The sequence below is a fragment of the Haliotis cracherodii genome, unplaced genomic scaffold (assembly GCF_022045235.1).
Source record: "Haliotis cracherodii isolate W230 unplaced genomic scaffold, xgHalCrac1.p SCAF_5, whole genome shotgun sequence".
Lineage (NCBI taxonomy): Eukaryota > Metazoa > Mollusca > Gastropoda > Lepetellida > Haliotidae > Haliotis > Haliotis cracherodii.
Genome location: NW_027266308.1, coordinates 2594075 through 2723500, shown reverse-complemented (window position 1 = coordinate 2723500; position 129426 = coordinate 2594075). Strand labels below are relative to the sequence as shown.

The window sequence follows — 129426 nt, the reverse complement described above, 5'->3', positions numbered from 1 at the left end:
GCACTGAACCTCACAAGACACACTAATATTTTTTTACTTGTAGCTCTGCAATTTGCACACAATGAAAATGGATCTCAACAATAGGAGTGAGTGAGTGAGTATAGTTTTACGCCGCTTTTAGCAATATTCCAGCAATATCACGGCGGGGGGCACCAGAAATGGGCTTCACACATTGTACCCATGTCGGGAATCGAACCCGGGTCTTCGGCGTGACGAACGAACGCTTTAACCACTAGGCTACCCGACCGCCCCTCTCAACAATAGGAACTTCTTCTGACACCAGTGGGGCAGGATACGCTAACCTTTCTCAAACACATGGTATCATCACTATTTGATAGCCATTCATTAACACATGCGCATGATTTAGTCAGAATAGTACATTCGACTCTGTTTTTGACGGAGATTTCTTATGAATATGGAAAGGGTTTTGTCGCTTTTATTTTCTTCCATATTATCATTGAGGGACCTGAAAAATAAAACAATTGTTTAAGATAAATTGTCAAAATAATATGTACACTAACTAAGTGATTGTAAAAGTAGGTGGTAATAGTCATCAGCTGTGTCAGGCACGTCATGCTTACTTTCGGCCTCCCTGGGCGCCTAAATACAAATGTCATCAGTTAACTGTGTACAAATTGTATCAGATCTATACTTTTATATGTCATTCACACAACACTTTTACATCAAAAGAAAATCTTGCTGCAATATTGAATATAATAGATATACAAAATAGTTCAATACAGAAATTATTTGCATATAGTATTTACATTGTGTGATTATTTATTGTCAAAATATTATTTTGTACCTCATACTGTGAAGCAGGGTGTGCCATGCTTCTGGTGTACACTGGACAGCGACTGGACACCATGATGGACTGAGGCTCTTCTGGGGACCTGTACTTTCTGGGCATCAGTGTATGGTGTGACTTGGCTCAAAACTACATAACTTTTGTCATCTATACTCAACAACAAAAGTTCCTGTGACACCAATATTTTAGTGCATTTTTCAAACAAGGAAGGGGGCACGGGTGGCCCAGTCGTCTAAGGCGCCGCGATTCGCTGTGCAGAGTTGCGTCCCTTGGGTACGCCAGAAACCTATGATTGTGGGTCCGAATCCCGGTTCGCCCCGATTATGTTTCTAGGTTTGTCAGCACCATACCCATGCTCGTGGGTTTCACCGAAGTAGTGAACGTCTGAGACCTGCATCACTTCGGGCTTTTCTCCCACATTAAGCTGACACGCCGCGATATAACTGGAATACTGTTAAAAGCGGCGTTAAACAAAACTCACTCACTCAAACAAGTAAAGTTTGTTTTTCAATATTGTAGTACATGTATGGAATCAAGTCACAAAAACGCTACAGAAAAGCATGCATTCTATGCAAAAGTTGACTTTTATGCAAGCCCCATGCATTTCACTACCCAAGAATGGGTATAAAAACATGTGCGTTAACGGGATTCCATATGCATTGTTTAGCATCGTGCTGACAATAACCACTCAGAAAAACAACAAAATTACGCAATTATTTAACATTACGAAATGCCACGCCGGTCCGAAAATGAGCGTCTGCGAGCCATTGGTATGCTTGAAGCAGGATCGAGTCAATTTAACGTCCACGGAAACACCATTTGGTGTTATGGCAACGTTGGCAACAGACGAATGCAGTCAGAGACCATCCTCGGAGTGGCAGGCCACCAATAACTAATAACCAATAACCAATAATCGACAACTGGATTCGAAAAACACACCTACGAAATCGATTCCAGCCAGCAACAATGACTGCAAGAAGCATCCCTGGCCTTCGACGAATATCTTCACAAACAGTACGTCGTCGCCTCAGGTGTGCAGGGATTGTCGCCAGAAGACTCATTTTGACAGGAAACCACCGTCAAGCACGTCAACAGTGGTGCAGACAGCGTCTACGCTGGACGGCCATGCAGTGGGGACCAGTTCTATTCACCGACGAGTCTCGTTTTCACCTCAGCCACAGCGATGGACGGATTCGAGAGTACCGACGTCGAGGTGAACGTTACGTCAATCACTGTGTCATGGAAGAAGATCGGTTCGGGGGCGGCAGCGTTATGGTATTGGGTGTGATTACAGCAAGACAGAGGACCCGTTTGATAGTGGTAGAGGGAAATCTCAATGGACAGCGCTACCGCGACGAGATCATCGGCCCTGTTTGTCTACCGTTTTTGCGTCGTCATGGCCCAGGCATTACCTTTCAACATGACAACGCCCGGCCTCACATTGCTCGACTTGTTCAGGATTCTCTTCAACAAAACAACAGGAATGTCATCCCCTGGCCGGCTCGCTCCCCTGATCTCTCACTTATCGAGCACATGTAGGATGAGATGGATCGGCGCCTTCGACCTCAACCACGTGTTCCACAGACACTCCAGGAACTTCGAAACATGCTCCAGCAGATATGGACAGATATCCCACAGGACTTTGTGCGACGCCTGGTCCATTCCATGAGACGAAGATGTGTTGCTTGCATCGCAACCAGAGGTGGACACACGCTATTGATTTGTAAATTGACATTTTGGCATGTTCATGATTTTTATGAAATCACGCATTCTGAAGTCAGTATGGCAAATTAAACCATTTGAACACTTACAGGAGTCTTTTATCTGTTGCAAACCGAAATTGTTTCAGATTTGGTAACAAACATAACTTTGCATTAAATCTTATTAAATGTCACAGCAATTTTTGTTGTTCAGTATATATCTCACTATCACAAAATAAAAAAATAGTAACTTGATTTATTTCATGTATCAATGTAAAACATGAAATATGAGGCCCATGATTTTGTACAGCGACTGGATATTTTGTCAGCCACAAACCAGCAAAACCTGATATCTTTTCAAATATAATTGCAAGTTCGTTCTGTTTCTAGAAAAATATATATTTTGTAAGAAGGACAACACAGTGGGGTTCAATGGGGTACCTCACAACCCCCGCCCCAACCCCCTCAGGAAATTTTTCCAGAATATCTTTTAACACCTTTATAGTTCAACTAAAAACTGTTTCCACGTGCTGCTATATATCATTCACATCATATATATTTTCTTCTTCTATTTCATGAGGGGCGGTCGGGTAGCCTAGAGGTTAAAGCGTTCGCTCGTGACGCCGAAGACCCGGGTTCGATTCCCGACATGGGTACAATGTGTGAAGCCCATTTCTGGTGTCCCCCGCCGTGATATTGCTGGAATATTGCTAAAAGCGGCGTAAAACAATACTCACTCACTCACTCACTCTATTTCATGAGAGGGCACGGGTAGCCCAGTCGTCTAAGACGCCACATTTCGCTGAGCAATGGACGCAACTCTGCACAGCGAATTGCCGCGCCTAAGATTTGTTTGTTTGTTTTGTCCAGCTTTATGACCGCGATTTGTAAATAATCGTGACTTGGCCAGACAAACCAGTGATTGACATCATGAGCATCGATCCACTCAATTGAATTGGGTTCGATGACATGTGGGGAATCGAACCCGGCCATTCGGCGTGACGACCAAACGATTTAACCACCAGAAGGCCCCCCCCCCCCCCCCCCCCCCCCCCTTCAGCCACAGATTACTTTTCACAAACTGTTGCAGGAATGAGTGATGGTTAGATAGACATAATCAAATTTAACAACAGTGCTTTCAATAATTTACCATAACATAAAAACAACAACTCTGTATACTCTCCCTTGACCCTCAATTAATACGTTTTTACTCGTGTGGTACATATTGTTCATAATTCTTTGAAATTTTGTTTTTCATAATCATAATTATGATTAGAATGCATTAAAATGTTAAGGCGCCTGGCAACTCATGGTCGACCATCCACTGTATTACATCTCCATTCTATTATGATGAATACCGCTAAAAATTACCATTTATTATCACAAAATCATTTGCGAAATTTGGAACAAAATCCAAGCCATATTACGGAGAGGGGAGTCAAAATCGGCTCTACATGGTGTACCCATGTGGTGAATTGGTGTGACGAGTCAACGCTTTAACCTCGCTAGACAAACATTATTTGTATAAACAAATGTCAAATCAGGTTAGAAGTGTTGTATATTTCACGCAGGTGTTCACCAGAATAGTCACGTGATGTCATGGTAACGAGTTTAGCCAATCGGGAAACACTTCCGTTGCACGAGTTTTTCCTGCGCGTAATCCAGACTCAATGGATCGAAGCAGACGACGCTTACTTTTTCAATGCAGCGGTGCATGTTAAATTAATTTCAACAAGTTGTTTAGAATTCATTTAAAATCGAGATTACAATGGGCTTAGACCCTTTTTCTCATGTTTATATTATTCACGCGCTACTTTGAACGCTGCGTCGAAAACTTTGGTATGTCATGTGCATTATGAAGACTTTTCACGAAGGAACATTTTCCAGCCTGATTTCCTGCCCTGCCGTATGTTTTCACTCTGGAGAAGACGTTGAACAAAACGACATGGTAAGTGCAGTAATATGTAATGAAACAATCTGTTGGTGAACATATAATTATGTAAATGAATAATCGCTGTGGCTGTAACGATTCGCAGATAATATGATGTTATAATCGATACAAAACAGCACCAGGGCACCAGACTGTGTGTGTGTGTGAGTGCGTGCGTGCGTGCGTGCGTGCGTGTGTATGTGTGGAGGGGGTGGGTCTAGCTCCGTCAATTCAGCAGTCTTACTCCGACAAGGGTAATTGTTTGGTCGTCTGTAAGCAACCGCAAACTTAGTACCAGTGTCTAAATAGGGAGGACTGTTAGGTTTCACTTTTTGCTTCGGAATTTTTATCAACATATCTTCACAAGGTGAGACTTTGCTAAACTCCTGCACCCATTGACCGACATCTACATGCATACAAAGATAAAAAAAAAACGAATTTAGATTCAATATATATGGCAATTGGTTTGTTTGAAATTTTGTTTGGTCCAAGAATATTCTAAAATATTTGCTGCATATTATAATGAAATTTGAAGTACTGAGAATACTGTCGATGCACTAAATGGTCTGAAAATTAAAGCTAGATTGTTTATATAGTTTGATGTATAGAGCTCGAACAGAAGTTTGTTACTGATCGTGATATAAAGATCAGTTGTCAAGGTCATCGGTTGTTTTGCAGTTTGTACATTGATCATTGTGGTGTTTAGTTGCAGATTTTAGATCTGCAATGGCTCTGTGAATTCTTTAGCTTATTTTGTCTAAATTGGTCGAGTTCGAAAACAAGTGCCATTTAGCAATACTTTTAGTGTGAAGGGATTTATGTCCATATAGATTTACAATTTGGAATATAAATTTTTAAATTTTTAAATTAGATGCTTTTTTATATTAATGTTTTGATCCTCTTGCTAAGATATATCTTTAAAACAATTGATGATATCAGTAATTCCGTAATAAATGTAAAAACGGCTTGCCATATGGCCGTCAGCTGGCTTTGTACAACGCTCAGTGCCGCACTGTGATGATGTCGCGGTTTCAAACACATATACATTGTATCAACCCCAAAAGTGCTACAAAGTTCTCATTATTTCACACATAGTGTAACCAAATTGTATAACATACAACCCGAGTTGATTGTCTTTCCAACAGTATCTGAAGTCAACCAATCCCTAAAAGGATCTAATATGGCAAACAATCACCATTATGTGCTTACAGACATCCTGATTAAAGCCTCGAAATCATTTCCCCCGTTTTCTACCATATTTGTCCCGATAAATAAAATAGTTAAAAAATATATTTGCCAGAGGTTGATTTTGGTTGGATTTGGTATGGTGTGACAGAATATGTATATGATTCATTTTAACATAAAATTTGTCTGTTATCAAAAATATCTAGGCGTTTCAATATTTCTACTAGCCTATATGCACTGCCTAGCCATCGATAAAAGTGCCGGTATCGTAAGGTTCCTACTTTTCTACATTAATCGTAATATGGAAGCAACCGAATGTGGCAAGTAAAGTCAAGTAAGCGTTCTTGTTTGAAATCTAATTGTCCTATAATTCATATCATTGGAATGTACATATACTGACGGTGATAGACATATGACATTTATGTCCCAGTACATATTCATTAAAAGTTTACTGGTCAGCGACCAGTTATTTTTTTCTTGTTGTTTCTGACATTTTCCGTGTACAAAGTTGACTGTACCAATAACTTTTATTTTGGGGAAACTATGAGCAAATGCACTCATTTCTGTCAGTGGAATAAGATTAAGTTGATTTCGGTTATAACGCTACGATAGGGAATCAAAACAGTGGAAATAGAACTTTCCCGTCGATCTACTTTATTAGAAGCATCAAACAAACATGGCGGATTGGTGTCAAGTATAATGCATGTGTACCCAAATAGGTTACAGAATTGTATTTTGGTGAAGCTGAACTGAAAATGCATTATCGTGTTGTTTTATATTTTAGCATAAAAAATAATCACGTGACACAGCCCACGCGTCTTTTCTAAAGTTGTATTTCAGCAAGGTGATTATGGTATTTCCTCATAAGAGTCCATTATTTCTCTCTTCTAATGAAAACGAGCAAAAGTAAAATGAGATGCGATCATGTCGCGCTATAACGGGGAGCTGGCGATAATTGGTCCTCAGCTATAACTGGTCCGTACCGATATAAAATACCGATGAAATTGTCAGTGTTTTTACATCAAACAAAATTGACGGAAGTGGTGCTGATTAGTTCGTAGCAGACTGCCAAAGAGAATGTTACAATACGAATTGACAGTTTGGAACGTATATCATGAAGAAATCCCAATTATATCCATGTAAGTTTCCGTGACCGTGCTCTTTCATGCATTGGCGATAAAAACAACTTCGGGGTAGTTGACATCGGACATTTTCAAAGGACAAAATGTGTAAGATCATTAAACAGCCCTAACAAATTGACATCGCTCAATATCTGACATCATTATTATTTCTCAATACTTAACAAGATTATAACGTACTACCACCCAAGAGTAAGTACATGTAGATTCAATCAAAATCGTTGAAACGTTTTCATGGCTTGAAATCTGTTCAACAAACCTATTTTCGATCACTCGTAACTTGGACGCTGTATGTCATACAAGCATATTGCTTCATTGTGCAATCACACAGACCGCTTAATTATACTTCGGGTGTGATGATGTGTTGTTAATAGTTTAAATATACCTTACAAAAAGCTTGAAACGAGATGTAATTGGACAATTTTAATACTTGAATTTGAAAGCTCAAGAAGCATAGAGAAGGCTATATTTAATACAAGAAAACGATAACTTGCACAGGTGAAATATTATTGTTTTTTGCGGTACAATTATAAGTAATATCTAGATCAAGTGGAAGAGAAAATTACGAAAATATGAATTACTTCGATTGAAGTAGTGTTCAATGTTTATACAGTTCATGTGCTCAAAACTCGGAACAAATTTGTTTCACAATGACCACTAGAAAACATTCATCCTCGTCTCAGCATGTATTTCGAACTTGGCTGCCTCACTTAGACCTTTGCTCAAAATACACTTGTATGGTCAGTCCTTGAAATACAACTTTTTCTTTCATATTGTTTTATAAATAAAACTTTGGAAGTGTTTTTTACACCTAGGTATGTACATGCACATTCAAAGACATTCGTGATAGCTTATTTCCAGTACAGTTTTCCATTTCATCCAATTCTACATAAGGAAAAGTTTGAAATAGATAATGATCGTTGATGAATGAAAGTAAAGGAATTATTTGTCATATATTCTTGGTACTGAAATTCGAAAATATGATTATCACTATTTTTAAAATTAATGGTTTTGCAGTTATTTTGTCTTTCCTTTTTCTTTTGGCCTAGCTAAACTGCAGTTTGGAGGGAACAAACACAATTTAAAATGGTCAAAAAAACCCAGAAAGAACGCATTCATTTTGCTCTTAGACAAGATTTTTCTTTTACAAATTCTATTGCTTACTAAGGATTCAAAACAGTAATTATTACTACATACGTATGTCACTGATCGAAGTATTTGATAATTTGTATTATGCACTGTGAAAAAACCAAAATGAAAACTATTTAAAACATCAAAACGAAATCAGTTAGTTTACACTGAAATCATTTTGTCATTCAGAAATCGATTATGAATTTACCTATATATTGTGTCTTGATCTAATTATATTTACTGTTTATGTTATAAATTGAACCATGCGAGATTCTAATATATATATGAGGCTAAAAAAATGAAAAGGTTGTTTAATATTGGGCCCATTTTGACAGCTTTCTCACTGTAAAACATTTCATTCCCTTACTCAACTAAATGCACATTATTTTCTTGGAATATCAAACCTTTAAACAGATATGAAAAGCACATTCGTCAAACATACCAAAATTAGAAAACGGCCCCACCGTCAGTGTTAGTCTAGTGATAAACGGTCTCATTCACTCGTCGGTCTCCGTGGTAATCGTCCCATTCTACTCTCTAGTTCTGTCAAAGAGAATATATTATTATTTGGAAACTGAAACCCCGTGTATCCATTATACGACCACCATATTAGAGGTCAAGTCACGCGCACCTGTCCAGACGACAAACTCACAGCCGCGGGAAATCACCAACCGTCTATTTAGCCTACACAAATACAATTGAAGATTGTTACGTCATTGAACGAAAATGAATAAAGCGTTTACTCATTGCTGACTTTTCAGATAACAAATCAAATAAAACTTGAAAAGAAAAACAAATCGAAATCGCACTTTACAGCTCATCGTTTCCATAAGCGGTTAACCCAAATGCAAAAAAGGTATTGCTGTCATCATTTTAGAACCCGTGAAAGATCAGCGGTAGAATAGGTTTTCAGCAACCCATGCTTGTCCTAAAAGGTAACTATGCTTGTCGTAAGAGGCGACTAGCGGGATCGGGTGGTCAGGCTCACTGACTTGGTTGATGCATGTCATCATATCCCAATTGTGTGGATCGATGCTCATGATGTCAATCACTGGATTGTCTGATCCAGTCTCGATTATTTACAGACCGCCGTCATATAGCTGGACTATTGCTGAGTGCGGCGTTAAACAACAAATAAACAAATAAACAAACATCATTTTAGAAGTTGTGTCGATGTATTCAATAGTTGTTTTATGTTTGTATCGCGTGTACCATGGACAGAAACGAGGGCCGAGCTACGACATGTGAAACCGACCTTGACACAATTTGTTTACAACATAGCGTCGACTAACGTTAGATTTTGTGGCCACACTTGAAATCTCCTTTGCAACAAATGTGAAACATTAGGGCAATTCATTCACACGGTCAGGTAGTTAGAGCAATAACACATGACTATTAGTCATTTCATGTGAAAAAAGCAGCAGTTATTTGTCGAAACGGGCGAGCATGTAGGACAATTGGTAGACAAGAAATCGCGGCACTGCTTTGATGCGAACGTGCACTGTCACTACGGGCTGGTCCATTCAATGTTTACGTTTTGATCATGGACTTGCTGCCCATAAATATACACTATACGACCGTATATTAACGATCATAGCTATCATTCCACATCTTAGGTTTGAATATTTTCTGTAAATCAGCATCATAAACAGAAAGACAATCTGCACGGTCGTTTTGTCCCGAGCGCCGCGCTAAATCGCCATGACACAGAGTCGATAACTTTCTTTGCGGACTAAACGTTGGTAGTCTCACGCCAATAACTGTACAGTGTGGGATAGTAAATCTTTCGGACCAGTTTGATATATTTCTTTTCCAAATTGGCTGTCTGATATAATAATAGTTATGTGACATAGGTGCATAATAAAACGATAACCACTTTACTAATCTCGCCATATTTCGCAATCCGTAGCACTGTATAAAATATGAGTTACACGATGTTAACCCTGAGATAATTTGGGGGATGATGATTATAATTTTGATTGTGCGCACTCGGTCTTTGACATCTTAATTTACAGTTGAAAGGGGACATTTTCACGGGACAATATGGTCCCTAGGCACTAAGAGGGTGTGAAAGTGAGGGACCATATATGGTCTCGTGGCACCAAGAGGGTAAGGACGCACTTCGACAAAAGATAATTAATGGTGAGCATGTCGATTTCCGTTCACTGTTGCCGTCAGATAATCAACCGCTTGATGATCAAATTCCGTTGAGGTTAGTATCGGACAGTTAAGGCTAGGTTACATTTAAACCATTTCAATCACAAGCACCACAATGTCTCAGCCTAAGTGTGTGGATGACGGCTTTTCACATCTTCATTGGAATATACGTAACCCAGCATCCGAATGGGTACAGTAGCGACTGCCCTATGTCGAAACTATCCGGGGATCGGCGATCAGGTATGGCGGTGACTCCTGGGCGTTGTATGACTACCATTTTCGCAAAAGAAAAATGGCTCGTGACCCGACCCGGTCTTGGACCTATGGACAGGGACCTCTGGCTGCGTTTCATGCTACCTTGTAAGCAGGTAAATCCCGTCAGGCCTTCCCCAACAAAACTTACGACAACAACCATCCGGTCTAGGTGCATGCGACCGGCTTGTGTATTCCCTGACAAGTGTTCTAGATGCCACGCTACACTCTAAATCTATGCGTTCTAATATTGAACACTGGACGCGTCCATACGTTCTGCAACAGAATACGAATGTTCTATTTCCGGCAGCACGTGTTCTATTGCTGAACGCTTTTGATCTGTTGTCGAACGCGTGTCTTCTCTTCTAGGAGGAGTCCATGCACATTAGCAGAGATAATGTGCTGAATATGCTTGATAAATTCAAATTCGACCATATATTTGTGTTTTCGGAATATTTGTTTTAGAGAAGAAGAGAGGCTGGTAGATTGGTAAGTCAAACAGAAAATGTGTATAAGAAAGGTGATATTTTGAGTTTTTAATGAATAATTAATAGTTAATGATAACTTATATGTATAATTGATAGTTAATGATAACTTATATGTAGCCTGACTAAATATAACAAGAAACGTTATTGAAATACAGCTCATTGGTAATACATGGAAATAACTTGCCTGCATTACGGAACATTTACCTGTATCAGAACACTGGCATTCTGTTGGCTAAATTTACCTGGAGCATTTATGTGTACTATAGAACTCAACATATACGGTCTATTTGCTGAACACATGCGTTCTCTCCACGTGCTCTGTTTTTCTAACTTGCATTCAAAGCTGCCCATGCCCTGTGAACCACATCCGTTATGTGAGAAAAGTGACGTGACGTAGCATGTATTTGACGCTACAAATTCCTATCATCTGAGGGGTATCTGTGGTAAGTATCCATCTAGGAATACTTTTGTATCATATTTAATCGTTACCTAAAAGTGTGTGATATTTCGGCGATAAAATCTTATACTGATCATTCGCCATTTTAACCGTCATTTCTGTCATTGTTCCACAGTGAGTGAGTGAGTGAGTTGGGTTTAACGCCGCTTTTAACAGTATTCCAGTTATATCACGGCGTGTCAGCTTAATGTGGGAGGAAAGCCCGAAGTGATGCAGGTCTGAGACGTTTACCACTTCGGTGAAACCCACGGGCACGGGTATGGTGCTGACAAACCTAGAAACATAATTGGGGCGAACGGGGATTCGAACCCACAATCATAGGTTTCTGGCGTGCGCCAAGGGACGCAACTCTGCACAGCGAATCGCGGCGCCTTAGACGACTGGGCCACCCGTGCCCCCTCATTGTTCCACAGGCATTATTCACAAATTGTGAGATGAAATCCCAATCCAATTTGCACTTGTGACTATTGGAAGTTTCCGAATGATGTCCAAGTAAAATTAATATTTATTTCAGGTTGTTTATGAATCCAGACTTAAGGTCATCAGAATGTGCGAAGCGGGCCGCATGCAACAAATCTCTGAAAATCGAAATTTGGGATCCGAGGGCATCATCAGGATGCATCGAAATCAGCAGAGTATGTAATGAACAAAAATAACTAAACCTACACAGGACATGCTTTTGGCGATTTAATGTGAAATAGTTTAGAGAAACAGTCTCACGTTGTTGTTTTTGTTTCTGTTACAGGGTGCTTTGCAGATAATCAGTACCATGGACATTATTGAACCCAGCAAACGTCTAGGTAAAGGAGGAAAAGGAACATGGACGCGTTCTAAAAGTGTTACATCCATGTGTTCTGTCTAGTGCAAGTAGAACACTTAGGTTTAGAGTGTACAGGACATGGTGCCCGTACCTGCAGTTCCTTTCGCCCAAGACAGTCAGCAGACAGCCAAGCAAGCGGCAGCAGAGGATACAACGCAACGCCAGGTTAGAAAGCTGGCAGACCTTCCAATTAAGTTTGGAAATATCTTACCTTGTCTCCAGCATTACGCTTTTTCTCACAAAAAATTGACTAACGGGATCAGGTGGTCAGGCTCGCTGACTTGATTGATGCATGTCATCGATCCCAATTGCGGGGATCGATGCTCATGATGTCAATCACTGGATTGTCTGGTCCAGGCTCGATTATTTACAGACCGCTGTCATATAGCTGGAATAGTGCGGCGTTAAAAATACTTCAAATACTTCATATAAAGAGCTGGTCTCATATGTTTTAGATCCAGTTGTGACATGCCACTTTATACGATGAGTTGGTCTCATATCTTTCAGCACCAGTTCGGACATATATTCAGCCTGTGAGTGCTTATAACTATCAAGCATCATCTAACCACCATCAACCTTCAAGACTTCAAGCTACTATTATCCAACACCACTGAAGTTCCTTATTCTGCCTGACCCCTGCCATCGGCCTAGCCGGCCCGGGTACCGTAGCCGGATCCCAGCTGAAGCGTCCACAGCGACCAGCCGCCATTGTCACTCTGCTCCCACGGACTCCCCCCCCCCCCCCCCCCCCCCTCAACTCGGCTTTTTCAAACGACTTTCTTTTTTTACTGCCTCTCTTTTTTCTTATGGATTCATCTTTTTCTGCAGGGGTAAATATGACCTCCCCCTATTACCCACATCCATTTTCTCAACCCCCGATAACAATGTTTTCCCAGCCCCCCACCCCCAACCCCCAACATAAACATCATACCCCCAATTTAAGGCCCTTACCCCCCCCCCCCGACATTCAACAAAACACCAAAAAGTCATGTGCTCAAGAAACTCCCCCTCAAACTGCTAACAAAATACTAATCCTTCTTGCCTTTTTAGCTTATTTAACCACCCTACTAAATGAAACCTTCTCACGTATGAATTTGCTCTTTGCCTCAAAAAATCTAATATCAACTTTAAATAGGTCAACATTTGCGTCCGAGGCTTCAAAATTACTTTTTCTGACCAAACCTCACTAAATACAGCTTCCAGATCCCCTATCATCGACGGGTTAAACATAAATTGGCAAACCACTTGCTGGCAATCACAAATACAGGGAGTTATATATTTAGACAGCAAAGACACCACACAAGACATCCAGGAATGTATACGATTAGCCAACCAAATCCACACACAACCCCAAATTACAGACTTTAAAGCAAACAACAACAAACAATCATCACCAGGTAGAACAGTCACACAAACAGTTTTCATCACCTTACAAAAACCCAACACTCCCAACTCATATCACTTTCGGCGCACTAAATTTAAAGTGCACCCCACCAGAAAAATCCCACACAATGTTAACACTGTCCTTCTTTCGGCCATAAATCAATCAACTGCAAAAACCTCCTCCTATGTCCCAAGTGGGAGTCCCAAAAACATGCCATTCCAGAATGCACTTGGGGCCCCTACTGCATAAATTGTCAAAGCGAAGGCCACACATCCAACCAAAATACATGTCCCATCACACACAACAACATATCCTTAAACTCAACAAATCTCAACAATCGGACCTCCCCAAACCAAACTGATGATCAAGAGGTCATCGTTTACCCTCTCTCGGACCAAACCCTAGACTCAACGTTCAGCTCATTCAGCCGCAAGCCCCCCTCACATTTCAAAAAGAATCAAAATTTCTAGAAGTCACATTTGACCAACAACTCACCTGGCTTATTTTTCAAAATTGGTCAACTCTTGTGGAAAAGACTTAAACCTTATGAGGGCCATCAGATGCACCGACTGGGGATCAGACAAACAAACACTTCTTAGTATATATAAAACACAAATACAATAAAAAAGAAGATTATGCCGCTCCGGTCCAAAGTGGCATTACAAGTACGATTCATAATAAACTAAATCTACATAAAGCCCTAAGAATAGCCACAGGTACCAGGACTGGTACTGACCACAAAGCACTATTACTATTACACTATCAATCACACACCTCAGACATCAATCTAGGGGCCCAACATAACCCAACATACAAAACACTCACACACAAATATGACAACATTATAAAATCTACAATAAAAAAATCAAAACCCTCCCAGAAAATACCCCATACCTTACCCACCCATACAAACTATTACACACCCACAATCTCACCAACATTAACACACACACACACAAACACCCCCCAAACATTATATACTTGATCAACCAGCACCAGAAACAGACACCTCACCACCTCACTACACAGTGTACTACATACACAACCCAACATCTCCCCTACGGAAAAAATCCATCATTAACACTTAACCACAGACATACCATCTGGCCATCCCCCATTATCCATTATCAATTTCATTCTTAATGCTAAACTCACGGACAGATTTTAAAACTTCCGAAAACAAACTCTGCTTTAAACTTTAAAAATGTAAAAAAACTTTTCCCCATTGAAGATCGGGATCGAAATATCCATCGAGAATTGTTTTCTACGAAGTCCGCGCGAAATTCCACTTATCCATAACACTAACGTAGAACATCAATTACCCAGCCAATTGTCAAAGTCAAGGACACAATAACACCCTAACTCGCCACCACGACTCCCCATCCCAGCGATTATAGACTTAGGCTAGGCTCTTATTTATTTCTTTAATAGGGCACATATCTAATTACAGCTTATCTGTAATACATTTATAACCCATTAAGATATAGGTGTTATAAGATAGGTTTTCCCCCTTCAGTTATAGTTTTTTGGGTATGGTGATTTATCTATATTTATAATATTATTCATATTTATCATTCCCCTCCTACCCGTCTGCGAAATACATTTACTGTGAAGTAGACGTTAAACCCTCAAAGTCCAGACTAGGTTCAGATCCAGTTGTTACGCACCACTTCATATAACAAGTTGGTCTCATATGTTTCAGCTCTGGCCGTGACACGCCACTTTATATAATGACTTCATCTCTATGTTTTAGCTCCAGTTGTAACGTGACACTTCATGTAATGAGACGTTCTCATATGTTTCATATCCAGTTGTGACGCGCCACTTCCTACTAATATGAGCTTTTTTATGATTTTTGTCCAGTTGAGACGCATCACTTAGACGAAGCAGATTTTTTTCCAGTCACAATCATTTCTTCAACACTGTGGTTTAAACTCGGCGCTACTTTAACTCATTATAGTTTCTATAGTCACGTTGACTTTGACTGAATGTAAGCATGTTCTTCTACAATTGTATGTTATACCTAGACGACCAAGGTGCCTGGACATGGGTTACACATTGCAACTGTCCGTGGTCATGTGGGCTCCATTCTGAGAAAGCCATGTTGTGCTGGACTTTCCCTGTGAAGAATGTGGTCAGTAGATATAGGGGTGTATTTTGCTGGTCCGAATGTTCCGAGTAGTAGGGAAAGTATAACCTTCCGCATTCATGGTGAAGTGTAAGAATGAGTTGCGGGTGCTGTCCACACCCAATGATACCCCAGTTACCGTAGAAAGGCAGTTGTAGTGTCAGCTGAGGTCGTCTGGAAGTCTGATCTCTAGATCACATATACTGATAGATATTAAAAAGCTCTCAGCTTCAGGTACAAATGAACAGATACATTGACTCTGTTTGACCATTATTTAGCTCAATAGTCAATGCAAAGATTTCGTGTTCTGAACCTCTGTTGTTCATACGCGTTCCGGCAAGTAACTTCTGAGGAGTTTTATATCGATTTGCGTATCACTACCAAAGGATCATTTCGAAAACAAAATCACGACTATAGTCTAAACTGAAATGTACCACCTCCAGTAACGATGATTTAGTCTTTTAATGTTTTCATTGTTTCAGAACCATTTGAGAAGCGCCACTTCCTTGTATAATGAGCTGGTCTCTAGTGTTGCAGCTCGAGTTGTGATGCGTCTCTTCATGTAATGAGTTGGTCTTTCATGTTTCAGCTCCAGTTGTGATGCGCCATTTCATATAAAGGGTTGGACTCTTATGTTTGAGCTCCAGTTGTAACGCGACACTTCATTTAATTAGTTGGTCTCTAATGTTTTAGCTCCGTTTGCGACTTCATATAAAGGGTTGGTCTCTTATGTTTCAGCTCCAGTTGTGATGCGCCAGTTCATGTGATGAGTCGGACTCTAGTGTTGTAGCTCCAACTGTGACGCGACACTTCCCTTAATGAGTTGTTCTCATGTTTCAGCTCCAGTTGTGACACGCCACTTCAGATAAAGGGTTCATCTCTATGTTTCAGCTCAAGTTGTAACATGCCACTTCATGTAATGAATTGTTCTCATATGTTTCATATCTAGTTGCGATGCACCACTTCATATAATGAGTTGGTCTCTTTTGTTTCAGCTGCAGTGCAGTAGTGATGCACCACTTCATTTGATAAGTTGTTCTCATATGTTTCAGCTCCAGCTGTAACGTGGCACTTCATATAATGAGTTGGTCTCTTTTGTTTCAGCTGCAGTTGTGATGCACCACTTCATTTAATTAGTTTGTCTCTAATATTACAGCTCCACTTGTGATGCGCCACTTCCTAACACCCGTGACAATCCGGGGTAGAATAGGTCTTCAGAAACCCATGCTTGCCGTGAAAGGTGACTATGCTTGTCATGAGAGGCGGCTAACTGGATCGGGTGGTCAGGCTCGCTGACTTGGTTGATGCATGTCATTGATAACAATTTGTGTGGATCGATGCTCATGATGTCAATCACTGGATTGTCTGGTCCAGACTCGATTATTTACAGACCGCCGTCATTTAGCTGGAATATTGCTGAGTGCGGCGTTAAACAACAAACAAACAAATACTTAATATATTAAATGTGTTGGTCTCTAATGTTTCAGCTACAGTTGTGATGCGGCACTTCATATAAAGGGTTGGTCTCTTATGTTTCATCTCCAGTTGTGACACGCCAGTTCGTATGATGAGTAGGTCTCCAGTGTTGTAGCTCCAACTGTGATGCGCCACTTCATGTATTGATTTGTTCTCATATGTTTCATCTCCAGTTATGATGCACCACTTCATTTAATTAGTTGGTCTCTAATGTTTTAGCTCCGTTTGCCACTTCATATAAAGGGTTGGTCTCTAATGTTTCAGCTCCAGTTGTGATGCGCCAGTTCATATGATGAGTCGGACTCTTGTGTTGTAGCTCCAACTGTAACGCGGCACTTCATTTAATGAGTTGTTCTCATATGTTTCAGCTCCAGTTGTGACACACCACTTCATATAAAGGGTTCATCTCTATGTTTCAGCTCAAGATGTAACGTGCCACTTCATGTAATGAGTTGTTCTCATATGTTTCATATCCAGTTGCGATGCACCACTTCGTATAATGAGTTGGTCTCTTTTGTTTCAGCTGTAGTAGTGATGCACCACTTCATTTGATAAGTTGGTCTCTAATGTTTCAGCTCCAGTTGTAACGTGACACTTCATGTAATGAGTTGTTCTCATGTTTCATATCCAGTTGTGACGCGCCACTTCCTACTAATATGAGCTGTTTTTTTAATGATTTTTGTCCAGTTGAGACGCATCACTTAGACGAAGCAGATTATTTTTCAAGTCTCAATCATTATTTCAACACTGTGGTTTAAACTCGGCGCTACTTTAACTCATTATAGTTTCTATAGTCACTGCGACTTTGACTGAATGTAAGCATGTCCTTCTACAATTGTACGTTATGCCTAGACGACCAAGGTGCCTGGACATGGGTTACTCATTGCAACTGTCCGTGGTCATGTGGGCTCCATTCTGAGAAAGCCATGCTATGCTGGACTTTCCCTGTGAAGAATGTGGTCAGTAGATATAGGGGTGTATTTTGCTGGTCCGAATGTTCCGAGTAGTAGGGAAAGTATAACCTTCCGCATTCATGGTGAAGTGTAAGAATGAGTTGCGGGTGCTGTCCACACCCAATGATACCCCAGTTACCGTAGAAAGGCAGTTGTAGTGTCAGCTGAGGTCGTCTGGAAGTCTGATCTCTAGATCACATATACTGATAGATATTAAAAAGCTCTCAGCTTCAGGTACAAATGAACAGATACATTGACTCTGTTTGACCATTATTTAGCTCAATAGTCAATGCAAAGATTTCGTGTTCTGAACCTCTGTTGTTCATACGCGTTCCGGCAAGTAACTTCTGAGGAGTTTTATATCGATTTTCGTATCACTACCAAAGGATCATTTCGAAAACAAAATCACGACTATAGTCTAAACTGAAATGTACCACCTCCAGTAACGATGATTTAGTCTTTTAATGTTTTCATTGTTTCAGAACCATTTGAGAAGCGCCACTTCCTTGTATAATGAGCTGGTCTCTAGTGTTGCAGCTCGAGTTGTGATGCGTCTCTTCGTGTAATGAGTTGGTCTCTCATGTTTCAGCGCCAGTTGTGATGCGCCATTTCATATAAAGGGTTGGTCTCTTATGTTTCAGCTCCAGTTGTAACGCGCCACTTCATACGATGAGTAGATCTCTAGTGTTGTAGCTCCAACTGTGACGCGACACTTCATTTAATGAGTTGTTCTCATGTTTCAGCTCCAGTTGTGACACGCCACTTCAGATAAAGGGTTCATCTCTATGTTTCAGCTCAAGTTGTAACATGCCACTTCATGTAATGAATTGTTCTCATATGTTTCATATCCAGTTGCGATGCACCACTCCATATAATGAGTTGGTCTCTTTTGTTTCAGCTGCAGTAGTGATGCACCACTTCATTTGATAAGTTGTTCTCATATGTTTCAGCTTCAGTTGTAACGCGGCGCTTCATATAATGAGGTTATCTCTCATGTTTCAGCTCCAGTTGTGACACGCCACTTCAGATAAAGGGTTCATCTCTATGTTTCAGCTCAAGATGTAACGTGCCACTTCATGAAATAAGTTGTTCTCATATGTTTCATATCCAGTTGCGATGCACCACTTCGTATAATGAGTTGGTCTCTTTTGTTTCAGCTGCAGTAGTGATGCACCACTTCATTTGATAAGTTGGTCTCATATGTTTCAGCTCCAGTTGTAACGCGGCACTTCATATAAAGGGTTGGTCTCTTATGTTTCAGCTCAAGTTGTGACGCGCCAGTTCATATAATGGGTTCATCTCTATGTTTCAGCTCAAGTTGTAACGTGCCACTTCATGTAATGAATTGTTCTCATATGTTTAATATCCAGTTGTGATGCACCACTTCATATAAACAACAAACAAATACTTAATATATTAAATGTGTAGGTCTCTAATGTTTCAGGTACAGTTGTGATGCGCCACTTCACATAAAGGGTTGTTCTCATATGTTTCATATCCAGTTGCGATGCACCACTTCGTATAATGAGTTGGTCTCTTTTGTTTCAGCTCTGGCTGTGACACGCCACTTCATATAATGACTTCATCTCTATGTTTCAGCTCCAGTTGTAACGTGACACTTCATGTAATGAGTTGTTCTCATATGTTTCATATCCAGTTGTGACGCGCCACTTCCTACTAATATGAGCTGGTTTTTTTATGATTTTTGTCCAGTTGAGACGCATCACTTAGACGAAGCAGATTATTTTTCAAGTCTCAATCATTTCTTCAACACTGTGGTTTAAACTCGGCGCTACTTTAACTCATTATAGTTTCTATAGTCACGTTGACTTTGACTGAATGTAAGCATGTCCTTCTACAATTGTACGTTATACCTAGACGACCAAGGTGCCTGGACATGGGTTACACATTGCAACTGTCCGTGGTCATGTGGGCTCCATTCTGAGAAAGCCATGCTATGCTGGACTTTCCCTGTGAAGAATGTGGTCAGTAGATATAGGGGTGTATTTTGCTGGTCCGAATGTTCCGAGTAGTAGGGAAAGTATAACCTTCCGCATTCATGGTGAAGTGTAAGAATGAGTTGCGGGTGCTGTCCACACCCAATGATACCCCAGTTACCGTAGAAAGGCAGTTGTAGTGTCAGCTGAGGTCGTCTGGAAGTCTGATCTCTAGATCACATATACTGATAGATATTAAAAAGCTCTCAGCTTCAGGTACAAATGAACAGATACATTGACTCCGTTTGACCATTAATTAGCTCAATAGTCAATGCAAAGATTTCTTGTTCTGGACCTCTGTTGTTCATACCCGTTCCGGCAAGTAACTTCTGAGGAGTTTTATAACGATTTTCGTATCACTACCAAAGGATCATTTCGAAAAACAAAATCACGACTATAGTCTAAACTGAAATGTACCACCTCCAGTAACGATGATTTGGTCTTTTAATGTTTTAGATTCAATTCAGGCGTGCAAAGTCCTTGTTGAATGAGTTGGTCTTTCAATGTTTCAGAACCATAATGAGGTGATCACTAATGTTTCAGCTCTAGTTGTGACGTGCCACTTCATATAATGAGTTGGTCTCTAATGTTTCAGCTGCAGTTGTGACGCAACACTTCATATTATTAGTTGGTCTCTAGTATTATAGCGCCAGTTGTGACGCACCACTTCATAAAATGAGTTATTCTAGTCTTTTTATGTTTTAGATTCAATTCAGGCGTGCAAAATCCTATTTGAATGAGTTGGTCTTTGAATGTTTCAGAACCATTTGAGAAGCCCCACTTCCTAGTATAATGAGCTGGTCTCTAGTGTTGCAGCTCCAGTTGTGATGCGCCTCTTCATGTAATGAGTTGGTCTCTCATGTTTCAGCTCCAGTTGTGATGCGCCACTTCATATAAAGAGTTGGTCTCTTATGTTTCAGCTCCAGTTGTGATGCGCCTCTTCATGTAATGAGTTGGTCTCTTATGTTTCAGCTCTAGTTGTGACGTGCAACTTCATATAATGAGTTGTTCTCTAATGTTTCAGCTGCAGTTGTGACGCAACACTTCATATTATTAGTTGGTCTCTAATGTTGCAGCTCCAGTTGTGAGCACCACTTCATACAATGAGTTGGTCTCTAATGTTTCAGCTCCAGTTGTGAGCATCACATCATGTAATCAGTTGGTCTCTTATGTTTCAGCTCCAGTTGTAACGCGCCACTTCATGTAATGAGTAGGTCTCTAATGTTTCAGCTCTGTTTGCTCATATAATGAGTCGGACTCTTGTGTTGTAGCTCCAACTGTGACGCGCTACTTCATTTAATGAGTTGTTCCAATTTGTTCCAGCTCTGGTTGTGACACTCCACTTCATATAAAGTGAGTGAGTGAGTGAGTATGGTTTTACGCCGCTTTTAGCAATATTCCAGCAATATCACGGCGGGGGACACCAGAAATGGGCTTCACACATTGTACCCATGTCGGGAATCGAACCCAGGTCTTCGGCGTGACGAGCGAACGCTTTAACCACTAGGTTACCCGACCGCCCCTTCATATAAAGGGTTCATCTCTATGTTTCAGCTCCAGTTGTAACGTGTCACTTCATATATTGAGTTGGTCTCATATGTTTCAGCTCCAGTTGTGATGCGGCGCTTCATATGAGTTGATCTCTCATGTTTCAGCTCCAGTTGTGATGCGTCTATTTATGTATTGAGTTGTTCTCATATGTTTAAGCTCAAGTTGTGACGCGGCACTTCATATAATGAGTTGATCTCTAATGTTGAGCTCCAGTTGTGACGCGCCACTTCATATAACAAGTTGGTCTCTAATGTTTCATCTCCAGTTGTGATGCGGCATTTCATATAATGAGTTGGGTTCTCACTTTTCAGCCCCGGTTGTGGCGCGGCACTTCATATGGGTCTGTAATGTTTCCGCTGCAATTGTGACGAGCCACTTCGTATGATGAGTTGGTCTCTAATGTTTCAGCTCAAGTTGTGACGCGTCACTTCATAAAATGATTTGATCTCTTATGTTTCAGCTCCGGTTGTGGTTCGGCACTTCATATGGGTCTGTAATGTTTCCGCCCCAGTTGTGACGAGCCACTTTGTATGAGTTGGTCTCTAATGTTTCAGTGCCTGTTGTGATGATCCACTTCATATAATGAGGTGATCTCTAATGCATCCATGGGCTACACATCCTTATCATTTTGTACACTCTTTATATTTTAGGGGGATATTTTCTACTCAAGAAGTCCTAGTCAAAAGGGGCTGTTGGAGAGGGGAGGGCTCCTATGTGCCGTGTGCCGGGAGCCACAAGAAAGTGCCAGTCAGCGTGAACCCAGGGGACAGTTGGGTTATATAGACTGGCGGCACGTCTCATATAGCTAGAATACTGCTGTGAGCTGCGTTAAACAACAAACAAACAAATATTGATCATCAATCATCATTTGTCACCATGCATTTGGTTTCGTCGCTAGCCCGTCTAGCGTAAGGGCCAGCGCAGAACCATTTACTGGGATGCTGAGAACACCACAACCCATGCGTAAAAAGCTTTGTAATTAATGCAACATTTGAGAGCATTACGCCGTCGCATCCGCATCACGCATTCATGCAAGGGGCTTTTGACATTCAATTTGTACAGTGTTGTACAGTGGACTATTTGCTTTGGACTTCATTGCGTCATTCTTTTGACATTCAGGCGAAATGAATGTTTTAATTGTTGTGGGGCCGATAGTGAGTCTGATTTTACAGAGGCCTGTATTAGGAATATTATAACAGAGGATAACAAATGTAAATAGAAAAAAGATTCAAAGAAGTATTATCATGAATCATAGTATATTCGGCACAATTGATATCGCCATGTATTACAAATGCTGATTAGTCAAAGTCCTGTCTCGACAGATTCCACTGTGCACGGTAATATTTTATGTGTGAAGGAAATATGTCCATAATAGCAGTAAGGTAGCCCAGTGTCTCAATCAAGTTTTGGCAGTCGCGCCGAGACGGCCGAGTTCGATTCCTTACATCTGGGTAGTTTTTCGTATGAAGCCCATTCCTACAGTCCTACCCTGAGAAGCGTATAACACCATACCCATGCATTTAGTGCACACACAGAACTCTAACAATGGGGTACATAATAACAAAGACATTTATAACAGAATGATAAACACATGTAATTAAAAAGGTGTTTTGGGTACACTTGCTTCAAGTAGCCACGACACCAGCAAATATTAACACACTCGGGGTACTGTGACTCGCAATCAACCAAGCCACCGCGTCCGACCACCCAATCCAAGTAAGTCGCCTCTTACGACAAGCACAGATTACTTGAGGCAACGCCTACTTCGGATTCCCCATAGGGTGACATCAGTATTTAAGGCCATTGAAACATTTTTGTTTGTTTTTCCACGCCGCACTCAGCAATATTGCAGCTAAATGACCACGGGTCTGTAAATAATCGAGTCTGCACCAGACAATTCTGTGATTGACATCGTAAGCATCGATCACGCAAATGGGACACGATGACATGCATCCCGTTAGTCGCCTGACTACAAGCATGTGCTTCTGAAGACAAGTACTAAAATTATATGAATGTATCACTGGAAAACAAAAGAGATAAACATGCCATTGTAAAGTTTCAAATATACTACTACTCTGTTGTAGATGCCACACAAGAACCTTTAGTATTTCCTGTCATCTAACTTAGACATGGCACGCAATGTATGCTAAATCACGCTGCATGCATATATGTTAGGTACATGTATATCAACATGTTAGAAATGAATTGTATCAATTTATCTTCTTTTTCCTCTGCATTGTCCATCTCTGAAAAGTAAAATGTCACTTTGGAAATGAAATAGGACGCTTGTGCGTACTAACTGGCGTAAATTGTCAAAATAATATAAACCTATTATATTTTACTACTCATATGGCTGACTTGGTTGATGCATGTCATCGTATCCAAATTGCGTGGATCGATGCTCATGATGTCAATCACTGGGTTGTTTGGTCCAGACTCGTTTATTTACAAACCGCTGTGATATAGCTGGAATATTGCTGAGTGCAGCAAACAAACAAACAAAACCCATGTGGGCGGCAATATGCAGTGTAATATATTTTTTTATATTTGCATAGTGTGCAATTACTGATTCTCGAAGCTGATTAGTCAGTTAAACAAAGATCAATTTTCATTGGACAACGGGACTATTTTTCTCTCATTTCATTCATTCACAAATCCACGCCATTTATCAAATGTTTTAGTGCTACAATCGCACTGATTCGAGATTTTTTAGACAAGAAACAGTTACATACCAAACAACATTATTTTTTGCTTTTGTTTCACATGATTTTCTTTTTATAGTAAAACCCCAAACTACGTCTGCGTCGTTTGTACACAAACATCGATGACCATTAGACACCTGTGAAAGTAAATGACCTCGTTAAAGCGGACAGAGATCTGACAGACATGAAGGGTTATTCGAATAATTCAACCTCTGAACACATTTTGTTGTCAAAACTGCATATGGGGGCACGGGTGGCCCAGTCGTCTAAGGCGCCGTGATTCGCTGTGCAGTGTTACGTCCCTTCGGCACTCCAGAAACCTATGATTGTGGGTGCAAATCCTGGTTCGACACGATTATGTTTCTAGGTTTGTCAGCACCATACCCGTGCTCGTTGGTTTCACCGAAGTGGTAAACGTCTGAGACCTGAATCACTTCGGGCTTTTCTCCCACATTTAGCTGACACGCCATGATATAACTGGAATACTGTTACAAGCGGCGTTAAACCCAACTCACTCACTCACTCACTCAAAACTGCATAGGGCCAGATAGAAGTTCCAAGATTCAGATTGCGAGTGTTGCCAGAAACTTTTTCTAGTGCGCCAAGATCAACACCACCAAGTCCGGGTTTGTGTCTGTGTTAGAGGACTTGCTGTTTGACGAATTTTGCGACCAACCGAATCCCAAAACCAGACTTAGTATAGACAGGTTTGCCTTTTGGGAACAACGATGACATCGATAAGAATCTTAACTGCAATTGAAAATGAAAACACAATGAAAAAGACTAAACTTGACAAGTTGACATGAACTTAGTTCACAAAATTTATACAGGAAAGAAAAACACGAAAATTAAGAATCCTCACACTTTCAATAATGGCATCAGAATGTTAACAAATTCATTTTGCAACAACTTTAGATTCCGAAAGAAAATATAAAGATCTCTTATCTCGTAGAATTTTGTAACGTTGTGACAGTATTTTTATACGATTTTGTAACCGCTACGTCCAGGCACCATGAGGGTAAATAACACAGACAGTTCAGAATTCGAACTGCAAAGGGGATCAAAGGTAGCGTAGAGCTTTTCCTTAGCGACATGATTACCAACATATGCTCGCGAAACCAATGCACTTTGCCTAACTCGGAGAGGTTTTGAAATAAAAACAAAAATAATTAAAAATGCAAGGAAAAAGAAACTTACCCCAACAAGCTGAATTTGTATCCGATATTGAACTAAATAAACTTCTTGAATGCGGACAGCTTGGCACCTAGTTTCCAGTTACAGCGTTAGTCAAGCAACAGCTTTTCGAACATTATGAATCACATCAAAATTTTGCATCCCAATCTGGCTTCCACAGGAGATATCGCGTGGGTGAGATATAGAGGTTACCACGCGCGTGTGTTTGGGAATGGTAAATATTCTGTATGAGGAATTAACATTGTATTTAGCGAGCCTTGGCGAGCTAAATACATATTGGTTATTATTACCCACGTGGTGAAGATACAGGTGGTAAGATACTAAATCCGTACGTCACACGTGTGTCGTACAAGGTTGGCCTTGTTTTATGCGTTTTGATTGGATAACCGTGACCTCTGTCACACCGGGACTACTTTTTTCATTCATAAAATTCGCGAGACGTCATTCATTTTGCAACTACAAGGAAGAACTTAAGAAATTAATGAGAAAGAGAGATCTTTACAAACACTTTATTAAACAATACAAAATAGTCACACGCATCAAATTTGGTTTGCATTATATATAAGTTATGTGTAGAGCTTCTACAGACATTATATAATCGAGCTATATCCATTTACAATGTACGACTACCGATCAATAGAGCGAGGGTCTCCATGAGCGTGACACACCCGACCGCTGTCGCAACTTTCAATTTGATTTCACGTAAAAGGATAAGCGTGATGAAATGAAGTCTGTTTAAACTATCTGGACATATATCTAGACTTAATTGGGCTGATCCGGTTGTGCCATCAGTGTCCCCTTCGAAGTGTATTTGGTGGCGCTGTTTCATGAATGAACGTACACGATTGCACGACCAGATTACTAAAAGTGAACAGTTCTGATACAAATCATTCGAAAACTCTGTGGAAGTGTGCCTGACTTCTGATTTTGTGGCCCCAAACATTGGAAAAGTGAACAATAACATTCCCTATCTCTAGCTTAAAACGCTGTGAGTAGATCACGGTTGTCTCTTCTTATTCCGGTGGTGACCTTGCCCTTCGATCGTTCGAAGCTGTCACTGACATGACTGACTTGAGCGTGTTGATTTTCACGTCTTCAGTAAAGGGTGGTACCATAATCATGAATGTCTTTGGCGAACACTCTGATGTCCCTCTTCCAAAATGGTACGAACTTGATAAAAAATCAGCTGATAGATCAACGAAACCGAACCATTTTGATTGCACTGACGGGACACCGGCAGTGCGAGTGACCGACTGTTAGTCCGATATTCAAAGCGCGGCGCTGATGTGACTTGTCAAATTTTCTTATAGGTGTCCTTCGTACTTACAACATGGCGCTTGAATTATTTCTTCCATCAGGGTCTTGAGCGTCGGTGCTGTTTTGTTTGCAAACACAACTGCAGGCGCATGTTGTTAATGCGGATGCATAGAAATGTCAACAATGCCTATATTTGGGCATATATTAATATTCATGCGCATCCAGATTTTGCAACCGGTTTCGCTCGGTCAGATACCATAGAAACTCCACTCGTGTCGTAAAAATGGTATCTAACGAGAATGAGTGTAGATATCGCTGCAATGAAATTGCATCACAATGCTTTGCAGACCATTATGACGTCACTAATGGCTCCGTTACTGAAGCTGTGAGCAGTACTTTTTACATTTAGACACTGCTTATTACTGTCTACAAACTTAAAAAAGTTATAAGAATGATGTTGGATGATAAATAAAATATAACTGCAATAATGTGATCTTTAAAGATTTTTAACAGAACTATATTTTTCACTCGGAAGAACACGTTAAAATTGGAGTGAGAGGACAGTGTTGACACAAAACAGCTGATTCTTGATCGGCGACAGGTCTTTTCCTTGAAACACGTTTTTAAAATAATTTTAGGTAAAAAACAGAATAACCCACTCGGTACCAGTGATTACGGAAAACATGGGTGTCACTCGTGAAATTAATGTAGTAAGTTCCTCGCTAAAGCAACATCAATTTCACTGCGTTGGTAATTCTATAAGTATTTCATTTATCCATAGAGACGGTGGGGTAGCCCAGTGGTTAAAACGTGTGCTCGTCACGCTGAAGACCCGGGTTCGATTCCCCACATAGGCACAATGTGTGAAACCCATTTCTGGGGTGACCTTTGAAGATCCGGGGTAGAATAAATCCACGCAATTGGGATCGATGACATGCATCAACCAAGTCAGCGAGCCTGACCAAGTGATCCCGTTAGTCGCCTCTTACGACAAGCATAGTCGCCTTTTATGGCAAGGAAGGGCTGCTGAAGACCTATTCTACTCCGGATCTTCATGGGTACTTATGAATGCATATACTGTTCTATGGGGGCAGGACGCTGATACCCATCCACCTGAACGAACATTAACATGGTCATTAGTAAAGAAAAATGGAGTGACGGAACACATTTGGTTTAACCTTGCTTTAAATAGTAGTTATTTCGCATCACTTGGCATTCTAAATGCCATAGTATGGCGTAATTACCAGAATGGCCCCATATGCTTGAAAATGACTTGTTGAAGGTTGATTTGCTTTTCATCTTTTCCTTCAAACTGTTGACCATCTCCAATTTGGTGAGGGATGAGCCAAGGGATGTCACTCCAAATGGAATGTTTGGACGGACGACGTCACGAATCTCCGCGTTGATAACGTTCGCTTTAAATAATTAAAGTTTGATGTTTTATGTATTGTTTTGTTATGATTTATGTATCTGTCAATATAAGGATTGAAGTTGTATTTGTTGACGTTCATCAGTTGATGAAGACAGTGCCTCACGTGAGCAAATTTACCATGAAGCGCTTCGTTCGGTTACAACAACAGCACAGTGAGCGGGGTCTTCATGAAAGTGCTGTCCTTTTAGCCCGTTTCCATATAAGGATCGTACACCATCCGCTTCAGATCAGTTTTAGAAACAGCAGGTATAAACTCTCACGGAACACGACAGCAACTCAGCAAGAGTCAATGTGCACAAAACAAATTCAGACAACCATCACCGCGAATCTTACAATTTGTTATCCATGCATTGTTGTCTTCTCACTCGCGATTTTGGAAAACGAAATAATTTAAGAGTAATTGTGCTTAGCGTTGTATTTTTAACAGCACGGCACCGAACAGAACACTAGGCTGCGCAGAAGATAGAATCACACATCACGTAAAATGGGTCTAATAAAGTCTTATGACGTCATTCCTCTATTAATTGGCACCAATGACGTCATATTGCAAGGGGCATAAGCCATGGTGTGTTTATTATGGAAATAGAACTCTCGGTAAACGTGAAAAATGTGAACCGATTTAATGAATAAAATAAATTATTAAAATGATAATTTAATTGTTTTGCCTCAGAAACGACGAAGTAATTACATTTCATGATGAAAAAGTACAAGAATTTTAGTTTTTTTCGTGTGAACTTGCCCTTTAAAAACTCGATTCCGAGGCATAGCGACTCGATCTTCGTCCTAGATTTATTTAGACACTGGTCCCAATTGTTGTAAACATTAAAAAAGTTATAAAATAAGTTACACGATCAGTGAAACACTTTTTTTAAATTATATATTTAAAGTTTTTTTATTTCGCCCACCCGCGCTCTTGCTGGTTGAGGTTGGATAAGAGAAACACATAAAACTATGGATGTCCTAAAACCTGCATCATTTCCGGCGTGGAAAACTGACACGTCATGGGATATATGAATTCACTTTTCAAACCAAACTCACTCACTGATGACATCTGCTACAAACCCATAATTCTCTTAAGTAAGCGATTAACGCTATCTGGTGGCCAGGCTCACTGACTTGGTTGATACATGTCACCGTAATTGGCGAAGACAGATGCTCATGATGGTCCAAACACTATTATTTACAGTCATAATGAAAGAAACCCCGTAAACCATTACCAAATGTTGTCATGCCTGGTTGAATTTGTAGATACGGACAGACTCAACGCTCAAACGACCCGTGAAGATCCGGGGTAGAATAGGTCTTCAAAACCCATACTTGCCATAAAAGGTGACTATGCTTGTCGTAAAAGGCGACAAACGGGTTCGGGTGGTCAGGCTCGCTGACTTGGTTGATGCATGTCATCGATCCCAATTGCACGGATCGATGCTCATGATATAAATCACTGGATTGTCTGGTCCAGACTCGATTATTTACAGACCGCCGTCATATAGCTGGAATATTACTGATTGCGCCGTTAAACAACAAAGCAAACCAAAAATCAACGCCGAAACTATCCCTGCATGTAGAATGCAAATGTCATGTGATTTCAAAACGTCAAAACCAGAGAATGATAGTCCCAATGGGTGTTTCCATAATTGCCTACATATCCTTGGCAGTGGTATTGATCAGTGTCAAATAGTAGCAATTAGAATAAATGAATGCGCTTCATTATTAATTCTTTTTGAGAGTTGTGTTTCATCTGATCCCAACAGTGATGTGGGGTCGTACGTTCTGCTGGCACACAGAGATGTTTCTCTGGGACATGCTATGTTCTTACATTTTTATTCCGTGACATGAAACATAATGTGTATTTTCTGTGCTAACGGAGAACAAGTTTTTGGTGTCTGTGCAGAGCTTTGAAGCACGAGATCTGCCTGATGATGTCGGAACTACAAACGTAATACGTGATATACTGAGTTGAACATTATTGAACAAATAATGACTTGGAACTCCAGTATAGATGTGAACGTGGACATAATATGGACTTGTGGGCTCTCCATACCAAATCAATCATCAAAATAGTCTACGGTTGACTGAAGACGATTGGACTTCCGGATGGAAACGAGATACAAGATGACACTGTTGGCTCTCCATACCAGGTTAATCGTCTGTGTCATCTTTTGTTGACCGAACGTGGTTGGGACTTCCGGCATAGATATGGTGGTGGGTACAAGATGACCTTCTCAGCTCTTCATAACAGGTAATTCATCTTTGTCATGTGTGGTACACTGAACGTGATTTTGACATCAGGTATACAGAAGTGAACGTGGATACAAGATGACCCTGTTGGCTCTCCATACCAAGTAAATCTTTTTTGTCATCTATGGTTGACTGAACGTGATTGAAACTTCCGGCATAGATGTGGTGGTGGGTACAAGATGACCTTCTCAGCTCTTCATAACAGGTAATTCATCTTTGTCATGTGTGGTAGACTGAACATGATTTGGACCTCCGGTATACAGAAGTGGACGTGGATACAAGATGTCCCTGTTGGCTCTCCATACCAGATAAATGATCTTTGTCGACCATTCTTGACGAAGAGATGAGGATATTGAACAACTTCGCAAACAGTGGTGCTATTAACATCCTTAAAACTACCATGGCAAACACTTCAAGCACGGAAATCAGAAACACTACCGTTAGATGTAAACGTGGGTACAAGATGGCACTGTTGGCTTTCCACACCAGGTAATTAAATAATCTGTTTCATCGCTGGATGACTCAACAGATACAGAGGAGGTTCCAGTTGTCATGGATACATATGAGGTATTATCAAATATCACAAACGTCACAAACAGTAATACTATTTACCCCACTGGAATAACAATGCCAAACAGCTCAAGCACGGAAATCAGAAACACTACCATCAATGAATTCAATTCAAATAGTCATCAACTCGCACATGAAATTATAGCATGGGTGGCGACAGTTATAGCCATATGTGGTATGTTTGGGAACATTCTCGGAGCGGTTGTTCTTCATCGTATGCAAAAGACAAACAGTGGTGTGCGTCTCTTGAAGTATCTCTCACTCGTGGACATCATTCTGCTTGTTCTTTCCTTCGTGGCATTTGAATTACCATCCCTAAACAGATATGTTGCACGGACAATACATGCAATTTTCGACCCCTTTGCATATCTATTTGCAATGACTCTATATACATTTGAAATTTACCTCACAGTCCTCATAGCGATCCAACGATGCATAGCGATCGCTTTACCTTTCAAGTCTGGGTCTTTCTTGCGTGTCATCAACAAGGCGCTAAGGGCCATAGCCGTGTTCACCGTTGCATTCAATGTTCCACTGTGGCTTGCATTTTGGCCGAGACCCTACTGGAATCCGGATTTGAACATGCAGTTGTTTTATTCAGATCCACGAAGAGGATTTCTTGGAGAATATGGTTTTAATGTGTATATTGGTCCTGTGCTCTTGGTATTTCGATGTGTTATTCCTTTAATACTACTGTTAATGAGTAATATAATTTTGGTCATTTCAAGACGAAGAATGAAGTCTGTAAATCGGCTGTCATCGGACAGAGGAAGTGTCCAGTTGACGGTGTTGGTCATGGCTATTACAACCATGTCTGTGGTCACCCATGTTGTCACTGCCGTTGATCTGTTCATATTGAAAATAGTCTCGCACATAGCTAAGGCTTACTTGGGCAAGATCGCATCACTTTTGATCATCATCAACAGTTCGACAAATTTCATATTCTATTACGCATTTGGAAATAATTTTCGACGGAATTTCAAATCATGCTTCCGATCACACGATTAAGCACAGCCTGTACATTTGGAGAAGGAAATAGTATGTTGTCTGGTTGCAAGTCAGAGAACAAAGTAGACACAATTTACTTCTCTTTTTTACTGTATCATCCATCAACTTCTAAGTAATGTCTATCAAATGATTCAGAGAACTATGATGAAGAAAAATACAGACTAAGCTCTATGGACGCTGATTCACATACAAAGAGAGATACATTGCTGGCTCAAGCAAATGCACCACCAAATCACTGACTAAGATTAACCATAACCTTTATAAGGAAGGGCTTTCATTATGTTCACAGAAGTGTTTTGAGGCAAGTCAAATTAAAACTTATGTGAATTCTTCAAAAGTAATTTGCACGTAAATTTGCAATCTCAGAAAGGTCAATTATGTCAAACATATTCAAGTTTTCCACGTTTTACACCACTATCCCAAATGACAATTTTTAGGGAAATCTCCATTTCACGATGGATGGGCCATTTTGTGAATCAACGTGATGACAATAGATACAGTTACATCTCTCAAGTCTACTGTCAAAAAGGAATGCAATTGTCATCTGACGTTTTCTGAGAAAACTATGTGAAATAGCGTCTATGTTCATTGTGGGTTTAAGTGTGAGTAAGACAAGAAGCAGGCATCCTCAGGGCAACAGTTGTGTTCCCCTTTCTTCCTGATTTGTTACTTCATGCAACGGAATCGGAATCGGAATTGGCCAAGATGTTTAACTTAAGCCCAGAATTGGACTTTACACATTGTACCCATGTCGAACCAGGGTCTTTGGCGTGACAAGCGAACGCTTTAATCACTAGGTTACTCCACCACTGCTTCAACAAGAATGAAATAGCTAGTTCCCTTCCACTGATTATCCAAAAGAGCTAGAAATAAAAGACACATCCGTTTTTTATTTATATCTATGCATAAAGATTCGGAGTGACAAAAACTATCACCAAAACTATGACGAGAGAGATTTCACAACTTTTGAGGTACAATCGAGCATGCCCTTTGTGCGAAGATTTCAAAGAGCTTCATATTCTTTCTCAAAATGTGTTCGATCAGAGTCACAACACTCATGGCCTTTGTGGACCGCCTCAGTGGTCTAGTGGAAGAGCGTCCGCCCGGAGAGCGGAAGGTCCGGGGTTCGATCCCCGACCGCGTCATACCAAAAGACGTTAAAATATGGTACTTGTTGTTACCCTGTCTGGCGCTCGGCATTAAGGGGCTAAAACAAGGACTGGTCGGCTCGGAGTCAGTATACTGTGTCTGAGTGGGGTACTCATGTTAAACTGCGGCATGGTATCTCAGTGAGCTAGCACTATAAATCGGCATCAGTCCGGACTAGTACAAGCAGCCACACAAACACACACACGTACATGCACGTCGCTATATAAGTGCAATAATCTTGGACGCGACGTTAAACACCATTTCACCTCACCACCTCATGGCCTTTGTGAAGCTTTCCATTTTTTATTGTAGACATGTTCATGACATACCTTAATTGGACGTATCAGTGACAAGAATGATGTCCGATGCAATTACTTAATTCCAAATGTTCCCGTGTATTTTCAGGTGAACAGTTGATTAGACCTTGCATGAATTTGTGATGCTCGCCACCAGTTTAGTAGGTTAAGCTCACCTTTTCTTGAAAACCTGATATCATCACACCACATACGTCTTGTGTACAGGACGTTGTATAAAGACTTGACAGGTGTCTATGTCTTGTGTAGAGGACGTTGTGTAAAGACTTGACAGGTGTCTATGTCTTGTGTAGAGGACGTTGTATAAAGACTTGACAGGTGTCTATGTCTTGTGTAGAGCACGTTGTGTAAAGACTTGACAGGTGTCTATGTCTTGTGTAGAGCACGTTGTGTAAAGACTGGACAGGTGTCTATGTCTTGTGTAGAGCACGTTGTGTAGACTGGACAGGTGTCTATGTCTTGTGTAGAGGACGTTGTGTAAAGACTGGACAGGTGTCTATGTCTTGTGTAGAGGACGTTGTATAAAGACTTGACCGGTGTCTATGTCTGGTGTAGAGCACGTTGTGTAAAGACTGGACAGGTGTCTATGTCTTGTGTACAGGACGTTGTGTAAAGACTGGACAGGTGTCTATGTCTTGTGTAGAGCACGTTGTGTAAAGACTTGACAGGTGTCTATGTCTTGTGTAGAGGACGTTGTATAAAGACTTGACAGGTGTCTATGTCTTGTGTACAGGACGTTGTGTAAAGACTTGACAGGTGTCTATGTCTGGTGTAGAGGACGTTGTGTAAAGACTTGACAGGTGTCTATGTCTGGTGTAGAGGACGTTGTGTAAAGACTTGACAGGTGTCTATGTCTTGTGTAGAGGACGTTGTGTAAAGACTTGACAGGTGTCTATGTCTGTTGTAGACAGGGCAGTTGTCTGTGTATTGTGTAGAAGATGTTGTAGACTGGACAGTTGTCTGTGTACTGTGTAGAGGATGTTCCAGACAGGACAGTTGTCTGTGTATTCTGTAGAAGATGTTGTAGACAGGACAGTTGTCTATGTATTGTGTGGAGGATGTTGTAGACTGGACAGTTGTCTGTGTATTGTCTAGAGGATGTTGGAGACTAGATAGTTGTCTGTGTATTGTGTGGAGGATGTTTTAGACTGGACAGTTGCCTGTGTATTGTGTAGAGGATGTTGTAGACTAGACAGTTGTCTGTGTATTGTGTAGAGGATGTTGTAGACTCGACAGTTGTCTGTGTATTGTGTAGAGGATGTTGTAGATTGGACAGTTGTCTGTGTATTGTGTAGAGGATGTTGTAGACTGGACAGTTGTCTGTGTATTGTGTAGAGGATGTAGTAGACTGGACAGTTGTCTATGTATTGTGTAGAGGATGTTGTAGACTGGACAGTTGTCTGTGTATTGTGCAGAGGATGTGTTTGAGAATTTTAGGTAATTAATGTGACCATTCCATTCTAATGTAACATTACTTCTATTGTGTTTGTGGGTGGAGTTTGTTGTATAGGGGTGAGTGGTGATTGCCGTCAGGGTGTTCAAACCTCGCGTCTTTTGCAAATAACTTAACACATTGGTAATATTCCCCCACCCCTTACCCCCACACACTTTTATTACACTTTCTATAATTACATGCTGATAAACGTTGTGATGTACATGTGTTTATTCATATTGTTATACGGTTGTCGAGCAAACGAGATATTTCCTCATATTGTGTGTACCTAGGTATATGTGATTGTTTTTATCAAAGTGAGAATTAAAGAATATTGTCAAATTAACTGTCTGTCTTTCACATTAGCTATAATAGAGGTAAGTGAGTGAGTGATTTGGGTTTAAAGCCGACTTCAACAGTATTCCACAGTATGTCAGCTTAATGTGGGAGGAAAGCCGGAAGTGATGCATGTTTCAGACGTTTACCACTTCGGTTAGACCAGCGAGCTGGTATATGATGCTGAGAAACCTAGAAACATAATCGTGGCGAACCGGGAGTCGAACCGACGATCATGGGTTTCTGGCGTGCGTAAGGAGCGCAACTCTGCACAGTGAATTATGCCGCCTTAGACGACTGGACCACCAGTGCCCCGAGCTGTAATAGGAATGTGAGGCCAGAATAGCATTTTCTGATCAGAACACACAGTGCAAGATACAAAAACGTTTTCAGGGTTTTTGTTTGTTTGGGATGTTTGTTAGAGAATACGTTTTTGTTGGTGCTGAGTCGCAAAATGCCACATTCTCGAAGTTAGTCGCCTATGCACATCTACCCGAGTCCCTCTGATTGATAATCATTTGTAGGCTGTTGCCCCCATCTTCAAGTAGTGCAGGGACCAGGCACTGTCGCTATCTCATTAACCTCTCCCGGGACACCGTGAACCTTTGCGAGGTGGACACTGACGTCCAAAAATGTCACGTCGGGCTATTGCCACCGTGTTGAACATTACTTATACTGTAATCAGTCAACTCATTAGAAAACACACATTGACTGGACATGTGAGGGAAGTACTGAGATCGGGACGTCCTAGAAGACCAGTGCCAGAATGGACATGGTCCATGTACGTCAGGCAAAACGGCTGCCAACTGTTCTTCGTCATGGCTGGCATACCTACAACAGCGTCCCTTAACACCATCAGGCATCGACTGAATCCAACAAGATTAAAGGCCTGAAGAGCAATAAGACATCCATTCCTCTCACCCCAGCACATGTGGGTGAGGTGAGGTGAAATTGGGTTTAACGTCGCGTCCAAGACTATTGCACTTATATAGCGACGTGCATTCACGTGTGTGTGTGTGTGTGTGTGGCTGCTTGTACTAGTCCGGACTGATGCCGATTTATAGTGCTAGCTCACTGAGATACCATGCCGCAGTTTAACATGAATACCCCACTCAGACACAGTATACTGACTCCGAGCCGACCAGTCCTTGTTTTAGCCCCTTAATGCCGAGCGCCAAACAGGGTAACAACAAGTACCATCTTTAAACGTCTTTTGGTATGGCGCGGTCGGGGATCGAACCCCGGACCTTCCGCTCTCCGGGCAGACGCTCTACCACTAGACCACGGAGGCGGACCTATATATCATTAGGATTATATAGCTCATGTATGTGTGAGCTGAACACTCCGTCCACTCCATACATGTATTGTGCTGGCAACTCGGCTAACTGGGTAGTGAGTGAGTCACATCTGCATTATTTCAGCCATATATTGACATGAACAAGTATATATAAAAGTGTGTCAAAATACAAATAAATACAAAGTTATATTTCAACCTCCTTCAATAATCTCTATTCATAAAAGCATCACACCAACTTTAAAAACAAACAATGAGTTATTCACATAGATATTGAAACTTTTTTAAACAGAGCAATTTCTTCTGAGTAGTTTAGGATGACATCCTTGCTCACACGGGAAAACAGATCTGTCAGATTTACTGCCTGATAATTCCCTGACAATTTCAGGAAAGTTCCTGATCCTTTACAAACTAATTTCCAAAAGAAATCATAGCAAATACTTTTTAAAATATTTTTCTTACTAGTGATTTATTTGATATGAAAACATACTTAAACATATCCCAAGTACCATGCCAAATGTAATCAGTAGGGAAAGCAGCAAAATTTGACAATTTATGTAAAAAACGTGCACTTTGCAAAAATGATGTCAGGTGTCGTAGCACGAAATGCACGTGCAGCCTGCTGATCCGACACGTTAGGAACACAACACCAAAAGGTACACCAAAGAAATGGCACGTTTAACTGCGTTAGAGAGGGAGAGTGGCGTTGGAGTGGCACAACATGAGGGAGCGACGCACGCCGTCATTGCCAGAACGTCTGGATGCGTATAACTGTTACCAGGTTGATGCTTGTGTGTTTGTTGTTTAACGCCGGACTCAGCAATATTCCAGCTATATGACGGCGTTCTGTAAATAATCAAGTCTGGACCAGACAATCCAGTGATTTTCATCATCAGTATCGATCCACGCCATTGGGATACGATGACATGTATCAACTAAGTCAGCGAGCCTGACCACCTGTCCCGTTAGTCGCCTCTTACGACAAGCATAGTCGCCTTTTACGGCAATCATGGGTTGCTGAAGACTTATTCTACCCCGGATATTCACGGGTCACCAGGTTGATGCAATGGTTACGTCAGACAGGCCGGACAACAGATACCCTGAGAAGCGGAAGACCAGGGGTGACCACGCCCATTCAAGACTGCTACATCCGGACAATTCACCTTCGAAACCGCTTCGTCACGGACTTGAAAACGAGGCTCGTGGTTATTCATGGTAACATTAATGCACAGCGATATCAAGATGAAGTTTTGCGACCAGTTGTGGAGCGGTTCATCCAGCAACAGCCCCAACATTTTCCAGCATGACAATGCGACGCTGCATTCTGCATACATTGACGCAGAACTTCCTTAACGCGAGGGGGCACGGGTGGCCCAGTCGTTTAAGGCGCCGCGATTCGCTGTGCAGAGTTGCGGCCCTTGGGCACGCCAGAAACCTATGATTGTGGGTTCGAATCCCGGCTCGCCCCGATTATGTTTCTAGGTTTGTCAGCACCATACCAATGCTCGTTGGTTTCATCGAAGTGGTAAACGTCTGAGACCTACATCACTCCGGGCTTTCCTCAAAATTAAGCTGACACGCAGTGCTATAACTGGAATACTGTTAAAAGCGGCGTTAAACCCAACTCACTCACTCACTCCTTAACGCGAACATTCAGGTTTTACCATGTTCCGCCAGCAATTGGAACAATGCCTCCTTGACAAATGGCAACGCATTACTCCCAACGTCCTCCGACCCTTTACGTCATGAGTGGGCCTGTCCAGCTGCATGTTAAAGTTTGGTTGAAATTAATTTTTGTACACATGATATTAAAAGATTGCTCCAATGAAATATGCCAATATGACCTTTCTATATGGTTTTGTGTTTCTCCCATAATCTTTCAAACACATGGTATTTCTTCTTTTGGACATTACAGTATTTTCAGATCAATTAAATTCTACTGGAGACGCATTATTCCTTAGTCCGCTGCAAACCCTCATGTACGGAAACCATCGTTTGATAATGATTGTAAACAAGCTAGGAAAAATATGAAGAAAGCTGAGAAATATTTCCTCTCACATACTAACGTGCACAACCTGAATAACGTTGAAATCACAAGCGCAAAGGTCAAACGTACATGTAAACAAAACAAACGTCAATACTGGTGGAACTATGTTCCTAAATTAAATTTGAAGTGAGGTAATCTGCCCTCAATCCAAATTCATGCAAATATACCATATTTCTACGTTGTACCATACAGAGATTGATACAGTGTATGTGTTTTAATAAATGATTCTGAACGCACCAAATGGTCAATGGACACTTGATGTTACTAAGGAGGACTAATTGATTGTTGACCATGCTCTCCATCGTTTTACGAACCCAACTAGTAAGTGATATGGGACGGTAATTGGATGGATCCGTATCATTCCGGCCAGCCTTTGGTATAGGAATGATAATGGCATTATGTCACAAAGGAGGAAAATTTCCGATTGTCCATATTTTATGAGATATTTTCATTAGTGTTTCTCGACAGTTTTTGCAGTTTTTAGTTTTAGAGGTGTCACAGTGGAAGGTGTCATGGCTGCCTTTTCTAGTGAAGCGGTAGAAACTGGTTGAAGTGCCCAAGGGACGCAACTCTGCACAGCGAATCGCAGCGCCTTAGACGACTGGGCCATCCGTGCCCCCAGAAACTGGTTGAAGTGACTTGACCCACGTAAGATCAGTCTGGCAGACAATAGAGGCAGTAGTAAGATCAGGGCGGGACGTTGCAGCAGAGTAAGACATAGTTAATGAAGGGGTTACAGTCAGACTTACAAACCCTCTTCTTAGCTTCTTTGAGGGAAATATTTTTTCATGCTTCAGGATTGGCTTCACGTTGCCACACAGAGCAATGTTTAGAAGAGGCAATATAGTTCCTTCTTGCAGGCAGTGCTACCATGCGTGACAACAACAGAGGCTGGGCAGGACCATGCCCAAACACTTGGCAGATGTAGCACCCGAGTGGCTTGGGGATATACACCTCTACTCCAACGTTGCAATAACAAGCTTCCATACATTGTGGGATAGATGTTCAGGCAAATGTGAAGGTATAGGTCTGGTCGGTTCAACTAGACCAACCTTCCTCACAGCAAAAAAATAGGCCCGTGAAGATCCTGGGTAGAATAGGTCTTCAGAAACCCATGCTTGCCGTAAAGGCGACTATGCTTGTCGTAAGAGGCGACTAACGGGATCGGGTGGTCAGGCTCGCTGACTTGGTTGATGCATGGCATCGTATCCCAATTGCTTGGATCGATGCTCATGATATCAATCACTGGATTGTCAGTTCCAGACTCGATTATTTACAGACCGCCGTCATATAGCTGGAATATTGCCGAGTCAAACAACAAACCAACCAAAATCCTTACAGCAAATCGTTTGTGACACACTATCGTTTAGGTTCCTTGGCTATTTGATATTCAGTCATGCCAGAAAGGCAGTGCGCTCTGTCATGGACAACGTCCTTCACGATTTCAGTGTCTATTGCACTGAGATGGCAATCTTGATATTGGCAAACTTTTTTTAAATTTGAGCAGATTGACAGATTGCAGTCACTCTGCACAGTCTACAAAGAGAGAGCCGTATCAGAGCTTTGTGACATGTGTAACCTCTCTGCAGACACCAGCAATACAGAGATTGCGGAGATTGCAAATGGATTTGGTTTGATTGGTTCTTTGTCACAAGCTTCAATAACCCCAAAACGTGGCCATTCGTCATATCGAATGGGTGAATGGTCGTCAGATTGTAAGAATTTGTATGTCATCTTCTTGAACTAGGTTGTTGGGTATGATTAAGCACCCCTTTTCCCTACCCACCACGGCATGTCAACAAGGACTGTCTTAGCTGTAGCAGATCTCCAAGCTGCCAAGACTTAGGAAATGGAGGTAGTATAGGTGTAGCTATCTACCAAATATAAGTCAGACTGGATTGGCCCATGACATTCAATTGGAGACAGAATTCGGAAGTCAGCAGCACCAAAGTGGCCCATGAGCCAACGGATTGACAGATGTAATTGACATCGGAGCTACAACGTTTTGTTTGGCCCAGACCAATTTCAAAAGTTTAGGCAAAGTTATGGTCGAGGTTGTGTGTTGGTCGAGGAACACTATTGCCGGGTCCGGCGCCCTTAACCACCACACTCTCTACCTCTGCCGACACAGGGTCTCAACCGACGGCAAATATGATTTGTTCATTAAATATGTATTGACAAAACAGTGTCACCGAGGCAGCACCATGTTAATAATATTGTCAATATATTTGACAGTGAGTTGAAATGCCAAACCAAGGATTACAAAGTTCAGAATATCCCATGGTGATTACCTCCCTGCAAGCCGATCAAACTCGAAATGTTTTACTGATGGCAGCGCCCTCTTTATTCTTAACGTTTTCCTTTAGCAGTATTGTGTCTTTTTGTGTACTGACGTTCTTTAGAACACATTGTTCTTTCTTTACATGTGATGTCTTTTGTTTGCGAGTTGTTCATTGTTTTGTATTTTGAGTTCATTATTCGTATGTAAACAATTACCTTAATTTGTTACATTCGTTCTTTATTTGTATAACATTTGACTAATATTGTGTATTTTTTTCAACTTCGGGCGGCCTTTCGGTCAAGAAATACATACTCAAGGCTTAAACTTGCACTGGATATAGAATGCAAATGTCATTCGAAAACGAAACGTCAACGTCAGAAGCTAATATCCGTAATGAGTGTTTTCATTAGTGTAAGTAGACACACGGCAGTGGAATCGATCAATGTCAAATATATAACATATCCTCTGACAGAGAAGTGTGGTCGTATCTATGCTGGCGCACACCGATGTGTCTTCAGGAAATGCTATGTTATAACAGTTTTTTACTTTGACAAGTTACATAATATGTATTGACGAGTGCTAACGAGGTCAACAAGTTACTGCTGTCTGTTCAAGGTGTTGAATCTGGACATGTGTTTATGTATCTCGGGAGAGCTGGATCTAAGGAGTTGAATGTTCAACAGGTACTGACGTGGACTTCCAGACGTGTTAGATCTACCAGGTATATCTCATTTCTCATCAATCGTCTATGGACCTCCGGTGTAGATGTAAACGTGGGTACAAGATGGCACTGTTGGCTTTCCATACCAGGTAATTAAATAATCTGTTTCATCGCTGGATGACTCAACAGATACAGAGGATGTTCCAGTTGTCATGGATACATATGAGGTATTATCAAATATCACAAACTTCACAAACAGTTACCCCACTGGAAAAACCATAGCAAACAGCTCAAGCACGGAAATCAGAAACACTACCATCAATGAATTCAATTCAAATAGTCATCAACTCGCATATGAAATTATAGCATGGGTGGCGACAGTTATAGCCATATGTGGTGTGTTTGGGAACATTCTCGGAGCGGTTGTTCTTCATCGTATGCAAAAGACAAACAGTGGTGTGCGTCTCTTGAAGTATCTCTCACTCGTGGACATCATTCTGCTTGTTCTTGTCGTCATGGCATTTGTATTACCATCCCTAAACAGATATGTTGCACGGACCATACATGCAATTTTCCACCCCTTTGCATACCTATTGGCAATGACCCTATATACATTTGAAATTTACCTCACAGTCCTCATAGCGATCCAACGATGGATAGCGATCGCTTTACCTTTCAAGTCAGGATCCTTGCTGCGTGAGTCTGTCATCAACAAGGTGCTAGGAACCATAGCCGTGTTCACAGTTGCATTCAATGTTCCACTGTGGCTTGCATTTTGGCCTCAAGCCTACTGGAATCCGGATATGAATATGTATATGTTTTATACGAAACCACAAGGAGGATTTCTTGGAGAATATGGTTTTAATATGTATAGCGGTCCTGTGATGTTGGTGTTTCGATGTGTTATTCCTTTGATCCTACTGGTAACTTGTAATTTTAGTCTGATGATCTCAAGACGAAGAATGAACTCTGTAAATCGGCTGTCATCGGACAGAGGGAGTATCCAGTTGACGGTGTTGGCCATGGCTATTACAACCATGTCTGTGGTTACCCATGTTGTCACTGCAGTACAACTATCCTTAGTATACACGCTCTCGAGTACAACCAATCTTTACTTGAACAAGATCGCATCACTTTTGGTTGTCATCAACTGTTCGACAAATTTCATATTCTACTACTCATTTGGGAAAACTTTTCGACAGAATTTCAAATCATGCTTCCGATCACACGATTAAACACAGCATTCACACGTGGTTATAAATGTATACCAACGGATAAAATTAATTGTGCTTCATATAAAGTGGTTTAAATGCGAGGTTATTGCCACATGAATAAAGACAACATTCACACATGTTAAAATGGGTGGTTCTAAAGGTATTCGACCCGTGAAGATCATATTTGGTCATGCGTCAGATCAATGGTTTATTGTAACAAAATAAAACCTGTAAAAGGGGTTTGGTGTCATAACTTAATTATGATGTCAATATCGGGTATGACCCCCATTTGCGCAGATACAATTAAAAAATAAAGATTCGAAATTATTGCATGGGTGTCGACAGTTATAGCCACATGTGGTGTTTTTGGAATCATTTTCGGAGGAGCTGTTATTCATCCTATGGGAAAGACCAACAGTGGCGTGCGTATCTCACACTTCCAGACATGGCCCTTGTTCTTGTTTTCTTGTCGTGAACATTACTATTCTCTAATAGACATGTTGTATGGACAATTCATGCAATTGTCTATCCCTTTTCATATGAATGAACACACAATGCCGTTTAGAAAGTGGTGAAAGGTAACAAATATACATCTGGGATAACACTTTCTGAGTAAAGATTCTTGGACTTTACCAGTTGTCTGACTTTTAGTTTTGTGGAAGCCTCGGAGGCTGAGTGGGTTAGATCGCTTTTTTGTGCTGGCGATTAGGTGCCTCACTCTGGCAGTGTGGGTTTGAATCCAGGACGAGACTCAACCCCAAAAATACGAGAATCTGTACTTTACTCGGAAAGTGTTATAAATATAACATTTGTTACATTTGACCACTTTCTAAAAGGCATTGTGTGTTGATAGCTTTTGGCCATGGGAGACTTGCCAATTTACACTTGTCAGAGGGGTACACAAAGTACTAATCTAGATTTCTTTGAGAATATGATCTTGGTCTTTCGATGTGTTATTCCTTTGATCCTACTGGTATCGTGATGATTTCAAGAAGTAGAATGAACAATGGAAATGGGCGGTCATCGGACAGAGGAAGTGTTCAGTTGACTGTGTTGGTCATGGCTATTACAACCATGTCTGTGGTTACCCATGTTGTCACTGCAGTTGATCTGTTCATAGTGGATAATCTCCAAAAACAACAAATGTTTACTTGAGCGAGATCGCATCACTTTTGATCATCATCATCTGTTCGGCAAATTTCATGTTCTATTACGCATTTGGGAAGACTTTTCGACAGAATTTGAAATCATTCTTCAGATCAAATGGGTGAGTGAGTTAATGCTTTACGTCACATCGGCAATATTTCAGCCATATCGTGACGAATCTTCCGATCAAAGGATTAAACACAACATTCACACATGTTAAAGGAACTAGTAAATGAGGTAATTTGGCCAAGAACTTTAACTCGTCATCACACATTAAACACTGTCCATGTGTTATTGGTAGTGTTCCTAGCTTCACAAGTGCATACATTGTACAAAATACACATAGTCCACAGTCTTTGAGGTACAAGCTTACTGTGAATTTTAATAAATCTGTTTAATTCAGGGTGATCTCGCAGACACATGTGCCAATGAGCAGTTTCGTGTTCTGTTATTTTAGTCTGTTTCCAATAGTCACCTTTCCTTTAATGTGGGGCAATGTTCCTGCAGCTTCAGCATTTGGTGTTTACATTTCACAACTTGCTCTTTCTACCAACATTCAACGCATCAGTAAAGCCTTCAAAACATTTTATGGTAGACATGTACAGGTCATTTTGACGCATCGGTGACAATTACGATGTCCGATGCAGTTCCCTCTTTTGACTTGTACCATATGTCCCGGTGTTTTTTTTCCAGGTGAACAATTGACTTGCCTTTGTGCCACAGGTGAGAACGATATGATAAGCTTTTCGCGAATACCTGGTATCATTACTATTTGATAGTGATTTTATTGTTAAATCGTTTGAAAATAACTGTTTATCATATTTGGATTGAGTCTAAGAGTTCGTAAAGATTACAGCATACATATTCATTTGCAAACACCTGGTGTCGTCACTAAATTTCAGCGATCCATTCATACAATTTTCACCACTATATTGTCTTTTTCGCCCGATTTCGGAATTTGCTTCAGCAGTTAATCAAGATTGATCATATATATTCTAGTGTTCATTTGGAAAGAATCTCATTGAGGGTTACAAATGATTCTTCAGGTCGAAGATAAAAGGGGTAAATATATGTTGAAGGCTGAAGGACCGTCTGTGTTTCGTGTAAAGGATATCGAAGATGAGGCAGGTGTTGCAGACCGGACATGTTTCTATGTATTGTGTAGAGGATGTTGTAGACTAGACAGTTGTCTGTGTATTTTTTAGAGGATGTTGTAGACTGGACAGTTGTCTGAGTATTGTGTAGAGGATGTTGTAGACTGGACAGTTGTCTATGTATTGTGTAGAGGATGTTGTGGACTGGACAGTTGTCTGTGTATTGTGTAGAGGATGTTGTAGATTGGACAGTTGTCTGAGTATTGTGTAGAGGATGTTGTAGACAGACCAGTTGTCCATATATAGTGTGGAGGATGTTGTAGACTGGACAGTTGACTATGTATTGTGTAGAGGATGTTGTAGACAGGACAGTTGTCCATGTATTGTGTAGATGATGTTGTAGACTGGACAGTTTTCTATGTATTGTGTAGAAGATGTTGTAGACTGGACAGTTGTCTATGTATTGTGTAGAAGATGATGTAGACTGGACATTTGGTTTTATGTTGTGAGAAAGGTGTTTGATGGAAACAAAAAATGTAATGAAAGGTTTGTGGGAACTGTACAGGCATGTTCTGACTGACGTCTCCCACTAAAATGAAAAAAGAAGAAGTTGTGCCCCTCAGATTTTACAAACAATTCCTGAGGTCTTCCATTTCTTAATCATTGGTGTCTATCGGTATGCCTCCAAGTTGACATTTTAACAGAATGTAACTTAACTTACAGTGTTTGTTTATCATATTATGACAGCAAATAAACGTTGTAATGTGTTTATTCATATTGGAATAAATTGTTGTCGAGCAAACTATAGCTTTCCTCACATCTGTATACCAATGACTATATTTATCTGTATTGTCCTATGGTTACCCGCAGAGCGTGTTGTGTTCAAGGACATTGTCATTGCAGAAACATGCAGCAAACAACAGTGGCCGCAACGTTGATAACACCTCCAACAAACCAACATAGGACATTGCAGTTATTACTGCCCTTATCCCTGCCGTATACCCTGACAATGAGGATCATCGCAACATGGACTGTCCTATTATCGGCCCAGTGGGTTGTATACTCCCCAGGGAGTTGACAATGATAACTAGAATGCGAACGGACCCACTGGTCGGGGAAGAAATAAACCGCACTTGAGCTGATACAAGTACATGGATACCTGCGGAATAATGCGGAGTATGTGGAGGGCGTCATGGAAAATGATAAATACAAAATTCTTTGGAATAGGCCCATTTACAGCCTCAGACGTATCCGGGCCAACAAACCTGATCTTGTCCTTTTTGATAAATCCAATGAAATCATTTATATCATTGAATTTTCTGTCCCCTTTGACACTAATGTGATTGACAAGATTGAGGAAATACATGACAAATATGCGGACATGACTTTCGAAATGTCACGCTTGCATCCCAAGTACCAAGTTGTCCGACTCCCCATTGTTCTTGGTGCCTTAAGTTTGGTACCTCCCAATCTGTTGACTGACATCGGGAGAGTACCCGGCTTTTCTACCAGGAATACAGCCTTTCTGACAATCTGGGTAATGCAGAAGACTGCAGTGTTGGGGAGTCTTCACATTCCGCTCAGAGAGATTGAAAAGTAAAGGTTGTAATTATGACGTGAAACTAGCAATATCCGACTTCTTTTAAACAAAGGGATGACGATAGGCGTGCCATGCTTAACCATCGAAAAGAACAATGTTTATCTAAAAGAATTGACACAAATTATGGATAACAACTTCTTTTATACTGTAAAGGCCACGTTTCGGTATAGATCCTGATACCGTTGTCAAGCAAGACAGGTTGTTATCCATAAATTGTGTCTACTTTGTCATCCGTCAACTTCCTCGTAATGCCTGTCAAACAACTTATCTAACTGAAGGTGTCTGAAGCCATATTGTTCTTGGTATTATTTCAGACTGCAGCGTCAGATAACCATGCTATCCCGAAACAAGTGTCAATAGGGCATAGCCAAGTTCAAAGCCAGGGAAATTATGCTTGTCGATTAAATATTCGTAGCCATACTGATTTTTCAACATAGAAAAGTGGTTATTTGTGCATGTCTTCTAAGCATCTAAAGGGGGGCACGGGTAGCCCAGTCGTCTAAGGCGCCGCGATTCGCTGTACAGAGTTGCGTCCCTTGGGCACACCCGAAACCTATGATTGTGGGTTCGAATCCCGGTTCGTCCCGATTATGTTTCTAGGTTTGTCAGGACCATAACCGTGCTCGTAGGGTTTACCGAAGTGGTAAACGTCTGAGACCTGCATCACTTCGGGCTTTCCTCCCACGTTAAGCTGACACGCGGCGATATAACTGGAATAATGTTAAAAGCGGCGTTAAACCCAACTCACTCACTCACACTGAATATCTAAAACGGGTAAACAAATCTTAAAGCAAGTTAAATACTTAATCACCGATGCCTGTTTCATACTTGAAACTCACAGCAATCAAATTACAATAAGCATTTGTAAACACAATGTCCTTCCTTGTTCTATGTTTAAGATTTCCTTGTGTTATCTTGTAGACTGCCTCTGTAAACTGCCTCTGCGTTGGATTTCTTATCAAGCAAAACGGAAACGTATATACCAGGACATAGAATAAATACTTTTAATCGGTATGGAAACATGTGAAAACGGATAGACTATATCACACACTTTGAGTAAACATCCTTGAAAATATTATAATAATTAATTCAAGATTGGTAACTGAGATACCATATGCAAAAGTAATAGAAAAACAATATATATTATTATTGGACAGTTTTCTGTTAACGAACTTACAGAAGAGTGGTAAGATATCGTTTCGGCTACGGTTAGTTATATCATATCTGAGTGGTTGCTAACCTTTCTGTGGCTAGTTAACAAAATGCCAGGCGTCAATTAAAATGCAAAGCCACAGAAATAGAGTTTCAAAGATCATTTTAAAATATTATTTGCATGCATATTATGTGTGCATATGATATTTTTTACTTCCAGTAATATGAGCATGTCCATGGTAACCAAAATGATACATAACTTTCTAAAACGTAAACATTTGAAAATTTACATTCGGCATGCCCATATCTCAAGCCCTTGTAAAAAAACTTTCAAACTTATGACAATAAAATGAAATGCATTTGAAATACGCTACGAGCAGGTATATACTGGGCCATGCTTGGAAATCTCTGCAAATCCGACCATGGTTCTTGTGCATACACTAACATAAAGGAGGATCATATGTGTCACATGTTTAGCTTCATATGAAATCCTCGTCCAAAGTTATTTCCTTTTGGGGCGATGGGGGTAGTCTAGTGGTTAAAGCGTTCGCTCGTCACGCCGAAGACCCGGATTCGATTCCCCACATGGGTACAATGTGTGAAGCCCATTTCTGGTGTCCCCCTCCCTGATATTGCTGGAATATTGCTTAAAGTCGCGTAAAACTATACCCGCTCACTCACTATTTCCTTTGGGCAATCTGGCCATTGCATGAATTTCCTACTGTATTTGTGTTTGTTTCAAACGTGTAAAATTCGCCTCAAATTGGTCCTGTGCTTGCCCTCTGAAGAGTCTCTATCCTTTAAAGGAATATCAAGTTCCTTCCTTTGTCGCAAACTGAACGCAAATGTAAATGGGAATTATCTAGTGAGATGATTATCATTATCATTATCATTATTATTATCATTATTATTATTATTATTATTATTATTATTATTATTATTAGGCGGGGGCACGGGGGGCCCAGTCGTCTGAGGCGCCGCGATTCGCTGTACAGAGTTGCGTTCCTTGGACACGCCAGAAACCTATGATTGTGGGTTCGAATCCTGGTTCGCCCCAATTATGTTTCCGGGTTTGTCAGCGCCATACCCATGCTCGTGGGTTTCACCGAAGTGGTAAACATCTAAGACCTGCATCACTTCAGGCTTTCCTCCCACATTAAGCTGACACGCAGTGATATAACTGTAATACTGTTAAAACGGCATTAAACCCAGCTCACTCACTCACTCGCACCTCTTTACTTTGTAGATACTCGATAGCTGAGAGCACATGTCCGCAGTTCGTAAGCAGCCAGGTCATGAGCTTTGTCACGTGAGTAACCCTTCACCAGGATAGAACCGACAATTCATACACAACTCATCACGCCCATCGTTACCTCGGGTCATGGAATGAACTAACATAAGACTGATCGTATCAAGTGATCCCATACGCTTGGAGCAGTTGTAATATCAATAGAGGAATATTGATAAATTAATTTGGTACGAATTACCTCCCCCCTTACAGTGAAATAGGACACATTTGTCATCCTGTTTCATTTCAGAAGGCAACACCCAAGGACGCGTTTCTGTGAGTAACATATGCTCTTTCCTTGGTTCTCCATTTGTATAATCAGCACCTGTTTGTCATATCCTGATTTAGGACGAGTATCTACTCTATGGTTTGTCTTTATACTTGGATCGTGCTGCTTGTTATATCTTAGGTCTGAAGCTAGACATAATAATTTATATATGAATGTTATGAATGCGTTTAGAGTTTCGTGTGTCGCTGATCCTGATAGTGATTGGTTGGTTGGTTGTTGTTTTGCGACGCACTCACCAATATTCCGTCTATATGACGGCGGTCTGTAAATAATCGTGTCTGTACCAGACCATCTAGTGACTGACATCATGAACATCGATCCAATTGGGATCGATGACATGCATCAACCAAGTCAGCGAGCCTGACCACCCGATCCCGTTAGTCGCCTTTTACGACAAGCATAGTGGCCTTTTATGGCAAGCATTTGTTGCTGAAGACCTATTCTACCCCGGATCTTCACGGGTCGATCCTGACAGTGAAGTGCGGTAGTATGTCTGATGGCGTGTGTAGAGGTGTCTTCAGGACACACTGTGTTCTTACAGTTATATTTTTTCAACAGAGACGTTATGTGTATTTTCAGTGCGAACAAGCTATTGCTGTGTGTTGAGGGCGTTGAAGCTGGTCGCGTGTCTCTGTATCTCAAGAGGACGTACGGAAAACTCGACGTATGGAGATGAATGTTTAGATAATAACCTCCAGTATAGATAGATGTGAACGTGGCTATAAGATTTCACTGTCGGCACTCCACACCAGAAACTGATCTTTATTTATTCTATCTGAAATAAGGAAGAGGATATCAACTTCATGAACAGTCACACCATTAACACCCTTGGAACTACCATGGCAAACATTTCAAGAACAGAAATTAGATATGACGACAGCAATGACTTAAATCTAAACAGTCAACAGTTCGGACATGAAACTATTGCATGGATTGCGACAGTTATAGCCATATGTGGTGTGTTTGGGAACATTCTCGGAGCGGTTGTTCTTCATCGTATGCAAAAGACAAACAGTGGTGTGCGTCTCTTGAAGTATCTCTCACTCGTAGACGTGATCCTTCTTGTTCTTGTCTTCTTGTCGTCAATATTATTACTCTTTAATACACATGTTGCTAGGACGGTATGTGCAATCTTCCACCCGTTTGCATACCTGTTGGCAATGGCCCTATATACATTTGAAATTTACCTCACAGTCCTCATAGCGGTCCAACGATGCACAGCTGTAACTTTTCCATTCAAGTCTGGGTTTTTCTTGCGTGTCATCAACAAGGTGCTTGGGGCCGTAGCCGTGTTCACCGTTGCATTCAATGTTCCACTGTGGCTTACATTTTGGCCGAGGCCCTATTGGAATCCGGATTTGAACATGCAGTTGTTTTATCAAGATCAGCAAGGAGGATTTCTTGGAATAGATGGTTTCAAAGTGTATATTGGTTTTGTCTTGGTGTTTCGATGCGTAATTCCTTTGACAATATTGATAACGTGTAATATAATTTTGACCATCTCAAGCCGAAGACAAAACAGTGGAAATGGCCAGACATGGAACAAAGGGTTCACGGCGTTGGTCGTGGCTATTACAACCATGTCTGTGGTCACCCATGATGTTAGTGCAGTAGATCTGCTCTTATGGGTAATAGACTCGAGTACAACAAATACTGACTTCCAAAATGTCGTTGTACTTTTAATTACCATCAACTGTTCCACAAATTTCATATTCTATTACTCATTTGGGAAGATTTTTCGACAGAATTTCAAATCATTCTTCAAAGTGGTTTTAAATGTATGTTGTAAAGAGAACAATGAAGAGGAAAATACAGACTTAACCTCATGCTGATAACACGCCTTTTGTGCTATTTAGTTGATAAACAGCAAGTTGTCATCAAAACTCGAAGTTGACGTCATTCATGTTTCAGGAAGTCACTTATCAACTTATTTCCTCCAGATGACTGACAGATTTGCTTCCTCTTTAACCGAAAATCAAGCTTAAGTTTTATCTCTATAGTGTTTTGGCCAGTGGATAAAATAACCATAATATACAATAAAACCATGCATTTTTAAAAAATAATGTACGGTGAAAAACATGACATAGTGGTATGGTAAAATAGTTGTTAAAACCAAGAATCAATTATAATGTGTAAGGTAAAAATGCATCCTCAAAACCTTAGAAATTTATAACAAAGTCGACCTTTGATGTAATATTGATGGTAATAGTTTTAACACGAGGGAGACAGAAAGCCGCCGATTTGGCGCAAACAAGTAGGGCTGAGTGAGTGAGTTGGGTTTAACGCCGCTTTTAAGAGTATTCCAGTTATATCGCGGCGTGTCAGCTTAATGTGGGAGGTAAGCCCGAAGTGATGCAGGTCTCAGACGTGTACCACTTTGGTGAAACCCACGAGCACGGGTATGGTGCTGACAAACCTAGAAACATAATCGGGATTCGATTAGACGACTTGGCCACCCGTGCCCCCCAAACAAGGAGGAAATCATTATGGCGATGACATTTGCAGTATATTTTCGGGATGGTGTCGGTGTTGTCACCATTTAAGACAGATCTTTAATTGGTTAGTAGAATCTGGTAGTTTTCCGATCACGACACAAATAGGAGCTCCGGATCCTTGTGTAATATTGTTGTTAACCAATTAAAATTATCTGTGATGACATGTGGCAAAGACGTGTTAGGCTGGAACACTTTAAAGTGATACCGTCGACATTAGAAGAGAGCGTGGTTTTACAGTCGATGGAGACGAACCCCTATCGTTCTAAGTTCCCCTCTCTGAGGCGAGCCTGGCCGGTCTGATCCTGTTGTGTATTGATAGATGTACTTAAGGTAGTAAAGTTATGTGAGTAAAAGCCTGGTGTTGCGTTACTTCTTGTATGTGAGTATGCCGGCACATGGATGTCTCTGGGATAATTAGGAGTAACGGAAGTCGAATGACTCCTCATTCCTTGACTAAGAGAAACTCCGATGTCCATGACGACACGGAACGGCAATACGTTTAAGTAACTGTAGTAGGGTCCCCCTTGACGCCCTAACGCAGTTACGACATGGTGGAGATGCCGGGTAAGGACAAGTAACAGTATTGGCGGAATATGTCAGTGCCAAGTACCTTTTCGTCGTCTATGCGCGGCCAGCTTGTCCAGACAGACCCAATTTCGCACCATGGGAGCATGGATAGCGCCATCTTCCCGAGGCAAGAGAGTTAACTGACTAAGCCAGTTTCCACCCTTGCCGAACTAGGCTGGAATTCCCGGGCTTGGTCGTAGCGCCACCAGTGGCTATTTCGAGTTATGTCCCTTCTATGCCTCTCCTGTGGACCAATTCGATTCCACCTCTCGCACTTGCGCTTCAAACAAAATCGCGGCGCCAAGTCAAGACGATCTGATCGATAATAAACATCAAAATTGTGATGAAACGAGTCTAACATCGAGTTGGCAGTGCACATGCTTTGCAAATCCTGCATTCGACCGAAATTTATGCATGACAGTTTACGAAACGGTTAACTGGAGTTTTATAGTCAGTTAACTCCCTTGCCTCGGGAAGAGTGAGTGAGTGAGTGAGTATTGTTTTACGCCGCTTTTAGCAATATTCCAGCAATATCAGGGAGGGGGACAGCAGAAATGGGCTTCACACATTGTACCCATGTCGGGAATCGAACCCGGGTCTTCGGCGTGACGAGCGAACGCTTTAACCACTAGGCTACCCGACCGCCCTCCTCAGGAAGATGGGATAATGCGGGCCAGTCCACCTTCCAGCGTCTGTCGATTTTTTTTTTTTACTTTTTAGAAGCAGAGTAAGAGCTGACATCATTTCATATTGTACGCCATGCTGCTGTTTAGTCAACTTTTAATAGGGGCGGTCGGGTAGCCTAGTGGTTAAAGCGTTCGCTCGTCACGCCGAAGACCCGGGTTCGATTCCCGACATGGGTACAATGTGTGAAGCACATTTCTGGTGTCCCCCGCCGTGATATTGCTGGAATATTGCTAAAAGCGGCGTAAAACCATACTCACTCACTCACTCACTCCACTTTTAATGCCCCACTAGTGTCTACTCCGGTATCTCAGTGCAGATACCAAAGGTGGAATTGACAGCCGTATTGTATCTATTGCAAGAATAGGGTTACTTACACAGGTTCGCTGCAGCGATAGCACATCTTCCATGCTGCTTTGCAACCGTCCATAGAGCATGCGCGATTCATTAAAGGTCGTCACCTAGGTAACCGCTTTACATTCCCGAAGTATATTGTTCAGCGTGTGGTGCATCTTGCGTGAAGGGGGCACGGGTGGCCCAGTCGTCTAAGGGGCCGCGATTCGCTGTGCCGAGTTGCGTCCCTTGGGCACGCCAGAAACCTATGATTGTGGGTTCGAATACCGATTCGCCCCGATTATGTTTCTAGGTTTGTCAGCACCATACCCATGCTCGTGGGTTTCACCGAAGTGGTAAACGTCTAAGACCTGCATCACTTCGGGCTTTCCTCCCACATTAAGCTGACACGCCGTGATATAACTGGAATACTGTTAAAAGCGGCGTTAAATCCAACTCACTCACTCTTGCGTGAATGAGCGCGTTTCGATGTGGCTGCTCTTAGGCTTCAGGAAGACTGTCTTACCACAACCAAGTTCCATTCCGTCAAAACATTTGATTTTTCAACTTTGTACACCACAATCCCACATGACAAACTTAAGGGAAAACTTCATTCCTTGATCCATGGGACTTTTGTTACAAAACGTGGTGAACACAGATACAGTTACTATCTCTTTTCAGAGGTTCAAGACAATTTGTGAAAAATGAAAGCAAATACCATCTGCAGTTTACTGAGAAAATATGTGAAATGCTGGACTTCCTCATTGATAACATCTACATAAGATTTTGGGGTAAGACATTTAGGCAAGAAGCAGGCATCCCCAAGGGCACCGATTGTGCTCCCTTCTTGGGAATCTGTGTCTTTATGCATATGAATCGGAATTTCCTTTCGGATTGGAAGAGTGAAAACAGGGTAATTTGGCCAAGAAGTTTATCTTAAGCTTCAGGTACATCCATGATCTGATATTGTTCAATCATGATCAAATAGCCAATTCCCTTCCATTGATTTACCCACCTGAGCTAGAAATAAAAGAGACCAATGAGGCCGCCTCATCTGTTTCATGTTTAGACCTATGAATAAAGATTCAGAGTGACAAGGCGCAAGACTGTATCTGAAGAGAGATGACTTCAACTTTCCCTTAAAGTCGAGCAATATTCTTGCAGCTCCAGTCTTTGGTGTTTACATTTCACAAAATTTGAGGTACAGTTCGGGCATGCTCTTTCTACCAAAATTCAACGCCTCAGTAATGCTTTCAAAAAGTGTTCTAGTGGACAAGCGGGGGACATTTTGACGCACCAGTTAAAAATTTATGTCCGACTAGTTCCCTATTTTGACTTGCTTCTGTAGCGTACTTGTACTGAGCTGAGATAATTGAGACTGGGTATTCTGTTATCTATTTGTAAGTGAATCCGGAAAGGCAGTTGTGATCTGGAGGAAACATTAGGATATTCTTATGGTGATGTCTGGTTATAAATCCAAAGAAGCGATCTCAACATGGTTGACACATCTTGACAATTTGAAGAAGTTGGCACTGAAAAGGCAGCTACCATGTTCCCACCTACAGAAGATACTTTCAACCAACGGGTGGCCCAGTCGTCTAAGGCACCGCGATTCGCTGTGCAGAGTTGCGTCCCTTTGGCATGCCAGGAACCTATGATTGTGGGTTCGAATCCCTGTTCGCTCCGATTATGTTTTTAGGTTTGTCAGGACCATCTCTGCCCCTCTGTGTGGTATTAATGCATGCCAAAAGATAAATTATTGTTCATTTTCCTTTCTCTTTAATACAACATATACCTGCTGTCGTTTCCACCAAATCGTGGGCTGAATTATACATATTAAATTGTTTTCTATCAATGGGCTTTCGTCTAAATTTAATTAACATTTTGTTTATTTTCTGAAATATAATGTTAATGTTAAAATGAGAAAAAAAACATTCATATGATTTAATGCTGGTTCGAACATTGTTCATCGATTCTGAACTTTAAAAAAGTCAAATGTCGTGATAAACAAATGTTAGAGTTACGTCCCTTGGAGGGTTCCCGCTTGATTCGAAGATGCAGGACTATCGATGTCTTCTAAAAGACTGAAGCGGCTTAATGTACCGAGGGAAGCGCTTGAAAGACTCACACAGCATAATATTGGATCATGTCGTGTAAGTACAACATCTGTCAGCCGATGACAAGACCACTGGCACGTGAATTAAACCAGTGGGGAAACTACCCTGGCGATTGACATGAATGAAGGATTTTATGGTGCTTTTCTGTTTTAATCGTTAGTAACCACTTTCTTCGTGATCAGTTTCTTTGTGAAGCCATAGTTTGTTATTTTATGGTTTCATTTTCTGTGCCTCCTAACAGTCTCCAGCTTTCAGACAGTGTGAGTAACGGTGAAATGACTCGGTCCCGGAGCAGACGTCCGTCCTTCAAGACCCGTCACACTGTTCTCAAAGCGGTCGCGTCGACCTCTCTATTACCACTAGAGAGTAGGGCTGGGACGGGTACCCGGGTCGGGTGCGTACTGAGTAGGACCCGGGTACCCACAGGACTACCCGGATTCGTGGTTAGTCACGTGATATAGGCCTATTGTTTAATGAAAAAAATTATCTAGAACTCTGTGGTTACACTACAAGTCACTAATGTTCGCATTTCTTTCTGACTATGCACCCATTTCTTCTCATTTTTCATATGGTTGAATAAAGATATAACTTAATTCAGCTTCAGTGTATGAATGACCAGATTGTTTAATACATGTATCTGAATACGTTTTGCCAGGGCTGTGGTAAAAATGTTCCCAATCGGACATTTTGTGACATCACCTGAGACCTACAGCGGATACCCGGGTAGGGTCGAGTAATAGGGTGGTGGGTACCCGGGTAGTAAATTTGGACTCGTCCCAGCCCTACTAGAGAACCTTTTAAAAAAAAGATGCTGTTAAGGGTTGTTAGCCAATAGTTTTCCGTGTTGTACAGGGTACTGTGCTGTATAGTATTCAGGGTTCTACAAGGATTTTGAAATTTTTCAGGACGTCTTATCACGCTCGACACTAGAGTTGTTGAAGCTGACGGGGTGTGGCTACCTCACAGTCACAGACATCATCGACCAGTGCTGCCACTCTTGCATTCCTCCAGCAGTCACAGTAAGTCAAACCCAGGGCTCTAAAACAGGGTTCCGCCATCTTCCCTAGGCAAGGGAGTTGACTGACTGTAAAAGTCCAGTTTCCATCCTTGCTGAACAAGGCTAGGTCGTAGAGCCACCAGTGGCTATTACGAGTTATGTCCCTTATACTGACCAATCAGATTCCACCTTCCATATCACTTACATTTGCTTCAAACAAAATGGCGGCACACAGTCAAGACGATCTTATCGATAATCAAACTCTATGTTGTGATAAATCACGAAGTGCATCAAATCACTTGAGCACCTTTATTAAAAATATGAAAACATTTGGAAAATATGTCTTGACGTCGTACACAAGCTTTTGGCAAAAAAATCCTAAATTGACCGAAATCTGCACAGCAGTTTACGAACCGGGTGTCAAATTCGTTTCACGATTTTGATTGTACTATGCATAGACTTGTTAGTCCAGCCAAAATATAACTCCATAATTCCAGCCTAATTTAGCAAGGGTGGAAACTGGACTTTAATAGTCAGTTAACTAGCTCCCTTGCCTCAGGAAGATAGGGTTCCTCAAACAAGGGGCTTCTCAAACATGGGGCTTCTCAAACATGGGGCGTCTCAAACATGGGGCTTCTCAAACATGGGGCTACTCAAACATGGGGCTTCTCAAACAAGGGGCTTCTCAAACAAGGGGCTTCTCAAACAAGGGGCTTCTCAAACATGGGGCTTCTCAAACAAGGGGCTTCTCAAACATGGGGCTTCTTAAACATGGGGCTTCTCAAACATGGGGCTTCTCAAACATGGGGCTTCTCAAACATGGGGCTTCTCAAACAAGGGGCTTCTCAAACATGGGGCTTCTCAAACAAGGGGCTTCTCAAACATGGGGCTTCTCAAACATGGGGCTTCTCAAACATGGGGCTTCTCAAACAAGGGGCTTCTCAAACATGGGGCTTCTCAAACATGGGGCTACTCAAACATGGGGCTACTCAAACAAGGGGCTTCTCAAACAAGGGGCTTCTCAAAACATAGGGTTTCTCAAATGGGGGCTCTTCAAACATATGGGCCTCCTTAAACTCATTTTTAAGTTTTATTTCTGAAATGTCCAGAAATGAGTGAGTGAGTGAGTTGGGTTTAACGCTGTTTTTAACAGTATTCCAGTTATATCACGGTGTGTCAGCTTAATGTGGGAGGAAAGCCCGAAGTGATGCAGGTCTCAGACGTTTACCACTTGGGTGAAACCCACGAGCACGGGTATGGTGCTGACAAACCTAGAAACATAATCGGGGCAAACCAGGATTCGAACCCACGATCATAGGTTTCTGGCGTGTCCAAGGGACGCAACTCTGCACAGCAAATTGCGGCGCTTTAGACGACTGGGCCACCCGTGCCCCCTGTCCAGAAATGAAAGTTTATTGAACCACTTACAGTAAACTATGTTTATAACAAACAGCTTAGAACAAACTGACGGATAACAAACTACTCCTTTGGTCCCGGACATTTGCCATATATTTTATCATATATGGTGGATATAATGAACATGCTCATAACAATATAACGGATATAGCGAACTCACCTTGTGGTCCCGTGTGTACTCGTCAACGATAATGTTTAAGTGTATGACGAACTGTTAATCCCTGAGCTAAGCTCCTCACGTGTCACCAATCTATCTATCAAAACATCCACGGCCAAGGGTGGCTGTTCAAAGAATCAATAAACAACTGGAGGCAATTGATTTACCCTTAAGTACTGACACCTTGTCCTCAAATTACACCCTCAATTAACAATAGTAACACAGTGATTGAAGTGGATATATTGTGTACATGTAGAGTGCACACTTTTGTTATTTATTGAGTAACATCATTTCATATGACTTGATAAAAAATGTCGAAATGCATATAATGAAGGAGTGGGGATGAAAACGGTGGAGTCCTTTTACATAAACTTATTGTACTAGGTATCATCGTCATCTCTCAGCATGTACCAACGTGATTTCAGACACCTCTTCAGCTAAACAGATCAATTTTTATTCATCTTGACTATTACATTCATAAGTCTTATTCATTTTATGAATAAGAAATCTTTTTAGCAAAGTGTCATTTGCCAACAGACGTAAACCAGCAATATTTCTCAAATTGATAGATCCACACAAGCTTGAAAATAACTATGGTATGTTCTCGTTGTTCATGTTTGAAAAATGTGCTAGATAAGATTGAAAATATTTAATTTTGGGGAAGAATTGACAGACTGTAAGCAGGTCCAGGCACAACACCAGATTTCAAGGCACACATACTACTCAAAGTTTTGTTTTCAGCAAATTAAGTTTACAATTCATTGCGATATGACATCAGAGGATCCTGATGAGCTATTCAAATCAGCACCTCGCCAGTGAATCAGGTCACCAGCTGCCGTATTCAAACTTTGAGATTTTTTAAATTGTCGAGGTTTAAATGCACAAAATATCATATGAGATGACTGGAGAACACTTTCCATTTTTGCACTTTTGAAGCTTATTGCATCCAACAGAGAAAATATGTCTGGAAGTTTTATAGCTCTTGTAATAAAACACTTCTGTGATGTCATTCTATTGTTTAAAGGCTCCATTATTTTCAGGAATGGAGAGTTGTTTGTCAATTATTCATGATCTTGAACCAACATTCCAATTGATTTACATTTGGAATTGACTGAACTATTTTTTAGATATTTTGACTTGTAAATTATTTCAAATTTTGACGGAAAACATGTAACCAGCAGGGTTGGCATTGTTTGATTTGAGGACGTTTAATTGTCAACCTCAGCTACAGCGACACATGACAGTATGGTGTGAAATTAGTTGCCTCTTACGACAAGCAAAGTCACCTTTTACGGCAAGCATGGGTTGCTGAAGATTCTACCCCAGATCTTCACGGGTCTATAACCATATGTACAATTGAGAGTATAATGAGAGGAATGCACATGTGCTACCAGGACTGGCCCTTCTCGTCATCTATCCGGAATTCCCAAAGGAGTTAGAACCTTGACCATAACATGCAAACCGATATTATCCCCACCCTATGATAAACAGATACATTGTATACATTTGTTTGTTATGAAGAGAGTCATACCTTTGATATGATTTATCCTGGATCATAACATGGAAACGGTTCAGATCTTTATGCTACATTTGTATCTAGAGAAATACACGTTCATGCTGTCAGATTTGCCATCCACCCATTTTAAATGCTGACAGAGTCAAAATTACGAAAAATATTTGCAGCATTATATACATGTACAATGCAAATGTATATTTTGTCATGATTGTGTTGATATACAGGAGAGTGATACAGGCCCTATGGGCCTCTTGTTTATTTGAGCAAAGTGCTTATTTTGTGTATTTTTTATGTTTTCAAACTAGAGGCAAATTTGCACCCCATTATTGTTAAAGCGTTCGCTCGTCACGCCGAAGACCCGGGTTCGATTCCCGACATGGGTACAATGTGTGAAGCCCATTTCTGGTGTCCCCCACCGTGAAATTGCTGGAATATTGCTAAAAGCGGCATGAAATCAAACTCACTCACTCACGCACCCCATTATCAGATATTTCTCCATTCTAATGAAAATGAGGTATCGCATTCACATGTGCTCTGAAACAATCAGGAGGAATAATACAAAGTGAGGTGAATTTAGCGACTTGTGTGAAGTATGACATGTCAGTTTGCTTATTTTGCATAGATTTGACAGAACAAAAGAAAAGAAATATTGCTGGGAAAGGTGTAAAACTTGCCAATGTGTTGTAGTTGTATCATTGTATCTGTAGGACTACTGCGGATATTGACTGCTTGAAAAAAAATGTATATCCATCAAATAGAGAGAAACTGTCACATATATGCTGTAAAGAGAGATCTTATTTAAATTAGGTCTGTTGTTCCAATATGATACCTCACCTTGTGAAGATCTGAGGTCATCTACGTTGTTTTGGAGAAATGATCCATTGATGCACTAATGCATCGTGAATATTCATGCAATGATATAATACACAATACTTTTTTTCTGTATCAATACAAGATGATACTGTTGCTAAAATAATTTACTTACACCTCGTTTAAAGAGCTCCCAGCGTTTTTGTCCGTCAGATATTGCTAAATGTGTTGTAATTAGGGTTTCAAGTTCACTACATAAAATAGCCGCTACAAACATGTGTCGACAGCTAGCTTTTCCTTTTGAACATGCTCTAAAATATTTATCAAGAAGTTTCAACACGATTTTATTTAACTATGATATATGTACCGCATCAAGACCTATGTATTGTGATACGTATCGTATTGTGACCTTGATGTATAATCGTTTCACCCCTACTCGGGCTGGGACGGGTACCTCGGGTACCTGGTTCGGGTGGGTCCTGAGTAGGACCAGGGTACCCACAGGAACCGTGGTTAGTCATGTGATATATTGTTTAATGACAAAAAATTATCTAGAACTCAATGGTTACACTACAAGTCACTAATGTTCGCATTTCTTTCTGACTATGCACCCATTCCTTCTGATTTTTCATATGGTTGAAAACATAAATTGAATTAAACTTATTTCAACATCAGTGTATGAATGACCAGGTTGTTTAATACATGTATCTAAATACGTTTTGCCAGGGCTATGCTAAAAATGTTCCCAATTGGACATTTTAAGACATATCCTGAGACCTACTGTGGGTACCCGTGTTAGGTCGGGTAATAGGGGGATGGGTACCCGGATAGTAAATTTGGACTCGTTCCAGCCTTAACCCCTACTCCCTAGGAGGTAGCAACCGGTGAAGCATTAGCAAACTTTGACCAACCAGTCTAAATGAAGGATGGATGGATTCTTGAGACAATCAGATGTCAGCTTTCTGAGATGATTCGGCAAAGTTTTGTTCCCCTCTTAATTAAAATATTTTGGATTCTACTAGTGAAAACCCACACAGAACACAAATATTCTTGCTGAGATGGGGCGGTCAGGGAGCCTAGTGGTTAAAGCGTTTGCTCGTCGCGCCGAAGACCCGGGTTCGATTCCCAACATGGGTACAATGTGTGAAGCCCATTTGTGGTGTACCCCACTTGATATTGCTGGAATATTGCTAAAAGCGGCATAAAACCTCACTCTTGCTGAGACATCTATTTAACAATGAATGTCATTATAGAACCTTTTCGAGATACAGAAATCAGATATGTTGGTCTGTGTCCAGAGGTGGGCTCCAGGGTGTCAGGACCCCCCCCCCCCCCCCCCCCCCCCTTTGAAAACTAAATGTAGTCAATTGTTTCCCCGAGAGAGGATTTTCATATTTTTGTAATTTTGAACCCCTCTTATTCAAAAATGCTGGATCTACTGTTATTCAGAAGGCTTTGCTCTTTTATACTGAGAATAAGGAAGCCTTGATGCTGTTAAGAGAGTTCGCCTGATGCAACCTCCTGTGGAGGTGCCCAGAGATGCAGAGAGGTATAGATCAGAGGAAAAGGTAGTGGTGTTCAGATTAATTAGTCCGTTATTGATCTGAATGTCCAAACGACCTTAATTAATTTTGATGATGTCCAACAGGCCCTGCAACTATGGCGCGGCCGCAGTGAGAGCAGGTCTGCCTTCCTTCCCACAACTCTACCTGACCTGGACACAGTTCTCCATGGAGGGCTGCCTGTTGGGACGATCACAGAGGTGAGATGTGGTCAAGGGGAGATAACTCTTGTTTTTTTTGTTTTTTTTGTTTAACGCTGCACTCAGCAGTATCCAGCTATATGAAGGCGGTCTGTAATTAATCGAGTCTGGACCAGACAATCCAGTGATGGACATCATGAGCATCGATCTATGCAAGTGGGATAAGATGACATGCATCAACCAAGTCGGCGAGTTTGACCGCCCGATCCCGTTAGTCGCCTCTCACGACAAGCATAGTCACTTTTTACGGCAGGCATGGGTTGTTGAAGACTAATTTTACCCCGGATCCTCACAGGTTTGGTAAGAATAAGATTCATGGATGAACAGATTAACAGACATTTAATACTGATATGTCATGAGCATGCCATATTGCCTTTTGAACTTTATTATTCACCGCCACGATGTGGGAGGGGGATACAGGAATGGGTGCTGTCTGTCCATCTGTCACATTTCGTTTTCCAGAGTAGAACTTTAAAACCATGAGAGATATCTTAACTGTTCCCGATGGTTCATTGTTTTCCCGATGGTACACTGTTCCCGATGGTACACTGTTCCCCATGGTACATTGTTCCCGATGGTTCACTGTTTTACAATGGTACACTGTTTCTGATGGTACACTCTTTCTGATGGTACACTGTTCCCCTTGGTACATTGTTCCCGATGGTTCACTGTTTTACAATGGTACACTGTTTCTGATGGTTCACAGTTTTACAATGGTACACTGTTCCCGATGGCACACTGTTCTCAATGGTACACTGTTCCCAATGGTAGGCTGTTCTCAATGGTACACTGTTCCCGATGGTACACTGTTCTCAATGGTACACTGTTCCTGATGGTACACTGTTCTCAATGGTACACTGTTCTCAATGTTACACTGTTCCCTGTGGTACACTGTTCTCAATGGTACACTTTTCCCGATGGTACACTTTTCCCGATGGTTCATGCTATTGGCTGGATGATGCTTTTCCTGTGGCTTCAGTGGTGTTTTAAATACTGTTACTTTGCTTGATAATTAAATCACTGTTGGCCTGTTTCTCTAAGTCTGTGGATTTTACTGCTTACAGTTCCAAACTAGGGGAGGCTCATCACAAAGGGTGCAGATTGTTGAAGGAGATGTTCTGTATTGTCTGTTGCACTAGCTGTGTGGGGTAGTGGTTGTACTGTGTGACAACATGTTTGAGATGATTTAATTCAGTGGTACGATGTTTCTTGGCTCAACGGATGTTGTGAGCTCGTCTTGCTAGGGTTGAGATAGATAATTCCTTTCTTGACTTGAGGTGGATGGTTTGAAGCTCAGTGAAGATATTGATCTGAGTGGGTTGGCGTGCAATATACAGTGGTCTGGAGCTTGTTTTTGTCTTTCTGTCCAAGTAAATCAAGGAAGGGTGGTTGAGGATCAGATTCTTCTTCCATGGTGAACTGTATACATGGGGTTTTGGAAGTTGACATGGTCCAGTAGGGCTCTGGGGTCATTGTAGGATGACTAAGGTATCATCTACTTTGTGGAAGTAGATGGGGATATGGGGGATGTTACCACTTCTCTTTCTTTTATGTTGGTCATTTTGCTGTCTGGGACACAATTGTGTGTATTTTGCACTGTTGGTAATTGAAATTCATTGTCCAGATCTGGAAACCGGATTTCTAGATGAAAGAGGCATTTCATTTCGTGTAAATAACTTCCGGTATGTGAGGTTGACTTCAGGCTGTGGCAAGATCCAGTTCTAAAATCCTGTTCTAAAAACGTTCTGTCCGCTATATCTACTGAGTGAATTATTATTCCAGATTGCGGGACCTTCAGGCTGTGGGAAGTTGAGTTTAGTATCAATCTCATTAAAATCAGATCTTAGTTCTGGCTACCGCTAATCAAAGATCTGAGGACATCCCATTAAGGGTCACGTCAGAACGACCTTTCATCCAACCAATCAGAGCGTCGTTTACCAGATCATGAAAGTGACTGTCGGAATGTGTTTTCTAATCATGCAACCACGAAATATTTAACACGGGGTATTCTGAACGACAGTAACGGGTTTTATGATTACCGTAATCGACGTAATAAGCGCCCAGGGCGCTCTCAAAATTAGAAATAGGGGGCTCTTATTAGAATATTATTTTGGTGAGAAAAAAACAGAGTTGAAAGATACATTTCGTGGTTTATGCTGATAGCCTGAAATGTTTAAGTACGACAGATATATTTTTCTAGAATTTAATTGCCCATAATTAAGGGTGCATATTACACACGAGTGTGTATTGTACGCGAATTAATAAGTCTTGTGAACATTGATCAATCGGAAGGGGTGCTAACTGGGATTGTTCACTAGCCATATATAAGCAAATACCGCCATGGGCGCTTATTAGAGAGGGGTGCTTATTACGTCGAATACGGTATATCCATACAATCTAGGCCATCTATAAGCCATTTCAGAATGTTCTTCTTATCAGTTTAATTTTTTTGAATCGAGAATACGGCAAAATATGTTTCGAAGCGTAGTCGCCATTTTGAAACTAGTGTCGTAAAGCTCGAGAAAGCTGCCTTTTGATCAGCTAATGTCAATTTCTTGTCAGTCATTTCATTGGTCGGTCAAAATTCGCAAAAGGTTCTCACGTGACCCGTAATGGGATGTCCTGAGATCTTTGTTTAGCGGTAGCCAGAACTTAGATCTGATTTTAATGAGATTGAGTTCAGTATCATCAATGATCATGTTGAGCGTTCTGTCGGCTATATCTGATGAGTGACTCTTACTGTTGCAGATTGCAGGACCTCCAGGCTGAAGGAAGATGACTTCAGTATCATATTGAGCGTCCTGTCGGCTACATCTAATGAGTGACTCTTATTGTTGCAGATTGCGGGACCTTCAGGCTGTGGGAAGACCCAGTTCAGCATCATGTTGAGCGTCCTGTCGGCTACATCTGATGAGTGACTCTTACTGTTGCAGATTGCGGGACCTTCAGGCTGTGGGAAGACGCAGTTCAGCATCATGTTGAGCGTCCTGTCGGCTACATCTAATAAGTGACTCTTACTGTTGCAGATTGCGGGACCTTCAGGCTGTGGGAAGACCCAGTTCAGCATCATGTTGAGCGTCCTGTCGGCCATGTCGGAAGGTTCCCATTCAGCAGTGATCTACATCGATACTGAAGGGGCTTTCAGTGCAGAGAGGTTTGTTTCTTGTCGACAAATGTCAGTCAACGTAGATTCACAAGGCTAAATAAGACCATGAACGATTCCAGTCTCAAGCAGCCTTTTAATATATATAATGCTCTGAATAGGCCTGTAGTTTCTGCTTACTGTTCAAGCAGTGTCACATTTCGGATATGTTATGTTGATAGATTCATCATCGTCTTTCCTCAAACAGCACAGCGATTGAAGATGCAGATGCCAGATTGATGAGAGAGCTGTGAAAATAATTGGGAATGTATCGGAAATATAGGATCAGGGAATGGAATTTTATTGGGTTATTACGTCATTGGGTAACCAATACTTTTTCATCTATTCATCACTGGAGGGGCGGTCAGGTAGCCTAGTGGTTAAAGCGTTTGCTTGTCACGCCGAAGACCCAGGTTCAAATCCTGAGATAGGTACAATGTGTGAAGTCCATTTCTGGTGTCCCCCGCCGTGATATTGCCGGAATATTGCTAAAAGCCGCGTAAAACCAAACTCACTCACTCACTCATCACTGGGTTTTTCCCCAAATGAGCTTACATTTTAAGATTTCAATAAAAATATAATAATGGTTTAGATGTAGATAAGGGTAACTAACTAAAGGCTTGACTCGGAAAATAAATTAGCTCATAATTATGTTTCGGTAATTAGCTCTGTTGAACGCATGCTGAAAAAGCTTCATTGGGTATTTACGTGTGCTGTTTTTATACATGTGAGTTTTTCATTTAATGCATGCATTTCTGTAAGCAAGATATTTGAAAGGAGTTGGGTTGTTAATATTTTTGGGGAGTATTTGACACAAATACGCAGCTAATCTGTGGGGTCATTGCCCTGTATTCATGACAGTGTGTAGCTCTGGAGATCAAACTGTTCCTGGAGAAGACATACCGTATTCAACGTAATAAGCGCCCAGGGCGCTCTCAAAATAAGAAATATGGGGCGCTTATTAGAATATTATTTTGAGTTGAAAGATCGTAAATTGCGTGGTTTATGCTAACAGCCTAAAATGTTTACATACGACAGATATATTTTTCAAGAATTTAATTGCCCATAATTAAGGGTGATATAACACACGAGTGCGTATATTATACACGAACAAATAAGTCTTGTGCACATTGATCAATCGGAAGGGGTGCTGATTGGGATTGTTCACTAGCCACTATATTAGCAAATATCGCCATGGGCGCTTATTAGAGCGGGGCGCTTATTACGTCGAATACGGTACTCATAAATGACACTTCTCTGGGTTTATCTTCTTCTGAGATTCATATTGTATAAACCATTTTGAACTGAAATTTTGACTACATATACGTTGGGCTAAAACTTGGCTTATTTCATACAATTCAGACAAAATAGAACGATACTGTACACTCTGAAACAAGCGAACACATGATTTTCCAACATTAACGGAGCTGATGACGTTCAACTGTGTCCTGTGACGTTCCAACATTAACGGAGCTGATGACGTTCGACCGTGTCCTGTGACGTTGTTCCAACATTAACGGAGATGATGACGTTCGACTGTGTCCTGTGACGTTGTTCCAACATTAACGGAGATGATGACGTTCGACTGTGTCCTGTGACTTTGTTCCAACATTAACGGAGCTGATGACGTTCAACTGTGTCCTGTGACGCTGTTCCAACATTAACGGACCTGATGTCTCCACTTACAAAATCCTAACAGAGGCCCAACACAAGTTCATTGTGTAAATTTTTCAAGGTCTTTCTTTAAAATCGGAAGTGAATTTAGTATAATTGTTTTCATTTCAGGATGGTAGAAGTAGCAAGATCAAAATTCCCAACACATTTCCAAAACGAGCGTGACATTGTGGATCTTGCGAATCGGGTGTATGTTGACTCAATACAGTCATGCAGCAGTTTGATGAAAAGGTAGGTTCAGAGATTTGATATTGCAAACATAGTTTTTACTTTTATAGACCGTTTTATGGTTTGCATCAATGGCATTGAAATTACGCTTCATTTCAACCCCATTTAGAAATGTATATATGATGAGGAGTGCCTTGGTCACTAAATAACAAATACGTTGAACACAGAGTTAAGGTTTTGAGGGGCCTTGATGGATTTCATCTTGTTTTAATCTTTCAGTGCATGTGTACCGAAATGTCACATTGCAAGAATAACTGAATCCATGTCAACTCTGTGTTATTTGGGGGGCACGGATGGCCCAGTCGTCTAAGGCGCTACAATTCACTGTGCAGAGTTGCGTCCCTTTGGCACGCCAGAAACCTATGGTTGTGAGTTCGAAATCCTGGTTCGCCCCGATTATGTTTCGGGGTTTGTCAGCACCATACCCGTGCTCGTAAACGTCTGAGACCTGCATCACTTGGGGCTTCCTCCCACATTAAGCTGACACGCCGTGATGTGACTGGAAAACTGTTAAAAGCCGCGTTAAACACAACTCACTCTCTCTATGTTCATTTAGAGCTCCAGATCAGCTGTGAATTTACATAACAACCAAAACAAATCACCACAGCCCAATTGATTTTGAGTTGCTTTCATACAAATACCGTATTTATTCATGTATAATTCACACTTTTTTTCACAATTTTTCGACTCCAAACTTAGGGGTGCGTATTATACATGATAACTAAATGTTACCCCCTTTTCCCCAGCCACACTACGACATCTAACGGAACTTTTTTACCAGATTTTACAGGTTAAATCTCCTGATGTATAAGCCTAAATCACAACACTTACCTTTGTTATTCTGTGATAATAATGAAATATTTAATGTTTATAACCCCTTATTTGTTTCAGCTACTCATTTGTAAAATTGATTTGAAATATTCCTTCTCCATGTTTGTTGTCGATTCTCTCAGCTACACTGCTGGCCATGAAATGTCATCAGTTGGACAATCGATATATCCAGCTTTGGAATGAAAATATTACAACTACCCACCTGAACGTAATTTATTAACATTTTCTGAAGACAATATATGCAGTTGTCTTAAAAGTTGCGTCTAGTTTTTCAATAATCATTGGTATGTGTGAAAAATCACAAAAACCTAATAGTGTAGCACCCTGCATAATTAGCCAATGTATCCGTTTCAAATGTTGTAGGGGGCACGGGTGGCCCAGTCATCTAAGTCTCCGCAATTCACTGTGCAGAGTTGCGTCCCTATGATTGTAGGTTCGAATCATGGTTCTCCCCGATTATGTTTCTAGGTTTTTCAGCACCATACCCGTGCTCGTTGGTTTCACCGAAGTAAACGTCTGAGACCGACATCACTTCGGGCTTTCCTCCCACATTAAGCTGACACGCCGCGAATGGAATAACTGGAATACTGTTAAAAGCTGCATTAAACTCAACTCACTCACTCACTCACTCACTCAAATGTTGTACCTATATTTCTTCACAGATCTTTATTTACTGATCCAATACAAGTGTCACAAATACTCTGCTGTGAATAATACATGCAAGGCAATCATTGTTAATTAGATAGGACTATCGCTCAGGGGTTGAAAATTTACAAAAAATGTTACTTGACTTGACTTGATTTTGGGCAAGTATGACCAACATTCTTACTTGACATATTATAAAATGGACTTGCCCAAAATCAAGCTAATATGATAACGCATGGCTTCCAAAATATGCTTCTAAACATATTTTATAAACTCAACACTTTCTATCTCACATTATCAGCTGATCACCGGATATACCAGTCAACAAATACGAAATAAATTCGCAATTAAATCCCATTATTATGCTATCTTGTTATAAAAATGTGTTCTCTGTACATCTGGACTTATGTTTGTAATATATTTTATTCAAAATTTCATTCAATATTCGTCAGATTACCGCAATTGACACCTTGAAACGAACTTGAGTTGCCAGAGAATGGATACATTTATCATAAAGGCCTTACTTTGACTTGTTAAAAGTCATATTTGTTGTAGTTTGACTTATGTGTCAACAAAGTTTTCGTGATTGAGAGGGTCTGAGCCTTGAAGGTGACTTGTGTATTCAAATAAAGTATTTCATCAAAGCTAGGCCTAATGAAGCTTCTAATGAAGCATTACAAATTCCAAGAAAATAGTAGTCCACTGTCTGTCATTCATTTCAAAGAAGCATGTCCCATATTTGGAAGTGTTACTATGATTTATCAATGCAACAAGCTTCGTTCTCATTGTTGATCTGCCTGACGTCAAAGTGAATTAATCCCATTGGTTGACTAGTGTAACTGTATGCAAATTAGATTGCCAGTCTGGGACACAAGCAAAATATTAGCCATCGAAACATGATTACATTCTCGTGAAAATTGACCCAGTTCTTTTTATGTTCTCTACTTATCCATGGGCATGCTAGAAAAGGTATATTACTTGCCCGACATCTAAACCTTACTTGGCAGGGGCGTCGGGCAATGGTATTTTTGTTGTTAGTTTATGTTCTACATAAACAAGGCACTCTTTGTTAATCAGACGTCTATCCCTTTTGTGAGTCCCGTGAAGATTTAGGGTACAGTAGGTCTTCAGCAACCCATGCTTGCCGTAAAAGGCAACTATGCTTGTTGTAAGAGGCGACTAATGGGATTGGGTGGTCAGGCTCGCTGACTTGGTTGATGCATGTCATTGTATCCCAATTGCGTGGATCAATGCTCATGTCAATCACTGGATTGTCTGGTCCAGACTCAGTTATTTTCAGACCGCTTTCATATAGCTGAAACAACCAGTTATACAACAAACAATAGCAAATAAACTTAATGTGTTTGAAAGTTTCAACAGGAGTAACAGAGAGAGTAACTTTTAGTGGACCATGAAACAGAGAGCCTATTTGCATCCAGTTGAAGGATGCATTGAAAGAGTGGTCTCCCTTTGTCCTTGCTGTTCACTCTTTTTCAAAGTACTCTGTATTTATGAAGATGTTATTCTAAATCATCAAGACACAATATGTGATATGTTTCATAAACAATTTTGAGATACTATTTGTCTCTATGACATGATATAATTTTGAAAATGAGATTTATGCAGAATTTAACAAACGCATATGTAATTATGATGTGTACTGTTTCAAGGTGAGGTGAAATCTGCTTTAACGTCGCATTCAAGCATTCATATAGCAATGTGCTTGCACGTCTGTGTGCGTGTGAGTGAGTGTGTGTGTGTGTGTGAGAGTGAGTGAGTGAGTGTGTGTGGCTTCATGCACCAATCTGGTTTCATATTACTAGCCCTCTAAGATACCATTCCGCAGTTTAACATGTATACCCCACTCAGACACTGTATACTGACTCCGAGCCGACCAGTCCTTGTTTTAACCCTTTAATGCCAAGCACCAGGCAGGGTAACAACAAGTACCATCTTTTGATGTGTTTTGGTATCAAACAACCAACCTTCTGCTGTAGTGGCAGAAGGGTGTATGTTCTTCTCCACTGTGCTCTGCTCTTGTCAACAGTGTTATGCTCTTCTCCACTGTGCTCTGCTCTTCTCCACTGTGTTCTGCTCTTCTCCACTGTGTTCTGCTCTTCTCCACTGTACTCTGCTCTTCTCCACTGTGCTCTGCTCTTCTCCACAGTGCTCTGCTCTTCTCTACTGTGCTCTGCTCTTGCCAACAGTGCTCTGCTCTTCTCCACTGTTTTTTTCTCTTCTCGACAGTGTTCTGCTCTTCTCGACAGTGTTCTGCTCTTCTGCACTGTACTCTACTCTTCTCCACTGTTTTGTTATGTTCTTCTTGACAATGCTCTGCTCTTCTCCACTGTGCTCTGCTCTTCTCCACTGTGCTCTGTTCTTCTCCACTGTGTTCTGCTCCTCTCCACTGTGTTCTGCTCTTCTCCATTGTGCTCTGTTCTTCTCCACTGTTTTGCTCTTCTCCACTGTGCTCTGCTCTTCTCCACTGTTTTGTTATTTGTTATGTTCTTCTTGACAATGCTCTGCTCTCCTCCACTCTGCTCTGCTCTTCTCCACTGTGCTCTGCTCTTCTCCACTGTGCTCTACTCCTCTCCACTGTGCTCTGCTCTTCTCCACTGTTTTGTTATTTGTTATGTTCTTCTTGACAATGCTCTGCTCTCCTCCACTCTGCTCTGCTCTTCTCTAATGTGCTCTGCTCTTCTCCACTGTGCTCTACTCCTCTCCACTGTGCTCTGCTCTTCTCCACTGTGCTCTGTTCTTCTCCACTGTGAGCTGCTCTTCTTCACTGTGCTGTGCTCTTCTTCATTTTGCACTGCTCTTCTCCACTGTGCTCTGCTCTTCTCCACTGTGCTCTACTCCTCTCCACTGTGCTCTGCTCTTCTCCACTGTGCTCTGTTCTTCTCCACTGTGAGCTGCTCTTCTTCACTGTGCTGTGCTCTTCTTCATTTTGCACTGCTCTTCTCCACTGTGCTCTGCTCTTCTCCACTGTGCTCTGCTCTTCTCCACTGTGCTCTGCTCTTCTCCACTGTGCTCTACTCTTCTCCACTGTGCTCTGCTCTTCTCCACTGTGCTCTACTCTTCTCCACTGTGCTCTGCTCTTCTCCACTGTGCTCTGTTCTTCTCCACTGTGCTCTGCTCTTCTCCACAGTGCTCTGCTCTTCTCCACTGTGTTCTGCTCCTCTCCACAGTGCTCTGCTCTTCTCCTCTGTGCTCTGCTCTTCTCAACAGTGCTCTTCTCTTCTCCACTGTGCTCTGCTCTTCTCCACTGTGCTCTGCTCTTCTCCACTGTGCTCTGCTCTTCTCCACAGTGCTCTGTTCTTCTCCACTGTGCTCTTTTCTTCTCCACTGTGCTCTACTCCTCTCCACTGTTCTGCTCTTCTCCAATGTGTTCTGCTCTTCTCCACTGTGCTCTACTCCTTTCCACTGTTCTGCTCTTCTCCACTGTGTTCTGCTCTTCTCCACTGTACTCTGCTCTTCTCTAATGTGCTCTGCTCTTCTCCACAGTGCTCTACTCCTCTCCACTGTGTTCTGCTCTTCTCCACAGTGCTCTGCTCTTCTCCACTGTGCTCTGCTCTTCTCCACTGTGCTCTGCTCTTCTCCACAGTGCTCTGCTCTTCTCCACAGTGCTCTGCTCTTCTCCACTGTGCTCTACTCCTCTCCTCTGTGCTCTGCTCTTCTCCACTGTGTTCGGCTCTTCTCCACTATGCTCTGCTCTTCTCCACAGTGCTCTGCTCTTCTCCAATGTGCTCTGTTCTTCTCCACAGTGCTCTGCTCTTCTCCACTGTGCTCTTCTCTTCTCCACTGTGTTCTGCTCCTCTCCACTGTGCTTTTCTCCAACCCCTTGTGTCTACTCTGCTACCCTTTGCGTTGTTTTTCACCAGTTTGTTCTTATATGCACTTCTGTGCTCCACTAGACTTTTCCCACAGCAGACAATGTTCAAAAAGGATATTATATATGTCAATCAGGCATTGTGCCTCTAGGGTTTTCTGCAGACACAAATATTAGCATTGTTTCTACTGTTGTGTTCCTGTCTGCATGAAAGCCTCTGATTAATGTATTGGAGTATTTATTTTACCATGTGAAGAGAGAGCAGAGATCACATTTAGGTGGCAGGTGTTCTGCAGGTGCCCTCTTGCTTGCACAGCGTTAAACACACTGCCACACCAGACACATTTCCTCTACAGTTTAGATATTTATGGTCTTGTTTTACCAGAAAATTGCTTGTTTATATCTGTCCTAAAACTCCCTGTTAGTGTTGGGTTACATCTGCTTGACTCTGTACAAGCGGGGGATTGTTTCCCTGGTGGCTCCCACAAGCTTTCACTCGGTAAAGATGACCTGTGAAGATCCGGGGTAGAATAGGTCTTCAGCAACCCATGCTTGCCGTAAAAGGCGACTATGCTTGCTGTAAAAGGCGACTATGCTTGTTGTAAGAGGCAACTAACGGATCGGGTGGTCAGGCTCACTGACTTGGTTGATGCATGTCATTGTATCCCAATTGCGTAGATCATTGCTCATGATGTCAATCACTGGATTGTCTGGTCCAGACTCGATTATTTACAGACCGCCGTCATATAGCTTGAATATTGCTGAGTGTGGCATTACGCAACAAACGAATACTTTCGTAATATTGCTCAGAGCTTTTTGGGGACCAATTTATGATAGTCATAAGATGCTGGTAGATGTTTAGGGATGTGGAGGATTTCTTTGTTGTGTCTTTGATATCAATTGCAACAGTATGGACTTGTCAACAAATCTGATGTTTTCTGTCACTATCGCTATATCACCAGCCATATTATGAATACCATTACGGCTCATATATTAATGTTGCTAGGTGTGTATATTCAGCATTCCCATCGGATGTAATGGAAACATATAGAACTTTGATGGCATATTTTGATCTTAGGTTACCTAACTGAAATTTGGTACTTGTTTTTGGTAATGGCCCTCAAAATATATATTCTGTTTTTAGCAATAATTTTTACCTTGACATGACCCAAATTGTTTGAGAAGTTTAAATCTGATTTTCAATATAGCCATGGCAGCTTGATTTTTAATGTATTGCCCCTTTTTTATTCATGATTTTGTTTGATCTACATACTTTTTAAAATCATAAGAAAAGCAATCATGTGAAGATATCACACAGTTTTGGCCCCATCGACTTACCACAACTCACCACAACTTACCACAACTCCTGTCCATCAAAACAATGATTCCATCTGGAAACTTTTTTTGGTATGAAGACTTGCTCATGTGATGTCTGAGATATGATAATACTTTTTAAGAAGTGTACATGTATATCAACTTTCTGCGACAGTTGTACAAACAGTGGGTTGAGAGAAATGTACGCTGTGTAAACAATCATCAACATTATTGCCCTTCTCCTACGTTGGGTGATACAGTTGCCATGACTGTGCAATCGCTTGCCACCGATCCGGAACAAACCATTAATTTTCCACCTCACCTCTCACTGATAAGCGGGGATGAATTTGTGTTAAACTCATACATGGTAACTTTAAGAGAGGAGTTGACGCGTTCTACACATGGTCAGACTTGATGAATTCTAGAAGCTATGTCTCCTGATGTGAAAGATCAACCCTCATCTTCTAGGATGAGCTGAAGACCTGGTTTGTTATGATTTTTCTGAAATGAGGCATTTTATTCTCCGATTTGCTTTCTTATCATAAGCTCAATCTAACCCACATTTTTACCATAGAGCTTTGAATAAATTTGGCTTGTGAAAGTGCTGGGGAAAGTAGTGGTTGAATGAAAGGAGAATCTAATGTGTGGAATATATGTTGTAATGAGTTGGTTCACTGATTTAGAATCGTGTTTCTCTTTAATAGCCCTTGGTCGAAGCTGGGCCAGACAATGTAGCAATGTTTCCCTCCATGTCGTCTCTCACTCACTCACTCACTCACTCACTCACTCTGTCACTCACTCACTCACACTCACTCACTCACTCACTCACTCATTCACACCAACAGATTGTTAAGGGTTATTACCTGGTTTGTTTGTTGTTTGTTGTTAAACGCCGCATTCAGCAATATTACAGCTATATGATGGCGGTCTGTATTACCTGGTATTTGTACCTACATTTATAATGCCTTGCAAGGCTGTTTAAGATAAAACATGGCACAAAAACTTGGGTAATACTTTTAGTGACTTTTCCATCTTTCAAAAGAAATCAAGCAACAGTGAGTGAGTGAGTGAATGTTGGTTATGCTTTTGTCTGCAATATAACAGCTGTACAGCAGTTGTATAGCAGCTGTATAGCAGTTGTATAGCAGCTGTATAGCAGCTGTATAGCAGTTGTATAGCTGACTTGGTTGATGCATTTCATCATATCCCAATTGCATGGATTGATGCTCATGATATCAAACACTGGATTGTCTGGTCCCAACTGATTATTTACAGACCGCCATCATATAACTGGAATATTGCTGAGTGTGGCGTTAATCAATCAATCAATCAATCAGTCAAAACTATGCATGCATAATCATATACAGGAAACTAGTCACAGAAAGTTTCACTTTTTTGATTACAGAAAACAGTTGTTAATTTCTGAATTTTAATTTTACTTGTCACTTGTGTAACATTTTCTAACAATATAAAGGAAAGCATTTGATTTTTTGTAATATTGTGGCAAAATGGCCACAAAAACCTACTTAAGGTGTCTTCGGTATTTTAGCATGCGATAATCAAAAACAACAATGTCGTCGTACTTGTTTGATTCTCATTTGAATTGTTTGGAGATGGACACATCTTTTCTGATTTCAAGTTCAAGTTGATTTTGCATTTTCAAAGTGTTTCAGTGTTGTATTCATAAAGACAGTGATAGATTAATTCAAGACATACAACTAGAGAAGTATACAATCAATATGTACACCTTTCACAGCATTCTGTACTGGAAGTACACATTCTGCATTAAATCACACATGGTATACCAATTCATCACCGATAAAAAAGGATTAGTCTTTGACAGCACCCCTAATCAGGAAGGTGTATTAAATGTCTATACTCCCCTCTCTCCAATCTACTGGGTGATAACCCAAGATTCAGCACAGTAGCATCTCTACAGCACTTACCTATGTTTACCCTCCACGCCCTGGTGTGTACCTGCCTCCCGATAAACTGCTATTTTGGCCCCTACCACAAGGGGGCTAGTGTGGAAGACGAGTGGTATTCTACAGGTACCGCTCTCAGTATCAGACAGGTATCGCCCAGAGGCCTCGGGCAGACCACCTTGGAGTGATGAGTGAAGCTTTGCAAAAGTGATCTTATGAACCATTTTTCCTTAATGCTTTAATTACCTGCTCTGGGAGTATGTAATCTTGAGAGAGCATTCATATCTGTATTTACTGCTTTTATGCCGTGTTTGAATCTGATTTATAAACATTCCCCTTGAGAAGGTCCATGTGGTTTAATGTAAACGAAGATGGAGAGAATTATGTAACTCCTTAAGCCATGTTGTGCCCGTGTTGTTGTGTTTATTAGGCTGACAAAATATAAACAGTTGGTTGTCATGGCTACAACATGGTTGCCGGGACATGGCAGTTTCGAGTGTGTTTCCTTAAAAGTTGGTGTTGCTATTTTTACCATGGCTGTGAGATAAGAAATAGGCCACCAGAGATTATTTATTTGTCTGGTGGAATCTGTTACAATTTTTACTATAAAGTAAATTTTTTTTTGGGGGGGTGTTTTGATTTAATTATAAGGTCCCAAATTATTATTTTGTTATTTTGTTTTGGCTAATCAATACAGGCATCACATTTACATGAATTCTGCGGCAGTGAATAATGCACAAATTGTCACCTGAAGTATCATTTTGAAATTATTTTATGAATTGGTCGTTGGTTTAAAAATACCCAAAAGACTTGAGCCACGGGAGTAAAAATATATTGAGTGCACAAAGAAAACTGTAAATACCTTAGGCCACACATTATTTATTTTTCGTTTCATGGGCCAACCGCTCCTACTGAAAGCAGCCGGTCCAAGAAATAAATATTTTTTTTTAAAATATTTTTTTATGTCTCTCGCTAGTAATATAGACCCTCTTATACACTAAAAAATATTATACATTAATTCCGTATCTACATCATTATTGTTGATTCAAGAAGCAATTTTAACCCCACAGTATAAATAAATTGAATGAATGAATGAATGAATGAATGAATGAATGAATGAATGAATGAAATAGTGTGGAAAAGCTGGAATAAATCTGTGGCCTAACATGAATGATAACATGTGAAAAAATACTCAGTATTGATCTGAAGCCGTGCATTGAAACACTGAAACACTGCATGCTCCATCATTGTGTTCCCTGCTGTGAATATTGCTCAAAACAGCATGAGACATCTCACTCACTCACTCACTCACTCACTCAAACATCCAAACACCCACTCACTCACTCACTCACTCACTCAGTAACTCACCGACACATCCAAACACCCACTCATTCACTCACACACTCACTCACTCACTCATCCAAACACCCACTCACTCACTTACACACTCACTCACTCATCCAAACACACACTCACTCACTTACACACTCACTCACTCATCCAAACACCCACTCACTCACTTACACACTCACTCACTCATCCAAACACACACTCACTCACTTACACACTCACTCACTCATCCAAACACTCACTCACTCACTCGCTGCATGAATAATATCAACAGGGCAGGAAAATGTCAGTCAATAGATGTATTTACCGTATTCAACGTCATAAGCGCCCATGGCGATATTTGCTAATATATTGGCAAGTGAACAATCCCAATTTGCACCCCTTCCGTGAGGTGATCAATCTACACACGACTTATTTATTCGTGTATGGTCCGCGCCCATGTGTTATATGCACCCTTAATTATGCGCAATTAAATTCTGGAAAAATATATTTGTCGTGTATGATACGCACATACTTTTCTTTTGTATCATTCCAGTGTGTGACTGTGTCAGCATAAACCACAATATTTCCGATCTTTCAACTCTGTTTTTTTTCTTCTCACCAATATCATATTCTAATAAGAGCCCCCTATTTCTAATTTTGAGAGCGCCCTGGGTGCTTATTACATCAAATACGGTACTTGTATTATTTGTTCCTGCAGGTTGAAGAGTTTAGAGGAAGACATCATCACTAAGAAGGTCAAGTTAATCGTGGTGGACTCGATCGCCTCCCTTGTACGGAAGGAATTCAGTACATCCATTGGACGGAATCTGACAGACCGCACCAACTTCCTGTCCCAGGAGGCCGCCATCTTGAAATATGTTGCCGAGGTTTTCTCCATCCCAGTGAGTAGATAGGAATGATCTGAATCTCATTTTGTTGAAGTTGCTGTCACCCTTGCTGGAGGATGCTTTGCTCATCTAACAAACAAGAAGTGTTTCGTGTTTAATTTGGGACTATTTCAGCCCAATAGCAAAGTACCCTTGCTTCTGTAGGTCTAACTGGAAGCACACTGGTTGGCTGGGAGTGTGGGGTGGGTGGGAGGTTCGATCATTGTGTATGTTGCGCAGTGGAAGGCGACGTTCACGTGTCTACCTTTCGTCTTTTCTACTCCACTGGAAATTATACGATTAATGGGGAACTAAACATGATTCTCTTTCTATGACATAATAGGGAACTAAACGTGATTCTCTTCCTATGACATAATGGGGAACTAAACGTGATTCTCTTCTTAATGAAAAATAAAGAAACTATGCAAGGTCTAAATAATTGACTATAGGAGCAAGTACACACTTTACGTTTCTATGGGCCACGAATATTGCCCCATCTAGTTTACACAAAGACCACGAATATTGGTCCAATGACAACTAGTTCCTATTAAGACCACGAATATTGATCGACGACCGTAAAGTGTGTCTTGCTCCAACGAACGAAAAGCCTGCACGGACGATTGCAATGCATCACTTGTCAACATTCATTTTCTGCTCGTGAAACGAATGCCACGATCTGATTTCCGCGAAGCATGTTGCGTTTTATGCTAACTGTTCATGTTACATGAAAGGAAACAATGTTTGTTTTGTTTTTATTATTTTTTCTCCACAACAGAGTTATAGCGGAAAATCTGTGCTTGTTGACAGTCCATTATGATCTCTGGAATTACATTCCAGCTTTACCTTGACCAGTGAGTCACATGTTGTACAATGTTCCTCCTGCGCAGGACAGTGAGACAATTTTATTGTCATGGCTGAAACGCCATGCTTACAAGGTAACAGGTGATACAATATTATTGTCATGGCTGAAACGCCATGCTTACAAGGTAACAGGTGACACAATATTATTGTCATGGCTGAAACGCCATGCTTACAAGGTAACAGGCGACACAATATTATTGTCATGGCTGAAACACCATGCTTACAAGGTAACAGGTGACACAATATTATTGTCATGGCTGACACACCATGCTTACAAGGTAACAGGTGACACAATATTATTGTCATGGCTAAAACACCATGCTTACAAGGTAACAGGTGACACAATATTATTGTCATGGCTAAAACACCATGCTTACAAGGTAACAGGTGACACAATATTATTGTCATGGTTGAAACACCATGCTTACAAGGTAACAGGTGACACAAGACTTTATGAACTGTGTCAGCCATTAGCGGAATAAAAGTCAAAATTATCATTTAAGTGCTTGACATATTGTGGTCTATAGAAAGGTGGACATTTTTTTAAAGTTTTATTCAATAATAATAAATTTTCAAATTACTTGCATATGTGGCAAAAAGGTCAAAGTCATAACTGGTACCTTGAGTCTGTTTTGTGTCAGGGGCGGTCGGGTAGCCTAGTGGTTAAAGCGTTCGCTCGTCACCATGAAGACCCGGGTTCGATTCCCAACATGGGTACAATGTGTGAAGCCCATTTCTGGTGTCCCCGCCGTGATACTGCTGGAATATTGCTAAAATCGGCGTAAAACCATACTCACTCACTCACTCACTGTTTTGTGTCTGAAACAATTTGTTAGAGGTTATTTTTTTGCCTATGATCTCCAAGGAATGGTTATCGATTGTGATATATTTCATATGGATATCTTAGTGTTTTGTATCCTAAGTTGGATCTGTTTTGGATCCGTTTTGGATCTGCAGTGTTTCAGCGACTTTTCAGCCAAGTTATGTTGTTGTTTTTTCCACGAATCCAATACTTTCTTTCCCAGGAGTTGATGAACATACATGCATAAAGGACTTGCATGGAATTCCTTCTGTTAATTGGGAAACTTGATTCATTTTTTAAAGAAACAATTGAAAACTAACCATTTATATTTCCTTGAACAGATTCCATCTTAAATGTGCAGTAGTGTCTGTAATCACAGAGCCTGTCATTCACAAGCCTAGCTCCACCTGTAGCAATGAGTGACACTGTCAATCAAGTTTTTATCATTTATGCTAATGTCTGTCAGAGATACTAACATGTCATGGGTGTTGTTGACCCGTATGGTATATCTGCATGTTGTGTCAACGATACGTGTCAATGATGTCTGGACCACAGTGACCCTCTCCCTCCAACTATCACAAACCAATGCAAATGAGAATCCCCCATAAAAGCATATTGATAATAATTTATGTTTTTTGTATGCTTATTGGTTTAAAATATCCAGAAGACTGGACCCATGGGAGTTAATTATATTGAATACCCAAAGAAAAATATAAATTCCCAATGAGAATGAATCCATGTGAGTAAATATTCAGTGGCTGAAACTGTGGAGCACTGCAATGGTTGATGGGCAACTGTACATGCCATCAGGGTACGGTGATGCGCAGCTGGGCCTCGACATGAGAACACGCAATGAATATGAATTAGTTAGGAATATGATGATGATGTTGATGATGATGATATCATTCATATGAATTAGTTAAGAATATGATGGTGGTGGTGATGATGATGATGATATCATTCATATGAATTAGTTAAGAATATGATGATGATATTGATGATGATGATATCATTCATATGAATTAGTTAAGAATATGATGGTGGTGGTGATGATGATGATGATGATGATGATGATGATATCATTCATATGAATTAGTTAAGAATATGATGATGATGATGATGATATCATTCATATGAATTAGTTAAGAACATGATGATGATATTGATGATGATGATATTCATATAAATTAGTTAAGAATATGATGATGATGATATCATTCATACGAATTAGTTTAGAATATGATGATGATGATGTTGATGATATCATTCATATGAATTAGTTAAGAATATGATGATGATGTTGATGATGATATTCATATGAATTAGTTAAGAATATGATGATGATGATGATATTCATACGAATTAGTTTAGAATATGATGATGATGATGATATCATTCATATGAATTAGTTAAGAATATGATGGTGGTGGTGATGATGATGATATCATTCATATGAATTAGTTAAGAATATGATGATGATGATGATGATATTATTCATATGAATTAGTTAAGAATATGATGAAGATATATTGATGATGATATCATTCATATGAATTAGTTAAGAATATGTTGATGATGATATCATTCATACGAATTAGTTTAGAATATGATGGTGGTGGTGATGATGATGATGATATCATTCATATGAATTAGTTAAGAAGATGATGATGATGATGTCTGTAAGAACAAGGTGAACTAGTGTGGGATATCATTCAGATGATTTAGTTAAGGATATTATATTCGTTTATATCTTTAATTCAGAGGCAATTTAACATTTCATGCAATGCTTGAACATAAACACGTATTTGTATTTTCTCTGTGTTGGTCGTGTTATCAGGGACATTACAAGTTTTTGTTGCAAAGCTAAAGCATTAGGAACGTTTTGTTCAGTTTGGCAAAACAACTGTCATTCACCTAATAACAGACGTATTTTACGTTTGTGGTTCTTTATAAATAATGTTTGTGCTGCAGACATAATCAGCCTGTTGGTGGGACAGACATGGTTGTGTTATCTGTGTTGCACTCTCTGGCCCAGACCTACCTACATATGGATCTATATACTGAGGTAATCAGTCCCGCTACGTAGCCACCACCAACGTACGATGTTTACCCGCTGTCTGAGTGGAGGATATCACCTTATACAGTCTGTCTGGTCACTCTGTGACCGTCTTCCTGTTTCAAGTGTACAATATATCTGATATGTGACCGAATACTTGCAACCATTGTACTCCGTGCGTTATGGTAGGGGCTGTCTCAAAACCAGATCTGCTGTTTTGGGATGGACAAATTCTTCAGGTTTTGTCCTATTAACTTCTTTTCCAGAATTATGTGCCAGCATTTTTGCATTTTAAGGGTATCCACACTTCATGTCTATGTGCTGTGCAGAGTTGCATCCCTTGGATGTGCCAGGATCTCCTAATCACAGGTCCTAATCCAAAATTTGCCCAACTTAAGACCCATGGTGTCAGCTTGGCTGAGAGTTGTAAACTAATATGACCTGCATGACTTTGGGATTTCCTCTCAAATGATTTGTTTGTTTGTTTGTTTGTTTGTTTAACGCCACACTCAGCAATATTCCAGCTGAATGGCTTAGGTCTGTAAATAATCGAGCCTGGACCAGACGATCCAGTGATTGACATCATGAGCATTGATACACGCAATTGGGATACGATGACATGCATCAACCAAGTCAGCGAGCCTGACCACCCGATCCTGTTAGTCGCCTCTTATGACAAGCATAGTCGCCTTTTATGGCAAGCTTGGGTTACGAAAGACCTATTTTACCCTGGATCTTCACGGGTCCCCCTCAAATGAAGTTAATGTGGTATAACTGAAATACTGTTCAAAGCAGCGTATAACCAAACTCACTCACTCACTCACTCTCATTCACTCAAAGAACTTCACATTCCTGAGGTGTTTCTTGTTCTGAACTTAGCCGAGGAAATATTTTCAAACCCTTGACGTTTGTTTTATGGCAGAGTTCGTACTACAGACAAGAGGGATGACATGAGAGAAAACCACTTGTGTAACATTCAGCCAGGTGACTTCAGAATAACCAGAAAACAAAACATGTCTGAATATATTTGTTCTTGAAAGGGCTGAGGTGTGTACAACAGGTAAAAAGGGGAAGTTACCTGGTGCAATTTAATTACAGGTATTACGCCTGCAATGTCTAACTACCGCCATCACTACAAGTAGTCCCAGATTCACCTGCACCGCAGTCTGGGGAGACAGCCCGTGTCATGTACAATCTCAATCAGCAGTTCAAGTTACAAGTGTAAGTCAATGGTCCTTGACAGAAACCTACTGTTAAAAATAGTTCCATGCACTGTAGCGCACCTGGATGTAGTCAACAGTTTGAACTGTCAACAAGATGGCCACTTCAAAGTTCCTCTCAGCATTAATATTAAAATATTTTCGAAATCTAAAGCATCAACCAATTTAGCGAGCCTGACCACCCGATCCCGTTAGTCGCCTCTTACGACAAGCATAGTCGCCTTTTACAGCAAGCATGGGTTGCTGAAGACCTATTCTACCCCGGATCTTCACAGGTCTTTGGTGTGCTTGGTGTTTTTTAGTGTGAAATGAATCCATACATTTTTTAGTCACCTGCCACTTTGCTATGGTCACAATACATGCATAATGGACATAACATACAGGAAGTTGGTCAGGAGGCTGGTTGCAGATAGTTTCACATTTTCAATCACAGGATTCAGTTGCTAATCTAAACTAAAAAAAAACACTAAAATTTTATGATTTCAATAAAATAATGATATCATAATAAAAAGAAACATACATGCTGAAGTTCAGCTCCCCAAGACATTCTCAAAATGCATATTTTGCCATAATACAAGAGCATGGTTATAACATGGTCCATATTTAATATATTGAAAAAAACAGAATGTGCACAATTATCAAAACAAATGCCAAATTTCATTTGAGACAAACATTGCCAAGTTATAGCCATAAATAGATTTTCTGTATGGCTGCTGTGACATCTTTGGTGAGAATGATCATTTCACGTTTCACCGGTCTAGTAGTTTCTGAGGAGATGATATTTACAGTGAATTTGAAGAAAATTATGCAGCATGGTCAAAGCTCAAATGTATAATTACGCAAAAAAGGGAACATATACGTTGAACCCCACCACTAACTACACTTGTACAAAAAATATTCCATTTGATAAAAAAAATGACCTAGTAATGGGCATTAATAGATTTTTCGATTGAAAATCTGATTCGAACCTCTAGAAGCCGTTGGGGTGTCATCATTGGAGGTGAGGTGAGGTGAAATTGGGTTTAACGTCGCGTCCAAGATTATTGCACTTATATAGCGACGTGCATGCACGTATGTGTGTGGCTGGCTGCTTGTACTAGTCCGGACTGATGCCGATTTATAGTGCTAGCTCACTGAGATACCATGCTGCAGTTTAACATGAATACCCCACTCAGACACAGTATACTGACTCCGAGCCGACCAGTCCTTGTTTTAGCCCTTTAATGCCGAGCGCCAGACAGGGTAACAACAAGTACCATCTTTTAACGTCTTTTGGTATGACGCAGCCGGGGATCAAAACCTGGACCTTCCGCTCTCCGGGCGGACGGTCATCATTGGAGGGAAGAAGTATGTGAAATGTCAGTTTCATTGGTTCAGGGAGAAGACATATACGATGGACAACATCGCACTTGTCTTTTAGTCAAGATTTAGGAGATTCCTAGATTCAAATGCTACATCAAACCCCAAGGACACCCTTTAGTTTTGAACACTATCCATGGGAAAAGGAAATAATCAGAAAAGATTACCATGACAGTCTCCATTTTTAAGTGATGTTTTAATTACGTATCTGTATGACTGAAAGGATACTGCTGGTCCTAGCGATTAAGGTGGAGGTGAATGTGTAAGAGCTGTGTTCAGTTGGTTCATCAATCACCTGGGCTGACCTCTGTCTCATACACTGATACAATTGCTGGTATATATTTCACAACAGTTCGTGAATGATTGTATGGTGTGATGTCCACATTCTAGACTGTCTGCTGGTGATCCAATCAGAACTGTTGAACTATCAGCCATTATCTCACGACGTCATGCAGACATGACGAGACAATGGTAGATGATAAACCGGCCAATAGATAATGCAGACAATGGAGACAACTGATAGGAGATGTTATTCGTAATTAGGATGGTGTATGCCTTAAGATAGTTTCGTATGCTTGTTGCAAAGGATGACGTAGGGTTAAGGCCCTTTATGCCCTCAGGATCTGCATAAAGCAGTCTGAGACTTCAGTCACTCGTACGACGCCTGTGTCTTGTAAAAGTCTGTTTGGTCTAATAAACTCATCTAATGATAGTTCATACAATACCACTAAAATCTACAGATCACGATGTTAATAGACTGATAATTAAAAATTGAGCAACAAATAGTTATTAAAGTTATGAGATGTGTTTATATGAATGATAATTAGACTTCGTTAATTTCAACAATTATATATATATAATTAAATTTTTGTTGTGTTCATTGACATTCCTGCATTCTGATTAGCAGAATTGGTCACGTGTTATTGCAGTCATTTCCTATTGAATGTAAAAAAATTAAGCCACGCCCACCCAGGCGGACTACTTTTATTACTACGGAATGTCGGGGAATCTGAATATTACAGTCGAGGGAATTCCCTCTCTGCTTATGTGTATCGTCATGCACAGGACATTAAGCGAAATTCATGCATATTCCTTGTCCAAACAACTCTTTGAGACCGAAGGCCGAGAAGGAATGAAACCGCAAAGGTGGGGGCTCGCTTGACTGTTTTTTCCCCTTGCCTCAGTTCCACAACTTTCATGTCTTTGGGTTTCATATCTAACTTGAATTTTTCTAACTGTGTCTTCTCGTTCTCGGGGAACTAATGTTCGAATCTGGCGATAACTGAGCATGTCATTTGAAACAGCCGCCTTCTCCCGGATATATTTGTTCCGGTTCTTTACAGTCTGACTGTTGCAGTTCTTCTCGCCTCTTGCCTTGATTGACAGGTCCTATGAACTTTGTTGTTATCCTACTCTCCGTTGATTGGCTACTGACTATGTAAGTTATGTGGATATTTAAACTATCACCTGATTCATGTCACACCACAGCATGTATTCCTACACCTGGAATGTTTGTTAATCTCGGCATTTTTGTCTGTTTTATTATATACAACTGTTTTTTGTTAAACTATTGCAGATAAAACATGTTTTCGTTGTCAAATTTCATTATAAGCAATGACTGTGTATTTTTTTCGGTTCATTGAGGTACGAATTCAAAAACCAATGTGCAAACTTTTGTAAGAATCTGCTACCTCAATGAACCGAAAAAAATACACAGTCAGTCCTTAAAATTATAATTAGAACTTATGACAACACTAAAAATCTGCATTTTCACTCATTTTAGCTATACTTCTGTATTGTATAATGTCACACGTCCAAATCTTGCAATTGTTAGAAAGAAAAAAGGTTTGATGTCAGCTGTTTGAACATGTTAGATAATTTTCACACCAATATTTCAATGTTAATAACTATGGCGCAAAAATTTCATATCACTGAGGAACGTGCTCAGTTATTCGATCTATATCACACAAACGAGTCATGATATGATATATATCACATATAAGATTCACGATATGATATATCACATACATGAGTCATGGTATAATAAATATCACATGTATACAAGTCATGATATAATATATATCACATACACGAGTCATAAAATGATACACATCGCAATACAATCCAAAGGTTTCCAAAGCAGAATAAAACAACAATTTGATATATATCCTTCCACACCTCTCACTATGTTTCAAGGTGCTGATTAGGAATTTTTTTTAAAATTTGGTCATAATGAGGAAAACAACTGTGACATGAACTGGGACATTGAATGTTTTCTCTAATAACTGGGACCTTCTGATAGAAGCTGGGATGTGTGACATCATGTGATGACGAAGAAGCGGAGATGAATCATTTAGTGTGGGTTTTATTTTATCTGGTGTCACAATTCCGGAATACAATCACATGGCCTACACTTGTCTGTAGCTTGTGTGTGAAATAACTGCCGCTGCACGTGTCTGAGGCAGAGTTGTGTCCCTTTGACCATACAAGTAGAAATGCTGGCTTCCTGCCTGTTGTCAGACAAGGGAGCTTATGGTTAGGCATCATTTGAGGTACCATGTGACCAGGTGAAACAAGCTGTAGTAACTTTCAGTGTGGTCGTTTATTGTTGTATGAGTATCTGAAATTAAGAATAAGCCCATTGGTAAGACGCTGAGATGAGTTGCTTTCCTTGTTTGTGACAGGATTCACTGGCAGGTTTGCCTCTTAGATATTCCCTTATAATGATTCCTGGTCTTAGAGTCTCGTCACATTCCCCAGCCTTTCCGCCTCTACTCTACCACATTATACCAGCCTTCAAAATTCATGCTAGTCCGCTAGCCCGAGACTACTAAATTGTGCTGAGGACAAATAAAAATCCAATCACGGTAATCCTCATTGACTCGTAGCAACTGTTACACAATCCCTATATTTGCAACAAGAACATGTTTTTCATCCGCAGAAAAATATAACATCGTATCACTTCTGCGAATTCAGGGAAAGGAACAGATCATAACAATTGAAATTGGTCAATACAAATTTGAAATTTGAGATAAAACATCACTAGACATGATGATTTACCAATTAAATTGTATTTCCTGTTCTGCTAGGTATTGTTTTATATGCAGAGATTAAGATTACTGTGTTTATAGTCTCGTAAACTAAGCATTCACCGGTGCAAATGATTTCTCGGTTAAAAACTACTCGTATGGAACAGTTTGACCAATCACCATCTATGTTCCCGCACTCGCGGTATCGAAAACTTTATGATGACATATAATAGTCAAACTGCAACAAATATCACTTTCAACAAGTCAATGTATGGCATTTATGATATATATGTCCATTCTCTATCTTTTAAAGTTTATTATAAGGCATCAAATAGCGGTAATCTGACCGGGGTTGCTGTCAACCGATCACTTCACACACGATTTCGCCAAATTGAATGTAAACAATATTGAATAAAATTTTGAATAAAATTAATGAATTAGATTGCAAAAATAAATCCAGGTGAACACTTTTTATAGCCAGACAGTGTAATTACAAGATTAGTTTGCGTACTTCAATTCAGTAAGGATTTGTTGACATGGTATTTCTGGGGTCACGTGCTCACAGTAATGTGTAAACATCAAAACTCTTCAACCCTGTGTATAAAACGACCCCACTTGAAAGCCCCTTAGTTCTAGGTACGAAAAACTCGCCTTATACACAGCGATATATGGTAAGATTCTTATAATATCAACTCTAATCATTTGACATAACGTTTCTGGAAGAAACATTTGTGATCAATGAATGTTTGTTTGTTTGTTGTTTAACGCTGCACTCAGCAATATTCCAGCTATATGACAGCGGTCAGTATATAATCGAGTCTGGACCAGACAATCCAGTGATTGATATCATGAGCATCGGTCCACGCAATTGGAACCGATGACATGCTTCAACCAAGTCAGCAGGCCTGACCACCCGATCCTGTTAGCCGCCTTTTACGACAAGCATGGATTGCTTCTACCCCGGAATCTTCACGGGTCAATCAATCAATGATTGCTGTGAACACACTGATAGTATGGGTAATGACCAATGATTGATGTTGAGAGGCCAACCAGTTCCAAACACTTCTACATTCAGGTGTCGGATAAGTGGCATTCTTTGATCAATTGGAATTATTCAGAATTGTTTGAATTCAAAGACCAAATCACTGCCATACTTTTCCCCTCTCGATGCATGTTCTTGTACGACTTCCCCCTGATAAGAGGCGACTAACGGGATCGGGTTGACTTGGTTGATGCATGTCATCATATCCCGAGTGTGTAGATCAATGCTCTTGATGTCAATCACTGGATTGTCTGGTCCAGACTTGATTATTTTACAGACCGCTGTCATGTAGCAGGAATATTGCTGAGTGAGGCGTTAAACAACAAACAAGCAAAAACAAAATGTCTGTCTCCAGCCATGTGATAGGGGGCATGCTGAGATCGAGCCCAGACAAAAATCTCCACGATAAGTACGTGCCACACTTTCGTTCTGTGACTTGATGTGATTATTGCTGATTGAACATCAGGAACCCAGACTTATTTAAGAAAGGTGAGCTTCTGAATCTGTCGCTCTGATTTCCTCAGGTTTGACATATTGTCAGGCACATCCACAGTCTGAGTTTTCTTAGTGGCCACACAGAACAGATATTTTACAAAAGAAAACATAAATCAGACTTAAATGCCAGAAAATAAGCTTCATGAAAAAATCTAATGAGAACTGTAACTCAATATGGCTTTCTTCTGAAACTGGTAAATGAAATCTTATGCCCAATTTGAAATATATAAATCTCACCAATGAATGTCTCTGCAGGCTGTAATTGGTGGCACACTATCATTAAGTGGATCCAAGGTTTGGTTTTAGTAATTGTCGGCCTTTTTTTGTGAAAGTCAAGTGGTTTTGGAAAGATTACTTCCAGATCTTGTAGTCATTAACAATCAGTTATCATTCGTTTGTCTGTGAGAAGAAGGCAATTACGTGGAAGTTGTGACTGGTTGGCTGGAGTGGTGTGGATTTCAAAGCATTGACAGTAAAGAGTTATCTCCCCTTTAGCCTTCTGCGGCAGATTGGTGAACAGGGATGTGATAAGGTCTTCTAATTAGAAACCAATGGAAAATGAAGGTGACACAAGCTGCTGATATTTTGAGAAAAACTGATTTTATATGTAAGGGGAATGTGTCATAAATTAAATGTTATTTCCTTTGCAATATTCGTTTTGTTTGCTGATTTTTGTAAATTATGTGAAGCCAGAAAATGTATCGTGAACAGAGGTTTTCTGATAGGTTGGGTAAAAACAACTTACTTTGTGTACCTGATTTATTTTTGGTTTATTTATTTTCTGAGAATGTTTTGTACATGACTCCTTTTGTGAGGCAGAATAGGTTCCTAATGGCTGATGTAAGGGCTGCTATTGAGGATTGGGTGGGTACAGTGTGTCACCTGCATGATTGTGTGTATTGGGTGGGTTCAGTGTGTCACCTGCATGATTGTGTGTATTGGGTGGGTTCAGTGTGTCACCTGCATGATTGTGTGTATTGGGTGGGTTCAGTGTGTCACCTGCATGATTGTGTGTATTGGGTGGGTTCAGTGTGTCACCTGCATGATTGTGTGTATTGGGTGGGTACAGTGTGTCACCTGCATGATTGTGTGTATTGGGTGGGTTCAGTGTGTCACCTGCATGATTGTGTGTATTGGGTGGGTACAGTGTGTCACCTGCATGATTGTGTGGATTGGGTGGAAAGAAATCCACAAACTCAAAAAATTATTTTCCAGTTTTTGCAATAATCAATCCTTATTGATAAATAAATATTAAAATTTGAATTTTTGAAAATAAAATAAAATTTTAAGAAACTGTTCAGACAATGCTCAGCTGTAATTCAAACTGGAAAGTTTTCAGGATTTGGATTGAATTTAGACGAAACTTTATTCACATACAAAATATCACCAAAACACTGTTGACACAACCCCTCCACCTGTGTCTGTTGAATACCAAGATATGTGAAAACAGTATTTACCACATAACAACAAAGACTGTTTCCTTGATTGCTAATTAGGAAGAGTTCTGATCATGTTCAACATATGTATTGTTATCAGGTAGACATTTTTCCCCTGTAATAACATCACTCAGTGATAAGGTCACGATTTGGCTGGATCATTTTACACGTGACATTTGTCAAGTGTGGATTAAGTAAATTTGTTTTTAGTTTAATGGTTGTTTTTGTTTTCTGGGCTGATAGTACTGAAAAATAATTGCTGAGATGAAATAGACAATCAGTTTCAGATATATCTATTAACAGTTATTTTGGTATGAAGTAACACTGTGTATCTTTTGGAGATGCGCGGTATTGCCGGTATGCCACGATTTTACAGACTAATGAGTGCGTATCACAATTCTGGTACCTTTGGAAAATACCAGTAAAATCAAATTCTTTTCAAAAACAAAGTTTTCATACAGTAATTGACAAGTTGAAATGAAATTAAGAATTCAGAAATTAGCAACTGAATCCTGTGATTGAAAATGTGAAACTATCTGCGACCAGCTTCCTGACAAACTTCCTGTATGTTATGTCCATTAAGCATGTATTGTGACCATAGCAAAGTGGCAGGTGACTCAAAAATGTATGGATTCATTTCACACTAAAAAACACCAAGCACATCAAAGACCTGTGAAGATCCGGGGTAGAATCGGTCTTCGGCAACCCATGCTTGCTGTAAAAGGCGACTATGCTTGTCGCAAGAGGCGACTGACGGGATCGGGTGGTCAGGCTCGCTGACTTGGTTGATGCTTTAGATTTAGAAAATATTTGAATATTAATGCTGAGAGGAACTTTGAAGTGGCCATCTTGTTGACAGTTCAAACTGTTGACTACATCCAGGTGCGCTACAGTGCATGGAACTATTTTTAACAGTTGGTTTCTGTCAAGGACCAATGACTTACATTTGTAACTTCAACTGCTGATTGAGATTGTACATGAGACATGCTGTCTCCACAGACTGCGGTGCAGGTGAATCTGGGACTACTTGTAGTGATGGCGGTAGTTAGACATTGCAGGCGTAATACCTGTAATTAACCTACACCAGGTAACTTCCCCTTTTTACCTGTTGTACACACCTCAGCCCTTTCAAGAACAAATATATTCAGACAGGTTTTGTTTTCTGGTTATTCTCAAGTCACCTGGCTGAATGTCACACAAGTGGTTTTCTCTCATGTCATCCCTCTTGTCTGAAGTACCAACTCGGCCATAAAACAAACGTCAAGGGTTTGAAAATATTTCCTCGGCTAAGTTCAGAACAAGAAACATCACATGAATGAGTGAGTGAGTGAGTGAGTGAGTGAGTGAGTTTGGTTATACGCTGCTTTGAACAGTATTTCAGTTATACCACATTAAATCATTTGAGGGGGATCTGTGAAGATCTTGGGTAGAATAGGTCTTTCGTAACCCATGCTTGCCATAAAAGGCGACTATGCTTGTCGTAAGAGGCGACTAACGGGATTGGGTGGTCAGACCTGCTGACTTGCTTGATGCATGTCATCGATCCCATTTGCGTGTGTGCAAAAACACTGTTGCTCTTTTATGAAATTAGTGGGGGGGAGGGCATAAATTTAATGATCCTCTGAAAATGCAATCCAGTTCAAGTCGTCACAAAGTTCCAGATGAAATAATGCTGCAATGTGCTGTACATATTGCAATACATGAATCATTATCACGAAACTCTGGCCAATACCCTTCACTCGTGTCTTTTAAGCATTGGTGTTAAAAGAATCAGTAATTGCCATTAATGAGGAGGATCATTGATTACCATCAGGGGTATCAGACGTTTCATTTTGTAAGTCTCCTTCTCTCCCCCCAAACATTATTATTCTAATATTAAAATATTTCCAGTTGTACATTGTTAGTTCGTGGAATTTCTTTTTGACTGAAATCTTTACTTCTCCAGTTCCTTCATTTTCACAAGATAAACCTACAGTAATTATATGAGTAGGAACACACACTCATTGAATTTTTTGTTGATTGTGGTGTTTATGGTATTCAATGTATAAAGAGTCCAATGATCTTTAATTGTGGAATATGAAAGGGACCTTTGTTTAAATATCAAACCATATAACAAGGGGGAATCAAAATTATTTTCTTGGATGGTTTTTATCATTGAGTGCACACATTAAGCACTTACAGCACAAAGTTAATTATCTTCTTGAATATTGCGGTGGAGAATCACGTCAGTGCACTTTGAAGCAAGTTTCATCCCATCACCCTATCTCTCACCACAATGGCCCCACCCCCGACACCTCCACCCTCCAGGACCCCACCCCAACACCTCCTCCCTCCAGGACCCCACCCCAGCACCTCCACCCTCCAGGACCCCACCCCAACACCTCCTCCCTCCAGGACCCCACCCCAGCACCTCCACCCTCCATGACCCCAACCCATCACCTCCACCATCCTTGTCCTCACCCCAGCACCTCCACCCTCCATGACCCCACCCTAGCACCTCCACCCTCCATGTCCCCACCCCAGCACCTCCACCCGCCATGACCCCACCCTAGCACCTCCACCCTCCATGTCCCCACCCCAGCACCTCCAACTTCCATGTCCCCACCCTAGCACCTCCACCATCCTTGTCCTCACCCCAGCACCTCCACCCTCCATGTCCCCACCCCAGCACCTCCACCCTCCATGTCCCCACCCTAGCACCTCCACCCTCCATGTCCCCACCCCAGCACCTCCACCCTCCATGTCCCCACCCTAGCACCTCCACCCTCCATGTCCCCACCCCAGCACCTCCACCATCCTTGTCCTCACCCCAGCACCTCCACCCGCCATGACCCCACCCTAGCACCTCCACCCTCCATGACCCCACCCTAGCACCTCCACCCTCCATGTCCCCACCCCAGCACCTCCACCTTCCATCACCCCACCCCAGCACCTCCACCCTCCTTGACCCCACCCCAGCACCTCCACCCTCCATCACCCCACCCCACCCCATCACCTCCACCCTCCATCACCCCACCCCATCAACTCCACCCTCCATCACCCCACCCCATCACCTCCATCCTCCATCACCCCACCCCACCCCATCACCTCCACCCTCCATCACCCCACCCCAGCACTCCATCCTCCATCACCCCACCCCACCCCATCACCTCCACCCTCCATCACCCCATCCCCACCCTCCATCACCCCACCCCAGCACCTCCACCTTCCATCACCCCACCCCATCACCTCCACCCCCCATCACCCCACCCCAGCACCTCCACCCTCCATCACCCCACCCCATCACCTCCACCCTCCATCACCCCACCCCATCACCTCCACCCTCCATCACCCCACCCCAGCACCTCCACCCCAGCACCTCCACCCTCCATCACCCCACCCCAGCACCTCCATCCTCCATCACCCCACCCCACCCCATCACCTCCACCCTCCATCACCCCACCCCAGCACCTCCACCTTCCATCACCCCACCCCATCACCTCCACCCCCCATCACCCCACCCCAGCACCTCCACCCTCCATCACCCCACCCCATCACCTCCACCCTCCATCACCCCACCCCAGCACCTCCACCCCAGCACCTCCACCCTCCATCACCCCACCCCAGCACCTCCACCCTCCATCACCCCATCCCCACCCTCCATCACCCCACCCCAGCACCTCCACCCTCCATCACCCTACCCCATCACCTCCACCCTCCATCACCCCACCCCAACACCTCCATCCTCCATCCTCCATCACCACATCCCCACCCTCCATCACCCCACCCCATCACCTCCACCCTCCATCACCCCACCCCATCACCTCCACCCTCCATCACCCCACCCCAGCACCTCCACCCTCCATCACCCCACCCCAGCACCTCCACCCTCCATCACCCCATCCCATCACCTCCACCCTCCATCACCCCACCCCATCACCTCCACCCTCCATCACCCCACCCCAACCCCCATTTCCATACCCCACAATATAGTGCAACTGACACTGTACCAAATCTCTTATAATTCCCTTTCCTAATTCTCAGGAGGCTCTTCAAAGCTGGTGATTAAGTTTCTAGGGGTCTTGTTTATGTGTGAGCTTCTGCCCGGTGTTGGGTTTACACCAAGGGGACCCACAGACTCCCGCCCGGTGCACTTGCACTGTGACATACAACAGAGCTTGTCGATTACTCCCACATGTAGGTGTGCAGTGCTGTTGTCGCTGCTGTTGCGAGCAGTGTGCTGCCAGTGGTGCGGCGTAGGTTACTGAGGGTGGGAACACGGCAAGCTTTTATTGGCAATAATTGAAGGGTTGCATTAGCTAAATTGTGCCGCATAAAACGTGTACGTGGCTGTCTCAGAACTAAGATTTATATCCACATCACTCAATGTTTGATAGATTTATGTGTATACCTCTCAAGTTTTGACAGGGATTCCAGTGAATCCACAATACTTAAAAAATTAAGATTCGTGTATGTAAATGGTGTGACTTGGTATCATGATAAAAAATTGAATATTTCAGTGCGTTCTTAATTGAATTCATGTCGCTGAAGATGCTATTTTGTGCATGGTCGGCACATTTATTTCAGCAGCAGTAAACATTTCTGAGTTTGTAACTTTGAAATATTTTTTAATATCATGTTTGCGACCACATGAAAATAAATAACTTGCAAGTGATTCCGTGGCGTTTGATTGGCTAATCAAGCAATTGACTGTGAAGCTATGTTTCCATTAACTGAAAAAGATTTAAGCCAAGCCCACTGCTGCTTTCTGAGATACTGATGATAGAATGGTTGGGGCGGGGCATTATTGTTCTGTACATTGTCACTGATTGTTTATTGTTGTCTCCAGGTTTTTTGTGTTAATGATTATATAATTAATCTGTGTAGTTATTATTGTTGACATATTATGTATAAGAATGGACTTCAATATGTTTTTGCCTTTTGTGTAAATATCGTTGAGTAAATCCACTACATGGTCGGTCAAACATGGTCACACACGACCCGTGAATATCTGGGGTAGAATAGGTCTTCAGCAACCCATGCTTGCCGTAAAAGCAGACTATGCTTGTCGTAAGAGGCGACTAACAGGATCGGGTGGTCAGGCTTGCTGACTTGGTTGATGCATGTCATCGTGGATCAATGCTCGTGATATTAATCACTGGATGGTCTGGTTCAGACTTGATTATTTACAGACTGCCGACATATAGCTGGAATATTGCAAACATGGTCACACACAATGTGTACAAATTGATGCCAGAATACTAGCTCCTGAGTAACCAGTGTTGGGAGTAATTGGAGGAATGGATGGTTAGGATGTGTGACCTGGCAGATTGTGGGTCATTTTACCCTTACGGCTCATTGCTCATGCTATTGTCCTCACTCACTCACTCACTCACTCGTCCCACTCATTCACTCACTCGCCCACCCACTCACTCACTCACTCACTCACTCGCCCACTCACTCACTCACTCACTCACTCACTCGCCCACCCACTCGCTCACTTACCGGCCCTCCCTACCACTCAGCCTCACTCACTCACTCACTCACTCACTCACTCACTCACTCGGTAATCAAGATCTATACTGTGATAAAATGGGTCTTACTTGCGTTGCTAAGTGCATCAAAGTCACGTGAGCACCTTGATTAAAAACGTAAAGAATTGGAAAATATCTGTTGACGAGTTGGCGGTGAACATGCTTTGCAAATCGTGCGATCGACTGAAGTCTGCACAATGGTTTACTGACTGGATTTTGATTTCGTTGCGCGATTTTGATTGGACTATGCATAGACTTGTTAGTCCAGCCAAAATGTAGCTCCATAACACCAGCCTAGTTCAGCAAGGGTGGAAACTGGATTTATAGTCCCTTAACTCTCTTGCTTCGGGAAGATGCAGAATTATGACTTGGAAGACAGCTGTAGCGATGGACAGTCTTTAAGTTCATTTGTTTGCTATATTGCGTGATCAAGACAGCCTGCAATAAGAACCTGGATCAGACAAACCAATGGTTGATATTATGAGCATTGTCCCACACTATCAGGATACGATGATACAGCAAGTCACCAAACCTGACGTCCAATCCAGTTTAGTTGCCTCTAAAGACAATCAGTAGAACCAAAAGACGTTAAAGATGGTACTTATTGTTACCCTGTCTGGTGCTACCTACCCTAATATTTTGATAAATTTTCACTGCAGCAAATATGAAAGTAGTATTCTCAAAGTCCTATGTCTTGCTTTAACAGAGACATTAGAGGACAATTCTACAGGTCTCTCCTCCGTGTGGGATACTGGCATTGTTCCAGAATGTCGCTGGCGTAGATAGCTTTGTTCTTTGTTTTAACAAACACAGTCATTATTGTGGAGTCAAAATGTCAAATGTACATGTGCTGTAAAAAAAACCTATAAATTTTCAGAATATTTCTATTGATATAAATGACAAACTGACAAAATAGCTATCAAAGGGTGGAACCTTTAGTTGAATTCTACAATGGTTGAGGCTGTGGGAATACCCACCTTTATCCCTCTTCCCCCCCTCCTCCACCCCCCCCCCCCCCCCCCCCCCCCCCCCCCAAAGCTTACCTATTTCTTTCCTGCAGTGTTACTGCTAGAACAGATGTGAAGCCTGTCAAAAGTTCCACTCCAAATTAGAGGAATTTGGGAGAAACTAAAAACTTATTTATTGCCCTGGGTGATACCAAAAAAATGTTAGTAATAGCATAAAGAAATTATCATTTAGGGAGTGAAAGAATTTGAAAGAGAATAAAAAAAATAGTGATGAATTTGAGATATTAGGGAAAAACATGTCTGAAAAGTTAGGGAAATATCGTTTTATGTCATTTTCTCCAAGGTCTTTGTTCCGACAACATTCTTCCGAAATATTTGAAACAAGCTTAATGAAAAAATTGCTCTTTCCTTCGATTATTTGACTGTGATGCATTGGTGGTTTGACTTTTTAATTAGGCATTATCACTTGTTTTGTCATTTGGCATTGGTGAGCAAAATTCTTTAAATATGAGAGATGTTGGATTGGGTTGTTTTTGCGGTGCCCCTTTTGACGCCAAGAGGCTTAGTCAGAGAAGTGTGGAGATGTTTGTTGTCATAGCAGAAGCCTGAGGAGGACACATATATTGAGTTAAATATGAAAAAGGTTATTTCTTTGTCTTGTTCCAATTTATCAAAATATGTTCCCGCTTTTCTTTTGGGAAATATGAACTTTAGAGATAATGATCATTCTACCAATGTCGAGAGTTTATTTGCAACTAAAAGGTTTTCGGTGCCCTGAAATTGTGTAAGCAAAATCATGAATGTGGCAATATGGGAGAGGGCAAGCTGGTTGCTAGATGTGATCTGGGGCAGGGACTGTGGTTGATTGTGTGAGCACTGATTGACGTCATCAGGGTACGAGTGAGTTTTCAGGGATTGTACAACTCTGTGCGCTCCATACTGCAGCCATTGATGGCTTCATCCTCGTCCTTATAACACACCTCCGACTTCCCCAAACCTTCTCCACCCTTTGCAGCCAACTGAGCCATCTCTCCTGGCTCCTCTTGACATAGCCTGTCGCACAGTCCCTGAACCATATTATTTTCCCTTCTGCCCAGCCCTTTCTGCAATGCAAAAACCCAGAGTAAAGCAAGTCTGGAATTTCCTCAGGTTCAGGTTCTGAATCTCCCATCTCACTCGGGCTCCTTTTCAATTTATTTGTTTTAGTTATTCATTTCTATCCAACTTATAGACTGTAAATCGTGAAATTAATGCGTCTCCAAAAGAATGCGACCGCTTGCCCCCAGCCAAAAATGCGACTCCTCGTTTGGTTCATTCGGGGATTTAACGTGCGCTTTCCGCATGTAATAAATTACATTTAGCGTATCTCGCACACGGACCCCGTCCTCTCAAGCATCAGTGGATTTATATCTAAAGACAATGTCCTGTGTCAGGTTTACAGGCGAATCCTCACCTTAATCCAACCTTACATTAATCCAATCACACACCAAATAGCACCGCTTATTAGCGCTGAGTAGAGTACTTCTGCTAAAACAATACATTCGCGCTGGCTCGTGTCGGCCTTTGACGCAGTGTTGTGTGGATGGCATCTGTCTGGACTTGCAGGTGTGATCAGTGATGACATAAGTGAGTAGAACTTTTGTCTTGACCCCAGCAGTGACAATTCACAGGATATAATCAGTGTTTGAATGATATTGTTTATATACTTGTTACAAGTGCTGCTCAATAAAGAGTGATGTGGAATACATAGTTGTTTGTTTTTCGCGTATGTCTAAGTTGGTATTTCTGCTACCCAAAATGTCTTATTGTTGATATAAATGCAATGTTTAATAATGCAAGCAAAGACCCCTCACATTTTTCACATTTAATTCATGTTTGCGTTAATTTCAAGATTTACAGTAATTTCAGAGACCTAATACAGGATCGGCAGGTCAGGCTTGCTGATTTGGTTGAAGCATGTCATCGATCCCAATAGCGTTGATCGATGCTCATGATGTCAATCACTGGATTGTCTGGTCCAGACTCCATTATTTACAGACTGTCGTCTTATAGCTGGAATATTACTGAGTGCAGTGTTAAACGACCAAACAACCAACCTTCCTTAATTATCTCTTCTTTTCTCACTCACACCTCATCCTCTCCTCTCTTCCTTCTTCCTTCCTTTCCTGTTCTTCCTCACGTACCCCTCATTCTCTCCTTTCTTCCCAATCTTCTTCCTCTCCTCTCTTCCTCCTTCCTCTCCTGTTCTTCCTCCCCACTGTCCATGTGATTGCACACCTTAAAGCAGTAGTGTAAACATGCTCCTCGCCTAACGCATCAAAGTGTGGGAAAAAATGCCAGCACTTCTGAGGGCAAGAGGTCTACCGACTACACCAGCCACAGCATCTTCGGCCAGCTCAGCCCGCTAACGAGATAATTAGCACTGATGGCGATAGGAAAGGAAGAACTCCGCAAGGGCTGGGTTGGAAAAGGAGGGACATTTAGGCTAAATGAGGCGTTTTGTTGAGGATTTTAGCATGCATGCAGGTTTTGATCATGAAGAGGGATCAGTGTATGCTTTGCCAGTGCAGAATGTGATGTCTATTAGATGCTGTTAGCGCCTTTGTTAACACGATGTAGTCACTGGGTTCAGTCTCACAAACACATGTAGGCTGCAGTTCTCTCTGGACAAGAAAATAGAATAGACATTGTCAAGGGTAGGCTGTCACATTCCAGAGGGTCTGAATACTCCTCTGTTTCTTGTTTGGAAATTCAAAGCGGTATTAAACCAAACACTCACTCACTCCTGAAAAATTAACATCTTGACATTTTTCGAAGAGTTCACATACAATAGAATATTTTATTGTACAAAAACGCCCACTTGGGACCTGCTACAAAAAGAAGAAATGTACGCTCCATGTTTGTTTGATAGTTAAAGTAGAAATGTAGATCCATGTTTGTTTTTTAGTTAAAGTAGAAATGTAGATCCTTGTTTGTTCGTTTGTTAAAGTAGGAATGTAGATTCATGTTTGTTCGCTAGTTAAAGTAGAAATGTACGACCCAGGTTTGTTCGCTAGTGAAAGTAGAAATGTACGACCCAGGTTTGTTCGCTAGTGAAAGTAGAAATGTACAATCCATGTTTGTTCGCTAGTAAAAGTAGAAATGTACGATCCATGTTTGTTTGTTAGTTAAAGTAAAATGTACGATCCATGTTTGTTCGCTAGTGAAAGTAGAAATGTAGATCCATGTTTGTTCGCTAGTTAAAGTAGAAATGTAGATCCATGTTTGTTCGATAGTTAAAGAAGAAATGTAGGTTCCATGTTTGTTCGTTAGTTAAAGTAGAGATGTAGATCCATGTTTGTTCGTTAGTTAAAGAAGAAATGTAGATCCATGTTTGTTCGTTAGTTAAAGTAGAAATGTACCATCCATACAATCCATGTGGGGGCGGCCTTAAAATGGCAACAAGACCTGACCATATGTATTCTACATTTTAAGGAATCTCTCAAAACGACATCGTGTTGAGGCATAACTCCAAAAGACTTTATTATGAGCAGCGTCATAGACTAATGTGTGTTTGTTTACCGAGGAACATAGAGTCCAATTAAACCTCCTAAACGTGCCATGGAGTAACTGCAAACCGATGGATAATTTCTTCCCATCCGCCATTTAAGGAGACATCTGTTAATCACTCAACAAGTTGAAACTTGGCACACCACCTACAGGCTAATCTAGCCAAATATTATTGAAAATATCAGCATGGGGGCCAAATCTACAGCCATCTAACATGAGATACCTCTCGGGAGGATAAGGAGCTGATGCATTGTCTCCGGTACCTTAACAATCTCCGTGGAAATAACCCCAGGATAGTGGGTAATGGAAATGTTTATTATTTCCCTGTGATTCCAACACTTCTTTTGTGATAAGAGCTTCAATCTGTTCTTATCAATCTTAAATCAAGTGCTAGGGTGTAGGCCTTGGATCCCATTCCACATTTTTTCAGCTTTGCAATTTATATTTTCTTAGAGGGTGTTGTTGTATATAGGGGAATAAAATGTAAATAGATAAACAACAGATAAAATGAGAGAAAAGAAACGGTGCTAAACTGATGCTTCTATCAAAGATGCGATCATTCAGCTTGCGAGCACTTTTCTGTGGAATTGTCCATTTAAGTGTTTACATTACTCTTATCGGAAACACTCTTATTTTATACGATGTAACCTTAGATATTGTTGAGTGTAACACCTTGGTTTGTAAATGTCAAGGGTACAGAATTACGTTTTGCATTATCTGATAAAAATATTGTGGTAAGTGTAGTTATTGTGATTAGCTTAGTTATTCCAGTGATTGTTTCAACAGAGGGCTCTATGGAGGATCTGGTGAATATGGGGTATCGTTTTGAAGACGGCATGCTGGTTTGAAAACTTAAGTTCTTTAAGATATGTGAGTTGTATCTCTGTACATTCTGCAACAGGATTCACCATTAGCCTGATAGCTGCAGTTGGTTTACTACCTATGTGAAAGGTATCAAACGACAGACAGGAGTCACAGCATTTGGTGGAAATGTTATATATTTTTGGGGGTGTTGTTGCCTGTTTTATCTTTGAGAGGGGGACTGGGAATATTTTGATGAAAACAAAATGGCAAAAAATGTTAATAAAACAAGGGATAAGGATAATCCAGGGGGATTTGGTACTGTTTTACATTTGCCATCTCCCTCCTACTTTAGAAAAATTAATTCCTTTTGTCAGAGGTATCAAATCACGAAATAGTTACCTTTAAATTTGCACTGATTTACTTGTGATAATTTTGACACTGCTTATCAATAACCTGAGAAAGATGTGCCAGGTATGTTTAAAGCTCTCATGGCAGGAACACTTGCCTCTTTCTGTTGGAAAAAAAAATGTACCGGTATACAACTTTCAATTTTTATCAAGTATTGAGAATATCAATCTATGTCACTTTGGGGATAAAGAGTGGCACGTTGATCTGTAAAACATATTGGGAATCCGAAGTCTTATGTGTGCCTTACATCCCCAAAATAGAAGGGTTCTTGCAAGCCAGACAGTTTTAACAAACAAACAATGTTTTAATTAACATTATTTATATTGTATGTTCTGAGACTTGACTGTTAGCCATACCCTTTTTTTTAGAAAATTAAAAACATCTAGGTTTCCTGATCTCAGTGTTGACATGAAGTCAGTTACTCTATTTTGTAACACCGTCACATATAGCGTCTTTCATGAGTCTGTGTACAATGGAGGACGTCATCTTTCATTATTTGCAACAGAGGGGTTCATGTGATGTCTCCTTGCTGTGGACCTCTTCACAAACAGCGAAGTCAATGAAACAATTGTTATAATACTAAGTGAGAATTACTGACAATAATTTTACCTACATCCGTGGCCTTGTGGTTATATTATTGAATATTACTTTATAGAAACACAAACGTCCCATAGCAGACAGGATTTCAAAGCTGCAATCGATCATAAATCCACGACCATCCTTCCAATGATGAAATGTGAAACTCCCAGTACCGTATTTGACATAATAAGCGCCCCGCTCTAATAAGCGCCCACGGCGATATTTGCTAATATGTTGGCTAGTGAACAATCCCTTCCGATTGATCAATGTACACAAGACCTATTTTTTCGCGTATAATACGCACTCGTGTGTTACATGCACCCTTAATCATGGGCAATTAAATTCTGGAAAAATATATCTGTTGTATATAAACATTTCAGGTTGTCAGCATAAACTGCGTAGTTTATCTTTCAACTCTGTTTTTTTTTCACCAAAATAATATTCTAATAAGAGCCCCCTATTTCTAATTTTGAGAGTGCCCTGGGCGCTTATTACGTCGAATACGGTATTACCTGTTCGTGGAGGTTGGCATGTGTAGGTTTGACACCTCAAATGGTCCCCATGATGTTTATTAATGAGCCCTACATTTTCAAAACATGATCATATTCTCAAATAATCAGATTTCCTCACATTCAACAATGCTTAACATTGAGCCCTAATGTGCTTTTGATGAAAAATCCCAAATCTTTCTTCAATATTATGAAATGCTAGAATGCTGGCATTGAAGCACCCTATTAATCATGTTTCCTCCTAAAACCATCAGTCTGAGCCAGACTGTTGCCTTTGGGTCAAATTTCAGCAAATCTATTTTGTCACTTTAACAGTTAAAATTTTGGAACAAAGTCCTGTCTTTGTTTTTGAAGTTATCAACCAATCTTTAAATGTAGAGGTGAAAAACAAAGTCCCGTGTTAAATGTAACGTTAGCAGATGTTGACTTGGCTTGTGATTGTTATTGCTGTTTTTTCACGAGTCATGCGATCCCCGAAGACAACTGTTAGCAAGGAAGATTAGCCATAGATGCCTATCTGTGCATTAAAGATTCACTTGAATGGGCTACAATGTCTCACTGGGCTGGCGAGCAATCATTTGGCTCTGATAGACTACAAAGATTGAGAGTGACAGCTGTTTTTGTCATCTTGAACTTATTTGAGTTTTAGCAACAGTTGCTTTGCTATATTGACAAATTAGACATGCAGCATGTTTTTTGTGGAACGTTTGTCAAAATTTGTTTGCTGACAATTGTATTTATGTAGTCTGGGAAGCAGGTTGGACTGGAAGACACGTTTTTCCTTTGACATTGAATCATATATAGGCTTTTTGTTTAATTACCTGGGATGTTTTTTACATAAATCATAAATGGTAGGAAAAAATTAATTTGAAAAATATGGTTTATAAAGGTGAAATGTATTGTTAGTTGGGTGAAAAATACAAAATAAGGGACATACAAAGTTTAATTTTTTTATTGACAGTTCAGAGTTCTGTGTCTTTCAATACTGGCCAATTCTGAAGATTTGGGCGTATTTTATTACTAAAATTACCAGTTGCTAACTAAAATTGTCTCATGTCTCCCTAGGCAATGGGCAAATAGGGATTCAGTTCTTATATTGACTGATTGAATGAACTTTATTTAAGTTCAAATTATTAGGACTGGGTCCAAGTCACTTGCACGACTTTCTCAAATCTAACACATCATTTTGTTTGATATTGAAGTTAGATTTGATTTTTTAAAAACAAAATCCCTTTGGAAAACTGTTTGGGAAATGATGATTTTTGTTTAACACGGTACTCAGCTATATTCCAGCTATATGACAATGGTCTGTAAAACAGACAATCTAGACCAGGCAATCCAGTGATTGACATCATAAGCATGCAATCAACTAAGTCATCGAGCCAGACCACGATCCTGTTAAAGCCCTCTTACATCAAGCATGGGTTCCTGAAGACCAATTCTAACCTGGATCCTCACGGGGGTTGTGGAAATGACCAAGAAAAAATTCAGGATTTTGTAATTCAAAGAGTTTGGTTTCAAGAAGAAAATGTTTTCAAGATGATGAATTACTTACAAGAAGATCTGTATGTTGCGTTACCAATTAGCCTCACAACATATGCTCCTTAGCAAATTTAAAATGTGTAAAAAGATTTAGACTGTGGTTGATCATTTGAAGAGAGAAAAAACAGCTTTATTTTATGCTAAATAAATCAGGACTCCCATGTAAACACACTATCATTATCCTCCGCACCTGTGTCGAACTCGGTTACAGATGCACATACATCAATCTTTTAATCATTCACGCTTAATTACAAGTCTTGCTGAGGAGCTTTGGGAGAGATTTTAAATTCTTTGTCAAATCGTGTGCTATTTATCTTCTTGAACTGAAAATAGGCACCTTTGTATGTCAAGATAATTTTTTCAAACATGTTTTGTTATTCTTGAGTTTTGAAAATTATTAATAATTGATCTGAAAATTATTAATCATTGTCCGTAAATTATTAATCATTGTCCGTAAATTATTAATCATTGTCCGTAAATTATTAATCAATGTCCGAAAATTATTAATCATTGTCCGAAAATTATTAACCATTGTCCGTAAATTAGTAATCATTGTCCGTAAATTATTAATCATTGTCTGTAAATTATTGTCTGTAAATTATTAATCATTTTCCAAAAATTATTAATCATAATCCCGTTCCTAAGACAATTCTTGTATCATTTTTGTTTGATATGAATTTAAGTTTGGCACATTTGTGTTTTTTAGTTTTTTAGTTGTCATCAACATCATCTCAACACGTTTTTTGTTAAATTATTTTTCTTAATGAGCCATACTGTGACAAAATAGATAGTGTGATTAGTTATCAGCTTGTATAGAGCTGATGTGATGCAACTCAAATACTGTTCACCCATTAACCTTTTAAACAAATATGTTTTGAAGAAATTGTAGATATTTGATGATGGAGACCAGGTGAGGTGTTCAAGACACCAGTATACTCCTGGACAGAGCTCTAGATACGCTTTTGGTTATTTGGGTATCTTACCCAGGGGTTTGATTTTGAATGGGTATCCACAAGTTTTAGATGGTATTTATTTATTTTTTACCCATCTGTTTCTTGACATTTTGGTATTTTAACTTAAAACCCGTTCTTAACAATCTCTGTAAATCATTTAAAACTGTGAATAGAAGTATACCCGTCTGCGTCTGCTTGCGGCTCCCTCACCGGGTGGCCATTTTTTGTTTTCAAAACCTAACATTGTAAGAAAGGTGCTATTGTTTTTATTACCAATCAGTTAATTTTTTAGATACATGTACATTGACTAGGCATGGTGTGGTTTTCAATGTGGCATCTGTCAGTATATTTGTCGCAGAAGCTTTTCCGAATGTTATTGTTGGTAAGTGAATTGGCGATTGGCTGATACACAATCATTTTATCTAACACTTGTAATATACAGTCATTTTATCTTATAGTTGTAATCTGTGCTTTAATTTTATTTGAATAGCCTGTTCATAGTTTTTGTTGCATATTTGATATTCTAGGATTTGATTTGTCTGCATATTTCAGTTTATTTAATGCATATTTTACGCAAATACAAGCTTATCTCGAGCTCAACCTGGAAGTACGTTCCATGTATCTTTTGGAAATATCTGCATTTTTTAATCATTTCACGAGACCTGCTGACAAGCTGGTACAAGAAAGCTGTTCCTCAAGATGGCCACATGTGTGATATGGTGATAGTGAGTGCAACACCTACAAATATGAATGGATTCATATCTGGTGATTTTTTTATCTCAAATTTCAAATTTGTACTGACCATGCAAGTTTCTTATCACCCGTCCGTTTACCGGAATTCGCTGAAGGGGTACGGTGTAATTTTTTCTGCGCATAATATTCGATTATTATTTTTCCAAAATACTGAAACTGCTAGAGGGGGGTGCGCACTATACTCAAGAAAATATGGTATACATGGCAATAAGGCATGTCAAACAAACTTATGGACAGCAAAACATACATACATGTTCTTTGTACATCATTTGAAAGATGGGTTCAAAGTTTGATTTTACTTTTACATTGTTATTTGGTAATGAGAGTATGATACAGCGAAAGATTTCAATCAATCACTCAATCACAAAGGTATTTCAATGTCTTCCAAATTTTCATCCGACCAATCAGAGCGTCGCTTACCAGATCATGAAAGTGACATTCGGAATGTAAATTCTAATCATGCAACCTCGAAAACTTTAAAACGGGGTATTCTGAACGATAGTTACTGGCTTAACGACTGAATCCATACAATCTAGACCATCTATTAGCCGTTTGAGAATGTTCTTGTGTTCGGGTTTTAAATTTTTAAGTGAGAATTTGTGAAAATATGTTTAAAAGTGTAGTCGCCAATTTGAAACTAGTGCCGTAAAGCACGAGAAAACTGCCTTCTGATTGGCTAATGTCAACTTCTTAGCAGTAATTCCATTGGTCGGTCAGAGTTCGCGAAAGTCGGTCTGATGTGACCCATAATGGGATGTCCTCAGATCTTTGTTTAGCAGCAGCAAGAACTGATTTTAATGAGATTGTAATTGAGTATCGGTCACCATTGCTTTAAAATGTTCCTTAGCTCTACCCATACAGTATCTACTCAAAGTTTGCGCTGCCAGCCACCTTATGATATATGTATAAATGTTTATGTGCCATGAATTAAAATGATATGTAAGATCTCTATATATAATGTACATGTCTGTAATTATATTAATCCTGAATGAAGATAGTTTGTACCCTACCCTACGAGGGTGCTCTGTACATTAAAATTTGTATTCTCTTCTTGACAATCTTCTTGACTCTTGACAAAGAAGTGGTACACTAATTGTCGAATGTAAAGTCCCATTTGATAATGTGCCATGTTGGAGGGAGTGTTTAGATCCTTCAAGTGTGTAGCACATGTGTTTGGCCGGTGGATTAATTTGAGTCCAGGCGACCACCACCACACAGATGACTTCCTATAAGTAGCTGTCTGTGTTACAGGGAGCCCAAACAGGTTGTGGTTCCTCCAAGACAGGGACAAGGGACCGGGCTTGTGTGTTTACTAACAAATTATCACAGTCCCCGGAGGTGGGGGTCTTGACAGACACCAGCCATTGGTGATGAATGCCAACACCTGAATGTTTGACATATCCAGTATCAAAGGCTGCTTGTGAGATATGGCTCCTTCAGTTGTACAGTTGTTCTCAGGGTGGGGGGCGGTAGAGGTGGTGTAATGGTGGAAGAAGAAGGTGGTGGCAGTACTGGGTGGTAGAAGGTGGTGATAGAAGGTGGTGGCAGTATTGGATGGTAGATGGTGTGACATTACTGGGTGGTAGATGGTGTGGAAGTGCTTGATGGTAGAAGGTGGTGACAGTACTGGGTGGTAGAAGGTGGTGACAGTACTGGGTGGTAGAAGGTGGTGACAGTACTGGGTGGTAGAAGGTGGTGGCAGTACTGGGTGGTAGAAGGTGGTGACAGTACTGGGTGGTAGAAGGTGGTGACAGTTCTGGGTGGTAGAAGGTGGTGACAGTACAGGGTGGTAGAAGGTGGTGGCAGTACTGGGTGGTAGAAGGTGGTGACAGTACTGGGTGGTAGAAGGTGGTGGCAGTACTGGGTGGTAGAAGGTGGTGGCAGTACTGGGTGGTAGAAGGTGGTGACAGTACTGGGTGGTAGAAGGTGGTGGCAGTACTGGGTGGTAGAAGGTGGTTACAGTACTGGTAGGTAGAAGGTGGTGACAGTACTGGGTGGTAGAGGTGGTGGCAGTACTGGGTGGTAGAAGGTGGTGACAGTACTGGGTGGTAGAAGGTGGTGGCAGTACTGGGTGGTAGAAGGTGGTTACAGTACTGGTAGGTAGAAGGTGGTGACAGTACTGGGTGGTAGAGGTGGTGGCAGTACTGGGTGGTAGAAGGTGGTGGCAGTACTGGGTGGTAGAAGGTGGTGGCAGTACTGGGTGGTAAAAGGTGGTGGCAGTACTGGGTGGTAGAAGGTGGTGGCAGTACTGGGTGGTAGAAGGTGGTGACAGTACTGGGTGGTAGAAGGTGGTGGCAGTACTGGGTGGTAGAAGGTGGTGACAGTTCTGGGTGGTAGAAGGTGGTGGCAGTATTGCGCGATAGAAGTTGGTTGCTTTTTAAATACTAGGTCACAAATGGAGCAAAAAACTTTGAATTATTTGTCATTGTTTTTTGAAGTGTAGATGTATTTTGTATCAACAAACAAACTATTATTGTTTTCTTAGCTAAATGAACTATATGGTTTTTGTGTTTAACCTATATCCCTATGAGGCGACTTGAAATGTAAAGTATGTTCTTGAAAACTACTTCTATCCAAACAGGAGAAACAAGATATCGTAAGATTTAATACACTCAAAGGTCTTCTTATCATTAAAAGACCTCTTCACGTTTTTGTGAGGACATGCAATTTGGAGATAAAACCATACAAAATTCAATAGTGTTTTTCTCAAAGGCACTTGTTACATATGATGAAAGGAGCAATAGTTAAATGTTTAGATCCTAAGGAAACAAGGGCGTGGTATTGTAGATTGCCTGTCAACATCACCTTCATTAAAATCCTTTTCCCGACACCTCTTGCTGATTCCGGAATGGGATACTTCTGTTTGCAGATAGTTACATACCATCTCAAAGGTTGGTTTTAAATAAACATCAAGTATGTCCATGTTTCCAGTGTTTTGGAAGTCTTTGCCTTCACTCTGTGAAGACGACTTCTGTTTCAAACGGTTTCAAGTAGGAACCTGTGGTGGCTTGTGAACACATAGCGTGGGAGACAGGGCCACATGTTCTGCATCCGAGCAGCCTTTGTAGTGTGTCCCACGTCTTCTACTGAAGTGGGATGCTGCTGGGGGAGGAGGCTTGAGACCATGTCACGGCAACAGGAGGTTGAAGTGCGGTTCAAGCTTTGCTTTGGAAAAAAAGAAAATGGGTTATGCCAGTGACAATTATCATTAGATTATTATCCATGTCACCTTTCTCAAAAGCACCTCCCTCTAAACGGTCTTCCTCTAATATACATCCCTCTTACCACCCTCTTCTGAAGCACCTTCCTAAACCGTCTTCCTTGAAAGCACCGCCATCTAAACTGCAGTGTTAGAAACAAACAATTTTAGTCCACGGGTCCTTATAATGATAACATATAGCAACACCGTTAAAAAGGGCAAATTTCTACTAGTCTTTATGATAGCTCAACTATTGGGCAGTTTGGCAAGGACTGCAGGACTAGTGCCAATTTCTAACGCTAAACTGCCTTCCTCTTCAGCACCTCCATCTAAACCGTCTTCCTCTTTAGCACCCCCATCTAAACTGCCTTCATCTAAAACACCTCCATCTAAACCGTCTTCCTCTTTAGCACCCCCATCTAAACTGCCTTCATCTAAAACACCTCCATCTAAACTGCCTTCCTCTTTAGCACCTCCATCTAAACTGCCTTCATCTAAAACACCTCCATCTAAACTGCCTTCCTCTTTAGCACCCCCATCTAAACTGCCTTCATCTAAAACACCTCCATCTAAACTGCCTTCCTCTTTAGCACCCCCATCTAAACTGCCTTCATCTAAAACACCTCCATCTAAACTGCCTTCCTCTTAAGCACCTCCATCTAAACTGCCTTCCTCTTTAGCACCCCCATCTAAACTGCCTTCATCTAAAACACCTCCATCTAAACCGTCTTCCTCTTTAGCACCCCCATCTAAACTGCCTTCATCTAAAACACCTCCATCTAAACTGCCTTCCTCTTAAGCACCTCCATCTAAACTGCCTTCCTCTTAAGCACCTCCATCTAAACTGCTTTCCTCTTAAGCACCTCCATCTAAACTGCTTTCCTCTTAAGCACCTCCATCTAAACTGCCTTCCTCTAAAACACCTCCATCTAAACCACCAGTCTCAACTCATTTGTGATCTGAATATCATCTAGACTGGCGGCACGCCCTGTTTCCAATATGAATTGAGAAAGTAATTTTAATAATCCAAGGTACATGTTTTTCCCTCTTATGTGTGTGTTCGGGAGTTATTGGATACATTCTTTACCTGTGTTATTGAAATGGAGACTGCGAGCTATAATAGTGAAGAAAAGAAATACTTTATATTTGTCAGCGTTTTGATGAAGTTGAAACCAGCTGGGGCACTGATTTACACTTATTATGGTAGATGTTCCATTTATCACACACACACACAAGCCCCAACCCCACCAAGGGTTAAAATTGGTTCTTTCAACATCTTTCAACATCATTTTGGTAAGAGGTGACTAAGGGGGTCGAGTGGTCAGGCTCCCTGACTTGGTTAATGCATGTCATGTAGTCCCAATTGCATAGGTCGATGCTCATGATGTTAATCACTGGATTGTCATGTCCAAACTTGATTATTTAGATGGAATATTACTGACCATTCACCATAGCCTCACAGTCATATTTCTTTAAAAGGTGAAAAAAAGAGAAGAATAGAAGAAACTAAAAGCCTGGCGGTATCTGCAGAAACACAAAAGAAAGACTCCAAACCTATTAAGAATGTGTGTCTGTGTTACATTTAAATTCCCCATCTGCTTCAAATAAAAGGGTGGAAATTCAAAGCTGTGAGATAAATATTTATGTCATCTCTGGTTAACGCAATCACTGGCATTTCAGATAGGAGTTTGCCTTCTTTTATTGGAAACAAAAGATTCCCCAATCACTGGATCCAGTATTTATCACCTCTCGGGGAGAACTTGTGTTAGTTTTTCTAGCATCATATTACATCTTTAATTGAACTCACAGTCACAGAAGATTTTGTCAGGGCTTGAGAGAATCCCCCATTAGGACTTTCACTGGTGTGTTTGTTGAAGGACATTATCGAGAGTGATTGCAAGGTTTATGTGGGAATTATGATGAAATCGGAAACTCTTGAAGGATGTATTATCTTGGATTTTCAGAGATAAAATTATGGCTGGTGTTTGTTTCAAGATAGCTGGAGCTGTGCGGAGATCTATGTTTATTGTTTTCACATCAGCTTTATTAACAGTTTCCTGGAGGTTTTGCAATTTTTTAAATATATTTATATTTTTGATGTGGTAGATATTATTAGATGTACCAGGATCACTCTGGGTATGCCACCCATGTTAGGTTTTATACTACGAGCAGGGGGCGAATAAAACCCTGAGTGCCCCGAGTGATTCTGCTACAACAAATTTATCTTACCGACATCACATGCTATGTCACATTACTTTCATTGACTCGCATGTAAAAAAATTCATGTGCAGCCTGACTTATTCATGGCGGGGTATAGCAAAGAAGTATCTGATCAGAATAGAAGTATTGAAGTCTTTATGCGTCATGGTTGTTGCCAGTTTCACAGGGTCTGTACAAGTGAGGTTCTACTGTGTACAGTTTCACAGGGTCTGTACAAGTGCGGTTATAAGGGATTTCTTCTGCCTCTAAAAAATTCATGTGCAGCCTGACTTATTCATGGCGGGGTTTAAGGGATTTATTCTGCCTATCAAAAATCCACATGCAGCCTGTCTTGTTCATGGCGGGGTATAAGGGATTCTCAGATCTCATCATTCTGACATGGAGGTATAATAAGTCAGTTTATGAAGGGAACTCCTTATGAAAATAACATTTTAACACTTATTTCATAAAATCTGTCTGACACACCTGATGTAATTATCCCTACATATCATTAATTGTCTCCATCATTATTTCTGGAAACAGATTACAGAATCCTTAAAAGGTTACTCCAAAATTGCAGATGACTTGCCTTACATTCAACCTCAGTTGCCTGAAATGTGTGATGTTAAATCTCTTTGGTCACGATCCAGGCAACAGTGAGTTGATCTTACCAGGTCCTGTGTAGTCAGACAAAATTCTCTGCTTCTGTCATGGACATATATCAGAGCTACATATAAGCAGCGTATTTGCGTAAAATACCCCCCCAAAATATTCAAAACCTGATTACTTTCAATTAACTTGCGTACAGAAATGCATGCATTAAATGAAAAACTCAAATGTATAAAAACAGCTTGCGTAAATACCCAATGAAGCTTTTTCAGCATGCTAATATCCAAAACACAGTTAAGAGCTAATTTACTTTCCAAGTCAAGCCTGTATATTTAGAACACTTATATACATCTAAAACATTATTTCATTTGTTTTTAAATCTTAAAATGTTCACTAATTTTAGGAAAAAACCCAAAAGAGTGATGAAAAGATGAGTGAAAAAATATTGGTTACCCAATGAAAAATGTAATTACCCAATTAAAATCGAAACCCTAGAGTAAGAACTGAATTGCTCAAAAAGTTATCTGGAGCTCTGTATATACTACACATATTCTACTCCAAAGAAGCTAAGAAGACCCGATTTTTGTCATATGACTATAGTTAATCTGTCGTGGCTGGTGGGTGTTGCAACACACAGCCTCCCATTTGTGGGTCTTCTTTAACTTGAGTAGTATATATATCATTAAAATTTGATGAATTTTATTTGATTCAATCTTTGAATGAACTCTTTGAATTTCATTTGGTAACCATAGTGAATTCACTTGTCAAGCTCTTGGAGCTAAAACTGCAGACAATAATGTCATCGGTTTCCATCCTGTAGAGAGTATCACGATGTACTTTCCAGAAAAAGCAAAGAAGTATTTGATCAGAATAGATGTATTAGAAGTCTTTATGCTTCATGGTTGTTGCCAGTTTCACAGGGTCTGTACATGTGAGGTTGTACTGTGTACAGTTTTACAGGGTCTGTACATGTGAGGTTGTACTGTGTACAGTTTCACAGGGTCTGTACAAGTGAGGTTCTACTGTGTACAGTATAAATGAGGGTCTGTACAAGTGAGGTTCTACTGTGTACAGTCTTACAGGGTCTGTACATGTGAGGTTCTACTGTGTACAGTTTGACAGGGTCTGTACATGTGAGGTTGTACTGTGTACAGTTTGACAGGGTCTGTACATGTGAGGTACTGTGTACAGTTTGACAGGGTCTGTACATGTGAGGTTGTACTGTGTACATTTTGACAGGGTCTGTACATGTGAGGTTGTACTGTGTACAGTTTCACAGGGTCTGTACAAGTGAGGTTCTACTGTGTACAGTTTCACAGGGTCTGTACAAGTGAGGTTCTACTGTGTACAGTTTCACAGGGTCTGTACAAGTGAGGTTCTACTGTGTACAGTTTCACAGGATATGTACAAGTGAGGTTCTACTGTGTACAGTTTCACAGGGTCTGTACAAGTGAGGTTCTACTGTGTACAGTTTCACAGGATATGTACAAGTGAGGTTCTACTGTGTACAGTTTCACAGGGTCTGTACAAGTGAGGTTCTCCTGTGTACAGTTTCACAGGGTCTGTACAAGTGAGGTCGTACTGTATACAGTTTCACAGGGTCATTTAACTCAACAATAAGTTTACTTAATTGGTGATTTCAGATTGTGGTCACAAATCAGATTACAACACGATACGGCCGACCAGATGCAGTGGCGGACTGTGATAATGGTAAGTATTACAGGTAGAATATGATCTTTTTTAAACAAGGGCTCTGGAGGAATAGGGTAGAATCCTGAGGTGATTCCAGTACTCAATGCTTGCCTTAAGGTGGTGACCACTTCGTGGTCTAGTGGTAGAGCGTCCACCTGGAGAGCGGAAGGTCCGGGTTTCGATCCCCGCCCGCATCATACCAAATACGTTAAAAGATGGTACTTGTTGTTACCCTGTCTGGCGCTTGGCGTTAAGGGGCTAAAACAAGGACTGGTCGGCTCGGAGTCATTATACTGTGTCTGAGTGGGGTATTCATGTTAAACTGCGGCATGGTATCTCAGTGGGCTAGCACTATAAATGAGCAACAGTCAGGACTAGTACAAGCAGCCACACACACAAGTGTGCATATAAGTGCAATAATCTTGGGCCGGATGTTACACCTCACCTCACCTCACCTCACCTCATCTCACCCTAAGGTGGTAAAATGGCCTTCAATCTTAATAGAGTAAAAGCTTTACATGACCTAGAGGATGATGGCAGGACCTGAATGTTGTGATTCCTGAAACAGGCATTGTTAGTTTTGCCGTGTGAGGTCAGGCATTGGAAAATGATGTTAGTTTGTTGCATAATAGTCTACCATCCACACAGCAAAGCATCAAACGGGACTTGTCACCAGACCAAACTCTCCATCTCAATAGTGGCCATAATTGACACCATAGGCGTCGCAGCCGACGATGCAGATCCATCAAAACGACACCTCGAACTCGTCGTGTAGCGAGAATACCTTCCGCAGGTAAATGGTCCCTCACAGTCTGGACTGATATCCTACACATTCCTAGTATTGTCATAACTGTAGAGGTGGGCGTGGTGGTTCTTTCACATAAGTGAAGAAGCCGTATTTATCTGTCCTGTGCTCTAGTCGTGATACCTGGTCGACCGGATCGGGAATGGTCACGTGTTGTCCCATGAAATGGTACTTGGTGCTACATGGAACAACCTGGCTACAGGCGAAGGAGATTCTCCAGTTTACAGTCGGGCGATGGCGTTAGATTGTAATGGCATACAAATGAAAACCCATCATTTTTATAGCCCTACAAGTGATGTTACACGTGCGTGTCATGTTGATGTGTTTCGGCTCAAGGCACTCATGTGGTTGTGTTTTTGTGTTTTGTCATCTGTTCACAAATTTCTGCAGTACCTCGTTCTTTCCACATAAATAGATCCCAATCCATGCAGAAATAACCAATTCATTTTTGCTCTTAATTTTGTATGGATGTCAGCAACACTGTCAGATAAAAACGATTCTACATTTTTTGCGTTTCGTTATTTCAGAGTATCTTTGTAAACTGAAATATCTAAGTTGTGTCAGGCACCTAGTGAAGTTTGAAATGGCTGCAAATTAAAATATGTTTTGTAAGTTAAGCTCCTGATTTCTTCCAGATGGCAGTAGCAGCGTGACAGCCGAGGGAGATGGAGGCTACGTGACGGCAGCACTCGGCAACACCTGGAGCCACAGCATCAACACCAGACTCATCCTGCAGTACCTAGATGCTGACAGGAGGCAGGTACGTCAGTCATTTTGTTTCATGGATATCTTAAAACAATAACCACTGAAAAATAGCATATACTTATTTTCTATGATTTTATGTAGTGTATGTTTGTGACAGCATACACACAAGTAACATTCAAGTACTGTGATTCCTGTGACGCAGTGCTGATGTATGTTGCAGGTGCTGGTGGCCAAGTCGCCTGTTGCCCCCTTCACATCTTTCACCTACACAGTGCAGAAGCAGGGCATTGTGCAGGAAGGTAGGACATTGTACAACACAGTGACACATTGTACAGCATAGTGACACATTGTACAGGGAGGTGGGACATTGTACAGGAAGGTAGGACATTGTGGAACACAGTGACACATTGTACAGGGAGGTGGGACATCGTACAGGAACGTAGGACATTGAACGGCACAGTGACACTTTGTACAATGAGATAGGACATTGTACAGGGAGGTAGGACATTGTACAGGGTGGTTGGACATTGTACAGGGAGGTAGGACATTGTACAGGGAGGTTGGACATTGTACAGGGAGGTAGGACATTGTACAGGGTGGTACAACATTGTACAAGGAGGTAGGACATTGTACAGGGAGGTGGGACATTGTACAGGGAGGTGGGACATTGTACAGGGAGGTAGGACATTGTACAGGGAGGTAGGACATATTACAGGGAGGTAGGACATTGTACAAGGAGGTAGGACATTGTACAGCACAGTGACACATTGTACAGGGAGGTAGGACATTGTACAGGGAGGTAGGACATTGTACAGGGAGGTGGGACATTGTACAGGGAAGTAGGACATTGTACAGGGAGGTAGGACATATTACAGGGAGGTAGGACATTGTACAAGGAGGTAGGACATTGTACAGCACAGTGACACATTGTACAGGGAGGTAGGACATTGTACAGGGAGGTTGGACATTGTACAAGGAGGTAGCACATTGTACAGGGAGATTGGACATTGTACAGGGAGCTGGGACATTGTACAGGGAGGTAGGACATTGTACAAGGAGGTTGGACATTGTACAGGGAGATTGGACATTGTACAAGGAGGTAGCACATTGTACAGGGAGATTGGACATTGTACAGGGAGCTGGGACATTGTACAGGGAGGTAGGACATTGTACAAGGAGGTTGGACATTGTACAAGGAGGTAGGACATTGTACAGGGAGGTAGGACATTGTACAGGGAGGTAGGACATTGTACAAGGAGGTAGGACATTGTACAGGGAGGTAGGACATTGTACAGCACAGTGACACATTCTACAAGGAGGTAGGACATTGTACAGGGAGGTGGGACAGTGTACAAGGAGGTAGGACATTGTACAGGGAGGTGGGACATTGTACAGGGAGGTTGGACATTGTACAGGGAGTTAGGACATTGTACAGGGAGGTAGGACATTGTACAAGGAGGTAGGACATTGTACAGCACAGTGACACATTGTACAGGGAGGTAGGACATTGTACAGGGAGGTAGGACATTGTACAGGGAAGTAGGACATTGTACAGGGAGGTAGGACATTATACAGGGAGTTGGCACATTGTACAGGGAGGTAGGACATTGTACAAGGAGGTAGGACATTGTACAGGGAGGTAGGACATTGTACAGGGAGGTTGGATATTGTACAAGGAGGTATGACATTGTACAGGGAGGTAGGACATTGTACAAGGAGGTAGTTCATTGTACAAGGAGGTAGGACATTGTACAGGGAGATTGGACATTGTACAGGGAGGCAGGACATTGTACAGGGAGCTGGGACATTGTACAGGAAGGTAGGACATTGTACAAGGAGGTGGGACATTGTACAGGGAGGTTGGACATTGTACAGGGAGGTAGGACATTGTACAGGGAGGTAGGACATTGTACAAGGAGGTAGGACATTGTACAGGGAGGTTGGACATTGTACAGGGAGGTAAGACATTGTACAGGGAGGTAGGACATAGTACAAGGAGCAAGGACATTGTACAGGGAGGTAGGACATTGTACAGCAGTGACTCATTCTACAAGGAGGTAGGACATTGTACAGGGAGGTGGGACAGTGTACAGGGAGATAGGACATTGTACAGGGAGGTAGGACATTGTATAGGGAGGTAGGACATTGTACAGGAAGGTAGGACATTGTACAGGGAGGTAGGACATTGTACAGGGAGGTGGGACATTGCACAGGGAGTCGGAACTTTGTCCACGCTGATACAAATGCTTGTGTTTTCAGATGATGGTGCCGGCCACTACCATGGAACAGATCCCAGCATGCAACACATCCGAGTCAGATCCTCCCTCCCCATACAGGCGTCTCAAGTCTGAAACTGCCACATCGATGATGCAACACATCCCACTCACATCCTCCCTCCCCATACAGGCATGCCTCACATGCATTGTGATATATTAAGTGTGACAGGTTCCACAAAGTGACCTGTGCAGATATGAATGTATGGCCAGTCCTCTCTCAAGAACAAAGGAACAGAACACCAGCATGAAACCTAAGGGATCTGTGATTTAGATTGGGATTTTGTAGGAATTAAAGATACCACCATGGTAGAAATAAGTGTGATACTTAAATAGTCATCAGAAAACTGGATGTCACGATCAGAGCGCCCTTGTCTGTTTTCAGTGTTGAGACTCTGGTCATTGCCATGCAACAGGTTGGTTGCCCTATCTGGTCTTGGGATCGGGCTACTGTACTGTTTGAACCCCTGTGCTTAGGCACATTGGCCTAGAATCATATTGGAACTGGAAATAAAAATGGTTTAGCTACACATTTTCCAGATGAGCCCAAGTACAACCTTGTCAGGGCTTTCATGAAGCAACATATAATCAGAAAGTTGGAACGAGCCGGATGTCCATGACAGCCATGGCTTCAGAACTCACTGTGAACTGTTGGTGTTGAAAAGTGGTGTCGTAATAGTATGGTGTGTGTCAATATTGTACTTGTAGTGTTTTGAGATTAAATCATTTTTTCCAGCTGTTTGTGCATTTGTCACTGACAAAACCGACAAGCATGTCCTCAACTGTAGAAGGACATGTTTGTGCTGTCAGTCCGAGGTATGTCTGGTCTCCGTTGGGATTGCAGGTTATTAAAGCCCCAGCACCATATGCTGGTAGCAAGAGGCAACTGAATGGATACGGTTGTCAGGCTTCGGGGACTTGGTTATGGTGTGTCAGAGTACACTTATGACATGGATCGTTGCTCATAATATCAATCACTGGATTGTCTGATCCAGACTCAATTGTTTAAAGGCAGCCATCAAATGGCTGGAATATTGATGATTTCAGTGTTGAACAAGAAACAGACTGTTTTGTGTCTGTTACATAAATAAAGTGGTAACTCATATTAACTCATTCCTACAAATACAGGAATGATGTACTGGTAGATAATGGAGTATGGACCAGATTAACCAGTGACTAATAGCATGTAATATTCTACTATCAGGTACCTTGACAACCAATCGGACAAGACATCGAGCATGGCCAAACAAATCAACATGACAATAGCCGGCACAGGGTAGCCAGGCCACATGACCCAACACAAACAATGGCCGGCACAGGGTAGCCTGGCCACAAGACCCAACACAAACAATAACCGGCACAGGGTAGCCTGGCCACACAACGCAAACAATGGCTGGCACAGGGTAGCCAGGCCACAAGACCCAACACAAACAATAACCGGCACAGGGTAGCCTGGCCACACAACGCAAACAATGGCTGGCACAGGGTAGCCAGGCCACATGACCCAACACAAACAATGGCTGGCACAGGGTAGCCAGGCCACATGACCCAACACAAACAATGGCCGGCACAGGGTAGCCTGGCCACACAACACAAACAATGGCTGGCACAGGGTAGCCAGGCCACATGACCCAATACAAACAAAAGCCGGCACAGGGTAGCCTGGCCACATGACCCAACACAAACAATGGCCGGCACAGGGTAGCCTGGCCACATGACCTAACACAAACAATAGCTGGCACAGGGTAGCCAGGCCTCATGACCCAACACAAACAATGGCCGGCACAGGGTAGCCAGGCCACATGACCCAACACAAACAATAGCTGGCACAGGGTAGCCAGGCCTCATGACCCAACACAAACAATGGCCGGCACAGGGTAGCCTGGCCACACAACACAAACAATGGCCAGCAAAGGGTAGCCTGGCCACATGAACCAACACAAACATTAGCCGGCACAGGGTAGCCTGGCCACATGACCCAAACAATGGCCGGCAGAGGGTAGCCAGGCCACATGACCCAACACAAACAATGGCCTGCACAGGGTAGCCTGGCCACACAACACAAACAATGGCCAGCACAGGGTAGCCTGGCCACATGAACCAACACAAACAATAGCCGGCACAGGGTAGCCTGGCCACACGACCCAACACAAACAATAGCTGGCACAGGGTAGCCAGGCCACATGACTCAACAAAAACAATGGCCGGCACAGGGTAGCCTGGCCACACAACACAAACAATAGCCGGCACAGGGTAGCCTGGCCACATGACCCAAACAATGGCCGGCACAGGGTAGCCAGGCCACATTACCCAACACAAACAATGGCCGGCACAGGGTAGCCTGGCCACATGACCCAACACAAACAATAGCCAGCACAGGGTAGCCTGGCCACACAACACAAACAATAGTCAGCACAGGGTAGCCTGGCCACACAACACAAACAATAGCCGGCACAGGGTAGCCTGGCCACACAACACAAACAATAGTCAGCACAGGGTAGCCTGGCCACACAACACAAACAATAGTCAGCACAGGGTAGCCTGGCCACACAACACAAACAATAGCCGGCACAGGGTAGCCTGGCCACACAACACAAACAATAGTCAGCACAGGGTAGCCTGGCCACACAACACAAACAATAGTCAGCACAGGGTAGCCTGGCCACACAACACAAACAATAGTCAGCACAGGGTAGCCTGGCCAGATGACCCAACACAGTGGCCAGCACGGGGTAGCCAACATTGGTTACAGGACCCATCACAGACAATGGCTCGCAGTATGGCCTGATAAATAATTTCACTCCTGATAAACAGTCAGGTATTGTGAAATATTCTCAGAAGTAGCAAATGTATGCAGATGTGACAATCAAAACAATATCCAAAATTGCTTAAAAGGAAGGACATTATTAGGATGAGTGGGAAAATCTCACAATCTTCACAACCACGAGGGTCTTATTTTGTAGATTTATATTTTTAAATAAGATAACTTTATTTCTGGGACTAAATGTCAGCCTATCCAGTAACCCATCCTCCCCAGTTTCAATAGGGGCTGTTCCACGAAAAAGCATTGGACAAGAATCAAGAAACAAGAATTTTTAATGTACAGAACACCCTCGTAGGACAGGGTACAAACTATCTGCATTTGGGAATAAACATAACTATGGACACCGGTAGATATACATAATGTACATTATAAACTAAGCGGGATTAGAAAGTATAGGTTGGCAATTTGTAATTTTCCTAAAAAATGGGTATGGGGTATTGGGAATATGACTGCCCAGGAACAGGTGCCAAAAAACACCTCACCTGAACGCGCCATCTTTGATGGCGCTCGTGCGGTGACACAAAAAATGGTGAAACAGGTTTCCCGCCTATGGCATAAACTGCACGTGCATGTTAGCTGTATAAATGCGTTCGTCTGCAGGGTATAACCACACGTGATGAAAGCACACACAAGAAATGCCCCGACTGTCACAGGAGCAGAGAGAGAGCCATCGTTATGGCCGAAATGGGGGCAACACAGGTCCAAATTGCCAGAAGGTTTAGTTGTACACCATTGACAGTAGCCAGGCTGATTCAAGGGTACACGCAGACAGGGAGGACACACGACAGGCCTAGAACCGGACGATCCCGAGTGACAACACCACTGGAAGACGGTCAGATACGGCTCATTCACCTGCGAAACAGATTCGTAACGGCGACGGCGACGGCAGCAACAGCGTTGGGACATCCCATTAGCCAACGTACAGTACTATGACGACTTCGTGCTGCTGGAATCCGAGCGTATAGTCCTTTCCGAGGAATGGTACTGACTGCTCAACATCGACGCCTGAGACTGCGATGGGCGAGGCAGGTTCGACGCTGGCAAGTGAGAAATTGGCGTCGAGTGCTGTTTACTGATGAAAGTCGGTTTAACTTGTTTCGAAATGACGGCAGAGAACGAGTTTATCGACGCAGAGGGGAACGTTTGGCCCCGGCGTGTATTCGAGAGGTCCATCCATTCGGCGGGGGAGGTGTCATGGTGTGGAGCGGTATTTGTGGAGATCAGAAGACTGATTTGGTGATTATACAGGGAAACCTGAACGCTGTGCAGTACAGAGACCAAGTGTTGCAGCCAGTTGTGCTTCCGTTCTTACAAAACCAACAGCAGGGGACATTGTTTCAACACGACAATGCCAGGCCCCATACTGCAAGACTGACTCGGAACTTTCTAAACCAACAGAACGTTGACGTTTTGCCCTGGCCTGCCCACTCACCCGATATGAATCCTATTGAACACCTGTGGGACCATCTTCACAGACAGATTAGAGCACGCCATCAGCCTCCCGTCAACAGACAAGAATTGCAGCAGGCCCTGAGAGACGAGTGGCAACGGATTCCAGTCCACGTCATCAGAAGACTGACGTCATCGATGAGGCGGCGTATCACAGCATGCATTGAGGCAGCTGGAGGTCATACACGCTATTGAAGTCAACTGTGTCGACAATGAACTTGTGTTTCTGACATTTTTTGGTGACATTTCAGACAACTTTTGAAAATGAAATTTCTCACCCCACCAGTGTTTACCTTGAGCTTACCTTACCTGTGATTGCACAATTTCATTCAAACTGTGGTTGATCAATCATTTGTTACCCCTCCCTAGATTATATTATAATTCACAACAAAACCTCTTCTTGTTTTGTTTTTTTATCGATCATGGAACTCGACCTATGCTTTCTTTTGCCGCCCAGTTTATAAAGAGGTATTACATATCATTTTCATTTACAGTATAGGGGGCGGTCGGGTAGCCTAGCGGTTAGAGCGTTCGATCATCACGCCGAAGACTTGGGTTCGATTCCCGACATGGGTACAATGTGTGAAGCCCATTTCTGGTGTCCCTCGCCGTGATATTGCTGGAATATTGCTAAAAGCGGCGCAAAACCATACTCACTCACTCACTAATTTACAGTAAAGAAACATTCATGTATATCATTAGGTGGCTGGTAGGGTACACTTAGTGTTGATACTGTATTGATTATTATTTTTCTTCTTTTTTTATCGTACAAAAACGTCCACTTAGGACCTGGTACAAAAATAGAGCATTTATGTGGTACAGAGATGAGAACATGGTATATATACGCAACAGAAATGCATGAATTTATCTCATCTAATTTGAGCTCTTATGCTGGTCTCAGCTAAAACATGCGAAATACAGTCCTGGCAACAAGACCTGACCATTCTTTTGGACGGTTCATAAATTGTTTTAGGACAGTTTAGTGCAGAGAGAACTATAGTATGTGTGCAATATACCCCCTGACATATATATTAGAAGATTAACTACGAATTAACACATTGCTGCTTATCTGTCTATTATTTCACTGAACCAGGCGGGATTCTGGATTAAAACAGGATGTCGTTGTACAAAGGGATCTTAGCTCTAAGGTGATCGTAACTCCCATACCTTAACATAGACCTACGACAGTCATAGCGCTAAGGTTGTTTTGTTCAAGGGCCGGGTTCTTCCCGGCCTTTGCTGGACGCAGGGAAAATTAATGGATCGGGTGGTCAGGCTAGGTGACTTGGTTGATGGCGTGCCAACGTGGATCGTTGCTCATAATATCACCCACTGGATTGTCTGGTCTAGACTCGATTATATACAGGCGCTGTCATCCAGTATTTCTGACTACCGCGTCAAACCAAAAAACAACAACACGCTATTTCACTCAACGTTACTACACGTTTCCACGCGATTATTTTGGCCCCTGTCCTTGTTCCTGGGGGCACGGGTGGCCCAGTCGTCTAAGGCGCCGCGATTCGCTGTGCAGAGTTGCGTCCCTTGGACATGCCAGAAACCTATGATTGTGGGTTCGAATCCCGGTTCGCCCCGATTATGTTTCTCGGTTTGTCAGCACCATACCCGTGCTCGTGGGTTTCACCGAAGTGGTAAACGTCTTGGACCTGCATCACTTCGGGCTTTCCTCCCACATTAAGCTGACACGCCGTGATATAACTGGAATAATGTTAAAAGCGGCGTTAAACCCAACTCACTCACTCACTCCTTGTTCCTTCTTTACGGGGCATGTGTTTTCCTACGTGTGACTCATATTTGATTAAATCTGTCGTTGTGAGTCACCAACCACGGTCAGATCTGTTATGGGTTTTCTTGGGATTTTATTATTGTTTGTTGTTTAACGCCTCACTCGGCAATATTCCAGCTATATGACGGCGGTCTGTAAATCATCAAGTCTGGACCAGATAATCCAGTGATTGACATCATTAGCATCGATCTACGTAATTGGGATACGATGACATACGATGACATGCATCAACAACGTCAGCGAGCCGAACCACCCGATCCCGTAAGTCGCCTCTTATGAAAAACATAGTCACCTTTTACGGCAAGCATAGGTTGCTGAAGACCCCTTCTAACCCAGATCTTCACGGGGCGGCAGTCCCACCAAACGTGTTCCTGTGCGTGTGTTTGTTGTACACCAGTCTGGACTAATGCGTTGTTTTTCTACTAGCCCACTGACATACCATGTAGCAGTTTAACATACATACCCTACCCAGACGCAGTATTCGGATTCCGAGCCGACCACGCCTTGTTTTAGCCCCTTTATGCCTGTCATGCTTGTAACACCAGGCACTGAAGCAACTATACAAGCATTTAGTTCCCTGAAAACAAAGTTATCTTATTTTTAAATATACATCAACAAAGTATAAAATAAAATCCAATTTGAGGCCTGAAGATCCGGGATAGAATAGCTCTTCAGCAACCCATGCTTGCCGTAAAAGGCGACTATGCTTGTCGTAAAAGGCGACTAACGGGATCGGGTGGTCAGGCTCGCTGACTTGGTTTATACATGTCACGGTCCCAATTTCGTGGATCGATGCTCATGATATTAATCACTGGGTTGTCTGGTCCAGACTCGATTATTTACAGACCGCCGTCATATAGCTGTAATATTGCTGAGTGCGGCGTTAAACAACAAACCAAACCAAAACCAATTTGAGCCGGGAACCATGCTAGACTTGGATTCCTTTCTTGTTTTATTCTCTTGTGTCTGGGATACAGACTAGGTGACAACAAGTATCATCTTTTAACGTCTTTTGGCCTGACGCGGCCGGATCCATCGACCTGCCGTTCTCGACAGACGCGCCACAAAGGTTTGGCAACCGTTAACATGACCTTGGATCACAGCCCCTCTTTAAGTGGTTAATGATGACGTCTGTTCCTCCTTTGTTTGTGGTATTTAAGAAATAGGCAACGCGACGTGTTGTCTTCCTCATTCACTTGCATGTTCCCACACATCCAGGACAAATCAAGGAAGTTGCGAAATCAACGCGGTGGACGTTATTCATGTTAAAACTTTGATAAAAACAAAAAATGACAAATGCATTTTGAAACGTAGTCTGTATTTTCCTCCGGTTATTATTCAGACTTCGTGTAAAGGACCATGCCCTTCGATTTTGGAAATATATTTAGATAAAACTGGAATGGAATTTTGGAGGAAAATTAAAGCAACTTTGAAAGTGCATGCCGCGACCGACTGATTCCTAGTGAATGAGTTAATCTTCATACAGACCCTGAAACAATGTATCGAAAACAACCTACGCAAGCCAATTATAATGGGCATGTCTAGATTACTGCAGTATCTGAAAATAAAGAGAGTTTCTGGGCTCCAATTTATTATATTTAGTAAGGTAATTTAACAACTGTTTTTTTTCTGTAAGATTTGTTCTTTTCAGATGTTGGTCTATGAGTGTGTGAATTAAAACGGTTGAAGTCAAGTCGGCAATTTATTAGCTGTGCCCTTTCGTTAGCCACGGAAGCCGTGTTCAGACATTCAGAAGATAGAACTAGTTGCATGGGAAACATTTTAGAATGAAAACGTATTTTGTGAGGGTTTTTTTGCTTGGTGTCGGGCCACCTTGATTCCACTCGGGAACTCAAAGTAAGACAGTGTTTGAGTCGAAGTGTGCATGGAACAGGTAAAATGCTTCGATAAACTTATTTCATATGTTCAATGCGGAGTAGTTGTGAACAAACCCCTTCAAGAAGTTCGACAGTCGAGGGCAGTTTGCAGTAAAAAGTCAGAGTTATTTACGCTGATGTGAAAACAAGGTAGGCACGCAATAAACGTGAGTGCAAAGTGGTTGTTGAATTAACACATTCCAATCGACTGACTTCTGACGCTTTAAGTATGTTGCACGTGCAAGTCGTGCGCAGCATGCGCGACCACATTCTTGGCGGTAACACAGACTGAACGGTGAACGGTGAGCGAGTGTTAATTACCTAAAAGTATCAATGTAACATTCCGTTGGCAAATTAAAGACACTGATGTTAGTCATTCTGCAAGAAAGTTGGTACTTATTAACGAAAATATTGTTTGTGAATATTGCACATTTTCCCCAAGAGACGTCAGTCAGTGACATGTGCTACAGTTCTAAACATAAGGCCGGCCACAGAAGCGTTAATGAGAACATTAATCATATATTCTCTTGTGCCGGAGCATAGGAGTATAGCTTTCCATCTAGCTCGGAGCATAGACTGTAGCTTCCATCCCCCTTGGAGCATAGACTGTACCCCCCATACCCCTTGGGGCCTTGGTCTGTAGCTTCCATCTCCCTTGGAGCCTAGGTCTGTAGCTTCCCATATCGCATGGAACATAGACTATAGCTTCCCATCTCATGTGGAGCATAGACTGTAGATTCCATCTCCCTTGGAGCATAGTCTCTACCTTCCATCTCCCTTGGAGCCTTGGTCTGTAGCTTGCATCTCCCTTGGAGCCTTGGTCTGCAGCTTCCCATCTCCCTTGGAGCCTAGGTCTGTAGCTTCCATCTCCCTTGGAGCCTTGGTATGTAGCTTCCACCTCCCTTGGAGCCTTGGTCTGTAGCTTCCAACTCCCTTGGAGCATAGGTCTGTAGCATCCATCTCCCTTGGAGCCTTGGTCTGTAGCTTCCACCTCCCTTGGAGCCTTGGTCTGTAGCTTCCAACTCCCTTGGAGCATAGGTCTGTAGCTCCCATCTCCCTTGGAGCCTTGGTCTGTAGCTTCCATCTCCCTTGGAGCCTAGGTCTGTCGCTCCCATCTCCCTTGGAGCCTAGGTCTGTAGCTCCCATCTCCCTTGGAGCCTTGGTCTGTAGCTCCCATCTCCCTTGGAGCCTAGGTCTGTAGCTCCCATCTCCCTTGGAGCCTAGGTCTGTAGCTTCCATCTCCCTTGGAGCCTTGGTCTGTAGCTTCCCATCTCCCTTGGAGCCTTGGTCTGTAGCTTCCCATCTCCCTTGGAGCCTTGGTCTGTAGCTTCCATCTTGCTTGGAGCCTAAGTCTGTAGCTCCCATCTTGCTTGGAGCCTAGGTCTGTAGCTTCCATCTCCCTTGGAGCCTTGGTCTGTAGCTTCCATCTCACATGGAACCAAGGTCTGTAGCTTCCATCTCCCTTGGAGCCTTGGTCTGTAGCTTCCCATCTCCCTTGGAGCCTTGGTCTGTAGCTTCCCATCTCCCTTGGAGCCTTGGTCTGTAGCTTCCATCTTGCTTGGAGCCTAAGTCTGTAGCTCCCATCTTGCTTGGAGCCTAGGTCTGTAGCTTCCATCTCCCTTGGAGCCTTGGTCTGTAGCTTCCATCTCCCTTGGAGCCTAGGTCTGTAGCTTCCATCTCCCTTGGAGCCTTGGTATGTAGCTTCCACCTCCCTTGGAGCCTTGGTCTGTAGCTCCCCATCTCCCTTGGAGCATAGGTCTGTAGCTCCCATCTCCCTTGGAGCCTTGGTCTGTAGCTTCCATCTCCCTTTGAGCCTAGGTCTGTAGCTCCCATCTCCCTTGGAGCCTTGGTCTGTAGCTCCCATCTCCCTTGGAGCCTTGGTCTGTAGCTCCCATCTCCCTTGGAGCCTAGGTCTGTAGCTTCCATCTATCTTGGAGCCTAGGTCTGTAGCTTCCAACTCCCTTGGAGCCTTGGTCTGTAGCTTCCCATCTCCCTTGGAGCCTTGGTCTGTAGCTTCCATCTTGCTTGGAGCCTAAGTCTGTAGCTCCCATCTTGCTTGGAGCCTAGGTCTGTAGCTTCCATCTCCCTTGGAGCCTTGGTCTGTAGCTTCCACCTCCCTTGGAGCCTAGGTCTGTAGCTTCCATCTCCCTTGGAGCCTAAGTCTGTAGCTTCCATCTCCTTTGGAGCCTAGGTCTGTAGCTTCCAACTCCCGTGAAGCCTTGGTATGTAGCTTCCAACTCCCTTGGAGCCTAGGTCTGTAGCTTCCAACTCCCTTGGAGCCTAGGTCTGTAGCTTCCAACTCCCTTGAAGCCTTGGTATGTAGCTTCCAACTCCCTTGGAGCCTTGGTCTGTAGCTTCCAACTCCCTTGGAGCCTAGGTCTGTAGCTTCCATCTCCCTTGGAGCCTTGGTCTGTAGCTCCCATCTCCCTTGGAGCCTTGGTCTGTAGCTTCCAACTCCCTTGGAGCCTAGGTCTGTAGCTTCCATCTCACATGGAACCAAGGTCTGTAGCTTCCATCTCCCTTGGAGCCTTGGTATGTAGCTTCCACCTCCCTTGGAGCCTTTGTCAGTAGCTCCCATCTCCCTTGGAGCATAGGTCTGTAGCTCCCATCTCCCTTGGAGCCTTGGTCTGTAGCTTCCATCTCCCTTGGAGCCTAGGTCTGTAGCTCCCATCTCCCTTGGAGCCTAGGTCTGTAGCTTCCATCTCCCTTGGAGCGTAGGTCTGTAGCTCCCATCTCCCTTGCAATTGGAGCCTAGGTCTGTAGCTTCCAACTCCCTTGCAATTGGAGCCTAGGTCTGTAGCTTCCAACTCCCTTGAAGCCTTGGTATGTACAGACGTTCATCCAGTATTTTTCAGAAACTGACAGTTTCCACTCAATGAACCCTTGAAGCAAGTTGGTAATTACAATTTACTTTTAGTCGGTTAAGTTGGACTTTATTAATGTCAATACTTTGTTTATATAATCAGATCTTTTGATGGAACAACTTGACTTACATATGTTTAATTGAACATAGATGTACATGTATAAATTAATCAGAACAGTTCTTAGGGCTTTTCATTTCACTCCTAATTTGACAAGACGTGCACACTTACACCTAGAAGTCTTGTTTTCATCAAAAACATATTTATCAAGTCGTTCTTGATTAACTCAGTTTTAAAAGAGGCTTTTCAATCTTTACGACCAGTGTTTATGAATATTTATGAAGCTGTGGGTCCCCGGTGTGCTCCAGGTGTCAAGTTGGGCAGATTATCTTCAATTACCTGCCTGTTTAGAACTGCCATAGCTCTGAACCGGAGAACGTGGAGAGTTCCGTACTCTTAGCCAGCATAAATAGGAGCTGGGTTTGGAGGGGGGAAGGCAGTTTGTGAGGGCAGTGGTGAATCACTCCATGAAAATGTCTATAAAAATGTCTTGTGTGAGATAAGCCACGGATTGAAAAGGGGGGGTTGTAAGGTAGGTAAGGGGGATACGAACAGATACAGGAGTAGGGATGGATGGATGTGGTTGGGGGGACGGGGGGGGGTAAGCTATTATTCCTGGCCCAAAATCATGCTGGTTTTGCCCTGGTGAACAGGTTAAACCTGGAAGACAAGATATAAACTTGTACAGATTTGATAAGTGACATGAAGCTGGTGGGTTGTCTTCTAGAGAGTGACTCGAGGAAGTTGTCAGACAGGGATGGTTGTTGGGGAATCCCCTTCTTGCTGGAATCCCCCATGTTGGAGTTGTGGAGAGAACTATCTGTCACAACAGCCTGATTGACTGATGACTGACTGCTCTTCTGGAAGCAGGAAACTGCTTAATGGCATTCGGGGCACACAAGGCCATGATTTCAGATAACTGGTATAATTGTGATTTCCTTCAACTCAGATTACTGATAAATTTGTTTCACATGTTGCAAAAGATCCTTGCATCTTTGTCCAACCCAAAAGATGTGTCCCAGAAAACAGATGAAAATGACTACTGTTCTATTATCAAGACTGATTACGAAAACAATGTTGTTTACTTTAATCAACCCTGTTTTATAATATCATTGATTACAAATATCAACACTGTTTACCCTCTTCCAATTTGTTTACAACTGTTAGACTTGCACAAGTCTCTAAGGCAATAATCATTAGTTTAAATCATAAGTTTTAAGATTATCCACATATCTAGACTTGCCTATTAGGAGGATTGAATTACCATACATCC

The 129426-nt window shown here is 41.5% G+C and overlaps 5 protein-coding genes across 5 annotated transcripts; 4 read left to right on the top strand and 1 right to left on the bottom strand.

Moving 5' to 3' along the window:
* Positions 1–30948: 30948 nt before the first annotated feature.
* On the top strand, positions 30949–31960 carry LOC139443048 (FMRFamide receptor-like). Its single transcript, XM_071223968.1, has one exon. The coding sequence runs from the start codon at positions 31010–31012 to the stop codon at positions 31958–31960; it is 951 nt and encodes a 316-aa protein (XP_071080069.1). The 5' UTR covers positions 30949–31009.
* A 9726-nt stretch (positions 31961–41686) lies between these two features.
* Positions 41687–42709, top strand: LOC139442257 (FMRFamide receptor-like). Its single transcript, XM_071223045.1, has one exon. It carries the CDS (start codon positions 41687–41689, stop codon positions 42707–42709), a length of 1023 nt encoding a protein of 340 aa, XP_071079146.1.
* Positions 42710–50096: 7387 nt separating this feature from the next.
* LOC139442256 (probable G-protein coupled receptor frpr-1) lies at positions 50097–51089 on the top strand. Its single transcript, XM_071223044.1, has one exon. The coding sequence runs from the start codon at positions 50097–50099 to the stop codon at positions 51087–51089; it is 993 nt and encodes a 330-aa protein (XP_071079145.1).
* Positions 51090–55383: 4294 nt separating this feature from the next.
* Positions 55384–117976, top strand: LOC139442843 (DNA repair protein RAD51 homolog 2-like). Its single transcript, XM_071223745.1, has 10 exons — positions 55384–55489; positions 56359–56472; positions 61998–62111; positions 65138–65265; positions 67039–67158; positions 77750–77933; positions 113447–113513; positions 114936–115060; positions 115226–115304; positions 117265–117976. The coding sequence occupies exons 1-10, from the start codon at positions 55406–55408 to the stop codon at positions 117354–117356; spliced, it is 1107 nt and encodes a 368-aa protein (XP_071079846.1). The 5' UTR covers positions 55384–55405; the 3' UTR covers positions 117357–117976.
* On the bottom strand, positions 71414–77579 carry LOC139444171 (sperm acrosomal protein FSA-ACR.1-like). Its single transcript, XM_071225068.1, has 3 exons — positions 77556–77579; positions 71988–72267; positions 71414–71928 (listed from the first exon to the last, which is right to left on the bottom strand). Exons 1-3 carry the CDS (start codon positions 77577–77579, stop codon positions 71414–71416), a joined length of 819 nt encoding a protein of 272 aa, XP_071081169.1.
* Positions 117977–129426: the final 11450 nt, after the last annotated feature.

What these genes read in the sequence shown, in the direction of transcription:
- LOC139443048 (XM_071223968.1), top strand. Translation starts at nt 31,010, where the DNA reads ATGCCAAACAGCTCAAGCACGGAAATCAGAAACACTACCATCAATGAA.
- LOC139442257 (XM_071223045.1), top strand. Translation starts at nt 41,687, where the DNA reads ATGGATACATATGAGGTATTATCAAATATCACAAACTTCACAAACAGT.
- LOC139442256 (XM_071223044.1), top strand. Translation starts at nt 50,097, where the DNA reads ATGGCAAACATTTCAAGAACAGAAATTAGATATGACGACAGCAATGAC.
- LOC139442843 (XM_071223745.1), top strand. Translation starts at nt 55,406, where the DNA reads ATGTCTTCTAAAAGACTGAAGCGGCTTAATGTACCGAGGGAAGCGCTT. An exon ending in GGGGCTTTCAGTGCAGAGAG is followed by an intron (nt 65,266 to 67,038) that starts GTTTGTTTCTTG and finishes TTTTCATTTCAG; the next exon opens with GATGGTAGAAGTAGCAAGAT. An exon ending in GCAGGGCATTGTGCAGGAAG is followed by an intron (nt 115,305 to 117,264) that starts GTAGGACATTGT and finishes TTGTGTTTTCAG; the next exon opens with ATGATGGTGCCGGCCACTAC.
- LOC139444171 (XM_071225068.1), bottom strand. Translation starts at nt 77,579, where the DNA reads ATGATACAAAAGAAAAGTATGTGC. An exon ending in TACAAAAGAAAAGTATGTGC is followed by an intron (nt 72,268 to 77,555) that starts GTATCATACACG and finishes AGCACAGTGGAG; the next exon opens with AAGAGCAGAGCACTGTGGAG. An exon ending in GAGCAGAACAGTGGAGAGGA is followed by an intron (nt 71,929 to 71,987) that starts GTAGAGCACAGT and finishes ACTGTGGAGAAG; the next exon opens with AGCAGAGCACAGTGGAGAAG.